The 144,179-nt window shown below is 44.7% G+C and overlaps 1 long non-coding RNA gene across 1 annotated transcript; it reads right to left on the bottom strand.

The window, feature by feature from the left end:
• Window positions 1–75,011: 75,011 nt before the first annotated feature.
• On the bottom strand, window positions 75,012–130,870 carry LOC141253052 (uncharacterized). The gene is made up of 3 exons (XR_012314207.1): window positions 130,485–130,870; window positions 76,721–76,846; window positions 75,012–75,484 (listed from the first exon to the last, which is right to left on the bottom strand). It is a non-coding gene; the product is annotated as an uncharacterized lncRNA (long non-coding RNA).
• Window positions 130,871–144,179: the final 13,309 nt, after the last annotated feature.

The following is a 144,179-nucleotide window of genomic DNA, read 5'->3' as shown; positions in this document are numbered from 1 at the left end:
ACCGTCGGTTCAGCGTGGGTGGCCTGAGGACAGGGGGGAGGAGGAAGAGGAGGAGGAGGAGGAGAGCATGGTCAGTCGTCATCTTGGTGAGGACACGGAAATCTTGCCCGTTACCAGTCTGGCACGCATGGCTGACTTTATGTTACGCTGCCTTAACCGTGACCCTCGCGTTGTCAAAATGTTGGGTGACAGTCATTACTGGTTGGTGACACTTGTAGACCCCCGCTACAAGGACAACTTTCACTCTCTCATTCCTGAGGTGGAGAGGTCTACAAAAATGGGGCAATACCAGAATGCCCTTGCTGCAGAACTTTTAAAAAAATTACCATCTGAACACGCTAGCGGCAGAGGTCACAGTTCGTTGCCCAACCAAGGCGTACAGGCGAGAGAGATGCAACTCCAATCCAGCAGAGGCAGGGGAACACTGTCAACGTTCTGGGACAGTTTTCTGACACCCGCCCAGCATACAGGCCCTGAGGCGCGGGGTACTCTCACAAGGAGTGGAAAGTTTCAAAAGATGGTGAGGGAGTACCTTGCCGATCGTACCAGCGTCCTCAGTGATTCCTCTGTGCCTTTTAATTATTGGGTATCCAAGCTGGACACTTGGAATGAACTCGCTCTGTACGCCTTGGAGGTCCTGGCCTGCCCTGCCGCTAGCGTGCTATCGGAGCGTGTTTTTAGTGCCGCTGGGGGAATTATAACTGATAAGCGCACTCGCCTGTCAACTGACAATGCTGACAATCTGACCCTTATCAAAATGAACAAGGGCTGGATTGGGCCAGACTTCTCATCACCACCAAATGACAGCAGAGTAACATAAAGTCAAATCCACTGTGTTATTTCGGGAGGTGTATTCACATGCACCACTTCACACCCACACATGGGTATACGCTTCCTCGTTTCGGCTGTTTAATCTTCTTCTCCTTATCCTCAGCCTCCACCACCACTATACCACCAGGGTGCCAGCATTGCAAGTTCCTCCGTCCTAATTTTTGGCAGCTTTTGCTGGGAAAGCATAAGCAAATACCATGGGACACCCACTCCCCAATAATGGGACTTATGTTTGTAATATGCTGTACTGCATGGCTCTTGTAAGGGGCATTGCAAGTTGCTCCATCCTAATTTTTGGCAGCTTTTGCTTGCAAGGCATAAGCAAATATTATGGGAGACCCACTCCCCAATAATGGGACTTATGTTTGTAATATGCTGTACTGCATGGCTCTTGTAAGGGGCATTGCAAGTTGCTCTGTCCTAATTTTTGGCAGCTTTTGCTGGGAAAGCATAAGCAAATACTATGGGAGACCCACTCCCCAATAATGGGACTTATGTTTGTAATATGCTGTACTGCATGGCTCTTGTAAGGGGCATTGCAAGTTGCTCCGTCCTAATTTTTGGCAGCTTTTGCTTGCAAGGCATAAGCAAATACTATGGGAGACCCACTCCCCAATAATGGAACTTATGTTTGTAATATGCTGTACTGCATGGCTCTTGTAAGGGGCATTGCAAGTTGCTCGTCCTAATTTTTGGCAGGTTTTGGTTGCAAGGCATAAGCAAATACTATGGGACACCCACTCCCCAATAATGGGACTTATGTTTGTAATATGCTGTACTGCATGGCTCTTGTAAGGGGCATTGCAAGTTGCTCCATCCTAATTTTTGGCAGCTTTTGCTGGGAAAGCATAAGCAAATACTATGGGAGACCCACTCCCCAATAATGGGATTTATGTTTGTAATATGCTGTACTGCATGGCTCTTGTAAGGGGCATTGCAAGTTGCTCCGTCCTAATTTTTGGCAGCTTTTGCTGGGAAAGCATAAGCAAATACTATGGGAGACCCACTCCCCAATAATGGGACTTATGTTTGTAATATGCTGTACTGCATGGCTCTTGTAAGGGGCATTGCAAGTTGCTCCGTCCTAATTTTTGGCAGCTTTTGCTTGCAAGGCATAAGCAAATACTATGGGACACCCACTCCCCAATAATGGGACTTATGTTTGTAATATGCTGTACTGCATGGCTCTTGTAAGGGTCATTGCAAGTTGCTCCGTCCTAATTTTTGGCAGCTTTTGCTGGGAAAGCATAAGCAAATACTATGGGAGACCCATTCCCCAATAATGGGACTTATGTTTGTAATATGCTGTACTGCATGGCTCTTGTAAGTGGCATTGCAAGTTGCTCCGTCCTAATTTTTGGAAGCTTTTGCTTGCAATGCATAAGCAAATACTATGGGACACCCACTCCCCAATAATGGGACTTATGTTTGTAATATGCTGTTCTGCATGTAACGCCCCCTGGGCCGTGTGTACACGTGTGTGGGATACCCGGTGCCGGGTCTCTGGGGTCTGTTGTCTCCGTGGCGGTGACCCGGTCCCGTGGCTCAGGCTGGTCAAACCAGTGGCAGTCTTTCTTAGGTTTTGAGGTTAATTGTCCGACTGCACCACCCGTGGATTGCGATCAGGGAGTACCACCGCTGCGAGTCAGACCGCTGAGGCTGGTGTTGTGTGCGCAGCATAGAATGGGATAACTCCCCTCGGGAGAAGTATAGCCTCAGGGCAGTGAGTGTGGATGATGGGGGTGATGGTGCAAGAGCGCAGCAGGAACGACTCAGAGTCTTTGCAGTGCAGTTCAGGGTCTTTACTGATGATTATAAGGTAGACCCTCCCGGGAGTACTGGCTAGCATAAGAGGCCTGGTCAGTCTGTGAGCAAGCAGGAGTTCCCCTGGCCAGGTGGAGTTGTAGGCCTTCCCGTCTGTCTGCACTCTTCCTGGTTACCTTGCTGTAAGCGGGTAGAAGTAGCCCACGTCCCTGAGTGTACCGTGTAGTGCTCACCCGTATGGCTGGTGACTTGGGGCCTTCTGTTAGCCTCCGCTCCACGACGGCGGTGCTGGTCCCTTGCATGTGACTGAGCCTCCGGGCTTCTATGGCCAGAGGACCTGAAATCCCCTGCCGGCTGGTTTCTGCTGCTGGATATATAAGTCCTCACAGCTTCGGACTCCTGTGTCCGGTTCCTATTGTCTTCTGCCAGGGCGAGCTCTGCTCAGCTTCCAGCCCCAGGTCTTTAGCTCCTAGCTCCTACAGAGCTCCTTGCTGTTACTTTCCCTTGCTCTCACTCTGACTCTGACTGTTCTCTGACTCACTCAACCCCGCCCCAGATCCAGTTTATAAGGACAGAATTCTCCCCTCCCAGGACTGGGGCAGGAGGATGTTGCATGTTTAAGGGATCCTGACCAAGAATCCTCCCACTTGCTCTCCGACGTAATATCTCTATTACTGTGGTGACCAGACCCCTAGGGTGCCACACATGGCTCTTGTAAGGGGCATTGCAGTTCCTCATAATTTTTGGAAAGCCTTCCATTCACTGGTTAGGCCAACAGTGCACGGGAGACCCAGTTGCTATAAATCGAAAAAAAGGTTTAGTTAACACCCTCTGACCTCCATGTCATTTCCAAGGGGCATTGGAGTGGCTTGAAATTTTTGGTAGGCATTGCACTCACTGTATGCCCTATAACTGTGTAGCCGAACCGCTCCTTTTGTTACAGAAACATATCCTACAAGACATATCTGGTTGACTGGCCTGATATTGATGTGAATGGTCCCTGTTCCTCCTGCTCTTTCTCCTTTGCCACCACCTCATCCATCATTTATCACCTGAAGCTTTGTTTTAACGGGAGTCATAGAACTGGGATAGTAGCAGGAAAACATCCAGCAATCCTCGGAGGAGGTTGGATATGCGCCAAAACGCGGACCACCTCAGGCCTAGCCGCTACTACATACATGTGCTTGCATTCCAAGAAAACAAAGCAGATGCTAACTTCTATCATCATCATCATGCTCCTCACCTAGGCACTCTCAACTCCCCTGATGGAGAAGCCAGGACCCACCGGAGGAGTCTGGTTCTCTGGTGGGCTCGTCCAATGCTGCCCTAAAGCAGGCCAGGCTAAGAAAAGTGTGGGGGAAGGTGACAGGAGAAATCAGGGCGGCTGGGGACCGAGTATGGACACCTGGCCGCGACCTGGCGGCTGGGGACCGAGCGTGGACACCCGGCCGCCGGGCGGCTGGGGACAGAGTATGGATACCTCGCTGCCGAAGCGGCCATGAGGTAGTGGCCAGCTTCGGCCTCCTCCAAACTAAAAGGCCTCATTTCAAGTGAAAGCTAGCAGTATGGTATTGCAACCTGCGGGTGGGTGGGTGGTTGGCTGCATATTTTCGCTTGCATTGCAAGGAATGGGGGAGGTACAATTGAACACTGCCCTGGGACAAGGACTTGCACGGGGATAGTTGCAAGTCTGCATCTTCTGATGCGGCAAGGATCACTTCTGATGGGCACACTTTTAGACAGTGACCTGGAGGTCAGAGATGCTTCCAGGGGTCTTCCCCATGCTGATCCCTTGTCTTTTCAGCACTGTATGCATGTGTCACACAGCACATGGCCAGATAAGGTTGTAAAATGTTAAAATGACATTCCCCGGTGAACGCATTTGTCACGGTTGAAAGCAATACAAAAGTGCAAAAACGCATGAAAAATGCTACTTGTGAACATAGCCCAAGGTGTGGAGGAGTATTTTTGTTTTTGGTTATTTATTTTACCTTATACACAAGTTTTTACCCTGGAAAGGAAATTCCTTAACATATTTCACAGGAAAACCGTTTCAGTTTTGTTTTTGAACGTTTTATTGTGAGCCCGCAAAAGTGGCTTAATACCTCTGACCACGTTGTTGACAGCAGTGACCTAGGGGTCAGAAATGCTTCCAGGGGCAATCCCCATGCTGCCCCCATGTCTTTTGAGCACTGTCATTATCGTTTTGGGCACTTTTTAGGCTTTCTACAGACTGCCGGGGGTGCTGCCGCAAAAATGCTCGGGTCTCTCATAGACTAACATTGGGCTCGTTGCTCGGGTCGAGCACCCGAGTATCACGGTAAGCTCGGCCCGAGCTTTGAGCATCCGAGCATTTTAGTGATCGCTCAACACTATCAGTCGTCATCTTGGTGAGGACACGGAAGTATTGCCCGTTACCAGTCTGGCACCCATGGCTGACTTTATGTTACGCTGCCTTAACCGTGACCCTCGCATTGTCAAAATGTTGGGTGACAGTCATTACTGGTTGATGACACTTTTAGACCCCCTCTACAAGGAGAACTTTCACTCTCTTATTCCTGAGTTGGAGAGGTCTACAAAAATGGGGCAGTACCAGAAGGCCCTTGCTGCAGAACTATTAAAAAAATTCCCATCTGAACACGGTAGCGGCAGAGGTCACAGTTCGCTGCCCAACTAAGGCATACAGGCGAGAGAGACGCAACTCCAATCCAGCAGAGGCAGGGGAACACTGTCAATATTCTAGGACAGTTTTCTGAGACCTGCCCAGCTTACAGGCCCTGAGGCGCAGGGTACTCTCACAAGGAGTGGAAAGTTTCAAAATATGGTGAGGGAGTAACAGCGTCCTCCGTGATTCCTCTGTGCCTTTTAATTATTGGGTATCCAAGCTGGACACTTGGAATGAACTCACTCTGTATGCCTTGGAGGTCCTGGCCTGCCCTGCCGCTAGCGTGTTATCGGAGCGTGTTTTTAGTGCCGCTGGAGGAATTATAACTGATAAGCGCACTCGCCTGTCAACTGACAATGCTGACAAGCTGACCCTTATCAAAATGAACAAGGGCAGGATTGGGCCAGACTTCTCATCACCACCAAATAACAGCAGAGTAACATAAAGTCAAATCCACTGTGTTATTTCGGGAGGTGTATTCCCATGCATCGCTTCACACCCACACATGGGTATACGCTTCCTCATTTCGGCTGTTTTTTGCTCTTCTCCTTATCCTCAGCCTCCACGACCACTATACCACCAGGGTGACCGTGGTCCATGTTGCCAGCATTGAAAGTTCCTCTGTCCTAATTTTTGGCAGCTTTTGCTTGGAAAGCATAGGCAAAGACTATGGGAGACCCACTCCCCAATAATGGGAATAATGTTTTTAATATGCTGTACTGCATGGCTCTTGTAAGGGACATTGCAAGTTCCCCCTTCCTAATTTTTGGCAGCTTTTGCTTGGAAGGCATAGGCAAAGACTATGGGAGACCCACTCTCTAATAATGGGAATAATGTTTTTAATATGCTGTACTGCATGGCTCTTGTAAGGGGCATTAAAATCGTCTTGTTAAGCTACTGTGACCTCCACGTCTCTTCCAAGGGTCGTTAATATTGTCTTTTGATTCCACTGCGACCTCCACCACTCTTCAAGAGGCATTAAAAGCGTCTTGTTAAGCTACTGTGACCTCCACGTCTCTTCCACAGGGCGTTGATATTGTCTTTTTATTCCACTGTAACCGCCACCACTCTTCCAAGAGGCATTGCTATTGTCTTTTTATTCCACTGCGACCTCCACCACTCTTCCAAGGGGCATTAAAACCGTCTTGTTAAGCTACTGTGACCTCCACGTCTCTTCCACGGGGCATTGATATTGTCTTTTTATTCCACTGTAACCTCCACCACTCTTCCAAGGGGCATTAAAACTGTCTTGTTAAACCACTCTGAACTCCACGTCTCTTCCAAGGGGCATTAAAACCATCTTGTTAAGCTACTGTGACCTCCACATCTCTTCCAAGGGGCATTAAAACTGTCTTGTTAAACCACTCTGAACTCCACGTCTCTTCTAAGGGGCATTAAAACCGTCTTGTTAAACCACTCTGAACTCCACAGCTCTTCCAAGGGGCATTGACATGTTGTTTTTAATTACCTCTAACCTCCACGACTCTTGCAACGGGCATTGCAGTTCCTCCTAATTTTTGTCAGCTTTTGCTTTTCAATGCATAGGCGAACACTAAGGGAGACCCACTCCCCAAAAATGGGTAGAAGGTTTTTAATACGCTGTAATCCACGTCTGTTTCAAGGGGCATTGCAGTGCCTAATAATTTTTGGAAAGCCTTCCATTCCCTGCTTAGGCCAACAGTGTACAGGAGACCCAGTTGCTATAAATGGAAAAAACGGTTTAGTTAAGGCCCTCTGACCTCCATGTCACTACCAAGGGGCATTGGAGTGCCTCGAAATTTTTGGTAGGCATTGCATTCACTGAATGCCTTATAACTGTGTAGCTGAACCGCTCCTTTTGGTACGGAAACATATCCTACAAGACATGTGTGGTTGGCTGGCCTGATATTGATGTGAATGGTCCCTGTTCCTCCTGCTCTTTCTCCTTTGCCACCACCTCATCCATCATTCATCACCTGAAGCTTTGTTTTAACGGGAGTCATAGAACTGGGATAGTAGCAGGAAAACATCCAGAAATCCTCGAAGGAGGTAGAATATGCGCCAAAACGCTGACCACCTCAGGCCTAGCTGCTACTACATACATCCGCTTGCATTCCAAGGAACAGAAAGCTAAGGAGGTGGATGGCCTCATGATCATGAATAATTTACTCGTTGTGTAGGAGGCCGACCACTGCTGCTGTCTACCTTCTGAACTTTGTGTTGAAGCCTGATTGACCCAGGACCCGCAATCCTCTATGTCTGGAGGACGTGTTGCATCCCAGTGTCCAACTGTGTCCCGGCTTCCACAATATTAACCCAGTGTGAAGGCGTCAGTGAGATGGACCATTTCTGGCCACATTCACTTGTCCACGTGTTTGTGGTTAGGCTGTCCTTCCCACTAAATGCACTGGGGATTGCACAGGTAATGTTTTGGTATGCGCGCTTGTGTATAAGGCGCACCGGGACAAATAGGGGCGGCTGGGGACCGTTTATGGACACCCGGCCACCCCCACGCGACTGGGGACTGTGTGTGGGCACCCGGCCGCGGGGCGGCTGGGGACTGAGTATGGACACCCGGCCGCCCCCTGGCGGCTGGGGACCAAGCGTGGACACCCGGCCGCAGGGCGGCTGGGGACTGAGTATGAATACCAGGCTACCGACGCAGCCATGACGTGGTGGCCAGATTCCACCTCCACATGCCTAAAAGGCCCAATTTCAAGTGCAAGCAAGCTAGCAGTATGGTATTGCAGCCTGGGGGGTGGGTGGGTGGCAGGCTGCATACTTGCGCTTGTATTGCAAGTTATGGGGGAGGTACAATTGAACACTGCCCTGGGACAAGGACTTGCACGGGGATAGTTGCAAGTCTGCATCTTCTGATGCGGCAAGGATCACTTCTGATGGGCACACTTTTAGGCAGTGACCTGGGTGTCAGAGATGCTTCCAGGGGTCTTCCCCATGCTGTTCCCATGTCTTTTTAGCACTGTATGTATGTGGCACATGGCCAGATAAGGTTGTAAAATGTTAAAATGACATTTCCCGGTGAATGCATTTGTCACGGTTGAAAGCAATACAAACGTGCAAAAACGCATAAAAAATGCTACTTGTGAACATAGCCCAAGGTGTGGAGGAGTATTTTTGTTTTTGGTTATTTATTTTACCTTATACACAAGTCTTTACCCTGGAAAGGATGTTCCTTAACCCCTTTCCGACCTGGTCAGTAATAGTACGCACCAGGTCGGGAAGGCCGGTTCAGCGGGGGCTCCGGCGGTGAGCCCGCACTGAAGCGAGCACATGTCAGCTGATTATTGGAATCGCAATCCACCCGCGGCTGTTAATATGTTAAATCTCTGACAATGGCATTTAACTCGCGCTTCCGGGAGTCCTAAGCCCCGCCCATCAGTGACCCCGTCACGTGATCACGGGTCACCAATGGGTGGGCATGACAACTCAGGGTCTGCAGCAGACGCCTGTGGTTGTCATTAGTGTTGAGCCACCCCCGTAGTGTTCGGGTTCGGTTCGGTTCGTCGAACACCGGGATGTTCGAGGAACTGTTCGTCGAACTGTTCGTCGAACACCTTAGAACACCGTCGAACACCGTTAAAACCAATGGCAGGCAAACAAAAACACATAGGAACACATAGAAAACACCTTCAAAGGTGTCCAAAAGCTGACAAACTGCTCAGAAGACGCTTTCTTTAAAAAAGCCGGCCGGCAATTCAGCAGCGGCATACACCGGTACCCGACAATTTAGACATGAAGGAATAGAGCATCACACATAGATTAGATAGATAGAAACATGTCAGTCACATATATATGAAGTACAGTGACAGTGTTGCTTACTGTACTTGTCATTTAGTGTAAAGGATTTATTAAAAAATATAATAGTGTTTTCGTGCACCGTCTCTTTAAAAAAGCCGTCCGGCAATTCAGCAGCGGTACCCGACAATTTATAACAGACAGAATAGAGCTTCACACATAGATTAGATAGATAGAAACATGTCAGTCACATATATATGAAGTACAGTGACAGTGTTGCTTACTGTACTTGTCATTTACTGCAAAGGATTAATTAAAAAAAATAATAGTGTTTTCATGCACCGTCTCTTTAAAAAAGCCGGCCGGCAATTCAGCATCTGTACCCGACAATTTAGAATAGAAGGAATAGAGCTTCACACATAGATTAGATAGATAGAAACATGTCAGTCACATATATATGAAGTACAGTGACAGTGTTGCTTACTGTAATTGTCATTTAGTGTAAAGGATTTATCAAAAAAAATAATAGTGTTTTCATGCACCGTCTCTTTAAGAAAGCCGGCCGGCAATTCAGCATCTGTACCCGACAATTTATAACAGACAGAATAGAGCTTCACACATAGATTAGATAGATAGAAACATGTCAGTCACATATATAATAAGTACAGTGATAGTGTTGGTTACTGTACTTGTCATTTAGTATTAAAATAAAGGATTTATTATTAAAAAAAATTGGCGTGGGATTCCCCGTAATTTTAGTCTCTAGCGGAGGTTAAGCAGACGGCTGGGGCAGATGTTTGAAGCCTGGGAAGGGGGTAATACCCACGGAGCTTCCCAGGCTACTAATATCAGCCCCCAGCTGAATACCTAGCCTTTACTAGCTATTAAAATGGAGGACCCCCCCCAAAAAAATGACGTGGGGTCCCCCCTAATTTAATAGCTAGCAAAGGCTAGGCAGACAGCTGGGGGCTGATATTAATAGCCCAGGAAGGGAGCCATGAATATTGGCCCCCTCCCAGGCTAGAAACACCAGCCGTCAGCCGCCCCAGAAATGGCGCATTCATAGGATGCGCCAATTCTGGCACTTAGCCTCGCTCTTCCACGCTGCCCTGGTGCGGTGGCAGGGGGTAATAGGGTTGGGGTTGATGTCAGCTTATAATGCCAGCTGACATCAAGCCCAGGTTAGTAATGGAGAGGCGTCTATAAGACACCCCCATTACTAACCCCATAGTCAAAGTTAAAAAAAAAACACAAACACCCAGAATAAAGTCCTTTAATTGAAATAAAGACACAATTCTTTATTGTTCTAAATTAAAGCATACTTACCATCACGCCCATTCCAGCTGAAGCCAACGATCTCCTGCAATAAAAGAAAAATAATAAAGCAACCTCATCCTTACCTTTCCATGGTTCCCAGGACAGCTCCAGCTCTGCTACATCGAGATGACAGGCTGGACCGCAGCAGAACGCTGCCATCCAGCCTGTCATCCCGCGGACACTGAGAAGCGCAGGCATGCTTGCGCTCCTCAGTGTCTGACTGTGACGGCATCCAGATGAGCCGACAATGAACTCGGCTCACCTCATGTACGTCACTGACAGCGTGGGAAAATTCTCCTGCACTCAGCGCTTCAGCGTGAGAATTTTCCCACGCTGTCACAATATAGGGAAGCCCTTTTTTTCTTAATTATTCCATGAATTTCATGAATCTAAAAAAAAAATGCGTGGGGCTTCGCCCTATTTTTGTGCCCAGCCAGGTACAACTAGGCAGCTGGGAGCTGGAATCCGCAGAGCAGGGAGGCCCAAGCTTTCTGGGCCCCACCCGCTGCAAATTGCAGTCCGCAGCCGCCCCAGAAAATGGCGCGTTCATAGAAGCGCCATCTTCTGGCGCTGTACCCAACTCATCCAGGGCCCTGGTGCGGTGGCTCACTGGGTAATAAAGGGGTTAAGGCCAGCTTGGCATTATCAGCTGGCCCTAAGCCCGAAATTGATGGGGTCACGCCAATATTAGACATGACCACCATGAATTTCTAGTAAAGTATTTAAAAAAACACAAACACCCAGAATAAAGTCCTTTAATTGAAATAAACACACAATTCTTTATTGTTCTAAATTAAACCATACTTACCATCACGCCCATTCCAGCTGAAGCCAATGTCTTCTGCAATAAAAGTAAAATAATAAACCAACATCATCCTTACCTTTCCATGGTTCCCAGGACAGCTTCAGCTCTGCTACATCGAGATGACAGGCTGGACCGCAGCAGAAAGCTGCCATCCAGCCTGTCATCCCGCGGACACTGAGAAGCGCAGGCTTGCTTGCGCTCTGCAGTGTCTGGCTGTGACGGCTTAAAGATGAGACAAGTTCATGTCCAATGAACTCGGCTCACCTCATGCACGTCACTGACAGCGTGGGAGAATTCTCCTGCACTCAGCACTTCAGCGTGAGAATTCTCCCACGCTGTCAGTGACGTACATGAGGTCAGCTGAGTTCATTGGACATGAATGAGCTCACCTCATGCACGTCACTGACAGCGTGGGAAAATTCTCACGCTGAAGCGCTGAGTGCAGGAGAATTTTCCCACGCTGTCAGTGACGTGCATGAGGTGAGCTCATTCATGTCCAATGATCTCAGCTCACCTCATGCACGTCACTGACAGCGTGGGAAAATTCTCCTGCACTCAGCGCTACAGCGTGAGAATTCTCCCACGCTGTCAGTGACGTGCATGAGGTGAGCTCATTCATGTCCAATGAACTCAGCTGACCTCATGTACGTCACTGACAGCGTGGGAGAATTCTCACGCTGAAGTGCTGAGTGCAGGAGAATTCTCCCACGCTGTCAGTGACGTGCATGAGGTGCGCCGAGTTCATTGGACATGACCTCGGCTCATCTGGATGCCGTCACAGCGAGACACTGAGGAGCGCAAGAATGCCTGCGCTTCTCAGTGTCTGCGGGATGACAGGCTGGATGGCGGCGTCCTGCTGCGGTCCAGCCTGTTATCTCAATGTAGCAGAGCTGAAGCTGTCGTGGGAACCATGGAAAGGTAAGGATGAGGTTGCTTTATTATTTTTCTTTTATTGCAGGAGATCGTTGGCTTCAGCTGGAATGGGCGTGACGGTAAGTATGGTTTAATTTAGAACAATAAAGGAATGTGTCTTTATTTCAATTAAAGGACTTTATTCTGGGTGTTTGTGTTTTCTTTTAACTTTGACTATGGGGTTAGTAATGGGGGTGTCTTATAGACGCCTCTCCATTACTAACCTGGGCTTGATGTCAGCTGGCATTATAAGCTGACATCAACCCCAACCCTATTACCCCACTGCCACCGCTACAGGGCAGTGGGAAGAGCGAGGCTAAGTGCCAGAATTGGCGCATTCTAAGGATGCGCCATTTCTGGGGCGGCTGACGGCTGGTGTTTCTAGCCTGGGAGGGGGCCAATATTCATGGCACCCTTCCTGGGCTATTAATATCAGCCCCCAGCTGTCTGCCTAGCCTTTGCTAGCTATTAAAATAGGGGGGACCCCACGTCATTTTTTTGGGGGGTCCCCCATTTTAATAGCTAGTAAAGGCTAGGTATTCCGCTGGGGGCTGATATTAGTAGCCTGGGAAGCTCCGTGGGTATTACCCCCTTCCCAGGCTTCAAACATCTGCCCCAGCAGTCTGCTTAACCTCCTCTAGAGACTAAAATTAAGGGGAACCCCACGCCAATTTTTTTTAAAATAAATCCTTTATTTTAACACTAAATGACAAGTACAGTAATCAACACTGGCACTGTACTTCATATATATGTGACTGACATGTTTCTATCTATCTAATCTATGTGTGATTCTCTATTCCTTCTATTCTAAATTGTCGGGTACAGATGCTGAATTGCCGGCCGGCTTTTTTACAGAGACGGTGCATGAAAACACTATTATTTTTTTTTAATAAATCCTTTACACTAAATGACAAGTACAGTAAGCAACACTGTCACTGTACTTCATATATATGTGACTGACCTGTTTCTATCTATCTAATCTATGTGTGATGCTCTATTCTTTCTGTTATAAATTGTCGGGTACCGCTGCTGAATTGCCGGCCGGCTTTTTTAAAGAGACGGTGCATGAAAACACTATTATTTTTTTTTAATAAATCCTTTACACTAAATGACAAGTACAGTAAGCAACACTGTCACTGTACTTCATATATATGTGACTGACATGTTTCTATCTACCTAATCTATGTGTGATTCTCTATTTCTTCTATTCTAAATTGTTGGGTACAGATGCTGAATTGCCGGCCGGCTTTTTTAAAGAGACGGTGCATGAAAACACTATTATTTTTTTTGATAAATCCTTTACACTAAATGACAAGTACAGTAAGCAACACTGTCACTGTACTTCATATATATGTGACTGACATGTTTCTATCTATCTAATCTATGTGTGAAGCTCTATTCTTTCTGTTCTAAATTGTCGGGTACCGGTGTATGCCGCTGATGAATTGCCGGCTTTTCATGTTTCACTGTGAGCACTGTTCCCATCGATTTGGGCAATCACTGTAATGCCACAACCACCATGGCTGTGGCATTACAGTGAGTGGCAGACAATCCCTGCATGATTGGTGCTCTAAATAGCGCCAGACATGCAGGACACGCATTTGGTGCATGAACAGTTATCGAACATAACCTCGAACAGCCGAATTTTTTGCAAATCGTTCGGGTTCGTCGAACAACTCGAACACCGCCCAAAACAGCTCGAATTTGAGATTGGCGAACAGTTCTAGTCGAACACCGCTCATCTCTAGTTGTCATGTCTCAATTGCTATGAGCGCCACCTAGTGGTCAGCGCTCATAGCAAGTGAGCATTTCTCCTGCATACAAGCGATCTGCTCATCGCTTGTATGCAGTAGAAGCAATCAGACAACTGCTGCTTCTAGTCTCCTCTGGAGACTATTGAAGCAAGCAGAAAGTGTAAAAAAAAGTTTTTAAAAAAATAAAAAAAATAAAAAATATATAAAAGTTTAAGTCACCCCCCTTTCGCCCCATTCAAAATAAAATATATATATATATATATTAAAAAAAAACACATACACATATTTGGTATCGCCGCGTTCAGAATCGCCCGATCTATCAATATAAAAGAAGAATTAATACAATCAGTAAACGGTGTAACGAGAAAAAAAATTTAAACGACAGAATTAAGTTTTTTTGGTCACTACAACTTTGCAATAAAATGCAATAACGGGCGATCAAAACATCGGATCTACCCCAAAATGGTATCAATAAAAACGTCAGCCCGGCACGCAAAAAATAAGCCCTCACTTGGCCCCAGATCCCGAAAAATGGAGAAGCTAAGGGTCTCGGAAAATGGCATCATTTTTTTTTGTTTTTTTAGCAAGCTTTGGATTTTTTTTCACCACTTAAATAAAAAAGAACCTATACATGTTTGGTGTCTATGAACTCGTAACGACCTGGAAAATAATGATGGCAGGTCAGTTTTAGCAATCTGTGAACGTGGTAAAAAAAGGACCCCAAAACAACTGTGGAATTGCATTTTTTTTGCAGTTTCACTGCACTTGGAATTTTTTTCCCATTTTCCAGCACACGATATGGTAAAACAAGTGATGGTGTTTAAAAGTACAACTCGTCCCGCAAAAAATAAGCCCTCACATGGCCATATTGAATGAAAATTAAAAAAGTTCTGGCTCTGGGAAGAAGGGGAGCAAAAAAGGAAAACACAAAAACAGAAAGACCCATGGTCGTTAAGGGGTTAACATATTTCACAGGAAAGCACTTTCACTTTCGTTTTTGAACGTTTTATTGTGAGCCTGTAAAAGTGGCTTAATACCTCTGACCACGTTGTTGACAGCAGTGACCTGGGGGTCAGAAATGTTTCCAGGGGCGATCCCCATTCTGTCCCCATGTCATTTGAGCACTGTCACTATCGTTTTGGGCACTTTTTAGGCTGTCTACAGACTGCCGGGGGAGCCGCCGCAAAAATGTTCGGGTCTCCCATAGACTAACATTGGGCTCGTTGCTCGGGTCGAGCACCCGAGTATCACAGTGAGTAGTATCAGGTAGTACTAGCTGATTTATGCATACTGGGGGACTAGTGATTAATTGATTACTTAGGATACCACTCCAGCATTTTTTTTTGTTGCCGCACTGGAGTGGTGGCACTAATGTAAATTCCCTGCCCCTAGCATTATAATTACCAGCTGCTATCTTCATCTGTTATCGGCGCCACTCCGGGCTGTCTCCAGCAGTTTGTAACCTGCTGGATCGCTCCAGTGTTTGTTGGGTGAGCTGAAATTCACAACTCAATGTAAGTCTATGAGCGCCAGAACAAGGCCAGAACGAGGCTCTCATAGACTTACACTGTGAGACTTTCTGATCATTTACCTCTGACTTCCGCTCAGTCAGAAGATGGGAGATCAGGAACAGAACGGCGCTGGGAGCAGCAGAAGACAGCGGCTGGTAAGTATAATACAAGGGGTAGTGACTAATTAATGCCACCACTCCATCGTTGAAATAAAATAAAAAAACGCAGGAGGAACGATTGGGACCTCCCTCCTTGTGATTAGTGGAGCCCCAGCAGTGGCATCCCGGGAATTGGAAATGTAGCATCCTGTGAATAGGTGATATCTTTTGTTGGAAAACCCCATTAAGGCTATGTGCACAAGTTCAGGATTTGCAACTGAAAATCCTGATGTGGTGGCAGGAAAATACACTGTGTAAAAAACATGTGTTTTTTGCCACACCTTTATCGCATTTTTTTCATGAGTTTTAGATGCAGATTTTTTCCCACTCATTAATATGGGTGAAATCGGCTACAAAAACGCTGCAACAATTTCAATTTTCAATTTTGACCAGTGTCACTTTATGAGGTAATAACTCTGGAACGCTTTGACGGATCCCACTGATTCTGAGATGCTTTTTTCGTGACATATTTTACTTCATGATCGTGGTAAATTTAGGACGATATTTTTTGCATTTATTTGTTAAAATATCGGAAATTTGGTGAAAATGTTGAAAATTTTCTATTTTCAAACATTCAATTTTTATATCCTTAAACCAGAGAGTTGTCACAGAAAATAGTTAATGAATAACATTTCCCAACTGTCTACTGTACATCAGCATAATTTTCAAAACATCATTTCTTTCTTAGGAAATTAGAAGAATTAAAATTTTATCAGCAATTTCTCATTTTTCCAACATAATTTACAAAACCATTTTTTAGGGACTACGTCGCATTTGAAGTGACTTTGAGGGGCCTGTTTTACAGAAAATTCCCAAAATTGACACCATTCTAAAATCTGCACCCCTCAAAGAGCTCAAAGCCACATTCAAGTACTTTATTAACCTTTCAGATGCTTCACAGGAATTAAAGCAATGTGAAAGGAAAAAATGAAAATGTTACTTTTTCCCACAAAAAGGTTACTTTAGCCCCAGAATTTACATTTTCACAAGACTAACAGGAGAAAACGCACCATACAATTTGGTGCACAATTTCTCCTGAGTACACCGATACTTAACATGTGGTGGAAAACTATTGTGCTGGAAGGAGCACTGTTTGACTTTTTGAATGCAAAAATTTGCTGGAATCGATATCGGATGCCATTTTGCGTTTGGAGAGCTCCTGATGTGCCTAAACAGTGGAAAACCAACAGGTGAAACCATTTTGGAAACTAGACCCCTCAAGGAATTTATCTAGATTTGTGATGAGCACCTTGAAAACCCATACAATTTTATAACATTGAGCCGTGAAAATAAAAAATTTAATTTTTCCCAAAAAACTTTTGTTCAGCCAATCACGATCATCTCAGTGTTTCATGGAGCTGCACAGAGGTCACTTTACAATACAAGTCTATGAGAACCTCGTTATGGCCTCATTCTGGCTCTCATAGACTTGCCTTGTGCTCTTGTGACTTCTGGACAGTCAGAAGCTGCGCACACAAGATGGCGCAGGGGGACTGGAGTGGTACCGAAAAAAATGTGAAGACGCCTGAGGGTAAGTATATGACGGAGGGCAGGGGGCTTAGATTTAAAGCGCTGAAAAGCAAATGCTGGAGTGGTGCTTTAATTAGGTTGGTGCCCTGTGCAGTACCTTTTTAATGTGCTCTTTCTTCCCCCCGCAGTTTTTGAAACAGTGCTCAAAGAAGCATACTGTGCTCAACCAACATTACACCCCTAGTGCACGCCATGTCTGGAACTAGAGTGAATATACCAGGTGTCCTGCCAAAAGCAGGGGCAGCACCAAACTTATCTCCTCTCTTCTTATGCTCCCAGTCTTCAAAATGTATTTTCTCTGAAACGTTAGAGTGTAACATGGTGTGGGGCGGTAGCCATGGGTGAGGCACTCGTCTGAGGCACCCTAGGCATGTTACATGAAAGTGGAGGTCCTTGCTGTGTGTGTAGACTTGTGCTGTGATGGCAATACGCCCATGCAGGCCGCATGTAACTGTTGTTGTAGGTTTGCCAGGACCAGATGTATAACAGTTGCATGAGGGAGGCCACCATTCAAAAATTAACCCTTTACTGAACGACGGCAACTTGATGAGGGTTATATACAAGGGATTACGAGTACACAGTCTTATGAACATTTTCTTTACAACTCAAAAGCATTTTCCACAGTTTTCTTCCATCGTAGTCAATAGTGCCCTCTGTTGCCACTGTTTCGCACTACTTCAACACAACCCAACTTTACCACTACAGTCCTGATTAACAAGTGTCATTTAGTTGCTCTGTGTTTCCACATCCTCTTCCCGGTAATGTTGACGCTCTGGAACTCCCACCTTGGACACTTTACTCGTCCCACTTACTCAGTCCTGCTTTAGGCCCGCTACCATCCAACATTATAAGCTTGGAGTCTCGTGGCTAGGCGTCCTCTCCTAGGACCCGTTTCTGGAAGGTCACTCTGTCTCTTAGTCACTTATGCACTAAGTCACTTATGCTCCGGATCTCGCTATCCGTTTTCTTCAGTCTTCTCTCACTTAGAGTCACCCCAGAATGTGGCACTGCTCACCTTGGACCATTTGGTTCACTCACTATGCACTCCAGGCACTATCTGAGTCTCTGATAGGATTTTGTTACTGTCCCTGCAGCTTCCCCTCCCACTCTGGGCTAGTCCCAAACATTAACTCTAACTATCACTATGGTCAAACTAAACATAATACTAATGCACATCACAATTCACATTATGTCACATCACATAACATTATATATTACATTTCACATTACACCACATAACAGTAAACTTGTTTCTTCAGAGGAATACATGGGCAGCATGTCCATATCCCTACAGGAGCATTCAGAGAACAACATTCCTGTCTGCAATCCTGTAGTCGGGCTGTGATTTATGTTGTCCGTGGTTCGGGCAACGTGAATAGAATGACGGGTTCCATTTATTATCAGTACTTGACATAAACAGGAGTGTATCTGAGGTATTTTACACAGTTGAATCTTAGATTACTAATACCATGGTGGATGAAACGCCATACTGCTATATAGTGCAGTGATCACCTATATACATACAGATATATGGTGGTAATAAAGGATGCTACTGATGGCTGCCTTACAGCCTAAATGCTCCCGTACCAGTGAAGACATATTGCGTTATAAATATCTACCTCACACTGTTGTCGCTTTCTTTATGCAATGAATACATAATGTGTTTCTCCCTTGTTCTCAGATGCGACTTGCTCATGGTTGCCATGGTGATTTAGGGCCTCCAAACCGTTCCCCTCGATGCACCTGTTTTTTTTGTGTGTGTGTTTTTTTTTATATTTTTCTTTATTTATCTCTTTTGCTCTGGTCGATGATATGGTAATCCCCATACACTCATTTTCACTTTTCTGCTTTACCTTATTGTGCTGCGTCCTCTGGATACAACTATTCATGCGGCTATTTATTTAGAGAGTGTCAGCACTATCTTATTGCTTAGAGGAAACTCATAAATAGCAATCACATATAATGCCACCGGAACGTTGCTTTGTACACATCCAGAATCACAAAATTAAATTAAAAGGACAGTCCACAAAATACCCATGGCATCATAGGGAAGTAAACCATACAGGGATTCAACAGAGTCCTGCACCACCCTCTCAAGGCTGAAACCCCCAATAATCACCTGTCATATGAGGAAAAACTAAGCAGCAGAAGTATTGACTTTTCCTACAGCACTACCGCAGGATAAATAAAGTATTACACAATTGTTATTTAAGTCAATGGGCTGTCCATGTAATGACGTGCTGTGTCATCCAAAGAGACACTCTTCATTCTTGCGGGTTTGGTCGCTTTGTCCAACTTTACAATTAGTGTGTCATCAATGTTTTTCACGGATGGATAAATAAATTAATTCCAAAGCCTCTCCTATCCTCTTCAATGGTAAATACAGACAGCACAAGGACTACACACTGATGCCATCCATGTACTGGCCATGTTTCCCACAAACCCGTAGACCCACACACTAAGATCTGCCTCTCTGCTGTCCAGAATCCCAGAGTGTCCATCAGCCATATCCTCCTTCTTCTCTCCACACTTCCTAAAGCTCAATGTGGATAAAAACCGAAATCATCATCTTTCCTCCATCCCACTCAAGTCCCCTACCTAATCTATCTATCACAATAAATTACATCACGCTTTCCTCTGTACCGGACATCCACTGCCTCGGAGTAACCCTTGACTCTGCCTTATCCTTCAAACCACATATTCAAGCTCTTACCACCTCCTGCTAACTCCAACTCAAAAATATTTCCAGAATCCGTCCTTTTCTCAACCCTGAATCAACTAAAATGTTAGTGCATTCCCTCATCATCTCTCGTCTCGACTACTGCAATATCCTCCTCTCTGGCCTCACAGATAACACTCTCGCACCTCTCCAGTCCATCCTTAAAGAGGTTCTCCCACAAATAAAGTACACTTTAATCAATAGATCTTGGAATAATAATAAGTTCCACAATTGGATGTGTTTAAATAAAATGTTCCTGTGCTGAGATAATCTTATAAATGTGCCCCTGCTGTGTACTGTGTAATGGCTGTGTCTGACCATACAGGAACATGGTCTGATCATACCACAGCTCCTGGGCAGGGGAGGAATAAAAAGAGTATACAGACATTACAGCAGGGGATCAAGGGTATCACAGCTGCTGGTTTCTATAAGGAAAAACATTAGGAACATTATAAGGAAAAACATTTCCCTGCCTGTTAAACTTGTTTAACCTCCCAGAAAGAATCATTTGCGATCCTGTGCTGTAATGTCTGTATACTCTTTTGCTTCCTCCCCTGCCCAGGAGCTGTGGTATGATCAGATCATGTCCCTGTATAGTCAGACACAGCCACTACACAGGGATGCATTTAAGATTATCTGGGACATGATTTTTTTTTAACACATCCAATTGTGGAACGTATCTTTATTCTAAGATCTATTATTTAAAATGTACTTTATTTGTGGAACAACCCCTCTAACTCTGTTGCCCAATTAATCCACCTCTCTCCTCACTACTCCTCATCTTCACCCCTGTACAAATCCTTTCATTGTCTCTCAATTCCCCAGCGTATCCAGTTCAAACTGCTAACATTGACCTACAAAAGCCATCCATAAGCTGTCTCCTCCGTATATCTCCAAGCTAATCTCCCAATATCTTCCGACATGCAACCTCCGGACCTCCCAAGACCTCCTTCTCTCCTCCACACTCATACATTTCCCACTCAATTGCCTCCAAAACTTCTCCCGAGTATCCCGCATCTTCTGGAATTCTATGCCCCAACACGTCTGATTTTCCACCACATTTGGAACTTTCAGATGGAACTTGAAAACTCATCTCTCCAAGCAATCTTACAACCTGCAGTGACCCTGCTGCCATCTCACCACCACCGGAGCTGCCGCAACCTCCCAACCTACTGTCTCCTTTTCCATTACCCTGTGGACTGTAAGCCTGCAAGGGCAGGGTAGACTATGCCAGTCTGTCATTGTTAGTTTGTTCATTGTAATCTATATTTGTATTTTGTATGTAACCCCTTTTCACATGTGCAGTGCCATGGAATCAAGTGTACACTAAAAATAAATAATAATAGACTTGAATTTATTTTCATCTGCGATACTGGAAAACACTGACATGTCTCCTTGAGTTTTGCGGACACATGATCCATCAAAAAACATGGACATGTGAGTAGCACCATAGATTATAATGGGTAAGTGTTGTATCCGTAAAAAAAACAGTAACAACTCGTACATGCAACATGGACATCTGAATGAGACCTTGGGCTGCCTTCCATGCATAGTCATCCATGTGCCATCTGTGTGTCATCCGTGTGTCCGTTTTTCTCACCTGTGTGGCACCTGTATGTCTGTTTTTTTACATTCATATGACATCCATATGTAGACATCAATAGTTTAAAATGTACATAATCAAATACAGTTTGCTATGTTAAAGGGAGTCTGTCAGATCCCCCATGCTCTCCAACCCAGCAGCATTCACCTATGTATGAGTAAATTCCCTGCCTAACCAGCCCTGTATAATGCTATTCAGTGAAAACAAGGTATAAAAAAAGCGTTTATATTGTCCCATTTCCTATGCTAATGAGGGCTTTGACTAGTTAATGGGGCGTTAGTTGCCCTTGACTAGTCAGCCCTCTTTCCATGTCTTCATGCCCCTGTGGGCGTGATAACATAATTTGCACAAGCTGGCATCATTGCCAGCTCATGCAAATCTCGCGCATGCGTGCCGCCCATCTCGGCAGCGTCACTGTGTCTCTGCAGCCGGGTGTACTCTTTCCAGCTTCAGAGGCGCACTGCGCATGACCGGATGCCATCTTCTGAACTTCCGGTCATGCGCAGTGCGCCGCTGAAGCCGGGAAGTGTTCATCCAGCTTCAGAGGCGCACTCACGTTCCGGGATGAGCGCCGGTCATGTGAGAGATTTGCATGAGCTGGCAATGACGCCAACTTGTGCAAATTATGTTATCACGCCCATAGGGGCGTGATAACATGGAAACAGGGTTGACTAGTCAGGGGCAACTAACGCACCATCAACTAGTCAAAACCCACATTAACATAGGAAACGGGGACAATATAAATGCGTTTTTTATACCTTGATTTCACTGAATAGCATTATACAGGGCTGGTTAGGCAGGGGAATTACTCATACATAGATGAATGCTGCTGGGTTGGAGAGCATGGGAGACCTGACATGTTCCCTTTAATAACCGCAATGTATCCATAAAGATCGGATGTAATACAGTTAATCCATATGAGAGCCAAGTTTTTGGCGCACCCATAAATTTGAATAGATTAGTCTCATCTGAAATACAGTAGAGCACAGTGCATGCTAAAAAAAAAATTTCACACACAATCTCGGTCCATGTGAAAATCTGTCATCTGAAAAGTCCTATTCAATTGCAATGGTTGGTGTGCTGTCTCATATTAACTCAGACACGACACTTCCATATAATACGAAGTGTTCAATATGAACAAGCTCTTATATGCAGAATTCTCTAATAGGGTATATGTATTTTCCCAACCAGGCACCCCCTTTAATTTGCTATCTTGATACATTATGCACAGTTTCTACTAATTTATTTAGTAAGATCTTACCCATCCCTTGTGTAAGATGGTTGGCACATGAAGTTTTTCAATCCCACAAATCCTTGCAGAGAGTGACATGTTAAGCATGTGAAGGTGAGGGGACTTTTAAGCCGAAATGCTCCTCTGGGAAATATGCAAATTGTCTCTTCAGAGAGGAAGAGAACTAGAACTCTAGTGCCACCTATAAGAAGTAGCAATTCTAAAAGTCAATATCGACCCTTTAACGAGCCTTGTCACATGACTTAGGATAATAGCCAAAACCAAAATCTCAATTGGCAGACACTGTGTTTCGGGGTACTGCCCCTCGTCAGTGCAAAGTGTGAGATATGGTTTGACTGAATTTAGACACCTCTCACTCAGCCAAACTATAGCTCACACTTTGCACTGACGAGGGACAGTACCCGATATACAGTGTCTGCAAATTGAGATTTTGGCTATTATCCTAAGTCATGTGACAAGGCTCGTTAAAGGGTCGATATTGATTTTAGTATTGCTATTTCCTATAGGTGGCACTAGAGTTCTAGTTCTCTTCCTCTCTGAAGAGACAATTTGCATACTCCCACAAATGAAATTTTCTCTTAATATGGGTCCCAATCAGCTTTATATTTCTTGTGACATGACAAAAATGTGGACAAAATAAAATACTAGGACGTACAGCCACTAAATAGACATAATAATCTTGATTAATTAGGACTGGTGTCTTAATAACCGTGGTGTGAAAATTCTGCAGAGATCACAGGTTTAAGGTCCTTCTGATCAGTTTCTTCTTTGGATGGTCGCAGGCTGAAGTTTAGCAATTTTCTGTCCTACTGCTTAAAGATCAGGGAGAGGCTTCTGCTGCAGTCAGTTGTCGTACAGCCACACACAGGATATTGATGAGGAAGTGGAGAGGCATAACTGAGCTCCTGAGACTTGCAGTAATAATCAACGAAATGAGATTAAAGGAAAATTAGGAGATTAAAGGTGACATTTCTGGGCTTTTCTTTTTAACTTTTTGTTCATTTTCTATAGTTAGTGTACCTAAAAAAAAAAAAATCCAAAATGCATGATGCCTTTTTTACTCCTGTCATCATTGAACTGTGATTAGCCTGTCTCCCTTAAACCCAAGGGAGGTCACCCAAACTTGATTTACTGTATTTATCCTGTTTCATAATCAGCCTTCTTACCCTTTATTTTTGTCTTGATGTTCACTGGTTCTCTTCTCACTATTTATCATTTTAGAGGTTTTATCTCATTGTGAAGCGTTATATAAAGATTGCTAAAACAAATATTGTTCTGATTTAGGCTAGCTGCAGACGATCGTGTACTCTGTCATCCGAGAGAATCGGACCGATTATGCAAATGACATTCTGATAAAACAGCGTTTGTTCAGAGTGTCAGCATAGTGTGATCTAATTCTCTTGGATGAGGAAAAGATGGAGAAATACATGTCTCCATCTTCTCCATTGTGTCAGAAATCGAACTGAACTCAGGCATCATCCAAGTGCAGTCCGGTGTTTCCCATTCACTCGTTGACTTGCATAGCTGAGTACGATATAATAATACGGGGACAAGTGCTATCCGTCATAACAACGGATAGCATTTGTCCGATTATTACAGCCGTCCTTACGAGCCCTAATAATAATGAATGGATCAAAAAACTACCAGCCGTGAATGAAGCCTAAGCATGGCTGCACTTTCATAATGTGTACATACCTTGCCGAATACTGAACTTACACAGCTAATTGCATTATTCTTAATTTACGTGACCATTAAAATGTTTGGATATATTTAAATGAGCGCTGCCGGGATTAAGCCCTCCCTCAGGCTTAGTTGTGTGAAGGGATTTAGCTCCCCTATTTTAATGCTGATGAGCAAGTATGAGAAGCATGCAGCAGAGAGACGGCTGAAATATTTGCCTCTATTTAACACATATCCCATTCCCTATCATCAGCACTCAAGTGGCCCCTTAACAGGTCTCAATATTTCGTGGATGATCAACAAAGGCTCAGATTAGGATTAGCATGTTAAATAATAATACTATATGGGTGCATAGCGGAATTTGATTTTCATTAGCAAGGGACAGATTTATACTGAATTATCGGCCAAGTTTTTAAACTATCAGAGACTCTATCGTGTTTTTATTATATTACAAGCCAAGGTTTTATATCAGATTTTACAAGATAATTTGCAAATGAATAAATAGGGAAATTATTATTATTATTATTATTATTAGCAACAATAATTAGAAAATAAAAATGAAAACAGTTGAAGAGTAACTATATATTTGCTTTTATTTTAGTTGTCGCACAGCTCAGGGTGCAGAAGCGTACAGACACAGTTCCTGCTTTTTACTCCATCTGTAACCTGATTTGTGTTCACACTCTGCCAGGTGGCATTTTTGAGCAATCCTTGGGGTCTCATGACTTGGACCCCCACTGATCTACTTGCAATTAAAGGGGTTGTCCGGCCTTAGACTACAAGTCTGCAGTCACTCTATGTGACTGCAGATTTGTGAATCCTCACATGGCGCGCAACTGCAAGTATGTGATTTGCATACATGCGGTCATGTGCAGACTAGATGGGTGCGGGCTCGTTCAGTGCAAGTGAATTGAGTGAGGCCAGACATGTCTAGTTGGAATGTGGCCGAAAGTATGCAAATCACATACTTGTGGTAACATGATTGCATACTTCCAGTGCAGGCACCGGAGAATCTTCACAACGCACTGTGCACTCATTGTGAAGATTCACAAGTCTATAGTCACATAGTGTGACTGCAGTCTGGTAGCCTAAGGCCGGAACCTCTTTAAGAAGAAAGTAACATATCAAAAAAAATTATAGAAAATGCTTAATTACTCTTTAAGGCTAGGTTGACACACACACAGTGCTCTCCACTGAGAACTGTGTCAGGAAAACAGGATTCCGACTAAAATCCGGACAGGACCATTCACTATCATGAGGCCGACGATATCACTTTCGACACTCACTGGTCTCCTTATTGGCATTCTACAACGTCTTTCAGACAAGCACAAAAACATGAATGTAAAGGAGAAATAATAAAAAAATCAATATTTTATCTTCTGTAATTACCCAATTAGTGAGGTGCCTAAAGAACAATTATAACGGTATTATATTTAATATCATTTAAAGCCAGTACAGATCCAATAATACTCCACAGTGCAGCTGGAAATGTAAAATCTCCAGTGCTGCCCCGCAGGTCATTTTAGCATCTCCTTTGTGTGAATATTGGCTTATACAAACATTAACACCTACTACACATTACTGATCATTTCTGCACGACTGATGTGGGATTATGAAATGAAAAAGAGATGCTTATTTTTTCAGTTAAATGGAGCAGTAGGCCATGTTCCCATGTGCAAAAAAAAATCAGGGGACTGGAGTGAGATTTCTGGCGTAGGGAACGCCACAACTCATCATGAATTAGACGAGCTGTGGCGTCCCACCCCCGCTGCTTCCCCATCTTGCCCCAGCACAGCCCATTTTGTTGGAGCAGGCGTTTCAAAATTTTGACTCAATTCCAAGTTGTGCCTAAATTTTCCAACTTTTCAAAGCTTTTACACCAGAATTCTGGCGTGAACGTTTTAATGAATCGGGCCCCAAGTCGACGTTGGGCTGGCCTTAGGATTGTGCTACTTGTGAGGTTGGACAAGGAGGGTCAGGTGCCTCTGCCGATGGTGTGCCCCATATGACCTGTCACTGGAGACTTATAACCCCCACAAATCTATAAAGTGTAACGGTCATTTTAAGGTTGTTTTTTCATAAATGAATAGTACACATGAAAATAAGAAACTTTGTAATATTTGAAATCTGCTTCTTTCTCTGCAAGGACAGATAATTTATTTTAAAAATTCAAATTTTATGGGAAAATTTATATTAATTGAAGACAAATTGTTACATTGCTGAGATAGGAGATGGCAGTTGGTGCTGATAAAATTCTATGTAGGAGGGGAGGGAATAGCTCTGGCTTTAGCTCCTACTCCTTTTCTCTCCTTCCTGTCTTAGTAATGGGAAAGTCTGTCTTCACTGAATACAGATTTTACCCAAGAAATGAGTATTTTGAGAATGAAGGATTAGTTCTCACAGAGATAGAAGCAGATTTCTCTGATATGATATATTACAAATGTTCTTATTTTTATGTGTCCTATTGACTCATGATTGCTCTCAGTGGGAATAAACAAGATAATCTTGTAGTTATGATACCTTTCAATGTCTAACAAAAATAAAATAGATGATGTTACAAAGCAAACTTTCTAGACTTCTTATGTCTCTTCTTCAGGCATGGTGCCTGACGAAAAGACCTAAGAAGTCTTGAAAGCTTGCTTTGTAACATCATCTATTTTATTTTTGTTAGACATTGAAAGGTATCATAACTACAAGATTATCTTGTTTTTCCCACTGAGAGCAATCTTTTTCCAACTGGTTAACATGGTATCAAACTCATTTTTTCTTTTGACTATTGACTCATGAAATAAAAATTAAAATGATAGTTACACTTTAAGGGTGCAGACATACGGCCATATAACACGGACAACGATCGCAGCACAATGCTCGGATTGGCCGGCGGTCGCGTGACCCGTCACATGATTAAATAACGTCATGGCAGGTCCTTTTAGACCATTGCGAGCTGCCAGGAAGCCAGGACGGATCGGATAAGGACACCGGGGGCCATCAGAAGGTAAGTATAATGTATATTTTTTATTTCATTATTTTTTTTTTACAGGTACTATGGTACCCGGGTCTGGAGGAGAGTCTCCTCTTCTCCAAACCCGGGTACCATCCGCACATTGAATTGCTTATTATCCGCATGATATCCGCATGTGCAGATGCAGTGATGCGGATTCCATGCGTTCCAATGCAAATCAATGGCGGTGAAAACGCCGCGATTCCACAAAATAATTGGTAGTGCTGCGGATTTTTCTGCAATGATAAACTGCAGCGGAAATTTCCGCAGCATGTGCACAGCACATGCGGATTATCATTGGGGAACATGGCAAACCTTCTACTAAGCGTTTTTTAAGCATTTCTGCAGCGGAATTGCCACTTATGAAACTCTTAAAAATGCATAGTGAATGTGGCACCCCAGGGGTCTGGTTTCCACAGTAACAGCAATGTTATGTCTGAGAGCAGGTGGGAGGTCTCTTGGTCAGGAATCCTATGCATGCCACACCTCCTGCCCAGTCCTGGGAGGGGAAGGACTTCCCCTATATAAACCTGGGGCTGAGGCAGGGTTGGTCTGAAGAGTAGAGAGAAGAAGAGAAGCAGTAATAGGAAAGAAAGATCAGGAGCTCTGTGGGAGTCGTGCTAAGAGGAGGTCAGGGCTGGAAGCTGTAGAGCTCGCCCTGATTGAAGATTTCTTACCGGACCCGGAGTCCGAGGCTGTGGGGACTAACTCCTACCCAGCAGCAGAAACCGACCGGCAGGGGATTTCAGGTTCTCTGGCCCAGAAACCCGAAGGCTCGGTCACAAGAGTGGGACCAGCACCGCCATCGTGGAGCGGAAGCCACTAGAAGGCCCCGAGTCACCGGCCATACGGGTGAGCACCACACGGTACACTCAGGGACGTGGGCTACCTTTACCCGCCTCTAGCAAGGTAGCCAGAAGAGTACAATTAGTTGGGGAGGCCTACAACTCCGCCTGGCCAAGGGGGATCCCATCAGCTCAAGGACTGACCAGGCCCCGACCGCTAGCCAGTACTCCGGGAGGGTCTATCTTTGTCACCAGTAAAGACCCTGAACTACACCGCATCGTCTCTGAGTGATTCCTGCTACCCCCATCATCCACGTCGGCTGCCCTGAGGCCATACCCCTCCCGTTGGGGGTTATACCATCCACGCTGCACCATCCTTCCACCGGCCTCAGCGGTCTGCCCTGCAGCGGCAGCTCCATAGCTGCATTCAACGGGTGGCGTAGTCGTCCTACATCTACTGCTAATATACCGCCACTTAGTCTGACTCCCTGGGCACGGACCGGGTCACCGCCACGAGACTACTACCCCTATCAGATCCGGCTCCGGGTAGTCCCTGCGTGCGCAACGCTACATCACATAGGCCCAGGGCGCGTCATGAGCACACAGCCTTATACTCACCTCTCCACCCCATACCTTTCCTGACCCCACTGCTGCCTGACCAGTCCTCTAATTAGCTGGTGTCCCGGCAGATTCCGCTGCAGACTAGGCCTCACTGTGTCACGTGGGATACGATACATGTAACTGATTTTCAATACACCCCATGTGAACGTGCAGGAACTAGTGAGTTGCAGGGGATGCCTGGAAGACCGGGAGAGAGGAGAAGACCAAAAAGGAGCCAGTCGGAGGACCAGACAGGGAGTGGCAATAGCAGGACACATTCAGGAGTGCTGACATTTTGCTGGATTCAAGCAACTCTCATCCCTAAAAACTCAGATTTATTAGAGTCCAAACTTTTGGGGAAATTTAACAGGCACTTTCATGGCGACAGGTTCTATTTAATGGTATAACAGCATAAGTAAAAAGCCTTAATGGTTTTTAATGTTACTTTATGTATAGAGTTGTTCTTTGGGAACTACTGTATGTTTGTATTTTTTGACTCCTGTATAGTATAATTTACTTTGAGCATCATAGTGTACTACTTAAAAATATATCTTTGTACCTTGTTAGCCAGTAGATAGAAAAATATTTAAGATTTTATGCCCTCAGTGGTTGATACCTTTTAATGGCTCACTGAGAAGATGGTAACAAATTGCAAGTTTTCGAGACTACTCAAGTCTCTTCATCAGGCATAGAATAACACAAAATCTGAAGTCACATATTTATACACAACAGGCTTAGTCATTATATAGTATGTTATTTTTGTAGTGTATACAGTTGTGCTCAAAAAGTTTACCCTTTTTTTGCTTTCTTTGCCTTGTTTCAAAGAATATGAATGATAACAAAAAAACTTTTTTCTCCACTCATGGTTATTGGTTGGGTGAAGCCATTTATTGTCAAAGTACCGTGTTTTCTGAATTTGACAAAATTGGTTGGAATGGCTACTAAAGGTAACATCCTCACCTGAGACCTGTTTGCTTGTAATCAGTGTGTGTGCATAAAAGCTGAGTGAGTTTCTGGGATGCAGACAGACTCTTGCATCTTTCATCCAGCCACTGAGGTTTCTGGATTGTGAGTCAATAGGAAAGCAAAAGAATTGTCAACGGATCTATGGGAAAAGGTAGTTGAATTGTATAACACCAGAAAGGGATACAAAAATATCCAAGGAATTGATAATGCCAGTCAGCAGCGTTCAAACTGTGATTAACAAATGGAGAGGTTCTGTAAAAACCAAACCACGGTCAGGTAGACCAACAAAAATTTTGGCCACAACTGCCAGGAAAATTGTTCAGGATGCAAATAAAAACTCACAAATAACATCAGCTGAAATTCAGGACTCTCTGAAAACTAGCGGTGTGGCTGTTTCAAGATGCACAATAAGGAGGCACTTGAAGAAAAAGGGCTGCATGGTCGAGTCGCCAGAAGAAAGCCATTACTGCACAAATGCTACAAAGTATCTCTCCTACAATATGCCAAACAGCACAGAGACAAGCCTCGAAACTTCTGGAATAAGGTAATTTGGAGTGATGAGACCAAAATTGAACTTTTTTGCCACAACCATAAATGTTACATTTGGAGAGAGGTCAACAAGGCCTACGATGAAGGGAACACCATTCCTACAGTAAAGCACGGAGGTGGATCGCTGATATTTTGGGTATGTGTGAGCTACAAAGGCACAGGAAACTTGGTAAAAGTTGTAGGACAGATGAATGTAGCACGTTATCAGCAAATACTGGAGGCAAATTTGCACTCATCAGCCCGGAAGCGGCACATGGGACGTACTCGGACGTTCCAACATGACAACGACCCAAAACACAAGGCCAAGTCGACCTTTCATTGGCTACAGCAGAACAAAGTGAAGGTTTTGGAGTGGCATCTCAGTCTGCTGACCTCAATATCATTGAGCCACTCTGGGGAGATCTCAAGCGCGCAGTTCATGCTAGACAGCCCAGGAATTTACAGGAACTGGAGGCTTTTTGCCAAGAAGAATGGGCAGCTTTACCATCTGAGAAAATAAAGAACCTCATCCACAAAAGACTTCAAGCTGTCATTGATGTTAGAGGGGACAATACACGGTATTAAGAACTGGAGTATGTGAACTTTTGATCAGGGTCATTTGGATGTTTTTGGTTGCTATTAAGATTTAAAAAAGAGAAAACACAGTAGTTTAACAATAAATGGCTTCATCCAACCAATAACCATGAGTGGAGAAAAAGTTGTTTTTTGTTATCATTCATATTCTCTGAAACAAGGCCAAGAAAGGAAAAATTCTGCCGAGGTATGTAAACTTTTGAGCATAACTGTAGTTGCAGCGGCATCATGTGGAATTGTTAATTAGGTTATTTGGGCATTTTATATATATTTTACTTGGGATATACAATATTTTTTTGGTGCTTATATCGGGCATTTTGTGGCATGTTTATATGTACACTGCATGGCATTGTATGGGAAAGGAGGAGAAGAGAAGCCATTAAAGGGTAAAGTACAGGTCACTATTCAACAAAAGACCAGCCTTCAGCGTGAATACACATATATTAAGAATAGCAATATCATTTAAAAAAAATGAAGGAGAGAAAATGGGGCGAATTCACCAAAGACATCAGTGCACTATAACCGATAAAATTACCGTAGTATTTATCCTGCATGAGAGAGGCTCATTAACCATTTTATCTGCAGCTAACAGAGGGGTAATGATTGCCGGAATCTACCATTATTGTTTGTCGTCTGAGCGCTATAAATATCTTACAAAAAAACGGTGATAATTTAACGGTGACACGGTAAAGACGACTTGAAATTAAGGTCATCGCACATTGTGGAATTCTGCTTCCTCTGCAAATGATATCTAAATTCCCTGCTCTCGACAGACTTGGCACCAACGCCAAGTGTGGTTACAGTGAATTCACAGGAATGGTTTGAGAGTCTCTGAGTACGTACTGTACCAACTGCTCATGTTCCCCGAGACGCTGCAATGAATGCAAATATGAAGTCAGCTCCGAAAGAGGCAAAAGAAGTGATTATTATTATCAGTGTGTAGTGAAAATAACGTCGTCATCATCATAAGACTCCAGCACAACTTCCAATATGCATAGGGTGTGTCACAGATGAATGCACGGGTTGTGTTTCTTAAAGGGAATCCGTCAGCAGAATTTCACACCCCAAACTATGTACATGATTTATATGCGCATGTAACATAGTTTTTTTTTTTTAAGGTTGAAGGAAGACTAAGTCCATCTAGTTCAACCCATAGCCTAACATGTTGATCCAGAGGAAGGCAAAAAAAAAACATGTGGCAAACACCAAGCTCCACATTGGGGAAAAAAATTCCTTCCCGACTCCATACGACAATCAGACTAGTTCCCTGGATCAACGCCCTATCAAGGAATCTAGTATATATAACCTGTAATATTATACTTTTCAAGAAAGGCATCCATGCCCTTCTTAAATTTTAGTAGTGAATCACTCATTACAACATCATGCGGCAGAGAGTTCCATAGTATCACTGCTCTTACAGTAAAGAATCCGCGTCTGTGATTATGATTAAACCTTCTTTCCTCCAGACGTAGAAGATGCCCCCTTGTCCCCGTCTCAGGCCTCAGAGTAAAAAGATCAGTAGAAAGGTCTTTGTACTGTCCCCTCATATACTTGTACATAGTAATAAGATCACCCCTCAGCCTTCTTTTCTCCACAGCAAATAACCCCAAGTGTAATAACCTGTCTTGGTATTGCAGACCCCCCAGTCCTCTAATAACCTTGGTCGCTCTTCTCTGCACCCGCTCAGGTTCAGCTATGTCTTTCTTATACACCGGAGACCAGAACTGTACACAGTATTCTCAGTGTGGTCGCACTAATGACTTGTATAGAGGTAAAATTATGTTCTCCTCATGAGCATCTATGCCTCTTTTAATGCATCCCATTATTTTATTTGCCTTTGCAGCAGCTGCCTGACACTGGCCACTAAACGTGAGCTTGTCATCCACCAATACACCCAGGTCTTTTTCAGTTACAGTTTTGCCCAGTGTTTTACAATTAAGCATATAATTATACATTTTATTTCCTCTGCCCAAGTGCATTACCTTACATTTATCCCCATTAAAGCTCATTTGCCATTTATCAGCCCAAGCATCTAGTTTACATAGATCCTCCTGTAATATAAAATTGTCCTCCTCTGTATTGATTACCCTGCAGAGTTTAGTGTCAGCTGCAAATATTGAAATATCACTCTGTATGCCCCCTACAAGGTCATTAATAAATATGTTAAAAAGAAGTGGGCCCAATACTGACCCCTGTGGTACCCCACTGTTAACTGACACCCAGTCTGAGTGTTTTCCATTAATAACCACCCTTTGTTTCCTATCACTGAGACAATTCTTAACCCACATACATATATTTTCCCCTATCCCCATTGTTCTCATTTTATGTATCAACCTTTTGTGTGGAACGTATCAAAAGCTTTTGAAAAGTCCATATACACAACATCCACTGCATTTCCTTGGTTCAGTCCAGAACTTGCCTCCTCATAAAAACTGATCAGATTAGTTTGACAGGAACGGTCCCTCGTAAACCCATGTTGATATTGGGTCATGAGGTTATTCTTCTTCAGATACTCTAGTATAGCATCTCTTAGGAAACCCTCCAGGATTTTACCCACAGTAGAGGTTAAGCTTACTGGCCTATAATTTCACAGTTTAGCTTTTGTCCCCTTTTTGAATATTGGCACCACATTTGCTATACGCCAGTCGTGTGGTACAGACCCTGTTATTATGGAATCTTTAAAGATTAAAAATAATGGTCTATCTATGACGTTACTTAATTCCTGCAGTACTCGCGGGTGTATCCCATCCGGGCCCGGGGATTTGTCAACTTTAGTGATTTTTAGACGCCGCCGTACTTCTTGCTGGGTTTAGCAAGTGACATTTAATGGAGAATTTTTGTTATCACTGATCATGTTTTCTGTCATGCGATTTTCTTGTGTAAATACGGTTGAAAAAAAATCATTTAGCATATTGGCTTTTTCCTCATCCTCATCCACCATTTCCCCCAGACTATTTTTAAGGGGGCCAACACTATCATTTTTTAGTTTTTTACTATTTATGTAGTTAAAGAATATTTTGGGGTTATTTTTATTTTCTCTGGCAATGATTCTCTCTGCCTCGATCTTCGCTGCCTTGATTTGGTTTTTACAGAATTTGTTTCATTTTCTATATTTATTTAATGTCTCATCACTACCTACTTGCTTTAGTTCTCTAAATGCTTTCTTTTTGTCACTTATTGCGCCCCTTACAGCTCTGTTTAGCCATAGTGGTTTCCTCCTATTTGTAGCATGTTTATTCCCAAAGGGTATATATTGTGCACAGGTCCTATTCAGGATGCTAATAAATGTCTCCCATTTGCTTTGTGTAGCTTTATGTCTCACGATATCGTCCCAGTTTATTGCACTAAGATCATCTCTCAACCGTTGGAAATTTGCCCTCCTGAAGTTTAGTGTCCTTGTAACCCCTCTACTACACATCTTATTAAAGAATGTATTTAGTTAACATAATTTTGATCAAAATAATGGGTATTTTTCTTGTCTTTGGTTTCTCTCTGTTTAATGGCCTTGTGTGAATATGCATTTACATTTTGCATGCACATCAACTTACGTCTCAGTTCAGACCTTCAGGTTTTTTCTTTGCAGTCAGTATGCTTTAGTGCATATAAAAGGGTGTGGCCGCCCTTTGTCTGGGCTGAGACGCTCATTCTGCTTCGGCTTTATGCTTATGTAGCACCCTGAGGATTCGGCTGCTACAGGGGTATTGCACCTCAACCCAGAGGTGTGATATTCCACTCCCGGGTAAGGATGGAGTGTGGACCTGAGCTCGGTAGGCTGCATGCACTACACACATCCCATTTCCGAGGAGCAGACCGACGGTACTCCCACTTAGAAATGTGCAGGTACGACCGAGTCTGTTCCTGGCTGGAGTGGGAGGGGGGTGGAACATCCCAAGTAGTGTAGGGGCAGATAGGGGGAGCAGCCTGGGTAAAGATAGGAGCTCATTGGGTGCTGGTCACCTGAGCTCACACATAGAGGGTGTATATAAGGTGGGCACCAACTAAGAACAGGGTCAGTTGCAGAGAGAAAGTCAGCGAGCGGAGGAGAAGAGAGACCCAGAGTGAGAGAGGAGAGAGAGAGACCCAGAGGGGGAACCAGAAGAAAAGGACTCCAAGAACCCAACTTAAATCCCCGGGTGAAGAGTCGGCACAGGGTACCGGAACCCAAGCTGGTGGGGGCAAAAACACTCCCCAGCCAGAGACCGGAGACCGTGGGCAGCGTTTGTCACGGTCACCCACCACATCCACCACGAAGGCATACCACGAGGAGGGTCAGGGAACCCCAGGCCAAGGGTCTCCCCACAGAAGGCCCGAGGGAGCTGGACCTGGGTGGATCAATAGTGGGGACGGCCAGAGAAAGGACAGAAGGAGAGCTCAGGGTCACGCTCCGGACTTATTTGGGAGTTGGCTGGATCCAGAACCTGGTGGACGCAGCACGGCTCGGGAGGTCACTCGAAGCTGGAGTGACCAGAACATCAGCAGTGAGTAAACATCCTAAACTGCATAACCCGACTCTGTCTCTGATTGCCGTCTACACTGCATCACCACAACTCCCATCCTCTGCACCTGATCCCCCTGAGGCTATACCCCACCCGTTGGGGGTTATCTATCACAAGCTGCACCTATACCATCAGCCTCAGCGGACCCTGCTGCAGCGGCGGCCATAGTGACCGCAATACAACGGGTGGCGTAGTCGACATTAAGAACTTAATAACATCTGTAGGACTGCCACATACAACTGAGTTTGACACCCTGGGCACGGACCGGGTCACAGCCACTCGGAAGACTACAACTCCCATCTGATCCGGCTCCGGATATTCCCCCTAAAGAATATGGCCCAGGGGGCGCGTCACTTACACCAGGGATCCAGTCTCTCTGCCCTTGTCCATATGTATGTCACTTGACAAATCGTAAGGTTTTTAATATTAGAGTTAGGACTGTCCCATAAGGGTTGCCGTGAAGTGCGGGATTGCTTTCACATTATTTTGATCAAAATTATGTTAACTAAATACCCTTTATTATTTATTATTATTTTTGCACTGTGCGATTTATACATTTACTTTCAGTTATTTGGGTATTTTTCTTGTCTTTGGTTTCTCTCTGTTTAATGGCCTTGTGTGAACATGCATTTACATTTTGCATGCACATCAAGTTACGTTTCAGTTCAGACCTTCAGGTTTTTTCTTTGCAGTCAGTATGCTTTAGTGCATATAAAAGGGTGTGGCCGCCCTTTGTCTGGGCTGAAATGCTCATTCTGCTTCGGCTTTATGCTTACACCAGGGATCCAGTCTCTCTGCCCTTGTCCATATGTATGTCACTTGACAAATCATAAGGTTTTTAATATTAGAGTTAGGACTGTCCGATAAGGGTTGTCGTGAAGTGGTTGGATGGCTTTCACATTATTTAGATCAAAATTATGTTAACTAAATACCCTTTATTATTTATTATTTTTGCACTGTGCGATTTATACATTTACTTTCAGTTATTTGGGTATTTTTCTTGTCTTTGGTTTCTCTCTGTTTAAAGGCCTTGTGTGAACATGCATTTACATTTTGCATGCACATCAACTTACGTTTCAGTTCAGACCTTCAGGTTTTTTCTTTGCAGTCAGTATGCTTTAGTGCATATAAAAGGGTGTGGCCGCCCTTTGTCTGGGCTGAGACGCTCATTCTGCTTCGGCTTTATGCTTACACCAGGGATCCAGTCTCTCTGCCCTTGTCCATATGTATGTCACTTGACAAATGGTAAGGTTTTTAATATTAGAGTTAGGACTGTCCCATAAGGGTTGCCGTGAAGTGCGGGATGGCTTTCACATTATTTTGATCAAAATTATGTTAACTAAATACCCTTTATTATTTATTATTATTTTTGCACTGTGCGATTTATACATTTACTTTCAGTTATTTGGGTATTTTTCTTGTCTTTGGTTTCTCTCTGTTTAATGGCCTTGTGTGAACATGCATTTACATTTTGCATGCACATCAACTTACGTTTCAGTTCAGACTTTCAGGTTACATCTTATTAAAGGTTACATGAAAACGTATTATTTTGTGATCACTATTACCCAAGTGACCCCCAACTCGTATATTTGATATGCGGTCTGGCCTATTGGTTAATATTAAGTCTAGCAGTGCCCCCCTTCTTGTTGGGTCCTGAACCAGTTGTGAAAGGTAATTGTCTCTCATAGTTGTCAAAAACCTATTACCTTTGCTTGAACTACAGGTTTCTGTCCCCCAATGTATTTCAGGGCAGTTGAAGTCTCCCATAATAATGACTTCTCCTTGAGTCGCTGCTTCATCTATTTGCTTTATGAGGATATTCTCCGCTACTTCCATTATTTTTGGAGACTTATAACAAACCCCTATCAGTAATTTATTATTTTTTCCCCCTCCCCTTATCTCCACCCACAGGGACTCTACATTTTCATTATATTCCCATATATCCTCCCGCAAGACGGGTTTTAAGGATGATTTTACATATAAACACACACCCCCCCCTCGCTTGTTTGTATGGTCATTTCTGAACAGACTATAGCCCTGTAAATTAACTGCCCAGTCATGGCTCTCGTCCAGCCACGTCTCAGATATCCCTACCATGTCATAATTATTTTCCAACAAAATTAATTCTAATTCCTCCATTTTGTTGGTGAGGCTTCTGGCATTAGTGTACATGCATTTTATGTATCTCTCTGTACCTCTATTCCTTCTTACTTTATTGACTGTTCTAACCCCACCCCCAATTTCTTTATTTGTGCCCAGGTCACTATCTGCCCCACCTATAAAATGAATACCCTCCCCCCCCCAATCCCTAGTTTAAACACTCCTCCAACCTTCTAGCCATTTTCTCCCCCAGCACAGCTGCATCCTCCCCATTGAGGTGCAGCCGGTCCCTAGCGTAGAGTCTGTAGCCAACTGAGAAGTCGGCCCAGTTCTCCAGGAACCCAAATCCCTCCTTCCTACACCAGTTCTTGAGCCACTTATTTATCTCCCTAATCTCCCGTTCCCTCTCTGGCGTGGCACGTGGTACCGGTAGTATTTCAGAGAATACCACCTTGGAGGTCCTTGCTTTCAGCTTGCAGCCTAATTCCCTGAAATCATCTTTAAGGACCTTCCACCTACCTCTGACTTTGTCATTTGTGCCACTGTGCACCATGACCGCTGGATCCTCACCAGCCCCTCCCAGTAATCTGTCAACCCGATCAGCGATCTGCCAGACTCGAGCGCCAGGTAGGCAGCACACTGTTCGACGATCCCTGTCTTTGTGACAGATTGCCCTATCTGTTCCCCTAATAATTGAGTCCCCCACTACCAGCACCTGCCTGGCCTGCCCTGCTCTCCCATTTCCCTCTTTACTGGAGCTGACACTCCTCCGGCTTTCAGGGGACATGCCTTGCTGCAGCAGTGCTACCCCTGTACTGTCACTCCCCTCATCTGCCAACTTTGCAAACTTATTGGGGTGTGCCAGATCAGGACTAGCCTCCTTGGCACTCTTCCCTCTACCCCCCCTTCTAACTGTCACCTAACTAGCGACCTCACTGTCCTGCAGCTCCCTACTACCACCCTCCCCCACATCTACCCCAGTGAGCAGCTGCTCAGTGAGCAGCAGACTCCTTTCCAAAGACAAGTCCAGCAATACCTTTACATGGCCAGTCCGTTCTTCTATTAATGAGAAATAAGGATTTGCATTCATATGCAAATGAGGCTGAAGTGCTATGGTACATCTGAAATCTCCCTCTGTCACTCCAGCTCTATCCCCCCCCCAGAAACGATTCCTTCTGCTTGACTGATGGCTTCTTTGTCTGAAGTCACACAGCATAGAGGCTGTAGAAGCATTTTTGATGATTTTTTTTTTGTATGAAAAACCATAGAAGAATTTCCGCACATTTTTGATGTGTTCTTGATATACGGAAAAAAAAAACTATTGTGTAATAAGAATTTATAAACTTAATTTATTTCTCCATTACTGTAAAACGTGGCATTTTTCCGCATGAAAAAACACAGAAATAAAACAGATCAATAATTCGATGTGTGAACAAACCCTCAGGCGTCAAAAACCCATTGAGCCATATATTAAATTTTTTATCATATAGCTATGGGCCTGGGTCCAATATGGGAGCAGAAACCCACAGTCGAATGAACCCCATTGACTCACTTGTGATTATGGCACATGTCAATACGTGACATATTAATAAATATATATTATTAATATGCATATTAATAAAGTTCATAGGACTAATCAATGACACAGAGGAACAGTATAGCCAGAAAAGAATAATTGTAACTAGAGTTTCATATAATTCTTAGAATATTCTTGTCTGTGAATTGTACCTAATTCCTCATGTTTCAAAATCACATTACCATTTATTACATTTTCATAGTAGCCTTACACATACAATAAGATGATGCAATCCCTTCCTTTTAGTCATTTTTTATGCGTGGATGGATAATTAGTAACAAACACAAATTCACAAGCATCCCGGATGACAAATCCCACAAACTCAGGAAGATATCCAAATGGACTTATTAATGACCAAATAGTAAATTAGAGAGTTGTGATTGTGTTTAGTAGCCAAAACCTCGCTCTGATATGGGTAAATAAAAATAAAAAAAATGTCACTATTCAACCTTTGGAACGCTGTCTGCCTTTTTGCATTTTATTGAGGGGCGCCCCGTCAAGGATGGATTGTACCAACTGCTGCCACTGTGCTGCTTTCTTTTTATTTCTTATAGATAGACAGATAGATATGGGATGGATAGATAGATAGATAGATAGATAGAGTGATAGATAAGAGATAGATAAATAGATAGATACTTTGTTTTGTAAATGATATGTAAATTGCACAATGATGTAATGTTCCTATATGTACTTTTTATGTATACTCATTTCACTGCTTGAGAAAGGTTCATTTGGAACTAAATGTCGCCCTGCCATATGGTCTGATTAAAGTCCTCTTTATTTTTTAGTAAATTTTGGAGTGCTGCCTACTTTTTTCAATTTCAATTTGAGAGATAGATAGATAGATAGATAGATAGATAAAGAGAAAAAGATGCCACACTCCAAAGAACTGTGCAGAAGGTGGACTTTTATTAGCCCATGTGGCAACATTTGGTTCCATCATAGAACTTTTCTCAAGCAATGAGTAAAGGTACAATGTGAATATATAAATGGTTGTCAATCAGACAGGTGATTACAATTTCACCAACATTAAAGGGAACCTGTCAGGCATCATGTTATAGAGCCAGTGGAGAGCAAAGCAGATTGATATAAAGTTTTTGGAAAAAAAGACTCAGTATAACCAGTGTTTTCATCTTTTAATGCTGTGATCTTTCTGGGATTTTGGGTCCAGTAGGCAGCCCTATAAGTGACTGTCAGCGATCCCAAAATCCCAGAAAAAAAAATCCATACATAAAACATATACTTTAAAAATACAGTACATACATAGATCTAAAAAGCTGCGCTTTATCATACTTTATAATGTGTTTGAAATTAGTCTTTTAATGAATTACGAAATGGCACAAAGTGCAGAAATAATTCATAATTAATCACATGTGCAAGCATAATTTAGAAAAATGATTCACCCAATAGAAAATGTACAGGACCCCTTATAATAATAATAAGGAATATCAAAATCAGTGTTCCTTAGACTTGACTGTGCTTGTCTAAGTTTGACCCCAATCACTACGCAAAGGAAGAGGATTACTACTTTTGTCAATCTGACAGACGCATGTGCATAAGAGCCAAACTTAAAGCAGCACTCCCTAAAAATTTTTTATCCTCTTACTATATTGCAATTATCATTACAGTATATAGCACTGTGTACTTACAATTGTTCATTTTGAATTTCTAGCCAGTTAATTCTTCTTTTTTCTCTGCTCTATGTGGAAATAGTAAGTCTCTTAACCCTGCATGAGTCATCCCCCTCTTCAACTCCTGACCCAGCTGCTCCCTCCTCCCCCTGCCATAGACTTTTGCAGTGCCTCATGACTTGTGCAGACAAAATTGACCTCCTATTTCTTCATAGAGCTTGGAAGGATTCAGCTAGTCAGTTTTAAATCCCATGATGTCATAGACCTAATGGAAAAGAGGAGAATTAACTGGGTAGAAAGGCAGAATGAGCAGTTGTAATTACACAGTGCTATATAATATGATGGCTGCGATATTTTAAGAAGATAAAAAAAATTTGATGGGAGGAGGGCTTCTTTAAAAAGGAAAATAATCCCATATAAAGGATCACAGAATGTGCATGCGTGAGGGGACTAAAATGCAATTTTTCTCAAGAGTATAGGAGATCAATCCCCAGTCGCTCCACATTAAATAACTACAGAAGCAAAAGATACTATAGTAGCATTTTATCTCATTATAAACATAGGATCATTGTTACATAGGTTGAATAAAGACCTAGGTCCATCAAGTTCAACCTTCCTCCACCAATTGTACATTTTGTCTAATTTAACTGTAAACCACAATGTTATTAGTATCGAGGAAATCATCCAGCCCTTTTTTGAAAGCTGTTATAGTGTCGGCCATCACTACCTCTTGTGGTCGGCATTCCACAGTCTGACTGCTCTGACTGTAAAGAACCCTTTCCTATTTAGGTGCCGGAATCGCCTTTCTTCCAGCCGTACTGAGTGCCCAGGGTCCTTAGTATGGTCTTTGAAAGGAATAAGTCATGTGCCAGTCCTTTGTACTGACCACACATATGTTTATACATATAAATGAGATCCCCCCTGAAGTGTAGCTTTTCCAAGCTAAACAAACCCAATTTTTCCAACCTCCCATCATATGAGAAGAGGCCTTCCATCCCGTGTAATAATCTAGTTGCCGCCTTTGAACTGACTCGTAGGCTGTGTGCCCACGATGCGTTTTTAATGCGTTTCTGCAGCGTTTTTGCAGCTACGGAAACGCTGCAGAAACGCATTATAAAAGCATGGTAGAAGGCCTGCCATGTTCCCCAATGATAATCCGCATGTGCTGTGCACATGCTGCGGAAATTTCCGCAGCGGATTATCATTGCGGAAAAAAAGGCAGCACTACCAATTATTTTGCGGAAGTGCTGCGTCTTCACCGCCATTGACTTGCATTAGACCCATTAAAAAATCTGTAAAAAAAGAATAAAATAAAAAATAAATGTATATTTACCTTCCGGCGGCCCGCGGTGCGCTCCTACTTGCTTGCCGGCACTTTGCAGTGGATTGAAGGACCTGCGCTGACGTCAGAGTCATGTGACGGGTCACGCGACGCTGACGTCGGCAGGTCTTTCAATCCACTGCTGCCGGCAGCCGGGACCGAGCGAAACAAGACAGCGCGGGCCATCGGAGGGTAAGTATATATTTATTTTTTTATTTTTAACAACTCTCTCGGTCACAGTATATAAATCTATGCCGTTTGCATGGATTTATATAGTGTGACCTAGTTGTCACAAGTACTTTCCAAGTGATGCTAATCGCTTGGAAAGCGCATGTCAATCCGCATGCGGAAATGTCAGTGAATAACGCTTCAAATCCGCATGTCCCCGGCAGGAAAACGCATGTACAATCCGCATGCGTTTTTTTCTGCCAGGGAGATGCAGAAACGCTCAGGAAAAAATCCTGAGCATTTCTGCATCGTGAGCACATAGCCTAACTTCTGAATATCCTTTTTAAAATGTGGAGCCCAAAATTGGATCCCATATTCCAGATGTGGCCTCACCAGTGATTTATAAAGGGGTAACAATACGTTGGGATCGCAGGATTTTATCTCTCTTTTTATACATCCTAAAATCTTGTTTGTTTTTGAGGTTGCTGCCTGACATTGAGTACTGCTGCTCATCTTACTTGTAACCAGTGTGGTAGATCGCTCACTCGGCTGCACATGGAGGTAGACACAGGTACGCCGTCTCTTTAAATATTTGGTTGGTTTATTAATAGTGTGGCATAAACCAACCTTTAGTCCATAAAAATAAACACAGCCCGCTGGGCAAAACAGGGGAACAAAGCCAAAATGGTAACACAAAGAACACAGTCCTTGTAGTAGCAGGGATTCGCCTGCTAAGAGTTCAGCAACTCCACATGGTTCAGGAACAAGCACAAGCTCCCTTCTAGAGCTTACTTCTCCAGACATTGAACACTGAATGCCTCAGCTGGCCGAGTATTTAAACTCCCCCCAGACCACACCCTGAGGCGGAGAGATATGGTGAATGGCTTTCCACCCTTCACAATGGCCATTCACAGAAAAACACTCCCTTTTACTGTGGAGTAAACGCCTCAATAAATAACATGCTGGAGGAAACTTAATGGTTTTAGTTCACTGACGCCAACAGCCTCAGGGAAACATATCTCCCCTCCAGCACTTTACCAGTGACTTTGTCACACCAGAATACCCAAGTCCTTCTCCTGTTCTGTAGTCCCGAGTATACTCCCATTTAATGTAGATGCAGCAATAGGATTACTCCGTTCTAGGTGCATTACTCTACATTTATCTACAATAAATCTCATTTACCAAGTGTTTGCCCATTCAGTCATCTTATCCAGATCGTTCTGCAATATTGTAACGTCAAGATGAGATTTTAGTTTCCTACATAGTCTGATGTTGTCAGAAAAGACTAACACTTTATTCTCAATCGCATCCATAAGGTCATTAATAAAGGGAATGTATGTCTCTATTTCATAGTATTATAACTTAGTTTATATTTTATTGTGTGTGTGAGGTATTGGGATCTACATCTCCATATCACTGCTATAATAACCCCAACCATGAACCCAGGAATATGCTCACATTAGGTCTTGGTCTTTTCCAATCACAAACCCCCTTCCACTCTAACAGTTGTACTTATTTGGCAGAAATAGAATATAATACACAGGGGAGACCAAGAAAGGAGATGATTCCCACTTTGTAGTACAGTATTTGTTAAATAAGATTATTCTTTCCTGTATATATTAAAATGAGAATATGCCATTTATAAACCATATAGTATAAAACTAGGGCCTTCCTTCTATAATATAAGGCATAGGTATATATTCTCAACCTCAACATAGATGACCAAAGTCCCAAAGTCAAAACCCAAATTATATACTGTATTTGTCAGTTTTCCTGGGCCTTTTGACAAATTATATGTAGAATGATCTCTCCCCAGTTGTGTCTTGTGTGATCTAGTGATCCATCATAGATATGGTAATAAAAGAGTACAAAGTATAAAAGTTATGTTAAAGTTCTAGAAAACCCAAATACACCACCTAAATGAGTTTACCCAGGATGAGGGCAAACAACCTTTTTTTAAAACAGAATTAATTTTAAATTCCACATTTAACCCATTAGGCTTTAGAGTATTTAATGTTTATTTCCACTCCAATTCTTTTTGTTTTAAAAGTTGGACTTTATTTGCCCCTTTTTTCTGGGAGGGAACATGGTCAATGATCAATGCATATTATTGAGAGGGACGGAGTCGAGCTCAAAGGATTGTACCCCCTGCTACCACAGTGCTGCTTTCTTTATATTTTTATAGATGGATAGATAGATATTTAGACTAATACACTATACTTATAAAATTAAGGTACTTAGCGCACAAATGGGCAAATTCCTGTATATCGGACCCTACATTTTTCTATCAGATATTCAACTCCTGCATGGGAGACTAGAAGCAGCAATCTTCTGATCGCTTCTGTTACACACAGCAGGGCTCATCTGGCACTCATAGCAGTTCGGCAATGACAACCACAGGGGTCTCTTGCAGACCCCGGGTCATCATGCCAACCCATTGGCGACTCGCAGTCATGTGACACGGGTGCCGATCAAGCTAAGACACGAGTCTGGTTTGGGCGAGTTAAATGCCGCTGTCAGAGATTGACAGCAGCATTTAACTAGTTCACAGCTGTGGGTGGATCGCGATTCCACCTGCGGCTGTTAGGGGCACATGTCAGTTGTACAGATCAGCTGTCATGTCCCGGGAAAGGTGCGGGCTCAGCGCCGGAGCCTGCACCAAAGAGGGGGACACAACATATGATGTGCAATACACGTCACTGGTTGTTAAGGGGTTAAAAACAACCTTAGACTGCATGCACATGCTGTGGCCGTGGTACTCCTTTTTTTGTCACAATTGCAGTAAACCAACAATGTTTGTTGCTGCGACTGTTGAAAAACGCACTGGAACCACGAGGTGTGAACGCAGCCTTGGGGAGATGGTACGAGTGCTCAGCCAACTAAAAAAAAAGTCACAAACTCCAAAAGTATAATGCAATAAAACAAATCTGACCAGTTCCTCTTAAAGCACCACCCCAGCATTTTTTTTTATTTTCACCGCTGCAGTTGTGCTAAAAATCTAAGTCGCTTGGCCTCGTTCTGGCTCTCACAGACTTGCACTGAGCGGTTGTAACGTAGCTTCTGACTTCTGGCCAGTCAGAAGCTACTGACACGAGATGGCGCTGCGAGCCTGGAGCGGTGCCGAAAAACGATGAAGCTGCTGAACCATGAGTATATGACCAGGGACAGGGGACTTACATTTAAAGCATCACTCCACAGGTGAAAAAAAAATGCTGGAGTATTTCTTTAAGATAATTATTTATTTTGCGCTGCTTATATACCGCCATCATATTCCACAGCGCATTATCATCACTGTCCCCATTGGGGCTCGCAATCTACATTCCCTATCACTATATCTTTGGGGTGTGGGAGGAACCGGAGAACCCGGAGGAAACCCACGCAAACACGGGGAGAACATACAAACTCCTTGCAGATGTGGTCCTTGGTGAGATTTCAACCCAGGACCCCAGCGCTGCAAAGCAACGGAGCTAACCACTGAGCCACTATGCAGCAAACGTGAACAGATACAAGCTGCTGTGACTGTAATGATACATACCGGAGAATAAAGCAACACTCTTTGTACTCCAACGTATATGCAAAAATTAAATATATAAAATTTAAACTGCAGAATTAAAGTTGCTTAGTGCACGTATAGATGAATTATGCTGCCTCCATTATGTAGCTAAGTACCATGGCCAAGTCAGTTATTGGTACTTCCAACCGGCACCTAGCACCCAGGCCATATACCAGGACACCACCATACTCTTATTTTACAGGCATCTCTCGTGGCTTCCTCCCGGGAACACTACAGTATGAACCGATCTGGCATTTACTACATTGGTCAACATCAGATGAAGCGACTGGTTTCTCACAAAAATATTTAGATTTGAGAGTCCTCAGTGGTTGATACCTTTTAATGGCTAACTGAAAAGATAGTAACAAATTGCAAGCTTTCGAGACTACTCAGGTCTCTTAATCAGGCATCAAGTCTCTTAATCAGGCATACAAAGTCTCTTAATCAGGCATCAATGCCTGATGAAGAGACCTGAGTATTCTCGAAAGTTTGCAATTTGTTACCATCTTTTCAGTTAGCCATTAAAAGGTATCAACCACTGAGGACTCTCAAATCTAAATATTTTTCTATCTACTGGCTAACACGGTTCAAAGATATATATTTTTTCTGGTTTCTCAGAATAATGTGTAGAGTGATAAATATCCTTTTTAGTCACCGTAATACAAATTGGGTGATTCAATCTTTTTGTCTTCTTCCCTTTTGATGTCCCATGAGATAATGAAGCTTCCACTGATTCATATATCCATTTCCCAGTCAAAGCAGAGACTTTTTTTTTCTCCTAAGCCCAAACATACAATTATTTTTGCCTGTGTTATTTTTTTCTTAATATGGGGATTTATATGAGTTAACATTAGACACAGGCAGTCCCCTGCTGATCCAGTAATGGACTAGCGTTGCCTCTGAATATCAATACCTGCTGTGGACTTAGATAACCCCGCTGAGTTTCATGCCTGCCTGCTACAGGAGGGAATCAGCTTGACCCCCCTGACCTTCCTAAGACTGTTCTTGGTCATGTATTTACAGGCCTGCTTGCATTTGAAGGCAACGTGTAACTTGTGCAAACGTGAAATTATTCACTGGGTCAGCCGATTACAGAGGTCTGCGTCATGCTCAATAGTCAGTGATATCGATACATAATGTTATAAATGTAGGGTCTGTCTAATGTTCAGAGTAGAAAACTAAACTGCACTGTACTGATTTGTGTAAAGTTTGTTGAAAGTATCACTTTCAACAAAATTCTACTTTAAAGAAGCACTCCCATCAAAGTTTTTATCCTCTTAGTATATTGCAACCATATTATACAGTCATGGTCGAAAGTGTTGGCTCTCTTGAAATTGTTCCATAAAATAAAGTATTTCTCCCAGAAAATTATTGCAATTACACATGTTTTGTTATGCACGTGTTTATTTCCTTTGTGTGTACTGGAACAACATAAAAAAAACTGAATAAAAGGCAAATTGGACATAATTTCACATAAAACTCCAAAAATGGGCCCTACAATATTGTTGGCACCCTCAATTTAATATTTGGTTGCACACCCTGTGGAATAAATAACTGCAATCAATCGCTTCCTATAACCATCAATGAGCTTCTTACACCTCTCAACTGGAATTTTGGACCACTCTTCTTTTGCAAACTGCTCCAAGTCTCTCATACTTGAGAGGGAGCCAACACTTTTGGCCATGACTGTATAGCACCGTGTACTTACAATTGCTCATTTTTCCTTTCTACTCAGCTAGTTCTTCTCTTTTCTCTGCCATATGTAGAAACAAAAAGTCTATTTTCCCTGCATTTATCACTCCTGACCCTGTTGCTCCCCCCTCTCTTCTGCAAGGGACTTTGCTGTGATGACTCATGAGTCATGCAGAGAAAATTGACCTTCTGTTTCTACATAGAGCTTAGAATTATTCAGCTGATCAGTTTTTATTCACGTGATGTCATGGACCTAATGGAAAAGAGAATAATTAACTGGGTAGAAAAGAAAAATGAGCAATTGTAAGTACACAGTGCTATATAATATGGTGATTTCAGTATATTAAGAGGATAAAAAATTTGTTGGGAGGAGGAGGGCTTCTTTAAGCATAACACAGTCCTCTCATTAGAATCAATGGATTGTTTACAGGTATGTTAAGTTTTTTAGAGTGAAAGTAGTTTCTTTCCACTGGCTAACAGATGACAGATCCTCCCTATTAAACAGGTATTCTCAAGTTTGGAGTTTATCCCATTTCTGATGGATAGCCGTCTATTTCTTCATTGCTGGGTCCCCCACCATTCCTGAGAATAAGGCTCTTAAAATCCCTCTTTAATGAAGTGAAGGTTGAACAAGTTCACTGTCGGTTCATTCATTCTATCTCCGGTGGTTCCATTAAGAATGAAGCTGTGCCCATGATCGACCACTGCTCCATTCACATGAGGCTCTCCAGAGCCCTGGTTCTCGGAATCGATGAGAGTCCCAGCAATCGGGAACTTGTCCCCTTTCCTTGTGATAGGGGATATCTTCTAAACTTGGGAATAAATATTCTCAAGTGTATCCTTTTTATGGTAGGTGATAGTTTGTAGATTGTTGGTAGTTCCCCGTTGATCCTAAGAACAAGTTTTTGAGTGAATAGATCTCTATTTGTTCTATATGGGACTGCCAGAAAATGCAGAGCACTGTACTTAGTTATCTCCTCCAGTTTTATAGAGAATGAATGCTGCGGTGGGGCACATATCCAGCCACCATTCCATGTCCAACCATCACATGTCAGATCGCTGTGGGTCACGGTGGTTAGACCCCCAACCAATCGACAAGTTGTCACCCATCCTATGGTTAGGTGATCATTTCTAAAGTTCTCAATAATTTCTCAAGTTCAAAACCCTACCCTTGACATATAAAGCCATCCATAACCTCCCCCATACATCTGTAAGTCTCCTGGTAATTACCTGCACGCAACCTCCGGTCCTCACAAGATCTCCTTCTCTACTCTCTGCTTACCTCCTCTTCCCAGCATCGCATACAAGATTTCTCCCGTGCTTCCCCCCTACTCTAGAACTCTCTACCCCAACACATCAGACTCTCGCCTACCGTGGAAACCTTCAAAAGGAACCTGAAGACCCACCTCTTCTGACGAGCCTACAACCTGCAGTAACCACCGCTCCACCATACCGCTGCACGACCAGCTCTACCCTCACCTACCATGTACTCACCCATCCCTTGTAGACTGTGAGCCCTCGCGGGCAGGGTCCTCTCTCCTCCTGTACCAGTCGCTGACTCGTTTTTGTTCAAATTATTGTACTTGTTGTTTGCTATGTATACCCCTATCACATGTAAAATACAATGGAATAAATGGCTCTATAATAATAAATAATAATAAATATAGGAATATTCATATTAATTATCAAATACCTTTAATAGGGTACTTGATAATTGACATCCTAAGAAATACTACTCTTGTTTCTGAAGTAATTTATGGGTCTGAAGTATATATATAGATATATATCTATATATATCTATATATACTCTTTGCTTGGTTGTGGGTTGCTTTTCTTTGCTATCTGTATTTTTCTCAGTTGTCTTTGTGAAAACCAACGATTAAAGAAATAAACAATTTTCCTGTCCACTTCATTTTTGTCAAATTTTCACAGGTATTGGTTATCCACCACAGACAATACCAGACATGTCATATTTGAAGACTAGGTCTTTCTTCTTTATTTTGTACAATGATGGCTTTATCCCACTATTATTAAACCGAACAAATAAAATCTGCCCAATTTGTCAAGTAGCCTGTAGATTCATTGGGTATTGCAGTATTTTGGAAAACCTGGGGGGTCAAGCTATAACCACAATAATAGAAGTAGTAGATAGCTTTTATCCATTTGAATCAGTTAAAGGGAACCTGTCATTCGATTCATGCTGCCCAAACTATGGGCAGGATAAATCAGAGAATTACTACTAGCTATGTTTTACTCTGAAATGTTGGGATTTAATTTTCACACCGGCCGTTCACGGGTTTTTTTAGACTCCAGTTTATTATTTTAGAAATTCACATATTCATTAGCGGCAATAAGCAGACTAAGAACCTATCTCTTATATTGAAGCATCTAATGAGCGTGAGCAAAGGTCATTGTGAAGAGAAGGAAGAGATGAGCATTGATATTGCTTGGTGCAGGATCCTGATTGGTGGATCCTGCGTTATCAGCTGTGAATATAGGTTGTAAGATGGCTGCCGGACAGGTCGTGGACGGGAGGTATGTGTCCCCGAAGTGCCAGGATTCAGTGATGTAGGACCTGAAGAAGCAGGCTCCAGCACACATAGTGCTGACAGGAATTTAATGGGCCCGAATTACAGGGCCGGGTTTTACGAGCAGCTGAAAGAGCTGGGGGGAACAGCTGCTCACTTACCTCCAGTCCAGGTCTTGGAAGGCTGATTTAAGACAGCTTCGCTTGTCTCAGTCTGTGTGTGTGTTGGGCAAGGTAAGCAGACCTTGCATGTGCTGCTCAGACTCTGCTGGAGGCAGAGGAAGGCACTTTGTTTAAATGGCTGAGGCCATGCTGCATGGACTTGTTATTTTGAGCTTTATTCTGTTACTCCTTTTTGTGCCAGGAAAATACCGTTACTTTTGTTTCCTCGCTGGTGAACCCGTGGACTGCATCACTGTGTGAACCTGTGCCTACCTCCAACGCGGCTCAGTGAGTACAAATCCCTACAAGGTGTTATCAGTCTTTGCAACCCTTTGTAACCTCTGATGATAGGGTGCCTGCTGAAAATTTTCCTGAAAGGACTGGAAGTTTGAGTCTTAAAAAGCGAGAGTGGCCAGTGTAAAAGATTGCAAGATTAGTCTGTTTGTTTTTTTAAAAAAATTGTGATATGAATAAAAAAATAACAAACAAACAACACAAAAAAACAGATTTAAAGAATAGGTCACTCATTTTCTGAATACATATTCCCCTTAAATGGTCTGGAAGAGAAATAATTTGCATGTTTTTTTTTTTATGCAGAACTGCCATCAAGACTTCATATTTGACTTTTCTCATTAAAGAGGGACAGTAAAGCGAATAATGAACAATTTATAAATGAGGATATTTTCTCAATAAGTTTTCTGTACAGGTACATGTGAAATAGGCTGTGTATTGACCTTTCATGACATCAATGATCACCTACTACAAACCATTGACTATTTACGTACAGTACCTTTTATCAATTGTTTCTTTTGGAAAATATTGTTAAAAAGCTATTATGATTGTGACCACTATTTTTTTATGGCGCTTTGTGACGGGCTCTGCTAGCTACGTGCTGCTCAATCCACAGGTAGCATGTATCAGACACTGACTTTATGAAAACAGCCAGGTATGTTTGACTGCAGCTTTTCAGAGAAAACCATACATAAAGAAGCACTCCTCCTCCTCCCATCAAAATTTGTATCCTCATAACAATCATCACATTATATAGCACTGTGTACTTACAATTGCTCAATTTGCCTTTCTACCCAGTTAATTCTTCTCTTCTCTCCACTCTATGTAGAAAAAGGAGTCATCTCCCTCTTCAGATCCTAATCCAGCTGCCTTCACCCCTGCCATGGAGTTTTGCAGGCAAAATTGACCTCTTGTTTCTACATAGAGCTTAGAAGGATTCAGCTACTCAGGTTTTAATCCCATGATGTCATAGACCTAATGGAAAAGAGAAGAATTTACTGAATAGAAAGGTAAAATGAGCAATTGTAAGTACACAGTGCTGTATAATATGATGACTGCAATATATTTAGAGGATAAAAACTTTGATGGGAGGAGGAGGAGGAGGAGTGCTTCTTTAGAAGCCACCGGGGACCAAAACTGCGCTACAGACTAGTGTGACTGACGGATTTCTGGCGGCTTCTCCCCGCCCGCTGCCCTGGATTGACAGGTCTTTGTCTATGTTTGCATATAGAGAGAGAGAGACCTGTCACTCCAGGGCAGTGGGCGGGTAGAAGTTCCCAGGGACCCGCCTATCTGATTAGTCTATAGCACAGCTTTTAAAGTGTGTTTTTCTCTGAAACACTGCAGAGTTTCAGAGTTAAACTTGACATGTTCACTTTAAGGGGTTCTTCACTCAGTTTTTCCTGGATGGTGTGGGGGTGTACACTCCTGATTGATTTACAGTTCAGATGATTAGCACTGTGTGTTTTATGATCTAGAGATCCTGGCCAGTCTCAGTGCAGTGCTTACAAGCTCTGTAGGAAATAGCTTGTAAGTGCTGCTCATGTTCGGCTGGTTTTCTCAGCTCTTGTCAATATACTATACAAAAAAAATAGAGAAAGAGAAAGGAGAAGATAGAAATATCAAGAAAACCGCAAACTTGCCGAATTTCTCACTGTCCACCATTTAAGATTTTGAAGAACCTAAAAATTTTGACCTTTAACATTTTCCAAATTTTCCTCTTTGCATGCTATTGGTTACAATTTTACTCCTGTTTAGTTTGATATACTGTAGCTGGATCAAGTCTGTTGTTTTTGTGTATTATGGGTTCCTCTAAGATAGCTAATACCGATATGACCGAGTTTCTCTGAAAAAAAAAAAATACCGTAACTAAAAATATAGAATTTAAATGATTTTGAGGGATTTTCAATCTTTTCTTTATTTCTGGGTACAAGAATATATAAACATGATATTATGACTATTTTATACATTCATAGGAATACATTTGAGTGAGTCATGCAGGAAATGCAAGCGCCAGTGTTTTATTTGGTCTTTGTGAATTGCTTTTAAAGAGGAGGTGAAAGGCCAAATCATTTGTATTGTACATGTATATATGTAGTGACGGCTCCATTCCTAAAACTGCTGCAGCACATATTTCAGGGCTTAGCGTCCTCTTTCTTGCTGCTTTGAAGATAAGACCATCGATTTATGAATATTAAGATTAGTGTAAAACAACAGATGGTAAAGATTACTCAGGGAAAAGTCCCCGTTGTTAAATTCTGACAGTGTATAGAACATTGTAGCTGCGGGACCAGACAGCTCCACATAAATCTGGTTCTGACAAAGCTATGTGACATGGTTTACAATGCAGTCAAACGATGCTTGGGGGGTTTGGAGAAAAAAAAAATCTTGTGATTGCACAGATTATGGCAACATCAATATTCCTGTGTGTAAAGCTTGATCAGATATTCATGTATGTTGTAGAATAGATTAGGCTTGGATTTCTGCTGTTCTGCTGTTCAGCGTTAAGGTAATGGGACACCAAATGACACCATTGAGACGACTTATTAGTGTGTGCTTGCGAACACATGGTACATACTTGCTGTCAATTTTTCTGATTTTTGAGGACTTTTTGAATATATTTAGTTTTATATTTATATGTTAGCTTAAAAGTTGTAACATTTATAATCTATAAAAAAAATATCATTTTTTGAAAAAAATTTTGCACCCCTCCTTGTTGTTTTGCACTCCTCCCTGTTGTTTTTCACTACTCCCTTTGACATGAGCAAGAGTGAACAAACAGTTTTCTTCACTTCTGCTGCTCGCTCCCTCATTGGTCGTCCTAGTGAAGAAGACAGTCATTGTCTTGGGTGATCTACAAACTAGATTGCAAGCGTGGGAGGCAGGTCACTGAAAGGAAAGTGACCTGTCAATCAATGACAGGATGCAGGCGGAGGGTTTTCTGAAAGATTTCTAAAGTAAAACAATGGATGTAATCAGCATTATAATTATAATGCCCATATACAGATGGCATTAGTTTGGGGTTGAAAAACCTTATGACAGGTTCCCTTTAATAGTAAATACATATTTGTCACGGATGGATGATCACAGACACTTAATATAATCCTAGTGGTGTATGGTTGTGAAAGGTTTAATTTAATTATCGCTGGTGTCTTGAGTTTTAAAGAGGATCGTTCCCTGGATTTTTTAATTTAAAGGGAAACTGTCACCAGGTTTTTGGTATGTAATCTGAGAGCAGCATGATGTAAGGGCAGAGAACCTGATTTAAGTGATGTGTCACTTACCGAGCTTCTTGCTTCAGTTTTGTTGAATTATCTGTTTTCTCTGCTTCAAATCTACCAGTTCGCTGCATGCTGAGCTCTGTATAACCCTGCCCACACCTGCGTTCTGTGCATACTCTGCATAGGCAGAAAGCTACCAATCAGTGGTGTGGGTCTGGTTACACAAAGCAGGAAGACTACACGGCATGAGACAACTTGTCTTCTAGTGATAATCTGCTGCTGATAAAGGTCTGATTTTATTGAAACTACAACATGCAGCCTAGTGAGTGCCACATTACTGGAATCAGGGTCTCTACCATTATATCATGCTGCTTTTAGACTAAGTAGCAAAAACCTATTGATAGATTCCTTTTAAGCTGAATACCTCCTCTAATTGCAGTTGCTCCACTGATTCTGGAACATTTTTACTTTTTCTTCACACCTTGGGCTATGTTCACACGTACATTAAGCGTTTTTCAACAGTGAAAAATACATTCACCAGTAAAGGTAATTTTCACATTTTACTACCTTATCTGGCCATGTGGTGTGTGAGACATGATCAGACATATCCTGTTTCATTTATGAAGGAGAGACTCTGAAAGTCACAAAGCCTATTTTACAAGACCATCAGACAGCCCTTACTATTGTTAGAGGGCCAGCAGTCGGCCCTCACTATTGTTAGAGGGCCATCAGCCAGCTGTGCTTTGTTGTTACCATTATTAAGGAGTAGGTCTCCTATACTGTTATTGCGTATTTAGTGACTGCAAGGGCTGCCAAAAATTAGGATGCACTCCTATGCCCCTTTGAAGAGAAAAGAGGAGGGCTTCATTAAAAAATTCTTCCCATTATTAAGGAGTGGGTCTCCTATACTGGCAATGCCCATGCACTAAGTGCATGGTCTGAAAAACATTTACCCTTGGGGGGTATACATGAACATACTGTATACATGAACATGCTGTATAACACAGAATGTTAGATGTAGGCCTCTAAAAATATTTCCTACGGGCATCATAAACACCCTTAAAAAAAATTAGGTGGGTGTTGCATGATGGTCACCCTGTTGATATGGCGGTGGAGCATGAGAAGAAGGAGAAGGAGGAGGGTGACTTAAAATAGACAAAATCAGGAAGCGTATACCCATGTGTGTAAAGAGGTGCATGGAAATAGACCCTCCCCAAAAAAAACACTGGATTTGAGTTTATGTTCCTCTGCTATCATCTGTTGGTGTTGAGAAGTCTGGCCCAATCCAGCCCTTGTTCATTAAGGGCCAGCCTGTCAGCATTTTTAGTTGACAGGCGGATGCGCCTATTAGTTATAATACCCCCGGTGGCACTAAAAGTCTGCTCTGACAAAACGCTAGCGGCAGGGCAGGCCAGGACATCCAACGCGTAGAGAGCCACTTCATGCCATGTGTCCAGCTTGGATAAACAATAGTTATACAGAGGAATCACGGAGGACATTGGTACAGTCGGCAAGGTACTCCTTCAGCATCTTCCAAAACTTTTCCCTCCTTGTCAGAGTACCCCACGAATCAGGGCCTGGGCGCTGGGGGGGTCTGAGAACACTGTCCCAGACCTTTGACATTGTTCCCCTGCATCTGCTGCATCGTATTTGTGTCTCCCTCGCCTGTACTCCTTGGTTGTCCAACAAATTGTGACCTCTGCCTCCAGGGTTTTCAGATAGGATTTTTTTTTAAACAAGAGCCTTTTGGTACTGCAACAGCTTATTAGACCTCTCAATTGTGGGAAGGAGAGATAGAAAGATCTCCTTGTAGCGTGGGTCTAGAAGTGTGACCAAAATGCGTACAATGTGAGGGTCAGGGGAAAGGCAACGGAACATAAAGTCAGCCATGTGTGCCAGACTGCCAACAGCCAAGACTTCCCTGTCATGACCAAGAGGATGACTGTCCATGCTCTCTTCCTCCTCCTCCTCCTGATCCTCCTCCTCCTTCTGGCCCTCCACCTAGTTCTCCCTCTCCCCAGGACATCCACACTGAACAGGCGGTATGACTGTTGTGTGGGTAGTACCGTCTGCAGCCCAGGAAACTAGCTCCTGTTCCTCCTCCTCCTCCTCATTATCACCCAATCTATGTTGAGATGAGATGAGGCTGGACTATGTAGCATCACCCTGTACAGTTCCTTGCTTCATCTCGTGCTCCACCTGCAATGCCTCCTCTTTAATTGTGAGCAGCGAGAATTTCAGTAGATAGAGAAGCGGGATGGTGCCGCTAATTATGGCGTCATCGCCACTCACCATCTTGGTGGAGTCCACAGAGTTTTAGAGGACAGCACAGATGTCAGACATCCATGCTCACTCATCAGCTCTTATGTGTGGAGGCTGACCTGAATACCGACGGGTGTGTTGAAGCTGGTACTCAACAACTGCCCTCTGCTGCTCAAAAATGCTTCCCAACATATGCAACATTGAGTTCCAATGCGTGGTGACATCATACACCAGTTAGTGAGCTGAAAGCTGCAAATGCTGCTGAAGCACAGCGAGGGCGGCGGAAGCTGTAGCTGACTTTCAGAAATGGGCACACGCTGTACTTTCACAAGCAGCTCAGGCAGATCTGGGTAGGTTTTGAGGAACCACTGAACCACTAGGTTGAGCACATGGGCCAGGCATGGTACGTGTGCGAGGTTTCCAAGCCTCAGAGCCGCCACCAGGTTCCGGCCATTGTCACACACGGCCATGCCTGGCTGTAGGTTCAGCGGTGACAGCCACATATCTGCCTGCTCTGTTACAGCTTTAAACAACTCTGCAGTGGTGTGCGGTTTGTCACCTAAGCATATTAGCTTCAAAACAGTCTGTTGCCACTTGGCTGAGGCAGTGCTTCCAGCTTCCGACTGTTGTGGTCATTTTGGAGATGGAGGCTGAAGAGGAGGAGGAGGTGCAGGAGCTGTAGAATTTTGGAGCAACCCTGATTGAGCCAGGGCCCATAATCCTCGGTGTCAGGAGGACGTGTTCCGTCCCAGGGTCTGACTGGGTCCCGGCTTCCACTATATTAGCCCAGTGTGCCATCAGTGAGATGTACCATCCCTGGCCACAAGCGCTTGTCCACATGTCCGTGGCTAGGTGGTCCTTCCCAGTAACTGTGTTGGTGAGGGAAAGGGTAATGTTCTGGGACACGTGCTTCTGTAAGGCGGGACCGGCACACCGGGAGAAATAGTGGCGGCTAGGGACCGAGTACCGAGGGACAGCCGCCATGAGGTTGCGGAAAGATTCCGTCTCCATGAGCCTAAAAGGCAACATTTCAAGTGCAAGCATTCAAGAAATGTGGCAGTTTAGTATTGTGGCTTGTGGGGCGTTGGCTGCGTATTTGCGCTTGTGTTCAAAGGACTGGTGTAGGGATAACTGAACGCTGCGCTGGGACAAGGACGTGGACATGGTTGCTGATGGGAGTGGTTGCAAGTGTGCAACGACAGGTTCAGGGTGGGAGTCATCTTTGCCTGCGCCATGGACAGGGGGTTGGCATGCACGTACAACAGCGGAACAGGCAGTGGTGTCACCCACAAACACTTTTTCTGGACCCTGGCGTTCGGCCCATTTAGTCGGGTGTTTTGCTGTCATGTGCCCGAGCATGCTGATGATGGTCAGGCTGGTAGTTTTGCTGCCCCTGCTGATGCTGGCATGGTAGATGTTGTAAAAGGCCTTTTTGGGGTTAACTGGACACTCTTTAAAAAAGAGCCAGACTCGGGAAGACTTAACAGTTGGACTGGCAAGTTCCCTTGTGTTGGTGTTCTGGGAAACAGTTGCTCGCCTTGTGTCTTTGGCCACCCCACTGCTTCTTCCTGCCTGTTGTGGTGCTACGGCTCCCTCCCCTTCTACGCTGCTGTCCTCGCTATGCACATCACCTTGCCAGGTTGGGTCAGTAACTTCATCCTCCACCACCTCGTCTTCCACGTACGCACCCTGGGCCTCCTCCTGACTTGCTGGCAATTGTGTCTCATCATCATCATCCACCTCTTGCGACAGGAATTGCACTTTCACACTGTCACCTTCGTGTGACCGTGGCTGCGCAAACTCACGACTACTGAGACTGAACCGTGTGGAAGACAGGGTGGTGGTGGTGGCAAACTGACTGGAACAATTATCTTTTATCCAACCAACAACCTTTTCACACTTCTCTGGCTTCAATAGTGGTGTCCTGCGGCCCCCTACAAAGTGGGACAGGAAGGTAGGGCGACATGATATGGGTTCTTGTTGTGCTCCCTCAGCAGGCACAATTTCAGCTTGCCCGCGGCCTCAGCCTCTTATTACCACAGTAATATAGGATCACGACTGTTGACCACGGTTTTAGGCAGTGGCTTAATAGTATGGCATTGGTCAGCGACCTAGTGTAAATTGGTTTGAACAACACACAAATGGCAGACTTTAAATGGAGTATAATATTCGTCACGTTCCCAAAAATGTCAGGATTATTACCGCAGTAATATAGGATCACCTGAGAGGATGGACAAGTTGCTAACAAGCAAATGGAGCAGTAAAAATGGTGTATTATATGGCTTTTCAACAAAATAATCAGGATTAAGAGCAAAAAGAATATTAGCCCTGATATCTAGGGCTATGGATATCAGTAACAGCAGCAGACAAAACGTGCAATGGACCCAATTCTGTTGTATATGCTCTCCACAAACTATGCCTGCCTAACTCCTGCTATCACTTGGATTGATATGCATCAGAATTAGTCCTTAGAAGGACTAGTAGCTTAGATGTATATTGCTGTGGACTACCTGGCTAAATCAACCACCAATTCTCTCCCTCACTGAGCAGCAGCTCTCCCTACTCTGCCTGTCTGGAGGGTACACTGACGAGCATAGGGTCCCGGGTCATATATAGACACGATGACGCTGAGCGGCCAGCCAATCACTGTAATGCCACAACCAACATGGCTACGGCATTACAAAAACTGGCAGCAATCCCCACATGTTTATTCGCTGTCTAAACAGCGCCAAACATGCTGGGTGGGAACTCGAGCTCCCGATTGAGCATTCAGGAAATACTCGCCGAGCACCGAGTATCTCGAGGAGTGAGATGCTCAGGAGAGTACCGAGCAGTTGCGAGCATGCTCGCTCATCACTATTTGTGATACATTCTGCAGAGCCATGTATCAAATTCTATAATTTGTGATACATTCTGCTGAGTCATGGCATCTAACCCTTTCGTATAATACAGTCTGTGTCTCTAATCCTATCATGTGTGACACAGTCTGCTGAGCTGTATATCTAATCCTACCATGCATGATACAGTCCGTTGAGCCATGTATGTAATCCTATCATGTGTGACAGTCTATGTATCTAATCCTGTCATGTGAGATACAGTGAGAAGCGCAGCGCCAACTAATGTAATGGGCGCTACCAGCCATCTTCGATGACACTGTCCACATGATATCACTTTGCAGTCACCAACAAAACGGCTCCGCACTGTGATCCTAAACTTCATCCTCCCTAATTCTCTTGCAAACGCCCAGAAGGGGAGGAGAGGAGAGATGTCACACACGTGTGAGCATGTCCCACCCACTGTTTCTGCAGTTGTAATGTTGTGCACTAGGTTTTCATAGCAAATTTTAGCAGTTGCTCCCCTTAGTATTTAGAAGTCGAAAATATCAAAACTTTTCAAATTATTTTTCATATTTAATACTATTAAAAAATGTAAAAAAAAAAATGAAAACATTAATATACACATTTTTTCAATTGTTGAAAAAAAATGTTTTGATGACACACTTTTTTTAGGTTCCCATTACTTGTAAGTACAAAGTTGTTCAAACTTAATGGGGCTGATTCATTAAGACTAGTGATGCTTCCTCTAGTCTTAATAAAGGTCTCGCCGGAGTACGATGAGCCAAATTAATTAAAAGGTGTGCCCCATTTAATGAATTCGGTGAATCTTGTCTTGGGCCTCTGTGTGCCATGCTAGAAATGCTACTCCAGTCAGAGACCACATGAAGAAATACCTGTAGTTTGTCATCCATTGAAAGTGTAGGGGTCCATTTTAAACATCCAAGTGCAGATATGTTATGGTCAGTGAACGTTCTGCTCTATCTAGCAGGTCATCACATGGATGGTGTCGAAACAGTTGTTATTATATCATATGTTTGGTTTGAAAAATGTGCACCATGTTCCTATAAACTTATCAGTAGTGGAAGCAATCAGTGTTACACATCAAAACATCAGGCCAATGACCCCCTCGATAAGATTTCAAGATATAGGTATATCACTGTGTGATAAAAGGACAATTCCAAAGGGCAGCCAAAATATAGATATACCCTTTATTGGTGTCCAAGTTCATTGCAAAAATCTTCTTAACAAGATTGTTATCATTATCAACATCTATCTCCCAGCAACGTGATCAGATAAGGGAAGAGGGTGGTGAGCAATCTAAGGTGTGGTCTACATGTAAACCATCAACCATCTGCTCACATATGTATTTTTCTTTTATACGAAATTTGTATTCTAGAAAAAGACACCTGGCGACCATTAAATCATTCGAAAGAAGGACTTTGAGACACCTTTTGGAGGCATCTACCCACCACATTAGGTTAGGTGCGATTCCTTCCTCAGGACTTCTTAAAGTTGTGCCCTGCATGTGGTACTGGCTAAGATTTCTCAATCTATTTTTATCTGATGGGGTCCTTCCAATACCACCAACTTCCCCAACTACTTCCTGACAATCTACCGTGAGGATCCTCAAGAGATGAAGCCCCTTATTACAAAAATTGTGTCCTTTTATTTGGTGGGATGTGGTATTGATTAACGTGGCAGAATATGTTATTCTGCACATAGTGGTCTCAAATTAAAATAGGACTCAGGGCCACTTGGAAAAATATTACTAAAGCATGGGCAGAATTGTTCAGGCACGACAGAGGTCGCATGGCCAAAGATCGCTCTGAGTAACTGCTACATCAAGGTGTCATTCAAGTAAATAGTGCTGCATTGCGATGCCTAGTGTACTGCGACCCCACAGTCCCTATAAACAATATCAGGGTGGCCAAATTGACTTTTTATTTTTTCTGGACTGCTAATCAAAAAATCACGGACAGACAATATTTTTTACAAACACAATGGAAAACCATAATCAGTCATTAATATTGTAATTGATACATGTCTACAGCCCATAATTGTGGCATGAAGACATCAGCTGCATTCACCATGAACTATAAAATAATGATAACAACAGTCAAAATAATCTGTATAAGTTTCTTCTGCTTCAAAAAAATCACGGACACCTTAAATTTTTCTTACAGACAGGGCAAAAAAATTCCCTATGTTTAGGGACTGTCCTGGAATTTCTGGACTTTTGGCAACCCTGTACAGTACGATGGCCCTATAGGTTCTCTATATATATGGCCTCCAGTGCCCCTACATACAGCATAATGGCCTCACAGTTCCCCTACATACAAAATGATGATCAGACAGCCCTTACATACAATAGGATGGCTCCATTGGTCCTATATATAATCATTTAAGGTGATTGAATCAATTCGAAACAAATCACATTAGCTAAGAATTTCAAGGAAAAAAGTTGCATCTAGCAGATTCAGATTTTTTTTCAATTCTTCCAAATCCAAAAAAATAAATGTCACCCTATTTAAGGCAGGAAGAATAACATATTATGCTCACCTCCCTCCTGCCTTGTCCTGCCACCGAAGCTCACCATCCATCCTGTCCTATGCTCGTTCTCTCTGCTCTTTCGGGACTGACTAGTCAGCATGGGATGTACCAGAGTCCTAAGAGATAGCAACTTAAGACAAAATAGAATAAGACAGGTGAGGGGCAAGGTGAAGGGGTGGACATACCATTGGTCCAACCTGTGTAAAGGGGCCCATAAGATAAGCGGGCCCTCTTCTATCTACAAAGCTTCAATGGCTTCTCTCACAAACACATAATGAACATATGATGAACTTTTGGACTCCAAATGGCCCATATTCGACATTTAAGATTTTTGTCTTTGTCAGCCCCTGCCGAGGCAAAAATAACAATTCATTTTTAACCCCTTCCTGGCTCTCTGTTTATCATGCTTTGGGTTCTGGAGAGACCTCTGAGCGTAACAAAAGGGACAATCAAGGCACGTTGAATCTGTGTTGAATAAATTTGATGCAAATCAAATTTCTCGGCAAAAATTGAGCAAATCTCCAGATTTTGAATTTCATAAGATTTGCTAATTTTTAGTGAACTGGAACCAAATTGTTATTTGTCCATCAGGGATGTTAGTAAAAGTAGAATCTTCAACCTTAAGGGTAAACTATAAGATTGCTTTACCGATTACCAAACTTTTTATCCCAGGATGAAAAAGGATGCTGGGAAGTGTAGTTCAGAGGTGACATCGGAGAGGATGAAAGTAGCTAACGTTGCCTCCTTCTACCAGGATTCCAGGAGAAATAAGAAATAATTGGCAGACTGAGACACAGCTACATGAAAAGAAAGGTAAGACGGAGTGCTTAAAAAACATGCTGCAGTTTTCTTGGACAAATAAGTGGGATTTCTTGCCTTATAAATGGGGTTGGGACCATCAGTTGTGTTGTGCAGAAGTCAGGTGAATACACAGCTGACAGTCCTACTGAATAGACTTTGTATATAGAATTTGTATTATGGCAAGAAAAAAGCAAAGTAAAGAAAAACGAGTGTCCATCATTACTTTAAGAAATGAAGGTCAGTCAGTCCGAAAAATTGGGCAAGCATTGAAAGTGTCCCCAAGTGCAGTTGCAAAAACCATCAAGCGCTACAAAGAAACTGGCTCACATGAGGACCGCCCCAGGAAAGGAAGACCAAGAGTCACCTCTGCTTCTGAGGATAAGTTTATCCGAGTCACCAGCCTCAGAAATCACAGGTTAACAGCAGCTCAGATTAGAGACCACGTCAATGCCACACAGAGTTCTAGCAGCAGACACATCTCTACAACAACTGTTAAGATGAGACTTTGTGCAGCAGGCCTTCATGGTAAAATAGCTGCCAGGAAACCACTGCTAAGGACAGGCAACAAGCAGAAAAGACTTGTTTGGGCTAAAGAACACAAGGAATGGACATTAGACCAGTGGAAATCTGTGCTTTGGTCTGATGAGTCCAAATTTGAGATCTTTGGTTTCAACCACAGTGTCTTTGTGCGACGTAGAAAAGGTGAATGGATGGACTCTACATGCCTGGTTCCCACCGTGAAGCATGGAGGAGGAGGTGTGATGGTGTGGGAGTGCTTTGCTGGTGACACTGTTGGGGATTTATTCAAAATTGAAGGCATACTGAACCAGCATGGCTACCACAGCATCTTACAGCGGCATGCTATTCCATCCGGTTTGCGTTTAGTTGGACCATCATTTATTTTTCAACAGGACAATGACCCCAAACACACATCCAGGCTGTGTAAGGGCTATTTGACCAAGGAGTAGAGTGATGGGATGCTACACCAGATGACCTGGCCTCCACAGTCACCAGACCTGAACCCAATCGAGATGGTTTGGGGTGAGCTGGACCGCAGAGTGAAGGCAAAATGGCCAACAAGTGCTAAGCATCTCTGGGAACTCCTTCAAGATTGTTGGAAGACCATTTCCGGTGACTACCTCTTGAAGCTCATCAAGAGAATGCCAAGAGTGTGCAAAGCAGTCATCAAAGCAAAAGGTGGCTACTTTGAAGAACCTAGAATATAAGACATATTTTCAGTTGTTTCACACTTTTTTGTTAAGTATATAATTTCACATGTGTTAATTCATAGTTTTGATGCCTTCAGTGTGAATGTACAATTTTCATAGTCATGAAAATACAGAAAAATCTTTAAATGAGAAGGTGTGTCCAAACTTTTGGTCTGTACTGTATATATATATATATATATATATATATATATATATATATATTTTTTTTACACTGTGTATACTGTATGTTTTGATTTGCAGATCTTGTGGTACATAAATCACAAACCTCAGCACCTTTAGGTGTAGCTGTGTGTGACGCTGTTACCGGATAAAGGAGTAAGAGGCTTCTGTTGAAAGTCAAAGGGGAGGTATGGAGCACTGGCTACGCCCAGGAGGAGCCTGGTGTTAGCTGGGATCAGTGACACAGATACAAAAAGGACTGAACTCTTGAGATTTAAGGACCGATACACAGAGAATAAAAGTCCAGGATTTTGGAAAAGAGATAGAGACTGGTGATGCGCGAGCGTGTTCTGTTAACCTTTTCGGCGAGCATGCCTAATAAACAGGCATTCTCACATGTATTAAAGCTGTCAAACAGTCGCAAATCATGCACACACAGTGAGTTAAACATAACATTCCAGTAAGCCGCAAATACTCGGGAAAACACCCAAGCATGCTCGTAAATCTCGAGTAAGAAGCATGCTCACTCATCACTAATAGAGACCACTTTGTAGGAATTTTGTTGTGTATCACAATGTCTACAGTTATATGAAGTCACAATTAAAGGGATTTCAGGGATTGAACAATTGATGGCCTATCTGCAGGTTAGGGCATTAATATAACTTTGGTTGGGGTCCGCCAATCTGCATTTATACCACAGTTATCTCTAATTTGGTCTGGCAGCAACCAGATATAAGCGATGTATGGGGTGGAACACAAAAGCACCATGCATTACACAGTGACCATAGTGGAGTACTGCACTCTATACCCCTTCACTTGAAATAAAAATTTCAGCTCAATGCGCAAAAGATAAACATTGTTTTTTTATTTTTTTTACAAATTTCAGAAAAAATTTTCAACACTAAAATGAAAAAAAACTGGTTTGATATCATCATATTGGTAATGACCTTGAAGATCATATTGTAAGGTAATTTTTACCTCTGAATGGACGCCATAAAAACCAAACCCAAAAAACAATGGCATAATTACGATTTTTTTTCCATAATTTCACTGCACTTGGAATTTTTTCCCGTTTTGCAATAGGTTATATGTAGTGTTGAGCGAGCACTAAAATGCTCGGGTGCTCAAAGCTCGGGCCGAGCTCGCCGTGATACTCGGGTGCTCGACCCGAGCAACGAGCCCAATGTTAGTCTATGGGAGACTTAAGCATTTTTGCTGTGGCACCCCCGGCAGTCTTTTAAAAGCCTAACAAGTGCCCAAAACGATAGTGACAGTGCTCAAATGACATGGGGACAGCAGGGGGATCGCCCCAGGAAGCATTTCTGACCCCCAGGTCACTGCTGTCAACAACGTGGTCAGAGGTATTAAGCCACGTTTACGGGCTCACAATAAAACGTTCAAAAACGAAAGTGAAACTTTTTTCCTGTGAAATATGTTAAGGAACATCCTTTCCAGGGAAAAGACTTGTGTATAAGTTAAAATAAATGACCAAAAACAAAAATACTCCTCCACACCTTCGGCTATGTTCACAAGTAGCATTTTTTATGCGTTTTTGCACTTTTGTATTGCTTTCAACTATGACAAATGCATTCACCGGGAAATGTCATTTTAACATTTTACAACCTTATCTGGCCATGTGCTGTGTGACACATGCATAAAGTGCTGAAAAGACATGGGAACAGCATGGGGAAGACCCCTGGAAGCATCTCTGACTCCCAGGTCACTGTCTAAAAGTGTGCCCATCATAAATGATCCTTGCCGCATCAGAAGATGCAGACTTGCAACTATCCCCATGCAAGTTCTAGTCCCAGGGCAGTGTTCAATTGAACCTCCCCCATTCCTTGCAATACAAGCGCAAGTATGCAGCCTGCCACCCACCCACCCCTAGGCTGCAATACCATACTGCTTGCTTGCTTGTACTTGAAATTGGGCCTTTTAGGCATGTGGAGGCGGAATCTGGCCACCACGTCATGGCTGTGTTGGCGGCCTGGAATCCATACTCAGTCCCCAGCCGCCCGGCGGCCGGGTGTCCATACTCTGTCCCCAGCTGCCCCGCGGCCGGGTGTCCACACACGGTCCCCAGCCGCCTGGGGGCAGCCGGGTGTCCATAAACGGTCCCCAGCCGCCCCTATTTCTCCTTGGAACATCCCCCCACACACTTTTCTTAGCCCGGCCTGCTTTAGGCAGCATTGGACGAGCCCACCAGAGAACCAGACTCCTCCGGTGGGCCCTGACTTCTCCATCGGTGGAGTTGAGAGTGCCAAGGTGAGGAGTATGATGATGATGACAGAAGTTAGCATCTGCTATGTTTTCTTTTAATGCAAGTGTAAGTGTGCAGCCTGCCACCCACCCACCCCCAGACTGCAATTCCATACTGCTAGCTTGCACTTGAAATGAGGCCTTTTAGTTTGGAGGAGGCCGAAGCTGGCCACTACCTCATGGCTGCTTCGGCAGCGAGGTATCCATACTCAGTCCCCAGCCGCCCCTATTTGTCCTGGTGTGCCTTATACATAAGATTAAGCGCGTATACCAAAACATTACCTGTGCCCTCCCCAGCGCATTTAGTGGGAAGGAGAGCCTATTCTGCTGTAGTGTGTGCATGCCAAACCCCTGTTCATGGTACATGCGAAGATGCCTCCCACCTTGCACCTGTCGTTGCAGACTTACAACTATCCCCATTCAAGCCCTTGTCCCAGGGCAGTGTTCAATTGTACCTCTCCCATTCCTTGCAATGCAAGCGCAAGTATGCAGCCTGCCACCCACCCACCCCCAGGCTGCAATACCATACTGCTTGCTTGCACTTTAAATTGGGCCTTCTAGGCATGTGGAGGCGGAATCTGGCCACCACGCCATGGCTGTGTCGGCGGCCTGGTATCCATACTCAGTCCCCAGCCGCCTGGTGGCCGGGTGTCCCCGCTTGCTCCCCAGCCTCCAGGGGGTGGCCGGGTGTCCATACTCGGTCCCCAGCCACCCCTATTTGTCCCGGTAACCTTTCCCACACGTTTCTTAGCCTGGCCTGCTTTAGGGCAGCATTGGCAAGGCCAACGGACAATCAGACTCCTCCGGTGGGTCCTGGCTTCTCCATCAGGGGAGTTGAGAGTGCCAAGGTGAGGAGCATGTTGAGGATGATAGAAGTTAGCATCTGCTTTGTTTTCTTGGAACGCAAGCGCATGTATGTAGTAGCGGCTAGGCCTGAGGTGGTCCGCGTTTTGGCGCATATCCTACCTCCTCCGAGGATTGCTGGATGTTTTCCTGCTACTATCCCAGTTCTATGACTCCCGTTAAAACAAAGCTTCAGGTGATAAATGATGGATGAGGTAGTGGCAAAGGAGAAAGAGCAGGAGGAACAGGGACCATTCACATCAATATCAGGCCTGTCAACCAGATATGTCTTGTAGGATATGTTTCTGTAACAAAAGGAGCGGTTCGGCTACACAGTTATAGGGCATACAGTGAGTGCAATGCCTACCAAAAATTTCGAGGCACTCCAATGCCCCTTGGAAATGACATGGAGGTCAGAGGGCGTTAACTAAACCTTTTTTTCCATTTATAGCAACTGGGTCTCCTGTGCACTGTTGGCCTAAGCAGTGAATGGAAGGCTTTCCAAAAATTATGAGGAACTGCAATGCCCCTTACAAGAGCCATGTGTGGCACCCCAGGGGTCTGGTCACCACAGTAATAGAGATATTATGTCGGAGAGCAAGTGGGAGGTTTCCTGGTCAGGATCCCTTAAACATGCAATATCCTCCTGCCCCAGTCCTGGGAGGGGAGAATTCTGCCCTTATAAACTGGATCTGGGGCGGGGTTGAGTGAGTCAGAGAACAGAGAACAGTCAGAGTCAGAGTGAGAGCAAGGGAAAGTAACAGCAAGGAGCGCTGTAGGAGCTAGGAGCTAAAGACCAGGGGCTGGAAGCTGAGCAGAGCTCGCCCTGGCCGAAGACAATAGGAACCAGACACAGGAGTCCGAGGCTGTGAGGACTTATATATCCAGCAGCAGAAACCAGCCGGCAGGGGATTTCAGGTCCTCTGGCCATAGAAGCCCGGAGGCTCAGTCACAAGCAAGGGACCAGCACCGCCGTCGTGGAGCGGAGGCTAACAGAAGGCCCCAAGTCACCAGCCATACGGGTGAGCACTACACGGTACACTCAGGGACGTGGGCTACTTCTACCCGCTTACAGCAAGGTAGCCAGGAAGACTGCAGACAGACGGGGAGGCCTACAACTCCACCTGGCCAGGGGAACTCCTGCTTGCTCACAGACTGACCAGGCCTCTTATGCTAGCCAGTACCCCCGGGAGGGTCTACCTTATAATCATCAGTAAAGACCCTGAACTGCACTGCAAAGACTCTGAGTCGTTCCTGCTGCGCTCGTGCACCATCACCCCCATCATCCACACTCACTGCCTTGAGGCTATACTCCTCCCGTGGAGAGTTATCCCATTCTCTGCTGCGCACACAACACCAGCCTCAGCGGTCTGCCTCACAGCGGTGGTACTCCCTGACCGCAATCCACGGGTGGCGCACTCGGACAATTAACCTCAAAACCTAAGAAAGACTGCCACTGGTTTGACCAGCCTGAGCCACGGGACCGGGTCACCGCCACGGAGACTACAGACCCCAGAGACCCGGCACCGGGTATCCCACACACGTATACACACGGCCCAGGGGGCGCGTCACATGCAGTACAGCATATTACAAACATAAGTCCCATTATTGGGGAGTTGGTCTCCCATAGTATTTGCTTATGCCTTGCAAGCAAAAGCTGCCAAAAATTAGGACGGAGCAACTTGCAATGCCCCTTACAAGAGACATGCAGTATAGCATATTACAAACATAAGTCCCATTATTGGGGAGTGGGTCTCCCATAGTATTTGCTTATGCCTTGCAAGCAAAAGCTGCCAAAAATTAGGACGAAGGAACTTGCAATGCCCCTTACAAGAGCCATGCAGTACAGCATATTACAAACATAAGTCTAATTATTGGGGAGTGGGTCTCCCATAGTATTTGCTTATGCCTTGCAAGCAAAAGCTGCCAAAAATTGGGACGGAGCAACTTGCAATGCCCCTTACAAGAGCCATGCAGTACAGCATATTACAAACATAAGTCCCATTATTGGGGAGTGGGTTTCCCATAGTATTTGCTTATGCTTTCCAAGCAAAAGCTGCCAAACATTAGGACGGAGCAACTTGCAATGCCCCTTACAAGAGCCATGCAGTACAGCATATTACAATCATAAGTCCCATTATTGGGGAGTGGGTGTCCCATAGTATTTGCTTATGCCTTGCAAGCAAAAGCTGCCCAAAATTAGGACGAAGAAACTTGCAATGCCCCTTACAAGAGCCATGCAGTACAGCATATTACAAACATAAGTCTAATTATTGGGGAGTGGGTCTCCCATAGTATTTGCTTAAGCCTTGCAAGCAAAAGCTGCCAAAAATTAGGATGGAGCAACTTGCAATGCCCCTTACAAGAGCCATGCAGTACAGCATATTACAAACATAAGTCCCATTATTGGGGAGTGGGTGTCCCATAGTATTTGCTTATGCCTTCCAAGCAAAAGCTGCCAAAAATTAGGACGGAGCAACTTGCAATGCCCCTAACAAGAGCCATGCAGTACAGCATATTACAAACATAAGTCCCATTATTGGGGAGTGGGTGTCCCATAGTATTTGCTTATGCCTTTCAAGCAAAAGCTGCCAAAAATTAGGACGGAGCAACTTGCAATGCCCCTTACAAGAGCCATGCAGTACAGCATATTACAAACATAAGTCCCATTATTGGGGAGTGGGTCTCCCATAGTATTTGCTTATGCCTTGCAAGCAAAAGCTGCCAAAAATTAGGACGGAGCAACTTGCAATGCCCCTTACAAGAGCCATGCAGTACAGCATATTACAAACATAAGTCCCATTATTGGGGAGTGGGTCTCCCATAGTATTTGCTTATGCTTTCCAAGCAAAAGCTGCCAAAAATTAGGACGGAGCAACTTGCAATGCCCCTTACAAGAGCCATGCAGTACAGCATATTACAAACATAAGTCCCATTATTGGGGAGTGGGTGTCCCATAGTATTTGCTTATGCCTTGCAAGCAAAAGCTGCCAAAAATTAGGATGGAGCAACTTGCAATGCCCCTTACAAGAGCCATGCAGTACAGCATATTACAAACATAAGTCCCATTATTGGGGAGTGGGCCTCCCATAGTATTTGCTTATGCCTTGCAAGCAAAAGCTGCCAAAAATAAGGACGGAGGAACTTGTAATGCTGGCACCCTGGTGGTATAGTGGTGGTTGAGGCTGAGGATAAGGAGAAGAAGATAAAACAGCCAAAACGAGGAAGCTTATACCCATGTGTGGGTGTGAAGCGGTGCATGTGAATACACCTCCAGAAATAACACAGTGGATTTGACTTTATGTTACTCTGCTGTCATTTGGTGGTGATGAGAACTCTGGCCCAATCCAGCCCTTGTTCATTTTGATAAGGGTCAGCTTGTCAGCATTGTCAGTTGACAGGCGAGTGCGCTTATCAGTTATAATACCCCCAGTGGCACTAAAAACACGCTCCGATAACACGCTAGCGGCAGGGCAGGCCAGGACCTCCAAGGCGTACAGATCGAGTTCATTCCAAGTGTCCAGCTTGGATACCCAATAATTAAAAGGCACAGAGGAATCACGGAGGATGCTGGTACGGTCGGCAAGGTACTCCCTCACCATCTTTTGAAACTTTCCACTCCTTGTGAGAGTACCCCGCGCCTCAGGGCCTGTAAGCTGGACGGGTGTCAGAAAACTGTCCCAGAACGTTGACAGTGTTCCCCTGCCTCTGCTTGATTGGAGTTGCATCTCTCTCGCCTGTACGCCTTGGTTGGGCAACGAACTGTGACCTCTGCCGCTAGCGTGTTCAGATGGGAATTTTTTTAAGAGTACTGCAGCAAGGGCCTTCTGGTACTGCCCCATTTTTGTAGACCTCTCCACCTCAGGAATAAGAGAGTGAAAGTTCTCCTTGTAGCGGGGGTCTACAAGTGTCACCAACCAGTAATGACTGTCACCCAACATTTTGACAACGCGAGGGTCACGGTTAAGGCAGCGTAACATAAAGTCAGCCATGCGTGCCAGACTGGTAACGGGCAAGATTTCCGTGTCCTCACCAAGATGACGACTGACCATGCTCTCCTCCTCCTCCTCTTACTCCTCCCCCCTGTCCTCAGGCCACCCACGCTGAACCGACGGTATGACACTTGTACAGGTACTACCGTCTACAACGCATGATAGCAGCTCCTGTTCTTCCTCCTCTCCCTCATTGTCCCCCAATGCACGTTGGGATGAGATGAGGCTGGGCTGTGTGTAATCGCCCGCTACGGCTTCTTGATCCATCTCATCATACTCTGGCTGCAATGCCTCCTCTTTAATTCTCTGCAGAGAGCGTTGCAAAAGACAGACAAGTGGGATGCTGACACTAATGATGGAGTCATCGCCACTCACCATCTTGGTGGCCTCCTCAAAGTTTGTCAGGATGGTACATATGTCAGACATCCAGGTCCACTCCTGAGGTCTTATGTGTGGAGTCTGACCTGAATATCGACGGCCTTGTTGCAGCTGGTACTCCACAACTGCTCTCTTCTGCTCACAAATCCTTTGCAACATGTGGAGGGTAGAGTTCCAACGTGTGGGGACATCACACACCAGTCGGTGTGCCGGAAGCTGCAAACGCTGCTGCAACACAGCAAGGGCGGTGGAAGCTGTAGCCGACTTGCGAAAATGAGCTGACAGGCGGCGTACATTCACGAGCAGATCTGGCAACTTGGGGTACGATTTAAGAAACCGCTGAACCACGAGGTTAAGCACATGAGCCAGGCATGGTACGTGTGTGATCTCACCTCGCCTCAGAGCCGCCACCAGGTTACGGCCATTGTCACACACGACCATGCCGGGATGTAGGTTCAGCGGTCTCAGCCACAGATCTGCCTGCTCTTTCACAGCTGTCCACAACTCACAAGCAGTGTGAGGTTTATCACCTAAGCTTATGAGTTTCAGCACAGCCTGTTGCCGCTTGGCGGAGGCAGTACTGCAATGCTTCCAGCTTGTAACTGATGTGGTGATATCTGAGATGGAGGCTGAACATGAGGAGGAGGAGGAGGAGGATGCGCAGGAGCAGTACACTGTGGGGGCAACTCTGACTGACATAGGGCCCACAATCCTCGGTGTGGGGAGGATGTGTTCCGTCCCAAGGTCCGACTGGGTCCCGGCTTCCACTATGTTTACCCAGTGTTCCGTCAGAGAGATGTACCGTCCCTGGCTACAAGCACTTGTCCACGTGTCCGTTGTCAGGTGGACTCTCCCAGTAATTGCGTTGCTGAGGGCACGGCAGATGCTTTGGGACACGTGCTTGTGTAGTGCGGGGATGGCACACCGGGCAAAATAGTGTCGGCTGGGGACCGAGTACCGAGGGACGGCCACCGCCATAAGATTGCGGAAGGATTCCGTCTCCACCAGTCTAAAAGGCAGCATTTCCAACGCAAGCAGTCGTGAAATGTGCGAATTTAGGACTGTGGCCTGTGGGGCGTTAGCTGCGAATTTCCGCTTTCGTTCAAAGGTCTGGGATATGGACAATTGAACGCTGCGGTGGGACGTGGACATGGACGTTGATGCTGTTTCTTGAGAAACTGCCATAACAAGTGAAGACTGAGAGGAGAGGGCATCTTTACATGCAGTATGGACAGGGGATTGCCTTGCACACACAACAGGGGGTTCTATTGCACGCACAACAGTGGAAGAAGCAGTGGTGACACCCGCTGACACGGCTCGTGGACCCTGGGTTTCACCCCACAAAGTCGGGTGCTTTGCTGCCATGTGCCTGATCATGCTGCTAGTGGTTAGGCTGGTAGTTTTGTCACCCCTGCTGATGCTGGCATGGCAGGTGGAACATATGGCCTTTTTGGGGTTATCAGCAGAGTCTTTAAAAAAATTCCAGACTCTGGAAGACCTACCGCTTGTACTGGCAACGTCCCTCGTGTTGGTGTTACGGGGAATGGTTGCCTGCCTTCTGTCTGCGGCCACCACACTGCTTCTTCCTGCCTGTTGGGGTACTCTGCCTCCCTCCCCCTGTGTGCTGCTGGCCTCACTCTGCATGTCCTCCTTCCACGTTGGGTCAGTTACTAGATCATCCACCATCTCCTCCTCTTCCACTTGCGCACCACGATCCTCCTCCTCACTTCCTGGCAATTGTATCTCGTCATTGTCCACCTCTTGTGACAGATTGCCAACATCGACTTCCTGTGGCCGTGGCTGTTCAAATATTTGGGCATCGCAACATGGGATCTCCTCTTCCACCACTTCAAGCGTATCAGGCGAGGGGCCCAAATATGGAAATGGACCAGTGAACAGCTCTTCAGAGTGTCCAAGTGTGGGATCACTTGCTGTCTGACGACACTCGGCATGGTGGGAGGAAGGAGCATCAGGGTGAGGAGGAGTATGCGGTCGAGACTCACGGCTACTAAGAGTTGACCGTGTGGAAGACAGACCGGAGGTGGTGGTGCCCAGGTAACTGGAAGTATTATCTGCTATCCAATTAATAACCTGTTCACACTGATCAGTTCTCAATACTGGTGTTGTTCTGTGCTTCCCTAGTAATTCGGTCAAGAAGTGGGAGCGAGAAGATGTGGCCGTTGGTTGTGGCACATTTTCACCTTGGCCACGGCCCCGTCCTCTGCACAAACCATCACCAGAACGTCCACTTCCACGTCCCTTGCCACACGCCTTGCCCATTGTAAATGAAGTAAAATAGCTTACACTTGCACTATCAATGGAAAAAGGGTAATAAAGAGTAGATTAGAACCGTGGAAGAGGAAAACCACAGTTATTGTTTACTGGGGTATACCACACTTTTTTAAATAGAGATATGTGCGGCTGAACAGTGAGCGACACACTCAAACTGCTTTTTTTTTACATACCAAAGGCCCAAAACTGGATAGTACAGCTATTTGACCCGTGGAACTGCGAAACCACACTGGGAAGTCTGGCCTACACAAGACTATTTTCAACAGATATATTTTTGTGTCACAACAGTCAGGAGACACTACTGTTTTTCTTTACGGAAAAAACTACCAAAAGCTGAATAATAGAGATTTTTTACCGTGGGATGGCAAAACCACAGTTATTGTTTACTGGGGTATACCACACTTTTTTAAATAGAGATATTTGCGGCTGAACAGTGAGCGACACACTCAAACTGCCTTTTTTTTAGATACCAAAGGCCCAAAACTGGATAGTACAGCGATTTGACCCATGGAACTGCGAAACTACACTGGGATGTCGGGCCTACACAAGACTATTTTCAACAGATATATTTTTGTGTCACAACAGTCAGAAGACACTACTGTTTTTCTTTACGGAAAATATACCAAAACCTGAATAATAGAGATTTTTTACCGTGGGATGGCGAAACCACAGTTATTGTTTACTGGGGTATACCAGACTTTTTTAAATATATAGATTTGCGGCTGAACAGTGAGCGACACACTCAAACAGTTTTTTTTTTAGATACAAATGGCCCAAAATGAATAATACAGAGGTTTGAACCGTGGAAGTGCAAAACAACACTTCTGTTTCTCTAGCCTACACCAGACTATTTTCAACAGTTATATTTGTGTCTGAAAAATCAGAGACACGCTTTTTTTTTTGGGGGGGGGGGGGGGGGACACCAAAAGGTTAATAAGACGGGTATCTGTACAGTGTGAAGGAGGAAAAAAAAAAGGAGGATTTAGATGAAAAAAAAAGGATTTTTCCTGGCCCCCGACACCTGCTGCTAAGTCCAGCAATTTCAGCAACAGGAGCACACAGGACTGTAATGCAGCGTTTGCTGGTATAAGCACTGTGTCTCCTATACAGCCTGCCTGCCTGGTATCTGGGATGGATATTAGTCCTGAAAAGGACTGTTTGTTTGTTCTGGCAGCCTTTACAGACCCTACACTAACTATTTCGCAGTTTATATCTCTCCCTAAATCAGCAGCGCTGTCCCTACACTGTCTAATCCGGAGCGACTGTGTCCAAGATGGCGGCGCCCGGTTTTAAATACTCGAGGTGACACTGTGCGGCCAGCCAATCACTGTAATGCCCACAACCAACATGGCTGCAGCATTACAGTGACTGCCTGGCAATCCCTGCTTGTTCATTGGCTCAGTAAAGAGAGCCAAACATGCAGGGCGGAGACCCGAGCTCCTGCCCGAGTAACCAGGAAATGCTCGGTGGTCGCCGAACATCCCGATTAACGTGATGCTCGGGCGAGTACCGAGCAGTGTCGAGCATGTTCGCTCAACACTAGTTATATGGTAAAATAAATGTTTTCATTCAAAACTGTAACTCATCCAACAACAAACAAGACTGTATTGAGGGAAAATTTAAAAAAAAAGTTATAATTAAGAGAAGAATACTGGAAAGGATAAAAAGCGTAAATAGACCTGGTCTTGTAGTGAGCACACAATCACTGATAGAGTCTGAGGCTGCTGCAGACCCACGAAGAAAATTGTAAGACAAAAAACTGGAAGCAAATGGGTTAATCTGCGCTGCCGTCGAAGAAGAATGAAGAGATGCAAAATCCAAGTGTAAGCGATTTATTCGTCAACATGTTTCAAAGTTTTACAAGTTTTTTAACAGGACAAAGCTTCATCAGGACAAATAACTGGTTGGACCATCCTTAGCAGCAACAGCTGCAATCAAGTGTTTGCGATAACTGACAATGAGTCTTTTACAACGCTCTGGAGGAATTTTGCCCGCTCATCTTCGCAAAATTGTTGTAATTCAACCACATTGAAGGGTTTCCGAGCATGAACTGCCTTTCTAAGGTCATTCCACAGCATCTCAGTCGGAATAATGTCAGGACTGTGACTAGAGCACTCTAAAGTCTTCATTTTGTTTTTCTTAAGTCATTCAGAGGTGGACTTGCTGGTGTGGTGTGGATTATTGTCCTGCTGCATAACCCAAGTGCGCTTCAGCTTGAGGTCACGAACTGATGGCCGGACATTCTCCTTCAGGATTTTTTGGTAGACAGCAGAATTCATGGTTCCATTAACAACAGCAAGTCTTCCAGGTCCTGAAGCAGCAAAACAGCTCCAGATCATCACACTACCACCACCATATTTTACTGTTGGTATGATATGGTAGACAACAAGTGATAAGATTGCTGAGCATTGCCAATGCTGTTTGCTTGTTCAGACTGAAAAAAAAGAAGGCAGAAACAGTAATAAAACCCTTCTATCTTCTCCTCAAGGAGAACATCTGTCTATTTATCTGAAATTATAAGTCTTTGATTATGCTGCCATCATAGAATCCATTTTAATGAAGCCATTATATGTGAAATGTTAACTTATAATAGGTGTGCAAGGTTTATAGAACAAAACTAATGAGTGGACAATTTGTGCCATAAAAAGCGCTAGTATGAATAAATCTGAACTTTAGACACTTGTAACTTATTTCAACTAACAGAATGTCTGAATTTGTTGTCTACATTAACCAAGAAGTTGAATGATTTTGCCACTTTCTTATAAACACAGTATATTTCTTTAAACATATCTTAAGTTGTAAAAATTAATAAAGTACCTTTATTTTGCATCCTACTGGCTTTTCAACACCTCCAAGCACTAATTTCCCTGACTGGCTCATGCACAAAAGCAGTACTAAAACTCTTCTCCTGGTAGGGAAATTAATGCTTATATAATGCAAGCTAAATTAAAGTGTAGCGCCGGTGTCTCTGCATCCTGCCTCCCTCCCCCTGGCAGAGATGACGACTCACTCACCGCCGCAGCCCCCATCCTGCATGTTCTGCTCCTCTTTCCTCTTCCTGCTCTGCTGCCGCTCGGGGTGCACGCACGGCTTGGTTCCCCGGGCACTGTGCTTAGGGGGTGCGTACGTGGTCCCGTTCTCTTAAAGGGACAGCTTGCGCTGTCCTAAAGTGTCCCCAGCCAAAGGCTGGGAGACACTTATTATTTAAGGCACCTTCACCTGATGGGAGATGCCTGTGCAACGTTGTTTGTCTGTTTTCCCTAACACAATTGCTAGTTCTCAGGTCCCAGTGCTTGTATTGAGCATACCTGCCTGTCAATCAGCCATGCCAGCTCACCTGTCTATCAGCAGTGCCAGCCCACCTGTGTATCAGCCGTGCCAGCCCACCTGCCTATCAGCCGTGCCAGCCAACCTGTCAATCAGCCATGCCAGCCTTCCTGTCTGTCATTTGTGCCTGCCTGCTAGCATACCAGCTGTGCCAGCCTGCCTGTCTATCTGCCGAGCCCACCTGCAGGCCTGTATACCAGCTGTGCCAGCCTTCCTGTCTATCAGTTGTGCCCACCAGCACCAGCCTGCCTGTGTTGTGCCAGACTACCATTCCTGGCCACTCCTGCCTCCTGTCCCTTGGAGATCAGCTACCATCCACCCGAGGTCAGTTGCGGAGTAGCACCTGGTTCTGCCGTCCTCGTCTCTCCTCGGATCGCGGTATCATCAGCCTCCATACATCCGAAGCCAGAGTTGGTCAGGATCCTCCGGGCTCTCCTCGGATCATAGCACAGTGGTTCCACCACCCACTCTGTAACATAAAATCACATTAAAACATATCTGCTACTGTGCATGTACCAAACAGTGTTATGCAGGCATGAGCAATAGAATTCAAAGTACAGGCAAAATGGAAAGTCATACAGTTCCAGCGCACATTCACCAGAAATTGGTTTCTAGAAGCTAAATGACAGGAGATTTCAGAAACATAAATATGTGGGTCAGGTAACCACCAAGGCATGGCATAGTATCGACAAAATCGACGCATATCCAGTTAAAAAAAAGGCCAGTTTATGTGTGGTGAAATCATTATTAGAATACCGAATATTTATTTTTTTTACTAAATATTTAGATTTCTATTATTTTCCTTTTTAATTCATTTGCAGTAAAATTGAAAGCTGAGAATGTAAAAATTTTAATTCATCTATGTTAAAACTATGAGTTTGCAATAAACACTCATAACTACATTTTCTGATTTACAGTTGAGCATAAATTAATCTATAACCATGAGTTGTGCAATACAAACAAAGCGAATTATTCATGCGTTCATCTGTTCCTCCTCTAAAATTCCTTTTTTAGTTTCATCCCCGTGTTACTCATTGGACTTTTCAGGACGTCCTGTGGTTCTTTGTCCCTAATTTAGTGTATGACATCTGTGATTCGTTGCCAAGATGACATGTCACTGGAGTTTCCATTTGTTTATACATAGCCCTAGAGTCAACGTAGAAAAAGATACTGATGGTTAAGATCATAAGACAGGTGGTTTTTATATTAATCACAGCAACGTCTGGATACTCCAAGATGGACAGCAAATGCTTATGGTTTATACCTGTTCTTCATACAATGTAAATGCTATAGCGTCATGTCCACACTTGTTCCACCGGCACATGATAAATACCGGTAATTGAATTCTGTGTTATCTGTTATTTTTATGTCAAATTCCTCAGCACTGTCCTAAAATGTATTCCCATTGGCACCACACTTTAGGGTCAACTTTTTGAAAGAAACCAGCATGAACACAGACATTGCCAATATGGCCATATGGAACCAATGGTCTCGGTCAGTTTTCAAAACTCACCTGCACATCTACAAAGGATTCACCAGGGGTTGGGCTTTGTGATCAGCGTGCTTTGTGAGTATTTAAAATTACAGGCTTATTTACATTGTTGCATGGTCTGCACAACGCACTTTTTTTTCCCATTGGCAGAAGTACTTGCATCGGAACATACCCATTAGGAGGAAAGAGTTGTCGACAGCCACCAGCTATACCCTGTGAACTGCTTTCCCTGTATAGTAGAGGAGGTGAATACCTCTGAGGATTATCTGAGATATACGCCATTTCTGGGAAAAGTCTGATGTTGAAGCAGTGCTGGTGACTTTTGAAAACTGATCTTGTAACTGTAGAGGACTAGACTTAAAGAGAATCTATCGTCAGGATTTTATACCCCAAGCTAATGGCATTTACGTAAAGGCGTTTTAATGCTGAGTAAATCCTTGCCTTGCTTGAAGAAATCTGTTTTGGTGTTTTAGAGAAATCCATAGTTCAGTTTGCAACTAATGAGCTGCAAGTGCAGCGTGGTGGACATTGCACTTGCAGCTCTCCTGACTTTCTCCCTATTTCCCTCCACTGCCTGCCTCCTGTCCTGTACTGAAGCATGAGTGACCAGTCAATCAGAGATAAGAGGCAGGCGGCGGGTGGGAAATAGGGAGAGAGGCAGGAGAGCTTTAAGTGCAATCTCCACCCCACTGCACTTGCAACTCATTAGCTACAGTTTCAACTCTGGATTTCTCTAAAACAGCAAAATGGATTTCTACAAGAAAGGATTTACTCAGTATTAATATTCCTTTAAATGAATGCCATTAGTTTGGGGAATAAATCCTGATTCTCTTTAAACCATAATTAGGCTCCATCGTTGTTTTTTTAATTGATGAAATGCTAATAGCTATATTCAACTGTATTGCCACGGTCTCAATGTTAACTTCTGAGTAACACATACGGAAGGCCATAATACCAGTCACACCTGGTCCTTTTGTATTGAATGGGCTATTGACATCCGCCTACATAATACATATCTGTCCTAATGATATCTGGCATAACCCATACACTTATACAACAGGTTTCTGCTCGGGTAATTGGAATATGTATGAATATCTAGAAACCTAAGGAGAATTTACACTGTAAGATAATCGTGAACGAACTTTGTTAAAAACGCCCGTTTCACGATTATCTTGCCGTGTAAACAGACTGTCAATCACCCGATGAACGAGCAACACGCTTGTTCGTTGGGTGAAATGATCTTTTGCACAGCGTAAAAGATCATCATTCTCGGTGGTTCATCATCCTGTGTAAACAGGACTCGCACTGCCGAGAACCATGGCACTGATTGATCTAGTAAAGATCGCTCAGTGCGCATAATTGGCTTTTGTTTGGCATATAGTTGCCAATCGGTAAAATTGGTCTTGGGAAATATTTATCAGAAACCGCTAAAGAATAATAATAAAACAATACTTAGAGCTTAAAAAGGTAGACTGTAACATTAACTGGCAAAGTCTTTATAAACTGGACATGTCTGGTGACCCGGCTAAGATTTTTCCTCAGTCAAGGTTTTCTGTGTGACTTTAGTCTTATACCTTCAAATTTATCAATTTACCAGAATTAATGTGACAAAATTGCTGATTTCACATATTTTTTTTCTATTTCGATGCTATTGTTAGTGGGTATGATAGACACCACCTTCATGATTTAAATGTGCATAAAATCAATAAAAGTGTTAATGGAGGGTAACAATTCAATAGGTCTGTCAGGTAATACATTGTCACACATCAAAAACCCACATATATTTCATGTGTACATTTTCGTTAACAAATTGAAGACATGAAAGATATAAAAAAGGATGTAAAAAGTCAAAATCCATCATCCATTAGAATATACACTCAAACACTCAAACGTGTAATCTACTACAGAGTTAGCCACAAAAAAATGCTAATTCAGGTTGAGCAAAGTTTGTATCACATATATATATCTACAAAAACATCTACAGAAGTGCAGTTTGCAGCCTGATCCAAGTTTCGGATGTTTTAACTCTTGGAAATGTCCATCCGGTAATATAGGCTGCATATAATATCTGTATATGTCCAAGGAGCTGCTCTTTTCACTGCTCATATATCAGCACAGCTTCTATCCTGCAGTTATTTCTTCTTTATGCACTTTTCTACATCCTATTTTCTCTACCCTCCATGAGACTGCACATTTCTTTCTTCTTCTCACTTTGGAAATTTGTTTACTACCTACTTCCCCTCCCGGCTGCAATCTCTAACACTGAGAGAAGGGAAGGAGATGGCAGAGAGAAATATCATTCCGGGACCTCTGAAAAACTTGCAACATTTGTACAAATCTCTAAAAAGGACCTACTGATACTGGGGCAGCAAAATGAAAGAACATTTTTAACGATCTAGAAAGTTGCTTAAAGGGGGTTGTTGTGAAAGTCTGCAGGCACTTTTAATTCTTGCAGCACGTGAATCGCACGTTGTCAAGATTCTCCGGTGTCGCTGCCGAGATCGGGTGGTCATGCAAGCACAAATATGCGATTTGCATACATTTGATCACATTCCGATAAGACGTATTCGGCCTCACTCAATAGAAGTGAATTTAACGAGACCAAGTACATCTAGTGGGAATGTAGCCAGACATATGTGACTCACCCCCTGGGCCGTGGGGTACTCTGTAGCCGGGCCGGTCGTTGCCAGGGGAGATGTCACAGTGGCGGTGACCCGGTCCGTGGAACAGGGCGGTCAATAAAAGGCATCTTTGGGAAAGGGGATTATAGTTTTTATATAATGTTCGTGACGCCACCTGTGGTATGCGGCTATATGGAGCCGCCGCTGTGGAGCAGGTCCTCTGGAGCTGATGTTAATGCAGCAGAGTTGGTTCAGCTCTCCACAGATAGAGCTAAGCTCCAGGGCGGTGCGGTGATGGTAGATGATGAAGTAACTGTGGTTGTGCAGTGTGGTGCAGGGGATGAGGGCGCAGCAATGATTCACAAAGACAGTGGGGTGCAGTCTTCAGGGTTTACTCACAGTTCTGTCTTTGCTCCTGGTTACAACTGCCAGCTTATAACCTCCCACTTCGTGCTGCGTTCACCGGGCAGGGGTTCATCAATCCCTCAGGTAATTCCAGAGTGCCTGACAGGACCCCATTCTAGATGTCTTTCTCAGCCGTCTTCCTGCGCTGGCTCTCACCCTTCCTGCCCTGCGCCTCGCAAACAGAGTCCCAAGCCAGTATCCTCGGATCTTTCTGGGCAACCTGGAATTCCCTGGATCCTATATGGTTACCTTTTTTGCGACTTGAGTGCGGATGCGGCAACTACTCCCTGAAAGAGTAGAAGCCTCCGGTTTCTAGTTGAACGTTGTAATTCTCACTAGTTAGGGGCCAGTCCCCTTCTGTGGCTCAATCCCTCCACCACCTGGTAGATTCGGGCGTACGGGTGGCCTCCCGCACTGCCCGTATCCCTGGGATCCCTTCTTCACTCTGCTCCTGTTCCTTCCTCCTCTCCTTCTCCTGGGCCTCTTTCACTCAGGCCCGTGCTTCTCTGAGCAGAGCTCCTGCTCCCAACTCTTCCTCTGACTCAATCTCCTCAGACTCCCTCTAGAATGTTCCACCCTCTCTTTTATATCGCTCCTTACTGAGCTCCCCTGAACCACTTCCTCCACCCACACCCACTACATGGCTCCCCCTACTTTGGTTCCCCCCACCCCAGCCAGAGACAGGGCTCAACAGAGGAGCAGCGCATCTTACCCTTCCTGCCGGTCTGGAGTAGTGTAAAGTTGGATGCAGGTGTTAGGGTCCCGGGCAGCACTCTATCCTTACCTGAGAGTGAGATACCACACCTCTGGGTGAGATGCAGTACCTCTGTGGCGACTGAACCCGCAGGGGCGCCACATATGCAAATTTCATACTTGCGGCCAAATGACCACTCGATCTCGGCAATGACACTGAAGAATTCTAAGAGCGTGCTGTAAGGATTTCACCACAACAAAATCCCTTTAAGTTTGCATTCAGAAGTGAACAACAAAATAAAACTCTGTGGAGGTGCACAAAGCCTTGAAAATGTGCTGGAGAGATTTAGATTAATGCAGAGCACACATTTTTTTTCATAAACAAGCCACCAATCTTCTTAAATTTACCTCCATTATATTCATAGGTGAATTCAACCTGTTCCATAGCGGTGAATTTCAGCTCCCAACCAGCCCCAGATGTCAAGGAATGCTAGGAGATGTAGTTTTAAAATGCATTAAAAGCAGACAGACACTTGTGTCTATACTAATTACAAAGTATTTGAATCTGCTTTCTCCCTCAGTGCTACTTGACAGAGGTAAAAGCTGGCTTATGTTTCATGTGGGTCATGTGGTGCACAGTTTACACATTGCAAGTCGCAAATCATTTTGCCACTTTGGTTTTCATTCCAGTGATAAATCTAGCAGGACAAGTAGCGCTTTACCACTTTGAAGTGCAGATTAATGTTATCCCTGATAATCTGTTACATTTGTCATTTAATGAGCAGACTCACATACACAGACATTAGAAGGAGGTTATGTAAATATACCATCCGGATGATACTATTTGTCAACTCAGAGTAACACAACAGTCAAATACTTTTGGCCTCACTGGACAGAACTGGTTTACAAGTGTGAACAGAAGCCAAAAAAATGAGGTTGAGTGGGAATTCTCTATCTATCGATCGATCGATCTATCTATCTATCTATCTATGTATCTATCTAAAGTCTCCTCACCGTGACATGCTTAACATGTCGCTCTCCTCAAGGAGAAATATTACCCCTAGATACCGGTCTGAAGCCTCTCACACAGCCAAACCAGAACACACACTTTGCACTGACGAGGGGCAGTACCCCGAAACACAGTGTCTGCAAATGGAGTTTCTGGTTCTTGCTTATATCCTAAGTCATGTGCTAAGGCTCTTTTAAGGGTCACTATTGACTTTTAGGATTGCTACTTCCTGTAGGTGGAACTAGAGTTGTGATCCTCTTCCTCTCTGAAGAAACAATTTGCGGGTTGTTATTGTTGGAATACTGCCCTGCGGCCCAGTTTCTGAAGAGAGGGGATCATGATTTGATTCAGTATATCACAGTACATGTTTGCATTCCTTGTTCCCTCAATGAACTATAGCTCCCCACAGCCAGCAGCCCTCATGCAGCTGTAGCGGTGTCCAAAGAACACCGCAAGGGAGGAATCAAGTACGGCAAAGCAGATGAGGAAGCAGAAACAAAACACCGGCTTTATTAAGTAAAAGAAGATATATGCCAGAAGATAAAAATAACAGTTTTTATAACAATGATGTTAATAACATGAATATGAGGAGAAATAGCTGAAGCGCATCACAAAACTACGCTCCAGCTATGGCAATGACAGTACAATACAAACAGTATAAATCAGGTTTACAAACTACTCTCATCTAATTCACTATCTGGCTTTTCCCCTAATCGGGTCACGCTGCTACAGCACCCTAACTAAAGAGAAAAATGAGCTACACCCTCACACAGTACTGTACCGGTGTTTCACTCACAATTGTGCAGTTCAAAAATAGATAGGCAGCTGCTGTTTGGTTTTGTTGTAGCTGAGCTAGATGAGTTATGCTTGAGTTCTTTCTCCTGTAGATTTGGTCTCTTTCTCTCTTCAAGTCAGGCAAGTCTTTTCGCCTTTCAATGATGAGGGATGGCTGACACACTGTGTTATCTGTTACCTCAGGTCACCAATCTTCAGGGAAGCTGTTCTAGAGGAGTGATGCAGCTCTATACTTTTGGACACAGTCCTGACAACAAATCTTGCAATAGTCCAGTCTTCATCTTTTCCCCAGAGAACATCAGGTCCTCTTATTATCTATCCTTATTAGGACACAGGCAAATATCCTGTCTGTTACCTCAGACACACACAAGGTCTCTCTCACTTCCTGGTTCTTCTCCCTTCAACAGGACACACCAAAACAATGGTGGGGGAAGCGACTAGTCCAAGAGCAAACCATGACACTCCCTCCACCATGCTTGACTGTAGGCAAGACTCACTTGTCTTTGTAAAACTCACCTGGTTGCTGCGATACACACTTGACACCATCTGAACCACATAAGTTTATCTTGGTCTCATAAGGCCGCAAGACATGGTTCCAGTAATCCATGTCCTGAGTCTGCTTGTCTTCAGCAAACTGTTTTGGGACTTTCTTGTGCATCATCTTTAGAAGAGTCTTCCTTCTGGGGCGACAGCCATATAGACAAATTTGATGCAGTGTGTGGCATATGGTCTGAGCACTGAAAGGCTTACCCCCCACCCCTTTAACCTCTCCAGAAATGCTGGCAGCACTCATACGTCTATTTTGAAAAGACAACCTCTGGATATGACACTGAGCACGTGCACTAAGCTTCTTTGGTCGACCATGGTTAGGCCAGTTCTGAATGGAACCTGTCTTGTTAAACCGCTGTGTGGTCTTGGTCACCATCCTGCAGCTTAGTTTCAGGGTGATGGCAATCTTCTTATAGCCTAGGCCATCTTTATGTAGATCAACGATTCTTCTTTTCAACTCCTCAGAGTTTTTTGCCATGAGGTGCCATGTTGTACTTCCAGTGACCAGTATGAGAGAGTGTGATAGCGATAACACCCAATTTACCACTCCTGCTCCTCATTCACACCTGAGACTTTGTAACATTAATGAGTCACATAACAATAAGGAGGAAGAATGGCTAATTGGGCAAAATTTGGCCATATTCACTTAGGGGTGTACTCACTTTTGTTGCCAGCGGTTTAGACACTAATGGCTGTGTGTTGTTATATAGAGGGCAGTCCAAATTTACACTGTTATATCAGCTGTACACTGACTACTTTACATTGTATCAAAGTGTAATATCTTCTGTGTTCTCCCACGAAAAGATATAATAAAATATTTACAAAAATGTGAGTGGTGTACTTACTTTTGTGATATACTGTATCTATCTATCTATCTATCTTCTATCCATTTCATATGTATTGTATTATCTATTAGCACTATATGGAAAAAAAGTATACACTACGCCTACAGAACCATTATGACATGCGATTCGAACTGCATATCCATTAATATGGAATAACGTAACAGATTCCACTTCTTGGAAGGCTTTTACAAGAAGGCGTCTGTGGGAATTTTTGCTCATTCATCCAGAAGAGCATTTTTGAGATCAGACACTGATGTTGACTTCGGTATGGCCAATGATGGGGTTGAGGTCATGGCTCTGTGCAACCAATCAAGCCAGCCAAACTCCCCCAGCCATGTCTTTATGGACTTTGCTTTGTAAACTTTGCACAGTCATGGAGAACAGAAAAGAAACTTCCTCAAACTGTTCCTACAAATGTGGAAGCTACAATTGTCCAAAATATTTTGTATGCTGAAACATTAAAATTTCCCTTGACTGGAACTAATAGGCTGAGGCCGACCACTGAAAAAATAAGCACATTGCATTATTCCTTCTCCACCAAATTTTATGGTTGGCACAATGCCAATATCACATATAGTCCAACTCTCCAAATTGCAGTTTCTTCATTAAAACTTCCACCTTTGTTTTTGCACTATAGAAAAGCAGAATTCCAGAAACATCATCGGCATCATTCCTCAGGAGTTTACATCATGTGTCTTACCATTATAATACCAGGGAAGTATTTAATTATGTAAGTTCCTTTTCATCATTAGATTGTGATAAAGAATGTTTCCGTTCAAAATGCATCATTTGAAGGAGACGTCGATAATATTTATGAAATTCTGTTTTCAAAAAATGCAAAAACTAAAGGTGGAAGTTTTTATGAAGAAACCACAATCTGGAGTGCTGGATTATATATAATATGTTGCCATTATCAGTGACTTACTGGCAGGATGCAGGAGGATCAAAACTGCTGTTGTGGAGAGCAGACACAGTCATTAGATGACACAGAAATAGCTGTAAAGCAGTTTTAAAACTGGGTGAGAAGCAGACAAACTCTGCTACAAAGGTGAGGTTGTTGAGAAAAGTTTAATGTAAATGGTCATGTCTTACTGCAAAGGAAAGTAACAAAAGAAAAATCTAAATCAAATCAAAAATTGGTGTCCCCACCATTTGCAAACAGTTTTTTGAAGGAATTCAGCCGGGAGATTGTTTCAAACATCTTGGAGAATAAACCACAGATCTTTTGTGGATGTCAATTGAGCAAATCCTTCTGTGTCTTCATGTAATCCCAGACAAACTCGATGATGATGATGATGATGACATCAGGGCTTTATGGGGGACTTATCACTAGTTCCAGGACTTCATGATCTTCTTTTCGCTAATGAAAATTCTTAATGACATTGTCTGTATGTTTGGGGTCATTGTCCTGCTGCAGAATAAACTTGAAGCCAATTAGTCAGCTCCCTGATGGTGCTGAATAACGGATACATTTCTGCTTATATTTCTCAGCATTCCGGATGCCTTATGGCTCCTTCCACTTGGTGTTGGTGCTGTGTTGCGGCCATTGTTGCTGTGGTTTTGTGGTTGTGGGGTGGTGTAGCCTGGAGTCATAATGACTCAGTCTTGCAGTGGACCGCCTGCCCTGCTGGTGCATTGTCACTGCGACGGTTGTCAGCACATGCTGTCGGTCCTTAAAGGCTATAAAAAGTTAAAAGTTAGGACCCACTGAGAGGTTCGCCATGACGTGCCAGTGGCTTCTTACAGTCTGATCAGAATGTTAAACTAAGAACCTCATGTTCAGTTATCTGTATTTTTGCCGAGAGGCATTAGATCAATGTATGATTTTTTGGATGTGCCGTCCATGTCCTTTTTTCAGCATACTGCCTTCTTTTACAGCCAAATATTCCACATTTTGACTCACTAGTCCAGAACACCTGCTGCTATTTTTCTGCTCTCCAGTTACTATGTTTTATGCATAGTTGAGCCACTTGGCCTTGATTCCATGTCGTATGATATGGATTTTTTCTCCACAAGGACCACTTCTGGCCAAGTCTTCTCCGGTGGTTCAGTCTACATGGTATGATACTTACTCATAAACCTGACTATAATTCTTCAAATTCCAGACTTTGTGCAGGTGTACCTAGAAGAATTGATGCTGTGATGCTGTTTTGAATGCAAAATATTCCACCAAATATTGGTTTAATTTAGATTTCTCTTTTGTTCATTTGCTTTGCATTTTGTTCATTGATCAAAATAAACTATTAACACTTTTATTTTTGCTGGTTAAAGTTTCAATGGTAACATTTCTTAAATTGTTGAAAAAAATATAGATGAGAGAACCTCATGTAACTACAGTGCAGAGCTGTAATTAGACCTAATTACCATTGCAATTATAATTTAGGTTACATTGAGGAGCACACTAGGGTATTTCCACTAATGAGGTTGAAAAGCTTTTGTATTGTTTGGTTGTTGTTTTTTCCTTTTTTTTTTTCAACTACTATAGCTACATTGCATGACCCGCGGAGAAGCTGTATTCAACAAAGTTAGAGATCCAGTATTAGTTTGTGTCAAATATACCATCTTGTCTACAGAAACTAATTAGATTCTGATAAACCAACTCTTCACCCAACTTTGTATAAAAAAAAACCCTTAATAATAATCCAGACGGTGCTCTCATGAACTGACTCTTGTTAATTGAAACAGTCTGATTGCTAGGGATGTACTTCCTGACAACCATGGGTTTGGGCATCCATAGCAAGTAGTCTAAATTAAATAAAATCCTTAATTTTAAGACTGAATTAACTCGAGTTTACACTTTGTTCCCACAGCACATACGGTATATTCTGTAGTTGACTTCCTATAAAATTGAACCTATGGTACCAACATATTCAAAAAGGATGTACAGAGGTTGTCACCACTCATTGGGACAGGGATTGGAATGAGTGGTGACAATCTCTGCACAGCCCTTTGGAATATGTTGGTGCCATACAGGCATCAGTAAGAGAAATTACTGTAAAGTTCGGGGTTCATAGTCCGGTGCTGAACTCCGAACACAGGAGTTCGGCATGTTTGTTTTGCAGTTCGGGAGTCTGGGGAGAGAGGGTAAGAAAGAGAGAGATTTTCCAGCTCCAAAGTTTGGGTCCCTATTGATTTCATTGGGGTTCAGGTTCAGGTTCGGGTACAATTCTGGTACCCAAACGTAACTTTGGACTAAAGTTTGGTTGGGTACCAGAACCCAAACTTCCACGGGTCCATTCATCTCCAATCATAACTCCTGTTTAGTACTGTTTACCAGTGGGCGACTAGGAACTGAAAACTCTACTGGTCAAACCAAAGGGTAGAAGCTTTTGGCTTCTGCTCCAGTGTAGGTATGGGTTGAAAAGAAAGTCTGTGGGTCCTCACATGTCTTGCTCGAGCTCATGGGTCTGTCGAGTGCCTCTGCCCCTTGATTTGAGTCATCAGTTGGGGTTTATGGCCTAGTCGTCAACTCATCTGGTTCATTGTACTTACTGTATGTAAAAGGTGTAACTTGATCACATTTCAGCCATTGGAATCTACTATATTAATGCAAATTGCAAAGTGTGAAAGTCTGATTTATTCGATAAATCCTTCTATGTGAAATGACGCTGTGCAGCTCTGTTACACAGTATGCATAGCATTGTATAGGTCAGTGTAAATAATTATAATAGAAGAGCTATGTAGCAAATGCTGGGTCTACTCTAATGGGGCATTTACATGGCAAAATAACCATGAACAAGTGTTGTTAAAAACAATTGTTTCACCATTATCTTGCCGTGTAAACAGGCTGCCGCTCACCCGATAAACAAGCAAAATGCACGTACATTGGGTGAAAAGAAATAAACTTTTGTGCAGCGTAAAACATCATTCTTCTTAGCAGTGCATCATCCTGTGTACGCAGGACTCGCACTGCCGAAAACTATGGCAGCCAATGCGGACTGAGTGATCTAGAATAGATCTATGACAGATCACTCATTGCACATTGCGTACCATGTCTGCCTGTGTAAACAAGCATTTAAATGACCGCTGATCTGTAAAAGCTTACACATCGGCAGTCACCGGACAGTACATGTAAACAGAATTGAAGACGTACAAAAATAGCTACAGATGTAGAAACACAATAGGTATTTGTGATCCTTAATGGACTGAATATTTTTTAGTTTTTACCTCTCCTCTTTTTAGAAACCTTGTTTTCATAATTGTTTTATGTGGGACAAATTGAATTACTTTTCTAGTGCTGTTATAGGGAACATAAAAATTACTGCATAATTTACTTGATTTATTTTTATTTATTTGAAATGCAAATGTAGAAATTTGCAATTTTTGGTTTAGATTTTATACTGCTCCTGTTTCACCCCAAATAATCTGTCAAAATCAATTCTCCTCCAAGTCATTAGTTGTGTGACTACCTAATATATGTCATTTGTTGGTAGTTTTTTCACTGAGAACATTTTTTTCTTTATTGCTGAGATTTTTCTCTGTAACCGGAGCATTAATAGAAACTTCAGTTACAGAGGAAGGAAGCTCCAACAGATGTCACTGGCAGAGCTAATCTGGGTCTGCTAGAACCCAGGAGCACTGCTATGCCAGGCAGACACCCGGCAATCCTGTGATCACCTGATGATATAGACTTGTTTGCATCACCAATGCTTTAGATTGCTGCATTGCTCTCACAGAGTTTTAGGTACCTGGCAAAAGGGAAGACAGAACTAGTAAAAAAAAATGACAGCTTATATCTTCTTCCCATGCTTCCCAGGAAAGGAGAAAGGAGAAAGGAGAAAGAAAAGGAAAGGAAAGGAAAAAGGAAAGGAGAAAGAAAAGGAAAGGAAAGGAGAAAGAAAAGGAAAGGAAAGGAGAAAGGAAAGGAGAGAGGAAAGGAGAAAGAAAAGGAAAGGAAAGGAGAAAGGAAAGGAGAGAGAGGAAAGGAAAAGCGAAAGGAAAGGAAGGGAGAAAGGAAAAGAGAAAGGAAAGGAAAGAGGAAAGGAGAGGAGAAAGGAAAGGAATGGGGAGAAGGAAAAAAAGAAAAGGAGAGGAGAGGAAATTGTGGTTTAAAATGTTTCCTTTTATGTTACTTTCTGTTGACAAATAGTATCATCCTAATTGCTGATTGCATATTTACATAACCTAATAATATCTATTTGTGTGTCTTCTCATTAAATGACAAATGTAAGAGATTAAAAAGGATAATATTGATCTATATTAATGAAACATGCTAAGTACTTATCCTTAAGTGGAAGGTAACGTATAATAGATTTCAGTTAATATAAGAGCTTTCAGTGTGATTCTCCCTACAGAACAACAGTGTTTTTTTACATTCAGATGGTCATCACCATATTATCATCTGCTCTTAGAAATTGCTGGTTCATAAAGTTTTGGTGGGTTGGGAGTATTTTTTAATGCTTTGAGTTGAGTTATACATTTCATACATATTAAATAGTTATTCCAATTCCTGCAGATAAAGTTCATAACTGTGTATCACTCTTTCATTGTTTTTAAGACCTCTGCTTCTGGTCTGTGAATCGGAACAATCAGCGTTTACTTCCAGATATCGAAAATCTGTCCTGGGCATTTGATGATCAGATAATTACACAGCTGGTTACTGTGTAATTGTTAGAACCTTGCTGTTAGGTTTTTTTTCCTTTGCTGGTCACATGACCTTGTTGGCCTATTTAATCCTGCTCCGCCCTTCTGGCTTTGCTGGACTTCATTGTATATCTACTTTCTAGCTAGCCTGTGCTCTGTGTCTAGCTCTGTTAGTTTGCTTGGTTTACTGACCTCTATGTTCTTTATATTTTGTTTGTTCGTCTGTCTGCTACTATTTCTGTTAGGAGGTGTCCCATATTCCTCCCAGTCCTTAGTACTTGTAGGGATTCCTCCCCCACATCTATAGGTCTTCGTACAGACTAGCTTAGGACTTTAGCAGGTCTGATCGCAGGATCAGGTTCCCTGTTACATCGTAGGGATTCAGCTGAGTTCTATCGTAGGGACAGATCTCCTCTCTTTCCTTAGCTCTGGTAGCAGAACATAACAGTAAGTCCAGCCAGCAAATTCTCTAAGGAAAGATTTTTCTGTTCCATCATGGTGTCCGTTCAGGATTTGGCTCATCGCCTGCAGGGACTCTCTCTGGAAGTGGCCGAGCTCCGTCAGCACGTGAGTAACTGTTCTGGAGCACATTTCTTGGAGCCTAAGGTATGTTTGCCGGATTTATTTTTTGGTGAACATCGAGAATTTTTTTCATTTAAAAATGCTTGCTTATTGTATTTTCGTTTGAGACCCAAGTCCTCTGGGGATGAATCCCAGCGCGTAGGGTTCATAATGTCACTTTTGCGCAAAGAGCCTCAGGAGTGGGCCTTTTCTTTGCAACCTAGTGATACATGCTTCAGATCAGTGGATAGTTTTTTTTTCTGCTTTAGGACTATTATATGATGATCCTGACCGTGTGGCATCAGCTGAGACTGAGTTGAGACGTTTAAAACAAGGATCAGGTAATGTCGAAAAATATTGTACACATTTTCGTCGTTGGTCCACTCAAACAGGGTGGAACGATTCTGCTCTGAAAAGTCTATTTCTTGCTGGGCTCAGTGAAAGGGTTAAAGACCTGCTAATTGCTTATCCTACACCTGAGGATTTGCAACAGGCTATGCAATTAGCTATACGGGTGGATAGAAGACTGCGTGCTAGGGTTAATGAGAGCAAATCCTCTGCTATGTCAGTTTCTGGTTATGATAATGTGTGTACTAACAGTGGTGAACCGATGGAGATTGGATCGGTGGCACCTCGCTCTCAAGAAAAAGACCGTCGTTTTTCGAAAGGCTTGTGTTTCTATTGCGGAAAATCTGGTCATTTGATTAAAGGCTGTGAGCTTCGTATGAAGAAAGAAAAAAAAATGGTCAGTCATGCCCGTATTGCCTGTTTAAATTCCAAGGGTGTATTTTTAGCTGCTTCCACGATTGCTCAGGAAAGATTAATGGAATTTCGGGTGTTTGTTGATTGCGGGTCTACACTGAATGTAATTGATGGGGGATTCGTGGAAAAACTCAATTTAAAACCTGAACCTTTATCATCCCCCATTGCTGTGGTTTCTGTGGATGGCTCCCCTTTGAAGAATATTACTCTCAAGGTCTGTGAATTTCCTCTCACTATTAATGGTGTTCACCATGAGAAATTGGATTTGGTAGTGTTGAATAACTTGCCTTCTCCAGTAATATTGGGATTGCCCTGGTTAAAATGTCACAATCCTGTACTGGATTGGTCTACCAGTAAAATTAAATCCTGGAGCCATAAATGTTATGACAAGTGTTGTAACGGGCGTATTGCAGCTTTGGATAGGGGAGAATTGCCTGTTCCTATTCAGGATTTTTGGAGAGTTTTTTCTGAGAAGGAATCGCAGGTTTTGCCTCCCCATAGAGACTATGATTGTTCTATTGAATTTGTCCCTGGAGCGACTCTTCCTAAAAGTCGTTTATTTAACCTTACTATTCCTGAGAGGAAGGCTTTGGAGGAATACATACAGACAAGTTTGGCCGCCGGTCACATTAGGCCCTCTAAGTCTCCTGTGGCGGTTGGATTTTTTTTTGTAAAAAAAAAGGACGGCGGTTTACGTCCTTGTCTGGATTTTCGTGAGATTAACAAAATTACGGTACGCAATCCTTACCCACTGCCATTGATTCCTGATCTGTTTAACCAGTTATTGGGGGCCAAGTGGTTCTCTAAAATTGACCTTAAGGGGGCATACAATCTGTTGCGCATGAAGGAGGGTGATGAATGGAAGACTGCTTTTAACACTCCTGTGGGTCATTTTGAGAATCTGGTTATGCCTTTTGGTCTTACTAATGCTCCTGCATTTTTTCAGAATCTGATTAATGACATCCTTAGACCTTTGATCGGTAAAAATGTGGTTGTGTATTTGGATGACATTTTGATTTATTCGCCAGATCTGGAGTCTCATTGGCGGAGCGTGCGTGAGGTATTACAGTTATTAATGGACAATTCGCTTTTTGCTAAGCTGGAGAAATGTGAGTTCGCTGTACAGAGAATTAGTTTTTTGGGCTACATTATCTCCAGCAAAGGTTTTGAGATGGATCCGGTTAAGGTTCAGGCTGTGCAGGAATGGCCTAGGCCTATTGGTTTGAAATCGATACAGAGGTTTTTGGGTTTCGCCAATTACTATAGAAAATTCATAAAAAAATTTTCTAGTATTGTCAAACCTCTGACTGATCTCACCAGGAAAGGTGCTGATGCGGTTCAGTGGTCTTCTGAGGCCATTGAAGCTTTTGTGTATCTCAAGGAGAGGTTCACCTCTGCTCCCATCCTTATGCAGCCTGATGTTACTAGGCCGTTTTTGGTTGAGGTTGATGCTTCCTCTGTGGGGGTTGGCGCAGTATTGTCTCAGGATAACGGGGATGGATTACATCCCTGTGCCTTTTTTTCAAAAAAATTTTCGGAGACTGAATTGAATTACGATATTGGTAATCGGGAATTATTGGCTATTAAACTCGCATTTGAACACTGGCGCCACTTCTTGGAAGGTGCGGAATTTCCCGTAAAGGTTCTTACGGATCATAAAAATCTGATATATCTTGACGCTGCCAAGCGCCTGAATGCCCGTCAGGCTAGGTGGGCACTGTTTTTCTCGCGGTTTAATTTCTCCGTTACTTACATCCCTGGTACTAAGAATGTTAAGGCGGATGCCTTGTCTCGCAGTTTTTCTCCCATAGTCGGTGCTGAGAAAGAGGAAAACATTTTACAAGAAGGTGTTGTGATAGCTGCTTTAGACTCCGTTTTGGAAGATGAGATTCTTAAAGCTCAGGAGAATGCCCCATCTAACACTCCTCATGGGAGGTTGTTTGTGCCTGGGACCTTTAGGAGAGATTTGTTTGTTGAGTGTCACGAATCTCGGTTGGCAGGTCATCCCGGAATCTCTGAGACCAAGAGACTGGTGGGTCGCAGTTTTTGGTGGCCTGGATGGCAGAAGGAAGTCATTAAGTGGGTACGCCAATGTACTGTATGTGCTAGATCTAAGTCCTCACATACTCCTGCTGCGGGGTTGCTTTGTCCTTTGGAGGTCCCCAGTGCTCCTTGGACACATTTGGCTATGGACTTTATAACTGACCTTCCCCCCTCTGAGGGTTTTACTGTCATCTGGGTGGTCGTGGACCGTTTTAGTAAGATGTGTCACTTGGTTCCCTTCATCAAACTGCCCTGCGCTAAAACTCTCGCTAAGGCCTTTGTCAAGGAAATTGTCAGACTTCATGGCGTTCCTACTGACATTGTTTCTGATAGGGGTCCTCAGTTCGTGGCTCGTTTTTGGCGTGCCTTTTGTGACAGGTTGGGAATTCATTTGTCGTTTTCGTCCGGATATCATCCTGAATCTAATGGCCAGACAGAAAGGAAAAACCAGGATGTTGAGCAGTTCTTGCGTTGTTTTGTGGCAGACAATCAAGAGGGGTGGTCTGAGTTTCTGCCACTTGCCGAATTTGCTCTGAACAATCATACATCTTCTTCTGCTGGTTGTTCGCCTTTTTTTTGTTGTTCTGGGAGACATCCGTCGTTTGGGTCGTTCTCCAAGTTGGGATCTGCCGTGCCTGAGGAGGAGAATTTTTCCGGTGATTTGGAAAGAGTTTGGACGGATGTGCGTGGTAATCTTCAGGAGGCCAACAGAAAATCTAAAGACTACTTTGATAGGAAACGACAGGAGGTTTTGTTCGCTGTTGGTGACATGGTTTGGTTGTCCTCTAGGAATCTGCGGTTGAGGATTCCTTCTAAGAAATTGGGTCCCAAGTTTGTAGGGCCCTTTAAGGTGCTTCAGGTTGTCAACCAATCTGCTGTTAGGTTGGAGGTTCCTACCTCCTGGAGAATTAATCCGGTCTTTCATGTCTCTCTGTTAAAAAAAGCTGTTGTGTCGGATGGTGACGCCTCTGCCTCTGTTCCTCCGGTGGTGGAGGACGGGGAATATGAAATTTCTCGCATCCTTGACTCTAGACGGTATAGAGGTAGTTTGCAGTATCTTGTGGCCTGGAAAGGTTTCGGACCCGAGGATAACTCTTGGGTGAGGTCAGATGATGTTTCCGCGTCCAGACTTATCAGAGCGTTTCACAGGAGATTTCCTGATAAGCCTGGTCCTAGGGGATCCGGAGGATCCTCTTAGAAGGGGGGGTACTGTTAGAACCTTGCTGTTAGGTTTTTTTTCCTTTGCTGGTCACATGACCTTGCTGGCCTATTTAATCCTGCTCCGCCCTTCTGGCTTTGCTGGACTTCATTGTATATCTACTTTCTAGCTAGCCTGTGCTCTGTGTCTAGCTCTGTTAGTTTGCTTGGTTTACTGACCTCTATGTTCTTTATATTTTGTTTGTTCGTCTGTCTGCTACTATTTCTGTTAGGAGGTGTCCCATATTCCTCCCAGTCCTTAGTACTTGTAGGGATTCCTCCCCCACATCTATAGGTCTTCGTACAGACTAGCTTAGGACTTTAGCAGGTCTGATCGCAGGATCAGGTTCCCTGTTACATCGTAGGGATTCAGCTGAGTTCTATCGTAGGGACAGATCTCCTCTCTTTCCTTAGCTCTGGTAGCAGAACATAACAGTAATTATCTGATCATATGTGTAATTAATTATCTGATCTGGTAGCTACTGGCTCTATTTTGTAACAAGCTGTACATACAGGTTCATCTCACTAAATTAGAATATCATCAAAAAGTTAATTTATTTCAGTTCTTCAATACAAAAAGTGAAACTCATCTATTATATAGTCGTTACAAACAGAGTGATCTATTTCAAGTGTTTATTTCTGTTAAATGTATGTTTAGTAAATACACTCGATACTTGGTCGGGGCTCCTTTTGCATCAATTACTGCATCAATGCGGCGTGGCATGGAGGCGATCAGCCTGTGACACTGCTGAGGTGTTATGAAAGCCCAGGTTGCTTTGATAGCAGCCTTCAGCTCGTCTGCATTGTTGGGTCTGGTGTCTCTCATCTTCCTCTTGACAATACCCCATAGATCCTCTATAATAGATCCTCTATGGGGTTAAGATCAGGCGAGTTTGCTGCCAATCAAGCACAGTGATACTGTTGTTTGTAAACCAGGTATTGGTACTTTTGGCAGTGTGGACAGGTGCCAAGTCTTGCTGGAGAATGAGATTTCCATCTCCAAAAAGCTTGTCGGCAGAGGGAAGCATGAAGTGCTCTAAAATTTCCTGGTAGACGGCTGTGCTGACTTTAGTCTTGATAAAACACAGTGGACCTCCACCAGCAGATGACATGGCTCCCCAAACCATCACTGATCGTGGAAACTTCACACTAGACTTCAAGCAGCTTGGATTGTGGCCTCTCCACTCTTCCTCCAGACTCTGGGACCTTGATTTCCAAATGAAAATTGGAACTCTGGGACCTTGTGGAGTGTGTCAATGACTGCCTTCTGGACATCTGTCAACTCAGCAGTCTTCCCCATGATTGTGGAGCCTACTGAAACAGACTAAGGGACCTTTTAAAAACTTAGGAAGTCTTTGCAAGTGTTTTTGTTAATTATTTTAATTTACTGAGATAATGACTTTTGTGATTTCATTGGCTGAAAGCCATAATCATCAACATTAACAGAAATAAACACTTGAAATAGATCACTCTGTAATGACTCTATATAATATATGAGTTTCACTTTTTGTATTGAAGAACTGAAATAAATTAACTTTTTGATGATATTCTAATTTAGTGAGATACACCTATATGTGTATATTACATAACCAGAAAACAGCATCAGAAAGCAGGCTAATGTCAATTTGCGTGGCTGCGCAGGCCTCCCCATAATGCACTGCAGCTATCTCTCCCTCTCTCTTTTTCTCTCTCACTATCCCGCTCTCTCTATCCCACTCTCCCTCTCTCTCTCCCCCTATGGCCATCTCTCTGTCCCCCTCTCTCGCCCTCTCTTTCCTTCCCCCATACCCCTTTCCCTCTTTCACTCCGTCTCCCTTCCTCTCCATCTCACTGTTTCCCACTTCATCTCTCGCTCCCTCTCTCTGTCTATCCCTCTCTGCCTTTCTACCTCTATCCGTTCCCCTCTCCCTCTTTCTCCCTCTATCATTCTCTTTCTTTCTCTCTATCCCTCTGTCCCCCTCTCCCTCATTCTCTCCCTTTTTTTTCTCTAGTTATATCTCTCCCTCTATCTCTGTCCCTCTTTCCTTCTCCCCATATCACTTTCACTCTCTCTCCTCTTTCTCCTTCTCCATCTCTCTCTCCTCTTCTTTTCCTCTGTCCCCTTGTCTCTCTTTCACTCCCGCTCCCTTCCATTTCACTCTTTCCCTCTCCCTCATTCTCCTTCCTATTCTCTTTCCATCTTTCTGTCCCATTCTCCCTTTCTCTATCTCTGTCTCCAACTCTCTCTCTCCCACTCTTTCCCTCCCTCTTCCTTCCTCGCCATCTGACTCTCCCTCTCTCTCTCTCATTCTATCACTCTCTATCTGTCCACCTCTCCCTCTCTCCCCCTTTCTATCCGTCTCTGACCCTCTCTATCCCTCTCTCCCTCTCTTTGTCCATCTCTCCCTCTCTCTCTCTATCCCTCTCTCTCCCGCTTTCGCCTTCCACCACTCCCTCTCATCTTTCTCTATCCTTCTCTCTCCTCCACCGCTCTCTATCTCTCTCTCTCTCTCTATCCGTCCCCTCTCCCTCTCTCTCTCCCTCTGCTTCCCACCCTCTCTCTATCTATCTCCTCTCCCTCTATCCCTCTTTCTCCCTCTCTCTCCTTCCCCCCTCTCTATCCGTCCCCTCTCCCTCTCTCTATCCCTCTCTCCCTCTCTCTCCTTCCCCCTCTCTATCTGTCCCCTCTCCCTTTTTCTCTCTCCCTCTCTGTCCTTCCACCTCTCTATCTGTCCCCTCTCCCTTTTTCTCTCTCCCTCTCTGTCCTTCCACCTCTCTCTCTCTTTCTTTATCCGTCCCCTCTCTCTCTATCCGTCTCTCTCTCCCTCTCTTTCTATCCTTCCCCTCTCCCTCTCTCTCTATCCCTCTCTCTCTCCCTCTCTTTCTATCCATCCCCTCTCCCTCTCTCTCTCTATCCCTCTCTCTCTCCCTCTCTTTCTATCCATCCCCTCTCCCTCTCTCTCTACACCTTCCTCTCCCCACCCTTCTCTCTCTTTTCAGTATTAAAATCCACACAAATTTATTCACCGCAAATCAAATTAGAATTTGAACTTCCAATTGACCGGCTCATCACTACTATTCAATGATTTCAAGCAGAGATCTTATGTATCTTAATATTTATCTTAAAAAAAAAAGAGGACAAACTGGACCCCACAAGCTGGGCACAACCAAACTCTGGATCACTACATAGACTGTTTCCGTAAAAAAAGTTAAATCTGACATTTTGGACAGACACCACAAAGTGCCACATAATATCAGCATGGAGGAAAGAAAAGCCATACAGTCTTTAAAAGCCAACAACAATATCATCATCAAACCAGCAGACAAAGGAGGAGCTGTAGTCATTATGAACATGTCAGATTATATCCAGGAAGCACACAGACAACTCTTGGATATAAAATACTACCCTCCACTTCAGGAAGATCCCACCTAAAAATATACAAAGGAACTAACACATATCATCAATGGGTTTGATTCTACTTCATCCTCACTGCTGGAACCAATACCAGACAATCCCCAAACAGGTACCTTCTACATGTTACCTAAAATACATAAAGAAGGTAATCCTGGGAGACCAATCATTTCTGGCATTGGGACTTGTGATGAGCGAGTATGTTTTGTTAACCCTTTCGCCGAGTATGCTCGGGCGAGCACCGAGTATTTACAGCTGCTCAGTGATATGTTTGAATCACTCCCGTGTGCGTGATTTGTGACTGTTTGACAGCTTTATTACATGTGAGGAATGTGTAAGAAGCAGACATTCCTCACATGTATTAAAGCTGTCAAACAGTCACAAATCATGCACACTGGAGTGATTCAAACATAACACCGAGCAGCTGTAACTATTCGGTGCTCGCCCGAGCATACTCGGCGAAAGGGTTAACAAAACATACTCGCTCATCACTAATTGGGACATTAACTGAAAATATCGCAGGCTGGGTGGAGAACATTCTGAAACCTTTGATGAGACGCACAACCAGCTATATCCAGGACACCACGGATATTCTCTGCAAATTGTCAGCCCTGGGCCCACTTCTGCAGGACACAATACTAGCCACCATAGATGTAGAGTCTCTCTACTCTAACACTCCTCATGAGGACGGGATTGCAGCATGCAAACATTTCCTGCAAAAAAGCAATCTGGCCACAGAACCAACTCTGCAATTCACCAGGTTTGTGCTCCATCACAATTATTTTTCCTTTGAGAATAATTTATACCAACAATGTATGGGCAGCGCCTTGGGAAGCAAAATGTCCCCACAATATGCTAACCTATTTATGGCTAAACTAGAGGAGAAGTTTTTGTCATCTTGCTCTACTAATCCCCTAGCATAATTCCGCTACATTGATGATCTGCTAATAATCTCGACAGGATCAAAAGATGATCTGCTCACCTTCCACGATAACTTCAACAGGTTCCACCCAACCATCAAGCTCACCCTCAACTTTTCAAAATCCCAAATACATTTTCTGGACACGACTATATACATCAAAGACAACACCACACAAACAACGATTTACCATAAGCCCACAGAACGTATCTTAGACGAAACAGCTTTCATCAAAGACACACAAAAAAATCCATCATCTACAGTCAAGCTCTGAGGTACATTTGAATCTGTTCAGACAGCAAGGACAGAAAACTGCAGCTACTATCACTAAGGAATACATTCCTTCAACAAGGATACCATCCACTGGTAATAGATGAACATGTGAGATGAACATGTCCAGTTGCCACAGAGGTACTGCATCTCATCCAGAGGTATGGTACTCCCTCCAGGTAAGGAGGGAGCACTACCCGGGACCCACACACCCACATCCAATACACTCCACTTCAGTAGGGAAGGGCGAGATTGCTCCTAAGGGAGAGCACAGTCACTGGTCCCTAGCTGGAGGCTGGAACTAGGTAGAGGAGGTGGGTGGAGGAAGTAGATCAGTGGAGCACAGAGGGTAGGAGTATAAAAGAGGGTAAAAGGTTCTAGAGAGGAGTTTGGAGTCAGAGAGTCAGTGAGAGCTCAGGAGGAGCTCTGCTGAGGAAAGCAAGGAAGGAGAGAGAGAGAGGAGTCAGGCCCAGTCAGAGAGGCCCAGGAGGAGGAAAGTGAAGAGAGAGGACGGGAGCGGTGCCGAAGGGCTCCAGAGAGACAGAAGGGATCCCAGGGGCACGGTGAGTGCGGATGCCACCCGTGCGCCCGAATCTACGCTGACGTAGAAATGTTGTGCCTTTTGTCTTATGTATTCATTAGTAACATTGCCTGACGAAGGAGCCTCTGTGCTCTGAAAGCTTGCAGATATATATCTTCTTCTGGTTAGCCAATAATGGTATCACTTCAAGAATACTTTTGTCATTTTTGGACATAAAAGTATTTACATCGATTTTTCTGGCTAACACGGTACCACAATATAACTATGTATTGTACATCAAGCAGAGTTTTTGAAACAGAGAATATGTTAGAAAGTTACAGAACTTTTCCACTATAGAATGACTGAGTTTTAATAGTGAAGTCTGAATTCTGTATTAAGTACAAAGTAATATTTCTCAGCCAGTCTGAAGACCAACTATTTTACAAATAATTTATGTGTCCTATCTCCTATATACTCACTAATAAAACTCAGTGCTCCTATGTACTAAGAATTTGTCTGTGACATGTACTCCGGGATAAAGACACATCCATGGTACCAGTAAGTGATACTAGAGCGCGCTCCCTGGCTCGTTTCCACAGGGAGTTATCTGAGGACATGGCTGCTATTGTCTATCATTTGCTCAATGTATGTGTCGATTATTTGTGAACCCCCAGCAGGACTGCCAGGCCCTGAGGGCAACGTCTTCTCATGAGTCCTCTCCTCGTCTACAACATGTGGCAACACAGCGTAATATTACATTAATAATGGGAAATGAAATAATTAAAATTGGAAAATAATTGATGTTTCATCAAATTTGCTAGAATATGTGTTTCACCAATTAATGTTTCTTTTTGTAAAGCTACAGTATGCTACTACATCATTTACTAAAAGGTTGTACCGATAAACTGATATAGTGACTCGCCATACCAGCGCTGTGGCACTTGGAAGGGTTTGAGGATGCCAAATGCTGATACTTAATGGACAATATTAAGGCTCCGTATAACTTAGAAGTTATAGAGGCACTTGCACAATTTGGCGCCGCTCTCCATCTCCCAAACTTATAAATGCAGTTGAGATTGAGGCATTGACAAGGGTTCTAAAAAATGGTTATCAAGCTCGGCTTATACCCATGGTCATGTTGCAAGGCTTGTCAGATATTTACTTATCGGGTAGCTTCTAACAACGGGTTGCACTAGCAAAATATATATTTTTTTCTTTATTGGAGAAAGTTAATCTGCATATTTTTTGCCTTGGAGTATTGTCAATAAGACTTCATTGACAGCTGGGCTTCTTAAAAGGAATCTGTCAACAGGTTTTTGTTATTTAATCTGAGAACCGCATGATGTAGGGGGCAGAGAACCTGATTCCAGCGATGTGTTACTGGGCTGCTTGACCTAGTTTCAGGAAAATCAGTGTTTTATCATCAGGAGATTATCACTAGAGGACTAGTTATCTCCTGCCATGTAGACCTCCTGCACTGTATAACCCTGCCCCCACCACTGATTGTCAGCTTTCTGCCTATGCACAGTGTATACCGGAATCTGCCAATCACTGGTGTGGGCGGGGTTATACAGAGCTCAGCATTCTGAGAACTGGAAGATCTGCAGCAGATAAAACAGTGATTTTATCAAAAGTACAGCAAGCAGCCTGGCAAGTGAAACATCTCTGGAATCAAGATCTTTGTCCCTACATTATGCTGCTCTCAGAAAAAGTGTTAACTAAATGCTACGAAGAATGAACATATTCCCTGCAATGTCAATGCAACTTGCTTTGCTTATGTTTCATCCTTTCTCACTTCTTTTAACCGATCAAGGACTTGAAAGCCGAAAAGCAGCTAAAAGAAGTAACCGGTCCATTCTTCTGGTTCCCGCTTGAGAGTCACCACTATTTCATATACAGGGTGTAGAGAAAAGAAGTCGGTGGCAAAGACACCTCAAAACTCGTCCTAAAAGACATCATAAAATGTCACAACACCGGCAGCTTTTTCCTGAAGCGCCTTCTGCTTAAAAAAATGATGCGGGCACACCGGTGTATAAAAGACGTCGTTCCCTTAGGGTGGCAATCATGGACCCGCTGCGTCTTCTTCACTGTGAATATTGCAGCGCTGGATACTGGACTGCAGTTAAACATTAATGTGATATATGTAAAAATTAACTTTTAGTGAGCGGAGAATTTGTTTGATCGTTGACTTTGTGAAAGCCACTGGCTCCCAGTTCAATGCTAATAACGTAGGATAATTTTGTGAAAGCTGTAATGAGAAAACTGTAATGGAAAGGCCCATTAACAAAGAACTTTACTCAAGGAGGAGATGTTAATGAGTAATGAAACAAAGGGCTCTGTTACACAGATTAAATGCTCCTGTGTCTAAGTACAAAGGTCACGTAGCAAAGTGCAGCTGCTAGTCAGCTCTAACCCCGCTGCAACCTTGGATTCCCCGGGTTCAATGTCTGTCTTCCTCCCTTCCTGTTACTAAGCTGACTGGTACAAGGTCCAGTCAAGGTTCAAAGTTTAGAAGTGGTGGAGAGCGTGCAGGATATCGTGTATGTGAACAGCTGCACATATTCACAAAGAGCTGATAACCCAGAATACAAAAAGGTAATTCTGGAGCTGGAATATTCTGTACCGGAAAACAAGGACGGTCCCGTGATATGAAGTTTTATGTAATCTGTAACGAGCATAAGGCCTTATCTATAGTATTGATAGTGAATCAGTAGAAGGAAGACGGATCCTCATACAAAGAGAACGTATTACTTTAATACTGGCAATATATTACCAATAGACCTTCTAACTTAGAACATCTGTAAACAGGTTTCTAGGATGCATCATGCAGACGAGGACAAGGCAGAAGTAACCAACTTGACTATTTATTTTCTTACAGCGGATATAAGGAGAGGATAATTTTGTCGGAAGTAAATTATTCAAATACAGGATATTAAGAGTATACAATATTAGCATAGATTTTTATTTATTTTTTTATTTTTTTATTTTACTCACTTATATAGTGCCATTAATTCCACAGCGCTTTACAGACATTATGGGCACTGTCCCCATTGGGGCTCACAATCTAGATCCCCTATCAGTATGTCTTTGGAGTGTGGGAGGAAAGCATACAAACTCCTTGCAGATGTTGTCCTTGGTGGGACTTGAACCCAGGACCCCAGCGCTGCAAGGCTGCAGTGCTAACCACTGAGCCACTGTGCCGCCCTATAGATGACAATAAACACACAATAACGATTGCAGCAGGAATCCTTTACTCTATCTAGCTACCTCTAAATATGTACGACGTCCACTACAATGAGAACTCCACTAAAATGGTTTCCAACATGGTTCACTTAAGTTACAGGCGCTAACGGTGGTCACCGGCATTTCCCACTAGGCCGCAAGTCCGTAATGCTCTATTAGAATGGTAATTACAGCACTCCTGTAGATGGTTCCCAATTAGGGTCCTATCCCATCCCAGCACATCATGCTTATTCAGAGAGTTTGTTATTGCCTGTATCCTTGAGCACACCTCAATCTGTCTGAAGGATGAAGGTCATTATATGATTGACACATCTTCTTTATTTTTGGATTGCCTGCATATAATAAAATTATCTTCTTACAACATTTACCTGAGTGCCAAGTTTTCTACCAAAAGAAATGCTCTTTGGGCCCTTCTCACACTGGCCGTTCCTTCTGCTGCACAACCCTGGTACGAACCCGGTACTGTACATCAGTGTTGGAAGTAATGGCCCGGTTCACTCGTGCCTCCTGACCACCACAGTGGATGTCCACTTTCGGATTGGGGTCTGCACCCAGTCTTCGGTGCTTGACCCGGTCGTCTATAGGGCCAAATGCCATACAGCACTGGGGAATCTCATCTTCGTGGCACACCCCCTTACAAACTTCCAAAGTGCAATGAAAAATTTGGTCAAGTAGAGCATTTATTCGACAATTCATTGTGTATCCACAATGCACAATGTTCCAGATAAAATAAGGTATTTAGTTGTATGTTCACCAACATATTAAAAGCAGGCACAATTAATATGGAGAAAAAAACATGACAAGAACTGACACATTTCTGGCGTTACGGTCTTTACTCATAGTCTATAATTAGTCCACTTATTGGATGATAAGTGGCAGAATTTTGGTAGATCTCTCATCTCTACACGTTCCTATGCCCAATGTGGGTAGAGAAGGCACCAATTTGTTTTTTACTTTTGGAAGTAAAGGTGACTAAACACCAGGAGAGATAACTATAGACTGACAGGTATGTCTCCTGTCCTGACTCCCCCTCCTCGGCCAGTTTCTTGTGTTCTGTATGGGGAAAGCGGAGTAAGTCATTGACAGACTCCTCTCGCAGCCACATATCTGCCTACAGAACAAAAGGATCATGTTATTAAATTCAATCTGTACTTTTCTTTTCTCCCCCGACATCATCTGTCTATCACACTGACAAGGATGGCTCTAGTTTCCATACACAAATTTGCTAGTTGCCAAAATTGTCAAGTTTGGATGAATATTATCTAATGGTAACATGTGCGGTACTACCATAACTCCTAGGCCGCATGCCATCAGCAGCACGCCATCAGTCTTGTCACTTCATGTCACCTCAAAAACATCTCCGGAATCTGCCCTTTTCTTACCATTGAAACTGCAAATACTCTTAAGGCTTCCATACACATCAGACTAAACTCGTCCAAACCCGCCGATATTGGAGGGATCCGCTGGCAGTCTAATGTGTATGGGAGCCTCCTGACGCTCCCTTCGACAGATTATGTCGGGGGAGGGAAGGATATAACCCACTGGATTTCCAACTACTGATCCTTTTGTTTGGCGAGAAGATGAGACATCTGACAGCGGCTCTCTCATAGAGAACTCAGGATCAGCATCCTCCACAGGGGCGGAACTACCGCCCGTGCAGCCGGTTCATTGAACGGGGGCCCCGAGGGAGAGGGGGCCCCTCCAGCAGGGCCGCCATCAGGGCATGACTGCCCTGACTCCAGTATGGGGCCCGGCCGGTAGGGGCCCCCTCGGGGGCCCCCCTCTTGTGCGTCTCTCTCCTCATGGGGCCCCCGGCCCCATGCTATGCGCCGGGTCCGGGACATTTCAGCGCTGAGCTGCGCTGTCGCAGCAGCGCCTTCATGATTCCCCTGACTTCCGGTCATGTGACGATGCCGTCACATGGCCGGAAGTCAGGAGAACCTGCTGTCAGCGATTTGGACGAGCGCCAGGATTCTGCAGGGATCGCATGGGGGTAAGTATAACAAGTTTTTTTTTTTTTTTAAATACAATTAACTAGGAGTGGAGAGATGGGAGATGCACATGTGTGTGTGTGTGTGTGGGGGGGGGGGGGGGATGGGAGATGCACATGTGTGTGTGTGGGGGGGAGATGGGAGATGCACATGTGTGTGTGTGTGTGTGTGTGTGTGTGTGGGGGGGGGAGATGGGAGATGCACATGTGTGTGTGTGGGGAGATGGGAGATGCACATGTGTGTGTGTGGGGGAGATGGGAGATGCACATGTGTGTGTGGGGGGAGATGGGAGATGCACATGTGTGTGGGGGGGTGGGAAATGCACATGTGTGGGGGGGGAGATGGGAGATGCACATGTGTGTGTGGGGGGGGGAGATGGGAGATGCACATGTGTGTGTGTGTGGGGGGGAGATGGGAGATGCACATGTGTGTGTGTGGGGGGGGAGATGGGAGATGCACATGTGTGTGTGGGGGGGGGAGATGGGAGATGCACATGTGTGTGTGTGTGTGTGTGTGGGGGGGGAGATGGGAGATGCACATGTGTGTGTGTGGGGGGGGAGATGGGAGATGCACATGTGTGTGTGTGTGGGGGGAGATGGGAGATGCACATGTGTGTGTGGGGGGAGATGGGAGATGCACATGTGTGTGGGGGGGTGGGAAATGCACATGTGTGGGGGGGGGAGATGGGAGATGCACATGTGTGTGTGGGGGGGGGAGATGGGAGATGCACATGTGTGTGTGGGGGGGGGAGATGGGAGATGCACATGTGTGTGTGTGGGGGGGGAGATGGGAGATGCACATGTGTGTGTGGGGGGGGGAGATGGGAGATGCACATGTGTGTGTGTGGGGGGGGAGATGGGAGATGCACATGTGTGTGTGGGGGGGGGAGATGGGAGATGCACGTGTGTGTGTGGGGGGAGATGGGAGATGCACATGTGTGTGGGGGGGAGATGGGAGATGCACATGTGTGTGTGTGTGTGTGTGTGTGGGGGGGGAGATGGGAGATGCACATGTGTGTGTGTGGGGGGGGAGATGGGAGATGCACATGTGTGTGTGTGGGGGGAGATGGGAGATGCACATGTGTGTGGGGGGGAGATGGGAGATGCACATGTGTGTGGGGGGGGGATGGGAGATGCACATGTGTGTGGGGGGGAGATGGGAGATGCACATGTGTGTGTGGGGGGAGATGGGAGATGCACATGTGTGTGTGGGGGGAGATGGGAGATGCACATGTGTGTGTGGGGGGAGATGGGAGATGCACGTGTGTGTGGGGGGAGATGGGAGATGCACATGTGTGTGTGTGGGGGAGATGGGAGATGCACATGTGTGTGTGGGGGGAGATGGGAGATGCACATGTATGTGTGGGGGGAGATGGGAGATGCACATGTGTGTGGGGGGGTGGGAGATGCACATGTGTGTGTGGGGGGGGAGATGGGAGATGCACATGTGTGTGTGGGGGGTGGGAGATGGGAGATGCACATGTGTGTGTGTGTGGGGGGGAGATGGGAGATGCACATGTGTGTGTGTGGGGGGGGGGAGATGGGAGATGCACATGTGTGTGTGTGTGGGGGGGGGGAGATGGGAGATGCACATGTGTGTGTGGGGGGAGATGGGAGATGCACATGTGTGTGTGTGTGTGGGGGGGGGAGATGGGAGATGCACATGTGTGTGTGGGGGGGGAGATGGGAGATGCACATGTGTGTGTGTGTGTGGGGGGGAGATGGGAGATGCACATGTGTGGGGGGGGGGAGATGGGAGATGCACATGTGGGTGGGGATGAGAGAGGTGCACATGTGGTGGAGGGGGATGAGAGAGGTGCACATGTGGTGGAGGGGGATGAGAGAGGGGCACATGTGGGGGAGGTGGATGAGAGAGGGGCACATGTGGGGGAGGGGGTGAGAGATGTGCACATGGGGGGGATGAGAGCTGCACATGGGGGAATTGGGAGTAGGGGGATAATGAGCTGCACATAACGAATGTGGGGTGGGGGAGAGTAAATGATAAATGATGATGGGGTGGGGAGAGCACGGACATGATATAATGAATTGGGGCAGGGGGTGCATGTAAATATTGAATGCGGGGAGCAGGAAGTATAGAGTAGGGGGCGTTGCGGATGCAGGAGTGTGACTGGTAACAAATTGGCGGAAAGAGTAGAGGTTCTAATTAAATTATATATTAAGTGCCTATTTACAGTTAATGGGGGCACAGTGGTGGATTACAATTTATATTTGGAATGGTAGGTTGCATAATAACTAACCATATATTGATGGTGGATGCATGTCTGTATTCAGCTGCGTAATGTAGAAGTTGGGGAATGTGCTCTAGATAACTGTGTTATTTTATGCAGAGACGAGTCCTGGCTGGAAGACGTGATGGCGGTCTGTGCTGGATGAAGGAGAAAAGCGAAGATGAAGGACTTCACCTAGAGACGTCACCGGTGAGTCAGTCTATTACATGTACACTGTGTATAATGTCACTGGTGATCACTGTATTACCTGTACACTGACACTATATACAGAGCTCCTGTGTATAATGTCACTGGTGATCACTGTATTACCTGTACACTGACACTATATACAGAGCTCCTGTGTATAATTTCACTGGTGATCCCTGTATTACCTGTACACTGACACTATATACAGAGCTCCTGTGTATAATGTCACTGGTGATCCCTGTATTACCTGTACACTGACACTATATACAGAGCTCCTGTGTATAATGTCACTGATGATCACTGTATTACCTGTACACTATATACAGAGCTCCTGTGTATAATGTCACTGGTGATCACTGTATTACCTGTACACTGACACTATATACAGAGCTCCTGTGTATAATTTCACTGGTGATCACTAGATTACCTGGACACTTACGTTATACATACCATGTATAGAGCTCCCGTGTATAATGACACTTATGGTAATATTAGTAATGTGGTGGTAATATTAGTAATGTAGTGGTAATATGTGGTCTGGTCATGGTGTGGCAGTTTTTCTCCCTTCTGTGTGGTATTATTCGGTCACTATGTTGTGGTAATATGTGGTCTGGTCATGGTGTGGCGGTATTCCCTGTATGTGGTATTATTGGTCATTTAAAAAAAAAATGTATATGACACATTCCCTTAAAGAAAACTAAATAAAAATATATCTAAAAAGAGTATTGGATATTTTAAGAAAATTATAATAGGTTAGAGTAGGGCCCGCCCAGAAGAGTCTACCTTATCGTGGTGGCGGCTTTAAAAATCTTTTGGCCAAAACAAAAGCTGATGGCTATGTATGTGGCGCCGTCACATGGCCGAACGTCAGGAGAACCTGGTGGCAGCGACGTGGACGAGCGCCAGGATTCTGCAGGGATTGCATGGGGGTAAGTATAACAAGTTTTATTTTTTTTAAATACAATTAATTAACTAGGAGTGGGGGGAATCAGAGATGCACATGGGGGGGTGAGAGATGCACATGGGGGGGATGAGAGATGCACATGGGGGGGATGAGAGATGCACATGGGGGGGATGAGAGATGCACATGGGGGGGATGAGAGATGCACATGGGGGGGATGAGAGATGCACATGGGGGGGATGAGAGATGCACGGGGGGTGAGAGCTGCACATGGGGGGGGTGAGAGATGCACATGGGGGTTATGTTTACATAACTTTGTTGCCTTATGAAGGGCTGGGGGGGCCCCCCAAAATTTCTTGCACAGGGGCCCACTACAGTCTGTGTCCGCCCCTGATCCTCCAAGTATAAGACATCTCACATGGGAACCAGAGGCGGCTGAAGGACATGTCTGGTCACTTGCTCCTTTCTAGAGAGTCTGTAAGATTTCTGTCAAACTAAGCGCATGTCCTTGTAGGGGAGCGTGCACCAAAAGAAGCCAAACGTAGTAGCATAAAATCGGCTGAAAAGTTTTAGAGGAATCACTCTTTATGTTAATTTGGACATGCAGTGCTTCATATTCTTCGTCCTACTGTATTACCGACTAGCTCCTCTCCCACTGCATTGATTGACTGCACTGAGCTAGCCGGCAAATCTTTGTGAGGAAGGACAATCTGGACTGCACGGCTATTTTCTCTAAAACTATCAAGCTGCTTTTTAAACTAAGGCTATGTGCCCACGATGCAGAAATGCTCCGGATTTTTTCCGCTTCTCCCTGGCAGGAAAAACGCATGCGGATTTTACATGCGTTTTTTCCTGCCAGGTAGAAGCGTTTGTCAAGCGTTCTTCACTTGCATTTCCGCATACGGGTTATCAAGCACTTTTCCAAGCGATTTTAGCATCACTTGGAAAAGTGCTTGACAACTTGATCACACTATATAAATCCATGCAACCGGCATAGATTTATAAAGTGTGACCAAGTTCATAGTTAAAAAATGAATAAAAATGGTAAAAAATGAAGAAAAAACATTATACTTACCTTCCGATGGCCCCCGGTCTCCTCAGCGAGGCGTCCTGGGTCCCCGGCAGTTCACGATGGTGTAAAAGGACCTTCCATGATGTCATTTAGTCATGTGACAACTGCTGACGTCGGCGGTCGCGTGACCTGTCACATGACTAAATGACATCATGGAAGGTCCTTTTACACCATCGCGAACCGCTGGGGAGCCAGGACGCCTCGCTGAGGAGACCGGGGGCCATCGGAAAGTGAGTATAATGTTTTTTTTTTTCATTTTAATTCTCTTTTAACTACAGCTACTATGGTGCCCGGGTCCGGAGGAGAGTCTCCTCTTCTCCAGACCCGGGTACCATCCGCGCATTGAATCGCTTAATATCCGTATGTGCACATGTAGTGATGCGGATATTATGAAATTCAATGCAAGTCAATGGCAGCGATTACGCCGCGTTTCTGCAAAATTAATGGACATGCTGCGTATTTTTCCGCAATGATAATCCGCAGCTGAAATTTCCGCAGCTTGTGCACAGCACATGCGGATTATCATTGGGGACCATGGGGCACGTATTACCAAGCGTTTTTTCTTGGTAAATTCCGCAGCAAAAACGCTTGAAAAACGCATAGTGGGCACGCAGCCTAAAGGTAGATTCGGTTGTCAGTACCATCTCTATGCTGATGACACCCAATTATACACCTCTGCTCCGGACATCACGTCTGCATTACTATAAAATACCAGTGATTGTCTGTCCGCTGTGTTAAACATCATGTCCTCCCTCTATTTAAAACTGAATCTGTTGGTGCTATAGAAATATTTTAATACTGTTTTTGGAGTTTACTGAACCCCTTTTATTATTGTAGTATAATAAACAAATGTTTGGATAATTTTTGCTCAAATTTTTGCTCAAATATTCTTAGAGAATGGGCACCAGGTTGATATTGAGCCCCTTTTGAGCACATGAAAAGCAAGGTCAGATTTTTACAACCATCACTTTGAACCACTGCTGATGTATTTGCATTTTCTAATTTTTTTCCTCATTAACCCCTTAACTTATTAAACCCTTTCCCCATTAACCCCTTAATGCTCCACGACTGATATATTTATCATGGAGCAGTTTAAGCCAGCTAAATTAAATAGAAGTCATCTGTGTCTAACAGCCGCGGCCAGAGCTGAGCTCCGATTGCTGCTGTTAACCCTTTAGATGCCAGTCGATCTCTGACATTTAAATGGAACACTCACCAGTGCTCAGACAATTGCAGGTTCAAACCCATTAAGAAAACTAAAAAATAAGAGTAAGAGGCAAAAAAAAAGTATCAAAAAATGTAAAAAAAAATACAAAAAAAATCTTACTTAATTAAAAATGAAGAAATAAAAAAAAAGAAACATATCTGAAATTATCTGTAAAAATCCGATCTATCAAAAAATTAAATGTATCAACTCATATGGTAAACACTGTAATTGAAATGACATAATTGGGGTTAATAGGGAACCACACTTCCCAAAAGAAATACAATAAAAAGCTATGACAATATCATACTTAACCCCAAATTATATCAATAAAATCATCAGCTCGCGAGCAAAATATGAGCCCTCAAACAGCAAGATCGAAGGAAAAATAAAAATGTTACAGGTCGCCCAAAATGACAAGAGAAACAAAATCTATTTTTCAAAATTCAGAATTTTTTTTCACCTCTTAAATAAAAAAAAAATCTCTGGAGGTTTGATATTACCATAATCGTGCTGACCTGAAGAATCATGGTGGCTGGTAATTTTTACCATGCAATGAACATAGTAAAAACAAAACCCAAAAAAGAAATTGCATTTTATTCACCATTTCATCCCGTTTTTCATGACATTATATAATAAAATGAATGATGTAATTAAAAAAAATACAAATGGTCTCGCAAACAAAATCTTTATAGGGCTATGTCGACAGAAAGATAAAACAGTTATGCCTCTTGGAAGAAAGGGAGGAAAAAAATGAATGTACAAAACTGAAAAATCACCCAGGTATTAAGGGGTTAAGAAACCACAGGCACGGATGAGCACAGGCATAAAGAAAAGTAATTATTTTAGTTACTGTGTAGATGAATATTGAAACATTATAATCCGTTTCCAAAAAATGTCCTAAGGTCGGACAACCCTTTTAGCCCCTCAGTGAAAGAGTTAATTTTCAGTTTTGAGCTTCTATTTTTATCTCCTTTTTTTCAAAGAGCCATAACTTTTTTTTGCCTTATTAGGGCTCATTTTTTCTAGAATAAGTTTTAGTTTTGATTGACTCCATTCATTTTATCACATTATGTACAAAAAATGCTAAAAAAAAATCAAAGTGGGGTAAAATTGTGAAAAAACAAAACCTCATTCCTAATTCGGGCATTGTTTATTTTCAGTCTAATGACCTGGTAATATGATTCTCTGGGTCAGTACAATTCGTGAGATAGAAAACTTCTATAATTTTTGCTTTATATTTCACTGCTTTTGTCAAACAATTGTCACAATTTTCAGAGACTCATAACATTTTTATTTTACTTCCAATGAACCCTTGTTAGGGCTTGCTTTTTCACAGCGAGCGACTGGTATCATTTTGAGGTTCATATGACTTTTTTATTGCATTTTATTACATTTTGGGGGTGGAGACGCGAGATGATCAAAAGCCATAATTCTGTCATTTTGATTTTTTTATAGTATTTACAGTAAAAAAAAAAATATAAATAATTTTATATTATGAAAGATCAGACTTTGATGGATGTGGCAACACCAAATATATCTATTTTTTAATTTCTTTATTTTTGGTGTGGGAAAAGAAGGGCTGTTTGATTTTAGTTTTAAATTTGTTCATTTAGTTTTTTTTATTATTTTTTTAGCCTCCTCGGTGACTTAGAACTACATTTATTTCATAGTTTGTACAATACACTACAATACTTTAGTTTTGTTTTTTTACTTATGTGACCTCCAATGAAGTACAGTGAGGCCAGGCTTCATAGGAGTACCAAGGTAGTGGTGACGGGGGCCCAAAGTTACCATAATAATTAGAAATGAACGAACCTGAACTGCAAAGTGTCGGGTGCTGAACTCCGAACGCAGACTTCTCCTGGAAGTCAATTTTATAGTTCGGAAGTTCGGGGGAGGGAGAGAGAGGGAGATTTTCCAGCTCCAAAGTTCGGTTCCCATTAATTTCTATGGAATTTGGGTTCAGGTTCGAGTTCAGGTACAGTTCTGGTACCCGAATCGAACTTTGGACTAAAGTTCGGTCGAACCTGACAAAGCCGAACTTCTACAGGTCTGCTCATCCCTAATTAGTAATCCATCAGCACCCTGGGCGATATACAGATGTATGAAGCAGACTCATACCGTACACAGTCACACACCTGACATCCACTGGTCATGCGTCATCAGAAAATTATTTTTTGTTTAACCCCACGGACCAAATTTCGAGCTAAATGACCAAGTCACAATTTTTCAAATCTGATCAATGATAATAACTCTGAAATGCAGCTATATATCCTGGCAATTTTGAGACTGTTTTTTTCGTGACGCATTGTACTTTATGTTAAAGGTAGATTTAAATCTTTAAATATCTGAAATTAAGAAAACATTTCAATTTCAAACTTTCAAACGTGTTTTATTTTCTTACATTGTTAGAAGGATTACAATTTAGTAGCAATTTTTCATTTTTTCCAAGGAAATTTACAAATTCTATTTTTTATAGACCTTTTCAGTTTTGAAGGGACTGTGAGGGGCCTATATACTGAAAGAAAACCCAGAAGTTATACCATTTTAAAAACTGCACACCTCAAATTATTCTAAGCTGTTGTTAAGATTTTTGTTAAACCTTCAGGTGCTAGACCGGAATTAAGGAAAATGGAATAAAAAATTGAAGAATTACATTTTTTTCACTAAAAGATTGTATTAGCTGCAAATTTTTCATTATCGCAAGGGGTAATAGGAGAAAATGAACCCTAAAATGCATTACACAATTTGTCCCAAACATGGTAATATGCCATATGTGGTCAAAAACTGCTGTTTGAGCGCATGGCCGGGCTGAGAAGGTAAGAAGCGCTATTTGGTATTTGGAGCCTAAATTTAGCTAGAAAAGATTGCAGACACCATGTCTCATTTGCAGAGCCCCTGACATGCCAAAGCAGCACAAACAAGTGACCCCATTTTGGAAACTAGACTCTTCATGGAATTCATCTAGAGGTATAGTGAGCATTTAGAATCTACAGATGTTTCACAGAACTTTATAACATTTGGGTGTAATAACAAACATTTTTTTTTTCCAGTGAAATGTTATTTTAGCTGCAAGTTTATAATATTCACAGGGGATAAGAGGAGAAAATGGACCCACTAATTTGTTCCACAATATCTCCCAAATGTGACAATATCACATATATGGTCAGAAACTACTGTTTGGACGCACACCCGGGCTCAGAAGGTAAGGCTCTGAATGGAAAGAGCACTATTTGATTTTTGTATTGCTAATTTGGGTGGAACAGAGTGTGGAATCCATGTCACATTTGGAGAGCCCCTGACATGCCAAAACAACATAAACCCCCACAAATTACCCCATTTTGGATATTAGACCACTCAAGGAATTAATCTTGGAGGGATTGAGATTTTTTAATCCACAGGTGATTCCCAAAACTTTATAAAATGTAAATGTGAAAACAAAAATTTTCCTTTTTTTGCTCTAAAATACTGTTTTAGCACCAAATTTGTAAAAAGTAATATTGTTAGTCCTTAAGGGGTTAAATCAGGCTTTTATGCTATTTACATATATATATATATATATATATATATATATATATATATATATATATATATATGTATATATATCAGTTAAAATAATATATATATATACAGTACAGACCAAAAGTTTGGACACACCTTCTCATTTAAAGATTTTTCTGTATTTTCATGATTTTGAAAATTGTACATTCACACTGAAGGCATCAAAACTATGAATTAACACATGTGGAATTATATAGTTAACAAAAAAGTGTGAAACAACTGAAAATATGTCTTATATTCTAGGTTCTTCAAAGTAGCCACCTTTTGCTTTGGTGACTGCTTTGCACACTCTTGGCATTCTCTTGATGAACTTCGAGAGGTAGTCACCGGATATGGTTTTTACTTCACAGGTGTACGCTGTCAGGTTTAATAAGTGGGATTTCTTGCCTTATAAATGGGGCTGAGACCATCAGTTGTGTTGTGCAGAAGTCTGGTGGATACACAGCTGATAGTCCTACTGAATAGACTGTTAGAATTTGTATTATGGCAAGAAAAAAGCAGCTAAGTAAAGAAAAACGAGTGGCTATCATTACTTTAAGAAATGAAGGTCAGTCAGTCCGAAAAATTGGGCAGACTTTGAAAGTGTCCCCAAGTGCAGTTGCAAAAACCATCAAGCGCTACAAAGAAACTGGCTCACATGAGGACCGCCCCAGGAAAGGAAGACCAAGAGTCACCTCTGCTTTTGAGGATAAGTTTATCCGAGTCACCAGCCTCAGAAATCGCAGGTTAACAGCAGCTCAGATTAGAGACCAGGTCAATGCCTTACAGAGTTCTAGCAGCAGACACATCTCTACAACAACTGTTAAGGGGAGACTTTGTGCAGCAGGCCTTCATGGTAAAATAGCTGCTAGGAAACCACTGCTAAGGACAGGCAACACGCAGAAGAGACTTGTTTGGGCTAAAGAACACAAGGAATGGATATTTGACCAGTGGAAATCTGTGCTTTGGTCTGATGAGTCCAAATTTGAGATCTTTGGTTCCAACCACCGTGTCTTTGTGCGACGCAGAAAAGGTGAACGGATGGACTCTACATGCCTGGTTCCCACCATGAAGCATGGAGGAGGAGGTGTGATGGTGTGGGGGTGCTTTGCTGGTGACACTGTTGGGGATTTATTCAAAATTGAAGGCATACTGTACCAGCATGGCTACCACAGCATCTTGCAGCGGCATGCTATTCCATCCGGTTTGCGTTTAGTTGGACCATCATTTATTTTTCAACAGGACAATGACCCCAAACACACCTCCAGGCTGTGTAAGGGCTATTTGACCAACATGGAGAGTGATGGGGTGCTACGCCAGATGACCTGGCCTCCACAGTCACCAGACCTGAACCCAATCGAGATGGTTTGGGGTGAGCTGGACCGCAGATTGAAGGCAAAAGGGCCAACAAGTGCTAAGCATCTCGGGGAACTCCTTCAAGATTGTTGGAAGACCATTTCCGGTGACTACCTCTTGAAGCTCATCAAGAGAATGCCAAGAGTGTGCAAAGCAGTCATCAAAGCAAAAGGTGGCTACATTGAAGAACCTAGAATATAAGACATATTTTCAGATGTTTCACACTTTTTTGTTAAGTATATAATTCCACATGTGTTAATTCATAGTTTTGATGCCTTCAGTGTGAATGTACAATTTTCATAGCCATGAAAATACAGAAAAATCTTTAAATGAGAATGTGTGTCCAAACTTTTGGTCTGTACTGTATATATATATATATATATATATATATATATATATATATATATATATATATATAACTATAGTAGAAAAGATTTCCACTGGCTACTAAGACTTATATTAGGTTCATACTTCCTGCTTATTACATAAGCCACATACTGTAGAATTACGAAGCAATAGACTGGTTCTGACTGTGAATCATTGACTTCTAAATGCGAGATTTTTAGGCATGCTCTGATCTTGGGAGATGTCTATTTGAAGGAAAGAGGAGGAAGTGAGCTGTGACTTCACCTAATGTGAATACTGGATCCTGTGTTACTCTATATAAAGATGCTGATTTTCATTATAATCCTGTCTGTGACAATAATGAGACTGCTGAAAACAGAAGCATACAGATAGAGATTAGTGATGAGCGAGCGTGCCCGGTTAACCTTTTCACTGAGCATGCTCGGGTGCTGCCGAGTATTTTCAGCGTGCTCGACAACAACTATGTTTGAGCCGCCGTGCCGGAATGTGTTGCAGCTGTTAGACAGCTGCGACACATGCAGGGATTACCTGTTTGTTAGGCAATCCCTGCATGTTGCACAGCTGTCTAACAGCCGCAACACATGCAGCAGCGGCAGCTCAAACATAGTTGTCAAGAACGTCAAAAATTCTCGGGCAGCACCCGAGCTTGCTCGGTGAAAGTGTTAACTGAGCACTCTCGCACATCACTAATAGAGATATAAATAATGGAAAAAAAATTATCAAACATTTTTCAATTTTTTTCCACATTTTTCACAAAACCTGATTTAAATAACCCATTTTCTGATGACATATTTCATTTACATACCGTTCTGACATCGATTAGTGGCTAATAATGATGAGTGAGCATGTTCTGTTAATCCTTTCAGTGAGCATGCTCGGGTGCTCGCCGAGTATCTTTAGCAGTGCTCAGTGTTATGTTTTAGTCACTCAGTGCACATGATTTGCGACTGTTTGACAGCTTTAATACATGTGAGGGATGCCTAAGAAACAAGCATTCCTCACGTGTATTAAAGCTGTCAAACAGGCGCAAATCATGAGCACTGAGTGACTAAAACATAACACCCGAGCACGCTGGAGATACTCAGAAAACACCCGAGCATGCTCGTAAATCTTGAGTAACGAGCATGCTTGCTCATCACTAGTGGCTAATACTACAATTATTATTATTATATCGCTGTTTATTCCATGGTGCATTACATGTGAAAAGGGGTGTACGTAATAAAGTACAATAATCTTAGACAACAGAGTGGGTGAGGATACAGTAGGTGAGGGCAGTGCTGGTCGCGCAGTAGTATGGTAGAGCGGTGGTTAATGTAGGTTGTAGGCTTGTCGGAAGAGGTAGGTCTTCAGATTCCTTTTGAAGGTTTCCACAGTAGGCGAAAGTCTGATATGTTGGGGTATCAGAGTAGGGGGGATGCACGGGAGAAATTTTGTATGCGATTGTGGGAAGAGAAGATAAGAGGGGAGCAGAGAAGGAGATCTTGTGAGGATCAGAGGTTGGGTGCAGGTAAGTACAGGGAGACTAGGTCACAGATGTATGGAGGAGACTGATTGTGGATGGCTTTGTATGCCATGGTTAGGCTTTTGAACTTGAGTCTCTGGGAAATGGGGAGCCAATGAAGGGATTGACAGAGGGAAGAGGCCGAGGAATAATGAGGGGACTTTTGAATTAGTCGGGCAGCAGAGTTTAGGATAGATTGTAGGGGTGCAAGAGTGTTAGAAGGCAGGCCACAGAGCAGGAAGTTGCAGTAGTCGAGGTGGGAGATGATGAGGGCGTGCACTAGTGTTTTTGCAGATTCTTGAGTAAGGAATGTGCGGATCCGGGAAATATTTTTAAGTTGGAGTCAGCAGGAAGAGGAAAGGGCTTGGATATGTGGTTTGAAGGAGAGATTAGAGTCCAGGGTTACCTCGAGTCAGCGAGCTTTTGGGATTGGGGAGAGTGAGCAGCCATTTATTTTAACTGATAGGTATGTTGGGGGAAAGAGTGAGATGGGTGAAAGATGATGAATTCTGTTTTGTCCATGTTAAGTTTTAGAAATCAGCAGAGAGGAAGGATGAAATAGCGGAAAGACATTGTGGGATTCTGGTTAGTAGGGAGGAGATATTGGGTCCACAGAGGTAGATCTGTTTGTCATCAGCATAGAGGTGGTACTGGAAGCCGTTAGATTCTATTAGCTTTCCCAGGCCGAAGGTGTAAATGAAGAAGAACAGGAGTTCTAGAACTGAACCTCGGGGGACGTCAACAGATAAGGGGCGAGGTGAGGAGGTGGTGTGTGAGTGGGAGACGCTGTCCGGTCTATAGGTATGACAAGATCCAAGCTATGGCCAAGTCTGTGATGCCAAGAGATGAGAGAATCTGTAGTAATAGGTAATGGTCCACTGTATCAAAAGCAGAGGACATGTCCAGAAGGAGGAGGACCTTTGTCGTTTTTATTTGGCGGTTAGTAGGTCGTTGGTGACTTTAGTCAGGGCAGTTTCAATGGAGTGATGTGGATGGAAGCCACATTGTAAGCGGTCAAAGAGGGAGCAAGAGGAGAGGTGGGAGGGAAGTTCAAGATGGACGTGTTGCTCCAGTAGTTTTGAGGCATAGGGGAGAAGTGATTTGGGGTGATAGATATACACAGAGGATGGGTCAAGGAGGGAGGGCTTTTTAAGGATGGGTGTGATTGAAGCATGTTTAAAGCACGAGGGGAAGACACCTGTTGTTAGTGATAGGTTGAAGAGATGGATTAGGGTTGGGGTAAACACTGTGGTGAGGTTTGGGATGAGGTGGGGTGAGATCGGGTTGAGTTCACAGGTGGTGAGATGTGATCTCGAGAGTAGAGCAGAAACTTGATCTTTCATGATAGTGGAGAAGCTGGTTTTGCAGGAGGAGGGCTGAGTAGTTATTAGTAGTGTTGAGCCACCCCCGTAGTGTTCGAGTTCGGTTCGGTTCGTCGAACACCCGTGTGTTCGCCGAACTGTTCGTCGAACTGTTCGTCGAACACCTTCGAACACCGTTAAAACCAATGGCAGGCAAACAAAAACACATAGAAACACATAGAAAACACCTTCAAAGGTGTCCAAAAGCTGACAAACTGCTCAGAAGACATAACTAACACATGGAAAAGTGACAAGTACATATAGTCATGCGAAAATAAAAGAGGTGGAGGAGTAAAAGGAGGGGGAGACACAGATATAGGCATGTCATGCCCTTCTAAAATCCAAAAAGTGAGAAGCCGACACGACCAGTCCGCTCCTGCCCGTGCTACCTCCGTGTCGCCGGGTTTGTGCCAGAGCCGCGGTGAACCCTGATGGCCAGCCCCCCTCTCCCAATACTGGTGCCTGTCCGCTGGTGGGTCGAGCGAGCCCCCCTGTGGTGGAGGCAGCTCTAAGCTTTTTAATTTAAATTGTCTCTCTAATTTGAATGAATACACTTTAAATCCATTTACAAGGATCTATTGGAGGGCAAGTCTCATGCCAGCAGCCGCGTAATTCCAGCTCCAGTAGCGTCCACTAAAGCTGCTGCAGTTAAAAAGCTTTTATAAGGATCGAGCTCGGCTGTCCACCGCAAGGCATCCTACTGCCAGTCCCAGCCCCTATGCCTTGGGGTGCCTCCTGATGCTCTTCACTAAGTATCCCATGGTCCCAAAGCATTTCCTTTGAAAAAATTAAGTGTCTAAACTACAGGTGGTGTAGCTTGCTTAACAGCCGGGATAATCCGCTGACTAGCAGACACTGCTACTAGGCACAAAGTATTTCCTGGGCTAGATGCAGTTAAAAATTTGTAATTAGATACTCTCGTTGGATGCTGAGAAAGCATTCCATAGAGTCTCCTGGCACGCCATATATGATTCTCTTAAAAAGCTTGGGGTAGGGGTCTAGGGGACCCTTTTATAGCCAAAATCATGGCCCTGTATCACAATACGTCACCTAGGCTGAAGATAAATGGAACTGTAGCACCCTGAGGGCTCGGTTGCTACAAACGTATTGCACCTCACCCAGAGGTGTGATATCTCACTCTCAGGTAAGGATGGAGTGTGGATCAGGACCCGACACCTGCATGCATTACACCACATTGCCGTGGGGCAGGGCGACCAATATGCCCCTGAGATGGGCACGACAGTCCCTGTCCCTGGCTGGAGTGGGGGGAGGGAACACTGAGGAAGGGGAACCCGGTAGTGCAGGAGCAGGGAGGAAGCAGTTCCTGGGTGCATTGAGAAGGGAGTATAAAAGGTGGGCACCATCTTAGTTCAGTGCAGAGAAGTCTGAGCAGAAGTGGCAGGGAGCAGGGGCTCTGCATGAGCTCTGCTCCGGAGGCGGGCCTAGTAACAGAGGCCCAGGCCTGGAAGAGGGAGAAGGAAGGAAGGGGAGCGGAGAAGGCTCCAGGAACGAGGAATGAAGGGATCCCAGGGGTGCGGACGGGCGAGTCGCCACCGCACGCCCGAATCCACCTGCGTGGAGGGGTCAGGCCAAAGGGGGAGACCGGTCCCCGAACTAGTGGAGGCAGGAAACGACCCTCAGCTAGAAACCGGAGGCTCTGACATTTTATGTGGCGCAGCCCCTCGCTACACCCGCTAGGAAGGCACCACATAGGGTCAGGGAAACTGGCGCCAAGTTTACCAAGAGGAGGCCCGAGGCAGCCAGACAGAAGTGTTGGTAAGAAAGGCCAGACAAAGGACACACAAAGGGGGTCCTGTGAAGTGCTCCAAAGTTATCTGGGAGTTGTCTGAGCCCCTTACCTGGTGAGCACAGTACGACGTGGGCAGCCGTTACCTGCAGACGTGGTCTGGATAATAAGAACTGTGAGTAAAGGCCCTGAACTGCATCACTGACTCCGTGTCGTTACTGCTGCTGCCCTGCACCATCACCCCCATCCTCCGCATACACTGCCCTGAGGCTATACTCCTCCCGTGGGGAGTTATGCTACGCTCTGCTGCACCCACAACACCAGCCTCAGCGGTCTGCCCTGTAGCGGCGGTTCACTCTGACCGCAATCCACGAGTGGCGTAGTCGTACATTTAAACATCAAAACCACATAAATAGTTCCGCCACTGGTTTGACCGCCCTGAGCCACGGAACCGGGTCGCCGCCACGAAGACTACAACCACCAGCATCCACCAAAAAGGGTCCGGCTCCGGGTGTCCCAAGGCCCAGGGGGTGCGTCAGAACATTTTCATCACCTTTCACAATCACCAATGGGACAAGGCAGGGATGTCCTCTGTCCCCTCTCTTATACATCCTAGTGACGGAGCACCTGCTCTCATCAATTCGCCATAACCCCAATATTAGGTGGATTGAGGTGGGAGGCACCGAGTACAAGTGCTCTCTATTTGCTGATGATGTCCTAGTATATATCACTCAATCACATATATCCATCCATGCTGTTATGGCTGAAATAGATCACTTTGTTACATGGTCAAATTTTAAAATCAATGCAGCGAAGTCTGAGGCCCTCGATGTCTCCCTCCCCAAATCCATATAGGATTCCATCCAGTCCAACTTTCCCTTTGCCTGTCCCTCACAGGGTATCAAATACTTAGGAATTCCTATTCATAGAGACCTCTCCCATCTATGTTATCTTAATTTTGGGCCCTTTATTGAACAACTCCATACAGCCCACGGTTGGCAAGTTAGAACTGTAAGATTCACTACGTGAACCGCTGGTGTTTTGTGGAAAAGCACATGTACACTGCGTTCCAAATTATTATGCAAAAAGTGTTTAGGAGTGATAAGGGAAGAATTTGTTTGTTTGTCAGTTAAACTCATTGATGGTGATGTGTGTCAGGGCTCTTTATATCACTGTAAGCAATTGCAGACACCTGTGCTAATTAGTTTGGCAGGTGTGTCCAATGAAAGGCAAGACTACTTAAGAAGGCTCTCTCACATTATTAAGCAGCCTACATTTTCTGCCAAAATGGGAAAGAAAAAGGATGTGTCGGCTGCTGAGAAGCAACAAATTGTGGAGTGTTTAGGTCAAGGCATGACTACAATCAACATTGTGCGATGATCAGGATGAAGTGTCTTGGCAATCAAGAAGTATGTAGCTGATTCACAGTACACACGTGTGCGTGCTGATAAGGGCAAATTGAGGACTCTTTCCTACAGGCAATTACGTCAGGTTGAAAGAGCAGCGGCAAAAAAGCCTTGTCATAGCAGCAGACAAGTTTTTGAAGCTGCTTGTGCCTCCAACGTCCCCCGAACAACAAGATGCAGGGTCCTTCAGAGGTTTGCAGCTGTGCATACGCCATCCTGTCGACCTCCTCTATCCACTTCACACAAGCAGAAACGGCTCCAGTGGGCCAAACATTACATGAAGACTGATTTCAAAACTGTTTTGTTCACGGATGAGTGCCGTGCAGCGCTCGATGGTCCAGATGGATGGAGTGGAGGATGGCTGGTTGATGGACACCCCACGCAAACACGGCTACAGCGCCAACAAGGAGGAGGTGGAGTAATGTTTTGGGCTGGAATCATGGGGAGAGAGATTGTCGGCCCCTTTAGGATCCCTGAAGGCGCTAAAGATGAACTCCATAATGTATGTGGATTTTCTCAAACAGCACTTCCTGCCATGGTTCAAGAAGAAGAACCGTGTATTTCACAGCAAGATCATTTTTCTGCATGATAATGCACCATCTCATGCTGCACATAAAACATCTGCATCTCTGGCTGATATGGGCATAAAAGGGGACAAACTTATGGTGTGACCCCCATGCTCCCCTGACCTCTACCCCATTCAGAACCTTTGGAGCATCATTAAAAGGAGTGTCTATGATGGCGGGAGGCAGTTCACATCTAAGCAACAGCTCTGGGAGGGTATTCTGTCCTCATGCAAAACAATTGAAGCAGAAACCATCCAAAACCTGACAAATTCAATGGACGAGAGAGTTCAGAAGCTCCTTTCGAACAAGGGGTCCTATGTGAAAATGTAACATCACCTAGAATAAAATTTTGAGTTGAAAACTGTTTGATTTCAGTTTCTAACAACCTGCTAATGCTTATAATTTCAAAAATGACCATTTTTTTGGTCTTTATTAAAATGAAAAGGTTGATCGAAAAGTTTGGGGGATCTAAGAGTGTGGCAACCCAGTAGTCATGATTACTTCGAATTCTGACAATATGAGGGTCATGCTGCAGGTAGTGCAGCAAGAAGGCACTTATGTGTCTTGCGCATCTCGGAGCCCCAAAATTATTTTCCGGGCTAGATGCAGCTAAAAATTATTTTTAATTTTAAATCTGGTGAAGCTTTAGTATAGATGGCCTAATAGGATCAGTGCTGCACACTGCTACAAAGCCCAAATTATTTTCCAGTCAAGATACAGATAAACATGATTAGTAATTTGAAAGCTTAAAACGGTTGGTAGGGTGATTTTAACCAATCATCAAGCTTTTACTCTCCCCAGGATGACACAGGGGTAGAAAAGTCGTTTCGGATCCATGATTTGTTCATCTTTATGAACGTGAGTCTGTCTACATTATCAGTGGAGAGCCGCGTGCGCTTATCTGTCAGCACACCACCAGCAGCGCTGAACACACGTTCAGACAGAACGCTGGCTGCGGGGCATGACAAGATCTCCAAGGCGTAAGTGGCTAGCTCCGGCCATTTATCCAGATTGGAAGCCCAAAAAGAGCAAGGGTCCAGTGACACAGTCGTGGCTTCAATGTTTACTTGGAGATACTCCTGTACCATCGTCTCTAGGCGTTGACTATGTGTCAGACTTCTTGTCTCCTGTGGCCTTGCAAAGGATGGGCTAAAAAAGTGGTGAAATGATTCCGCAAAATTGATGTTACCAGCAGATACTGTGGTTCTGTTACGGTTTGAGTGCTGAACACTTGACGGTCCCACGGTTGGCAAGTTGGAACTGTGAGATTCACTACGTGCACCACTGGTGTTTTGTGGAAAAGCACATGTAAGATTCTGCAACAGTCTCTGCTGATACTCCTGCATGCGTGCATCCCTTTCTATGGCAGGAATAATTTCGGCAAATTTACTTTTGTACCGGGGATCTAACAGTGTGGCAACCCAGTAGTCGGGATTATTTCTAATTCTCACAATTCGAGGGTCATGTTGCAGGTAGTGCAGCAAGAAGGCACTCATGTGTGTTGCGCATCCAGGAGCACCAAGTCCCTGTTGTGTTGGTGGCGAGGTAACAATCATGCTTCCTTCCTCTGTCCTCTCCCCCCAACCTCGCACAACAGAAATGTGATCAAGGTCTCCCTCATCTGATGAGTCTTCCATCAGTTCGTCCTCCACTTCTTCCTGGGCTCCTGCACCTTCCTCACTAGTTTGGCTGCTACCATGCGCCCTGGTAAAACCATCTCCCCCACCCTCACATGCCTGCCGCCTTGGTGCTGCCGACCGTCTGGACCTTGCAGATGTTAGCCCTTCCGCATATAACTCCTCCTCCTCTACTTCCTCCACCTCCTCTTGTGCCACCACCTGACTCCGAATTCTGTTTAACATGTGCTCCAGCATGTAAATCACCGGAATAGTCATGCTGATAATGGCATCGTCAGCACTAAACATCTTCGTCGCCATTTCAAAACTGTGCAGAAGGGTGCATAGGTCCCTGATCTGAGACCACTCCTCCAGCGTGATTTGCCCCACCTCTGAATCTCGTTGGCCCAGGCTATACGTCAGAACGTATTGCACCAGGGCTTGTCGGTGCTGCCACAGTCGCTGCAACATGTGCAGAGTTGAATTCCACCGGGTAGGCACATCACATTTTAGCCGGTGAAGTGGCAGGCCCAACAACTTCTGTAGAGATGTAAGTCGCTGAGCTGCGGGATGCGAACGGCGGAAGTGAGCACACAGCGACCGTGCCCTCTGCAGAAGGCCATCTAGTCTGGGATAGTGGGCTAAAAATTGCTGGACAACCAGGTTCAACACGTGAGCCATACAAGGCACGTGTGTGACATTGCCCCGGCGAAGGGCCGCACCCAGGTTTGCAGCATTGTCGCACACGGCCTTCCCTGGTTTCAGGTCCAGTGGAGACAACCATTCATGAAATTGGTTCTCCAGAGCTGACCACAACTCCTCAGCTGTGTGACTCACATTTCCCAGACATTTCAATGTAAAAACCGCCTGATGACGTTGAGCCCTACTGCCAGCATAGTAAGGAGGTGTGCAGGATCCCTTCTGCGCAGTTAGAAAGCTTGTGGCATGACCAGACAGGCTTTGGGTGCAGGTGGAAGACCGAGAGGAGGTTGAGGAGGCAGAAGCAGTGGAGGAACTTTGACATAAAGAGGATTGACGCACAACTCGTGGGGACGGCAAGACTTGGACAGCAGCCCCTTGTCCTGCTGTCACCATAGTTACCCAGTGCCCAGTCAGCGACATGTAACGCCCCTGTCCATGCCTACTCGTCCAAGTGTCTGTGGTGAAATGCACCCTGTCACACACAGAGTTTCTCAAAGAAGCGGTGATGTTGTGTGCGACATGCTGGTGGAGCGCAAGCACACCTTTCTTTGAGAAGTAGTGCCGACTGGGCATCTGGTACTGGGGCACTGCGACGGACATAAGGTCTCGAAAATCCTCTGTGTCCACCAGGCGGAAAGGCAGCATTTCTGTAGCCAAGAGCTTGCAGATGGTGAAATTCAACCTCTTAGCTTTCTCATGGCTAGGAGGAAATGGTCTTTTACTTGTCCACATCTGAGGGACCGAGGGCTGGCTATTGTGCTTAGACGGGGTTGATAAGGGTGTCCCCGGCAAACTGCCGGTCTGTGAGGAAGATGCAGGCGGACATGTTAGGTTGCCTTGATCCAAAGGTGGTGCTATCGATGTCGGACAGCGCTCAACACCAGCTGGTGTTACCACCTCCAAAGAAAATGATGACCTGCCAATCACGCTGGCTGTTGCGGGTAAAGAGGTGGCAGGTCTGCGCCCCAAAACAGGTGTGACTGCTGTCCCCCCAGTCACAGAGGATGAAGAGGCCGCGGATGCACAAGATATGGCAGACGGTGGTTGGCCCGGCCGGCTAGACCGCATTGTAGCACACTGAGCTTCCCACTGCAACTTATGCTTCATGTCCATGTGCCGGTTCATGCATGAAGTACTCAAACTATGTATTTTTTGGCCTCTACTTAGCTTTTGCTGACAAATGTTACAGATAACACGAGTTGGGTCATCTTTATCGATCTGAAAAAATGCCCAGGCTATGCAAGGCTTAGCACCCATGCGACCTGAAGAGCCACCACGACTTGTGGTGAGAGGCAGAGTTGTGTTTGAGGATGCAGTTGTTGACGTGCTTCCAGTACTACGTCTCTGTCCAGGAAGGCGCAACCTGACCTCGTCGTCACTAGCATCTTCCTCCACCTCCTCTGCTGACCTCATCTCTTGGCTGACTGTGGGTTGACAGTAAGTGGGATCTCCAACCTCATCATCATCACCCTGTGCGTTATCACACCCGTCGTCCTCAGAGCCAACCTGTTCCTGCCCTGACAAAAAACTAAAGTTGTCGCTCCAATCAGGTATTTGAGTCTTATCATCGTCTTCCTCATTGTCTCCACCAACAGGAGTTACAGTTTGGGAATGAGGGTCTACATTATGGTCAGAACCTTCTGCGTCTGGTCCTGGATCCGACTCATAAAGATTCTGGGCATCAGTGCAGATCATTTCGTCTGGATTCACAGAAGCGCTGGAGTCGACCTCTGATTCCCAGGCTATAGTATGAGTAAACAGCTCTGCAGACTCAACCATCTGTTCTACCTCATACTCAGACGGGCAGCTGGAGATTTGGGAGCTGTGAGGAAGCAAGTGCGATTTGGGTGACACCTTTGAGGACTGGAGTATTTGTGATGTTGAAGTTGATGTGGAGGAGAGCCCACTTAAAGGAGCACTTGATATCCGTTGAAGCACCTGCTGTTTTTGTGCCTCATCTGGAATTTGTAGCAATTGGCGTGGCCGTAAGAAAGGGATCTTATCACATTGTCCGCTAAAAGAAGTAGACATTTTAGTTTGGCTGGAAGATGGTCTTTCTTCTGCAGATGTTACTGTTGCTTTAACACCTACCCCACGGACACAACCTTTTTTCCCCTTCCCAACACGCCTATTCCCCTTTCCACCAGCAGCAGGCCTTTTTCCACTCATTTTGGTGGTTAACTAATTCACAACTCTGGAGTTGTTTGCACAAAAAAACAATGGATGGTAACCGAGCAGAGCTGAGTGGCCAAACTGTGGTATTAGGCCAAAACTATTGGCTGGGTTAGATGCAGAAAAAAATTATATTCAATTTGCAACCTGATGGAGGTCAGTATAGATGGACTAATACAACAAGTCCCACACACAGCTAGAAGCCCAATATTTTTTCAGAGGTAGATGCAGAAAAAAATATATTCAGTTTGCAACCTGATGGAGGTCAGTATAGGTGGACTAATAGAACAAGTCCCACACACTGCTAGAAGGCCAAATATTTTTTCAGAGCTAGATGCAGAAAAAAATTATATTCAGTTTGCAACCTGATGGAGGTCTGTATAGATGGATTAATAGAACAAGACCCACACACAGCTAGAAGCCCAATATTCTTTCAGAGGTAGATGCAGAAAAAAATATATTCAGTTTGCAACCTGATGGAGGTCAGTATAGATGGACTAATACAACAAGTCCCACACACAGCTAGAAGCCCAATATTTTTTCAGAGGTAGATGCAGAAAAAAATATATTCAGTTTGCAACCTGATGGAGGTCAGTATAGATGGACTAATACAACAAGTCCCACACACAGCTAGAAGCCCAAATATTTTTTCAGAGGTACTGTAGATGCAGATAAAAATTATTTTTAATTTGCAACCTGATGGAGGTCAGTATAGATGGACTAATAGAGAAAGTCCGACACACTACTAGAAGGCCAAATATTTTTTCAGAGCTAGATGCAGAAAAAAATTATATTCAGTTTGCAACCTGATGGAGGTCAGTATAGATGGACTAATACAACAAGACCCACACACAGCTAGAAGCCCAATATTTTTTCAGAGGTAGATGCAGAAAAAAATATATTCAGTTTGCAACCTGATGGAGGTCAGTATAGGTGGACTAATATATCAAGTCCCACACACTGCTAGAAGGCCAAATATTTTTTCAGAGCTAGATGCAGAAAAAAATTATATTCAGTTTGCAACCTGATGGAGGTCAGTATAGATGGATTAATAGAACAAGACCCACACACAGCTAGAAGCCCAATATTTTTTCAGAGGTAGATGCAGAAAAAAATATATTCAGTTTGCAACCTGATGGAGGTCAGTATAGATGGACTAACAGAGAAAGTCCCACACACTACTAGAAGGCCAAATATTTTTTCAGAGCTAGATGCAGAAAAAAATTAGATTCAGTTTGCAACCTGATGGAGGTCAGTATAGATGGACTAATAGAATGATGCTATGCCCAAAATATTTTACTTCACTAGGTGCAGTAAAAAAATTGGTATTCTATACACAGGTGGTATATCTTGCAACACAGATAGGCTACTCCACTGACTAACACACTCTGCAATAGGCCAAAAAGGATTAGCTTTGCTAGATTCAGCCAAATGCTGTGAAAAAAACTTGCACAGCACTGGCACAGACCTGCCTGGCAAAAACTGATAGGAACTGATGTAACCTAGTCCTGAAAAGGACTCCAATTACAATTAGTCTTTACTCCCACAACCTATCTATTTAAGAGCACAGACCTGCCTGATAAAAGTCGTAGGAAATGCTGTAACCTAGTCCTTAAAAGGACTGTAATCACAACTATTCCCTACTCCCAAGCTATCTGTATATTTGTGCGAAAATTGGCTTGAAATTAACAAGGTATAGCGCACACAGCAACAGCGGTGCCGTCTAACACGCAGCTGCAGCAGTGAGAAAATGGTGGCGACGGGGAAAATGGCTTGGTCTTATAGGGCAAGGACATGTGACATACACTGCCAATGACACATGCCCTTGCTTGTGTGAAAAAAAGCACTTCGCTCCGTGTGTGCGCTGCTGATAGGCTGACAGATTGCACCTCCCCACTGTAAATGCGGGAAAGAGAAAAAAAAATGGAGATCTTCATTGTTCCTGCAGAGATCCATCCCCTGCCCCTCCCCCCACCCCGCTGTACACTCAAACTGCGTATTAACATTAATTTTCATCATTACTGAGAAAAAATCCAGTTATGATTTTGGTGCACGAACAGTTATCGAACATAACCTCGAACAGCCGAATTTTTCTCAAATTGTTCGTGTTCGCCGAACGGCTCGAACACCGCCCAAAACAGCTCGAATTTGAGATTGGCGAACAGTTCGAGTAGAACAACGCTCATCTCTAGTTATTAGGAGGGGCTGTGTGGGTTGTAGGCCGAAGCTTACTCTGATGTTATCAATCTTCTGCTTGAAGAATGAGGCAAAGTCTTCAGCTGAGATGAGAGGAGATGGAGGAGGCACTGTGGAACGGAGGAGAGAATTGAAAGTGTTGAATAGCTATTTAGGGTTGTGAGACAGGGAGGATATGAGAGATGAGAAGTAGCTTTGCTTTGCTGCAGTGAGTATGGACTTGAAAGTAGTGAGGGACTGTTTGAATGTGATGAAGTGCTGTGTGGAGGGGGTTCTTTTCCATCTCTGCTCAGCAACTCTGGAAGCCTGCCTCAGTTCTTTGGTCACGCTGGTATGCCAGGGTTGCCTGTTGATTTTGAGAGCTACAATGTAAGCAGTAAGCTCCTTAGCTCCCTCCAGTGGTAGCAGCAGGCAGCCCAAATGTTACCATTAAAAGTGAATCTGTTACCAGGTCATCAGATCAGCCTGATGTAGGCAAAGAGACCCCGATTCCAGCAATGTGTCATCTACTGGGTAGCTTGCTGTCATTTTGATAAAATCACTGTTTTATCTGCCACAGATCTACCAGTTGTCTGAATGCTGAACTCTGTATAACCCCATCCACACCACTGATTGGCAGCTTTTATGTATGCTGTGTATAGGCAGAAAGCTGCAATCATTGGTGTGGGCAGGGTTTTACAAAGCTCATGATTATGGACGACTACATGGCAGCAAGTTTACTAGTCCTCTAGTGATAATCTGCTGATAACACAGTGATTACATCGTAACTACTGTAAGGCAGCGCTAGTCTTCATCCTGGGGGATACTCGCTTCGCTGCGTCAATTTAAAGCACACCAGCCATATTTTCCGGTATATCTCAACTCAGCAGTTTATTAACTCCATAAACTGCTGATCACTCAGTCCATCTTAGTGGCTCACCGGCATATTACACATATAATATCCAGGAGCCCTGCAACTAGCAGACAGGCCCTCTTGGCTCTCAGTTACATCCCTCCGCAAAGTCACTTATATCAATGTCCACATCAATGTCCATATCAATGTCCATTTCAATGTCGATATCAATCAGTGTTTTACCTTTGCCCGGGTTGTAGCTGCTTCAGTCCACTTTGTTTCGCCACCACTGTGGCTCTAGGGCTTACCAAGCGTGGTCTCCAGCCCTCCTCCCGTCCAAGGCCACTGGCATCTCTCACACTCTCAGATCCAGGCTCTGCCCTCCAGGACGCTTGTCTGGCACTCCGAGGCTTACTGGCATCCCTTACACTCTCATACAAGGATCCAGGCTTCACCTACCAGGAGTCCACCAGGCCTCACACGAGCGGTGTTCCCCCACACACAGGGAACAGCCTCGTGCCTCTCACACGGTGTCCACACAGGAACACCAAACACAGGAACTCCCAACACAGGAACACACCCAACACCCAGGGTTTATATATCCTGTAGCTCACACACACACACAGACAGGACCTTGCTGACGTCACAGTCATGTGATCAGACAGACATTCTGTGTATACAGGACCTGAGCTATGTCACAGTCATGTGACCAGTCACCTGAGGGGGAAGAAAATAGCATAAACAGACATACTAGATCACTATAGCAATGACGCTGCACCACATATGCCCCCCCTCTGTTCAAACTTGTGGGGTTGAACACACAATATACACAAACAGTCTATAACCCACAGTTCACACAGAGACCGTGAACTTGACCATTGCGCTGCTCAGCCCCTGGAACATTAGTCAATGACATTAGCCCATTCCTCAGGGACCCACTATCTGCCATTGTCACCGACTTCGTCAAGTCACATTTCCGGGTCGTAAACTTGTCAGACTTCCCCGGCTCCCCGCAGTCAGTCGCAACCTTGTCAGGTCTCCCCCGATCCCAGCGGTCAGTCTAAACCCTGCCAGGTCTCCCCCGCTCCCAGCGGTCAGTCGAAACCCTACCAGGTCTCCCCCGCTCCCAGCGGTCAATACAGCAGTGTGACTCACATGCTCTGGTATTTAAGGTCCGGTTCGACTCCGTACTGTCCCGCACTCCATTGGGTCGTTTGTATGGGTCACCCAAACCTGAGTCACTGGAGGTCTCACTACTCTCAGGACATCTTGAAAGGTCCCTAACTTCAGCTGTAGCTTTTCTGCTATTTAGGGGGCCCTTTCTCTGTCTGGTCTCACAATCTCTAGACGGCTGCCACCTTCTGCTACTCAGATGATGCTGTCCATTCACTCACAGCCTAGCGAGATTTAACTGTTACACCTCTCGCAGGTAGGTCACTCGGTACTCCACCAGCATGCTCATATTTGCCAGATTTTCTTCCGTTCCTATAGCGTACAACGACACCCTGCCGTCTTCATCCGGTATCCAGTCCTGACGATCACGTGGACTGCTTACTTTCACCACACCATACTTCTTCACCATCATCTGCATGGCTTGGCCATTTCTCCCAAGGAGCTTTCTCACCAGTACATGAGGCACCCGGATGACCTCTTCCCGCAGACTGAGCCTTTCTCATCAGTTCCAGTTGTCTAGCGGCTTGCTCCGTCTTCAACCGGAGAAACCGCTTCGCGCGAATACATCGCCAGTGTATGTCACTTAGGATCGCCACCCTCTTCACTGTGACTTCGGTCGTGGACAGGACCACCAGCTGTCTATCCTCTGAGGTCAAGTACACCTTACAGGCTCCCACGGCCTTCTTAAACTCTGCATGCACGGACTCACTGGTGCATTCTTCCCTCAAGTCCTCGGGTACATCTACGAGGCACTTGTACCGAGACGTTTCGGTCTCACCAGTGGTTTCCAGACGATCAACCAGCTCAGGTTTCAGGGACAACTGACTTCCAGCTTCTTCACCCTGGATGCTTCCCCTGAGCTGACTCACAGCTACCAATTCACGAACTTTCGTCTCGATCACTTCCGCAACTTGTTTGCCTTTTCCCTTCTCCAAGGAAGCCTCGTTCACTGCGTGACACTTTGCTAGGCGACCTTTGAGCTCTAAAACTTCTTCTTCTAGCTCAGCTACTCACCTCTCAGCAGCCCATCTCTGAAGCTCTTCCTGCTTCAACTGCTCCCTTAACAGTAGGGTTCTCTCAGACATCTCTGTCTCCAATGCGCCCACTCAGCTCTCAACAGCAAGTCTCTCAAGCTTCTCTTGCTTCCACTGGGCTTGTAGCAACTCCTTGAGCTCCTTGATCTCGGCTCCTACATCCACCGAATCATCCGAGCTCACATCACTCGAGGAGGTATCTGCTTCATACCTCCCAGCACCAGCGGTCAACTCCTGGCCCTGGTCTGTGGCTTTTCCGATGGACTCCTCCATCTTTTCCCGCTCAGCTTCCATCTCGCTGAGCCTTTCCTTAAGGTACGTCTCCGCCTTCTGGAGAGTATCACAGGACATCTGTAGCTCCTTCACCTGAGCTTCCAGACCTAGGGTCTTTCCCCGGAGATCATCATTCTCCTCACGGGTGTCTTGCAGAGTGGTCTCAACCACTTGGCGCACTTGCTCTGCATCCGCCTTATCCTCCTCTAGTTTTTCTTTCACCTTGAGGAGATCCTCATAATCTCTCTTAATCTGTTGCAGTTCCCTACTGCGTTCACCACACTCCTTCCTGGAGTCACACAGCTCCTGGTTGAGTTGTTTGCGCAGTCGTTCTAGGATTTGTTCACGTCCAGAAACTCCATCCTGCCGCGCCTCCTACTCAAGCTTCAACTGCAAAACCTCTTCCTTGATTTTGCGGCGGTCCTCCTTAATGGCGTGGAACATCTCCTTCCACTGGACAACTTCCTCGTTGCTTCCCTTTAGATCTCGCTGTAAATTCTTCACAACCTGGTATACCCTCTGCCGTTCAGACTCCAGGCTCCGCTGGTCTGAGGACACGTTCTCCAGGTACGTCACCTCCTCTTCTGCTTTTGAAGGAGGATCCACCCTAGTACCAACAGCACACAGCATTACATTTTCTTTATTTTCACTTTCAGCCAAGACTACCGGAGCAACCTTTTTATGGCCCTTGCGCCGTCGACGCGAGGTTGACTTTCTCACCTCATCTATCCCCTCCTGACTGACCTCTCCTTCTACTTCCGTAGTGTCACCGTCAGCTATGGGGTCTGTGTCACTCCCCATGGTGTTGTGGACTAACAGGTCACCTCCCACCATGACGTCAACCCCCTCCACTGGAGTCACCCCATTATCAACGGTCAATTTGTTATTTTTAGGGGGTACCAACCCACCACCAGTAACAATTTTAAGTTTTCTACCCTCCATGCACTTTTGAAAATCCGCCCCCTTTTCAGACTCCGCCCCCTTTTGGACACCCACACCTGTAGGGGAATTTTCACAAAAAAAAAAAACCAGCAATAGTCTTAGGACCGAGTTCACAACATCTCTGACCACCTCCCCGGGCATTCTGGGACAACACCGGTGCCCCCCGGAGAGTTCATAGAATGGTCCACTGCCGCCATTCTATACGGTGCCCACAGCTCCTGCGGTTCCTGCACCATGTCCTGTAAGAGTTTCTCAAATACCTGCTCCGGTCCTAACCGGCCCTTCAAACGCTCAATAGCTCCAGACACATCTGCTGCTTTGCTCACAGCCATCACGGTACGCTGTTCACACTTGAACTTCACCGCTCTCCCCGAAAAAAATTTCGTGGCCCCGCCGTGCCACCACAAAACAGGATTTGAGTGCGACGTCAATCTTCGCAACCCCGCCGAGTTGCAGCAAACAACCGGATTTGAATGCGACGACAATCTTCGCAACCCCGCCGAGTTGCAGCCAGATGCTTTACCACACTCGTCGACCTGTGCCGTTGCCGCTAGCAACCGGGCTGCAGTTGCCCCTAGCAACCAGACTGCAGTTGCCCCTAACAACCAGACTGCAGTTGCCCCTAGCAACCAGACTGCAGTTGCCCCTAGCAACCAGACTGCAGTTGCCCCTAGCAACCAGACTGCAGCTGCCCGCACTCTCGAACCACATGTAAGGCAGCGCTAGTCTTCATCCTGGGGGATACTCGCTTCGCTGCGTCAATTTAAAACACACCAGCCATATTTTCCGGTATTGCTCAACTCAGCAGTTTATTAACTCCATAAACTGCTGATCACTCACCGGCATATTACACATATAATATCCAGGAGCCCTGCAACTAGCAGACAGGCCCTCTTGGCTCTCAGTTACATCCCTCCGCAAAGTCACTTATATCAATGTCCACATCAATGTCCATATCAATGTCCATATCAAGCAGTGTTTTACCTTTGCCCGGGTTGTAGCTGCTTCAGTCCGCTTTGTTCCGCCACCACTGTGGTTCTAGGGCTTACCAAGCGTGGTCTCCAGCCCTCCTCCAGTCCAAGGCCACTGGCATCTCTCACACTCTCAGATCCAGGCTCTGCCCTCCAGGACGCTTGTCTGGCACTCCGAGGCTTACTGGCATCCCTTACACCAGGGGTGGGCAATTAATTTTCCCAAGGGGCCACATGAGAAACTGGCACTGCTTTTGAGGGCCGAACCAGTCGGCTGAACTTAAAGGGGTGGTCCGAAACCAAAGGTGAATTTCATACTAAACATTTATCTAAATAATGTAATTTTCTAATCTCCTTTTTTTATATACTTCAATTGAAAATTCCCTAATATACCCTCTCCAGTCTGACTTCCAGTCTTTTTTTTTTAACCTCCAATGGCATTTTGTTTGGAATACTCACACAGGACGTCATAAGGTGGTAGAAGCTGTGGTCACTTCCGCAGCTTCTGCCCCCTCCATGAAATGAAGTGGCATCAATTATGTCTGTTTCAGAGGTTGGGCTAGTCCCTGCTCTACTGATAATGCATCGGTTATAAATTATGACCTATGGACAGTATGAGCTCCCGGCACTATATTCCTTTGAATGAACAGTGACAGTGCACTCCCTTGCTGGCTCTAAAGAGAAGTGATGAGCCAGCAAGAGAGTGCGCTGTCAGTGGAAATTGTAAGGACACCACGCAGCAAGCAGGGACTAACCCAGACTCCGAAACAGAGGTCACTGATGGTGCTTCGTTTAAATGTGAGGAAAGCAGCGTCAGTGATCGCATCCTTTTCCCCTTGATGACGTCCCATGTGAGTATCCCAAAATGCACTGGAATTCTCAACAAAACATCATTGGATGAGAAAAAACAAACAAGAAGTTAGAGTAGAGAGGAAACGGTAGGGAATTTTTAATTGAACTGTACTAGATAAGTGATTGGATTGAATTAAATAGACATTTAGTATGAAATTTACCTTCTGTTTTAGGCCGCCCCTTTAATTCTGCTCAATATTAATTTTATCACTTTATAAAAAGAAGGTGATTATATGATTACGTTTACACGAGCGATGTCATGATTGTCATCCAGAAAGGCAGACTATTTTTATCATCTGTATTGTGATCCATTTTTATATATCAGAAGTGAATAAAATGTACAAAAACAAATACAGTTTCGTATGATTGTAATCGAAATGTATCTGTAAAAATCAGATGCCATACAGATGATTAATATGTGATTCAATTTTTTTTTTGCAAACTCTGACTTCAATAAGTGAGTGTTATCCGATACACAGAAGAAACTGGTGTGTGCTGTGATCTTTTTCACACGGATATTTGGTCTGTGTTAGGCCACGGCCCCACTATCAGTATTCAGTCAGTATTTTTTCTCAGGAGTGGGTGATAAATGCAGAACTGGTGACTTGTTTCTATTATATCTTCTATTATTCTCTGATTGTTCCTCACCTGGTTTTGGCTCCCACTCCTGAGAAAAAAATTCTGCCAAATACTGATAGTGGGGCCGTGGACTTAAACTGTAATCTGAATAGCTCAATTGCAAAGCATTGCTACTAGTCCTGTCCGTGTGAAGTCAGGTTTATTTTATTTTTTTCACGAAAAGCACTAGGACCGAAAATACAGTTGTGTGAACACACCCTGATAATACTTGCTACAATAAAGTTTATCATAGCAAGCATTGGCAATTGATCAATCAATACATAAATTGGGAGCATGTGGAAAAAAAAAGTTGTTTGCCCACCCCTGTTCCACATGCATAGATCCACATCACATGTGGGGCAGGAGGTAACAGGCAGGTGGGGGGGATCTTTATTAAAGTCTATGGCTGTGATAAGTCACAGATCACAGCAGGGAGCATTGTGAGGAGCTTAACACTTACCTCACCTGCACAGGACATAGAACACAGCGCAATAACTCAAAAGCTCAGTGTAAAGGGTGAGGTAAGGGTTAACCCTCACTCAAAGGTGGAGAGGCAGCAGAGTATGTGGGGTGCAGTTTGGGGAGCACATAGAATATCCCAGGTGAGGAGGGGCACTTCACTGTTGGAGTCATTCACTAGGAATGCAAATGTTCTCTCCGATCAGTCTGAGCTGCCAGGGGAAGACTCAGTAAGCTGCAGATAATTAGCTGCTCTCACTGAGTGTAAACTGCGGTCTGAGAAAGGAGGCAGTGCTGTGCTGTGAACTGATCAGCACAGTAGACACAATGTCAGCTCCTAGCTGTTATTTTACACCATGGGGCTCAACTTAGATGTCACTTGCCCACTATGTGCAGCAGATGGGTGTAGTAGTCCAAGTTTCCCTCTTCTTGAACACTCCTGACCTGAAGACATTACAGTAGCTCTGCTCTGCAAGCAAGGAACTGAGCATCCCCACATCCACCAATGAGAAGATGGCATCCACAGGGGGGCGGAGCTACAATCAGAATGCTGAGTCTGAGTAAGATAATAGCTCAGGCTTTCTCCTGCGTCTGGCTGACTGTGTCAGCGGGCCACACAGAAGCGGTCAAAGGGCCGGATGTGGCCCGCGGGCCACAGTTTGCCCAGGTCTGCCTTACACTCTCATACAAGGATCCAGGCTTCACCTCCCAGGAGTCCACCAGGCCTCACCAGGCCTCACACGAGCGGTGTTCCCCCACACACAGGGAACAGCCTTGTGCCTCTCACACGGTGTCCACACGGGAACACCTAACACAGGAACACACCCAACACCCAGGGTTTATATATCCTGTAGCACACACACACACACACAGACAGGACCTTGCTGACGTCACAGTCATGTGATCAGACAGACATTCTGTGCATATGACGCGCCCCCTGGGCCATATTCTTTAGGGGAATATCCGGAGCCGGATCAGATGGGAGTTGTAGTCTTCCGAGTGGCTGTGACCCGGTCCGTGCCCAGGGTGTCAAGCTCAGAGTATGTGGCAGTCCTACAGATGTTATAAAGTTCTTAATGTCGACTACGCCACCCGTTGTATTGCGGTCACTATGGCCGCCGCTGCAGCAGGGTCCGCTGAGGCTGATGGTGTTGGTGCAGCTTTTGGTAGTATAACCCCCAACGGGTGGGGTATAGCCTCAGGGGGTCAGGTGCAGAGGATGGGGGTTGTGGTGGTGCAGCATAGATGTTAAGTGAAGACAGAGTCGGGTTGTGCAGTTTAAGGTATTTACTCACTGCTGATGTTCCGGTCACTCCAGCTTCAAGTGACCACCCGAGCCGTGCTGCGTCCACCAGGTCCTGGATTCAGCAAACCCCCAAACAAGTCCGGAGCGTGACCCTGAGCTCTCCTTCTGTCCTTTCCTCTGGCCGTCCCCACTAGTGATCCACCTAGGTCCAGCTCCCTCGGGCCTTCTGTTGGGAGACCCTTGGCCTTGGGTTCCCTGACCCTCCACGTGGTTTGCCTTCGGGGTGGATGTGGTGGGTGGCCGTGGCAGATCCTGCCCACGGCCTCCGGTCTCTGGCTAGGGTGTGCTTTTGCCCCCACCAGTTTGGGATCCGGTACCCTATTGCCGACTCTTCACCCGGGGATTGAATTTGGGTTCTCAGAGTCCTTTCTTTTTCCCTCTCTGGGTCTTTCCTTCTCTGCTCCACTCTCTCTCTGCAGGCTCATCTGGACCTCTGCTTCTTACTGACTCTGACAGACTGACCCTGATCTTTGATGGTGCCCACCTTATATACTCCCTCTATGTGTGAGCTCAGGTGACCAGCACCCAATGAGCTCCTATCTTTACCCAGGCTGCTCCCCCTATCTGCCCCTACACTACTTGGGATGTACCACCCCCCTCCCACTCCAGCCAGGAACAGACTCGGTCGTACCTGCACATTTCTAAGTGGGAGTACCGTTGGTCTGTTCCTCGGAAATGGGATGTGTGTAGTGCATGCAGCCTACCGAGCTCAGGTCCACACTCCATCCTTACCCGGGAGTGGAATATCACACCTCTGGGTTGAGGTGCAATACCCCCGTAGCAGCCGAATCCTCAGGGTGCTACATTCCCCCCTGGTAAATCACAGCACGTCCTCGGGCTGTAAGAACAAAACACCATAAAACATACAAATTTTTTTTTTTTTTCATATAAACAACATAGTAAAAACATATAAAATATCATATATATATCAGAAAACTTTTCATACAAATAACATTCTCGTCGCCTCTGGCTCCTCCTCCGGTCACTGTGCAACGTGTGACCGGGTAAAGTGCGACAGTCTTTGGAACTCGTGGCTTTCCTATAAAACCGGTAGGGGGCGCTTTAGGACGCGCAACTATATACAATGGGATATGGCCGCTCTCAGTCCTCGGCCAGGTATTAGGGAGGAATGACCGCTCTCAGTCCTCGGTCAGTGGGATTTAAGGGATAAACGGGTAAACAGTTCACACTTGCTGGTCCCAACGGGGACTATATTATCAGCAGTTCACTGTGCCCCGACGGGCAACTATATACAGCTTGTACTCTGCTGTACTTAACGACGGCGTCCTCCTGCTCTTTCTTTGTGGTTACCTTTAGCTTCAGACCCGTCCGGGTCCTCTTGTTCTTCCTCCTCACACCGCAGCTCTTCCTCCGTCAGGCGATGCACATGGAGGGCGTAGGGTCCTTTGGCACACTTGTGCCGGGTGAAGGTGACCTCGTCCCCGATGTAAAGGTCACGACCTCTGTGTCCCTCCGGTAGGTGGGACTCAACGTCTCTCCTGGTTACGAAGACGTCGCCTAGGGTGCGGTGGTCTCGGATGAAGCCCCACCCATGCTGCATGTTAAACTTGATCACAGTCCCGGTGGTGCGGGGACTATGCGCTGCACGGGGGTCCCTCCTGGCCCGGCTCTTCTGCTCCGCGCTCCTTATCTGGGCTTGTTGTTCCCGGACCCGCCTCTCTCTCCGCTCCCTCTCAAAGACCTCGAGCTGCTGGCGGCAGCACTCAGCACGCTCCGCTGCGGCTGCCCGAGTCTCCTGAGTGAACCCCATGAGATCTTCTCCGGTGGGGTCCCACTCAAATTGGGCCTCTTCTAGCGGGGGCGAGATCCTTTTTACGGGCTTTGGAGCCGGGATCAGGGGTTCACACATGGGCCTTGCCCTCTTTTGGAGCTCTTGTTCGTAGTACTCCCTGGGCCAGACAAAGGGCTGCCCGTCCGGCCATGTGTGTTGGGCGAACAGATCTTCTCCCAGATGCGGCACTTGAGGTTTTATGGGCGCGGTGGTGGTGGCGCCCGGGTTGCCCGGGCCTTGCGGCCAGGCCTGGGGTATCTGGAAGGTGAAGGGCACCGTAAGGACGGCGGCGCCCTGGGCTACTTGGCCCTGCGACCAGGCCGGGGGCTCCGCGGAGGTAGGGGGCGCTGTTGGTATTGCGGCGCCCGGGGGTACTAGGCCTTGCGACCAGGCTGGTGGTACTTCCTGCTTGGTCACGCTCGGGGTCGAGGCGTGTGACGTCACAGGGGTCGCGGCTGCGGCTTCCGGTTGAGGCCTAGTCTGTGGCGGTGACGTTGCGGTTACGGGCACAGCAGGGGGTACTTCGGGCTCTGCGACGGGGAGCTGGGGCAGGCACGCAGTTTCCCGGCTTGGGGTAGAGACGTCCCCTTTACCTGCCTCCCTTCGTTCGGCTCCCTTCTCGGCGCCGTCTCCGGCCTTCAGTCCTCCTGCGCCATCCTCAGAGGCGGTCTGTCTCCTCGTCTCGGGTGGCGTGCTCCGCTGACGAGTCTCGGTCCGCTGGGCCATCTCTCGGCTCCACTGCGCCAACGTCTCTCGTTGCACCCGGGCCATCCTCCTTGCGAGGCCCTCCAGAGCGGTCTGCGCACACTCCCGGTCTCGGGGAAGCTGTGCTAGGACCTCCACTAGGCCTAGTGGGGTCGTTGCTTCCAGCAGGCTCCTGACCAACGGGTCGGTGCTGCTCTGCTCTCCTTCTGTTGTTTCCAGCAGGCTCCTGGCCAGCGGGCCGGTGCTGCTCTGCTCTCCCTCCTCTGTTTCTAGCAGGCTCCTGGCCAACGGGCCGGTGCTGCTCTGCTTTCTCGCCATCTCCGGGTAAGCTCCTCCGATACTCTTCTCCAGGCTTCTTGCCTCCGGGTGCGCTCGCTCCAGACTGCTCCAAGCGACACCCATCTTTGTTCTCCCTTTCTCAGTCCTCCCACTTCGAGGGCGGTCCCGGGGCCACTTGGTGATTGTCAGCTCCAGGGGCAGTTCTTTCACGCTGACAGACACCTCCAGCATCACAGTCTCTGTTGGTGGGGGCGGTTTCCACTTTTGGCGCCATTTTCGGTCCTGGCCCACGATGGGAGGCGGCCTCTTACCACCCTCTGGCACGCCCATAATGGCGTCCGCTCTTCCAAGGCGGGAAACCTTTGGAAATGGCGGGAATCGTCTCCCAGTGGCGGGAAACTCTGCAAATGGCGGGAAAAAGCTGTTAATGGCGGACAACCGGCGGGAATCGACCTGTGATGGAGTCCGATGGCGGGGACCCTCCGGAACCGGCAGGAGACTTCTTTTTGAGGTAAACTCGTTCTTTTCTTCAGGCACGCAGTACCCGGTTGTTGTGGGCACGTAATCCTGCCGACTACGCCAAAGTTGACGCGCCCCCTGGGCCATATTCTTTAGGGGAATATCCGGAGCCGGATCAGATGGGAGTTGTAGTCTTCCGAGTGGCTGTGACCCGGTCCGTGCCCAGGGTGTCAAGCTCAGAGTATGTGGCAGTCCTACAGATGTTATAAAGTTCTTAATGTCGACTACGCCACCCGTTGTATTGCGGTCACTATGGCCGCCGCTGCAGCAGGGTCCGCTGAGGCTGATGGTGTTGGTGCAGCTTTTGGTAGTATAACCCCCAACGGGTGGGGTATAGCCTCAGGGGGTCAGGTGCAGAGGATGGGGGTTGTGGTGGTGCAGCATAGATGTTAAGTGAAGACAGAGTCGGGTTGTGCAGTTTAAGGTATTTACTCACTGCTGATGTTCCGGTCACTCCAGCTTCAAGTGACCACCCGAGCCGTGCTGCGTCCACCAGGTCCTGGATTCAGCAAACCCCCAAACAAGTCCGGAGCGTGACCCTGAGCTCTCCTTCTGTCCTTTCCTCTGGCCGTCCCCACTAGTGATCCACCTAGGTCCAGCTCCCTCGGGCCTTCTGTTGGGAGACCCTTGGCCTTGGGTTCCCTGACCCTCCACGTGGTTTGCCTTCGGGGTGGATGTGGTGGGTGGCCGTGGCAGATCCTGCCCACGGCCTCCGGTCTCTGGCTAGGGTGTGCTTTTGCCCCCACCAGTTTGGGATCCGGTACCCTATTGCCGACTCTTCACCCGGGGATTGAATTTGGGTTCTCAGAGTCCTTTCTTTTTCCCTCTCTGGGTCTTTCCTTCTCTGCTCCACTCTCTCTCTGCAGGCTCATCTGGACCTCTGCTTCTTACTGACTCTGACAGACTGACCCTGATCTTTGATGGTGCCCACCTTATATACTCCCTCTATGTGTGAGCTCAGGTGACCAGCACCCAATGAGCTCCTATCTTTACCCAGGCTGCTCCCCCTATCTGCCCCTACACTACTTGGGATGTACCACCCCCCTCCCACTCCAGCCAGGAACAGACTCGGTCGTACCTGCACATTTCTAAGTGGTAGTACCGTTGGTCTGTTCCTCGGAAATGGGATGTGTGTAGTGCATGCAGCCTACCGAGCTCAGGTCCACACTCCATCCTTACCCGGGAGTGGAATATCACACCTCTGGGTTGAGGTGCAATACCCCCGTAGCAGCCGAATCCTCAGGGTGCTACACATACAGGACCTGAGCTATGTCACAGTCATGTGACCAGTCACCTGAGGGGGAAGAAAATAGCATAAACAGACATACTAGATCACTATAGCAATGACGCTGCACCACACTACACTTAGCAGCCCAGTAAGTGACACATTGCTGGAATCAGGGTCTCTGCCACTATATTATTCTGCTCCCAGATTAAGTGGCAAAATTCCCTTTAACTCTAGATCTGTGACAAAAACACAAAGAAAAGCAAAAAGCAAAATGATGTTGAATGTAAATCTTTCACTCGAGCAGCACACATCTTTCCCCATTAATCTGAGATTTTCCATGCAGCAGCCTATCAGACTATTCTGCAGACATGCTTATTATCACAGTATTCGCACATAGCGGTAGGTGTTTAGAGCCCAAACAAATATGTATGGGTGTGAATTACCATTTATTGTCTACAAATAACCAGAAGCGGAGTATGAATTATTGCTGACCCCTCTTCTCTGCCTCGGGATAGAACGCGCTGTTAAGTGCTGGTGTATTAAAGTGATCTCTCTGCAAGTTTTAGAATTCATGGCCTTTTTAAACTTGTAAACCCACATAGTCAGCTTGTTGGGCTTGTTTGCTGGGGGTGTGGGGGTGTTCAGCACAGGTCACATAGGTTGTTTCTCTGCCACAGTCAGCAGACTAATATGCGTATTCAGGAATATTCTGAATTTTGCTATTTGCTGAAGAGTTTACTCTGTCTACACAATACTTGGGCACACACCTTTAATAGCCATTGCTCGTCCAACAATTATTTCTCCAAACCTCTCGTCTCATATACACACTGGATTCAGCCTATTGGGCAGGTGTTTTCAATGGGAAATAGGGAGTATGCTGCATCTTTTTACAACAATGTCCGTTTTTCAAGCAGAAGACACTTCAGGAATGGCTCCTTTTTCCTGAAGTTTTGTTAACCCGAGGCTCCTTTTTTTTGCATTTCCCTAGCGCTTTTTTAAAATTTTATTTTACAATTTTTGATAATTTTTTACTTCTATTTTTTGGATATTTTTTAAAAATCCATTAACCCCTTTTTGACGTATGACCTAATAGTACGTCTTGGTGACCTGGGCCGATTGGACCAATGACGTACTATTAGGTCATATGGCAATCGCGCCCACACACAAGCGGTGCGGGGCGATCGCCACCGGGTGTCAGCTGATAGTCACAGCTGACTGTTAGAACCCTCCTGTTTGTTTTTTTCCATCTTGTGTTTTGCGGTCACGTGACCATCTGCCTTTATCTTCCAGGTCCACCCTCCTGGCTGTGCTGGACTTCAGTGTTGTTTTGACTGTTTCTCTAGCCAGGTGCTTCGGTGCCTTTCTCTGTCAATTCGCTTGGTCCTTCTGGGACCTCTAGTACCTTTTTGTCAGTTTGTCTTTTTTGTGTTCTGCAACAACTTCTCTGTTTAGGAGGTGTCCAATTTTTGTTCCAGTACTTATGTAGCGCCCCGAGGGTTCGGCCGCTACAGGGGTATTGCACCTCAGACCAGAGGTGTGATATTCCACTCCCAGGTAAGGATGGAGTATGGACCAGGGCTCAGTTAGCTGCATACAGCACACTCACCCCATTTCCGAGGGACAGCTCAACGGTGCTCCCACTAGACATAAGTGCAGGCACGACCGACTATGTCCCTGCCTGGAGTGGGGAGGGGGGGTGGAACACCCAGTGCTGTAGGGGCAGATAGGGGTTGGTTCCTGAGCGTAGATAGGAGCTCATTGGTTGCTGGTCACCTGGGCTCATGGTC

The sequence above is a fragment of the Phyllobates terribilis genome, unplaced genomic scaffold, assembly GCF_046119375.1.
Source record: "Phyllobates terribilis strain yellow unplaced genomic scaffold, ASM4611937v1 Scaffold_2__4_contigs__length_985480577, whole genome shotgun sequence".
NCBI classification, from domain to species: domain Eukaryota; kingdom Metazoa; phylum Chordata; class Amphibia; order Anura; family Dendrobatidae; genus Phyllobates; species Phyllobates terribilis.
The sequence above is the reverse complement of the archived record's forward strand: the minus strand, read 5'-3'. Positions and strand labels throughout refer to the sequence as shown.